Below are 120,820 nucleotides of genomic sequence, written 5' to 3'. Positions count from 1 at the left end.
GAAAAGCACACTTCTCCAGTGGTGTAAACTATTTAATAAGTAAAAATACTTGAAAGTACTACTTAAGTAGTTGTTTGGGGTATCTGTACTTGACTTTGCTATTTATATTTTTGACAACTTTGACTTTTACTTCACTACATTCCTAAAGAAAATAATGTTATTTTTACGCCATACATTTTCCCTGACACCCAAGTATTTGTTACGTTTTCATTGCTTAGCAGGACAGGAAAATGGTCCAATTCACACACTTATCAAGAGAACATCCCTGGTCATCACTACTGGCGGACTCACTAAACACATGCTTCGTTTGTAAATGATGTTTGTGTTGAAGTGTGACCCTGGCTATCCGTAAATGAAAAGAAGAAAATGGTGCCGTCTGGTTTGCTTAATATAAGGAATTTGAAACGATTTATACTTTTACTTTTGATACTTAAGTATACTTTAGCAATTACATTTTCTTTTGATACTTAAGTATATTTAAAACCAAATACTTTTAGACTTTTACTCAAGTAGTATTTTACTGGATAACTTTTACTTTAGTCATTTTCTATGAAGGTATCTTTGCTTTTACTCAAGTATGACAACTGAGTACTTTTTCCACCACTGCATTTCTCCAACGTGCCAGTGGACATCAAAAGTGAGCATTTGCCCACTGAAGTCGGTCAACACCTTGGTAAGGACGACGAGCACGCAGAATAGCTTCCCTGAGACGGTTTCTTAGTTTTTGCAGAAATTTCTCAGTTGTGCAAACCACAGTTACATGGTTGGTCTCAGATGATCCCGCAGGTTAAGAAGCTGGATGTGGAGGTCCTGGGCTGGCGGGTTACACATGGTCTGTGGTTGTGAGGCCGGTTAGACATACTGCCAAATTCTCTAAAAAGACGGAGGTGGCTTATGGTAGAGAAATTAACATTCAATTATCTGGCAATAACTCTGGTGGACATTCCTGCAATCAGCATGCCAATTGCACTCTCCCTCAAAACATAAGACATCTGTGGCATTGTGTTGTGTGAGAAAACTGCACATTTTAGAGTGGCCTTTTGTTGTCCCCAGCACAAGGTGCACCTGTGTAATGGTCATGCTGTTTTATCAGCTTCTTGATATGCACACCTGTCAGGTGGATGGATTATCTTAGCAAAGGAAAAAAGATCACTAACAGGGATATAAACACATTTGTTAAGAAAATTTGAGAGAAATACGATTTTTGTGCATATGGAAAATGTCTGGTAAGTTTTATTTCAGCTTATGAAACATGGGACCATCAGACTCTTGCGAATTGAAGGAAAATGATGAAACACAGAGAGACGAAAGATAAATATTTGTACGTTTTTTTCTTTGTACAGTTTTTGGTGAAGCCTGGCTTCCCTTGGCATCCATGAATACACGCCACTGCTGCTATGATCTGGTAAAATAGCTGCATGGCAGTGGAGGCTGGTGGGAAGAGCTATAGGAGGACGAACTCATTGTAATGGCTGGGATGGAATCGATAGAACGGAGACAAGCAGGGTTTCCATATTTTTTATATGTTTGATACAGTTCCATTTATTCTATTCTAGCCATTTACAATGAGCCCCTCTTCCTATAGCGCCTCCCACCAGCCTCCTTTGCTGCATGAGAAAATTTTTCTGCAGATTTTGAAATCAAGGTGAGTGTGTGATGGCTTCAAGAGTATGATATTAGGTGTAAGTAAATTGTTTTTTATGACAAATTGGGGACCCCACCATGTAAAATATTTATTCTGCCACCCAGCTTTTGCATGCCCACTCAACTCATCTGTGTCTAAAACAGAGATAATGTGGGAGTTAGGTTTATGAGAGAACTCTGTGACTACAGGAATAATGGCAAGGCTAAACCGATTACCCTATCAGAGACGTGAGCACCGCTCAGCCAGGTCCAGCAAAGACTGGGGAAATGACTCTGTAGCTCAAAACCAGCGAGTCACACCATAAACCCTCGTGTCAAGAAGCTATGTTATGTTATAGCCAGCCTTTGTGTTTCAACCACTGCCAGTCACATCTGTGGTAGAAAGAGACATAACAACCAAGGTCTCAACAGCATTCCATCTTTGTTTTCAGAGAACTGATATATTGCAGCTATGTCTGCAATCTTCTTGTTAATTAAGGGGAAAACGTGCTCGATATAACAATGTACCAAGAACATGAAAAAATACGAATGCAGAGGCGCTGGACAGTTCTCTTCTTGACAGGCAAGTGGTTTGTGATATAACGTAGTATTCTGGTCTTTATTCATGGATTGTTTGTCAATGCATGTTTCTGCCTTGCACATACTATTTTTCCATGGCATACCATTTATATAGCAAATAGCCTTTAGCTATTCCCAAGTGGAATGTGAGATAAACAGTTTGCTGTCAAATAGTTTGGATTTAGGATTTATAGGTAGCTAATGAAGTTATGCCCAGTTAGTTTAGCAGTATGAATGAAGTGATACTGTAATTAGATTTGACGATATTTCTCCTAAGAGTTCAAAAGATGGTGATTTCTTTATGTAAAAAAATATATTTCACCTACCAAGCACTGGGTGTGGACTGTACCCAAGGGTAAGAAAAAGCGCAGCCTAGTGTAAAATGTTAGACACAAAGGTACCCACAAGTCAAGAACATTCAGTTTACTGTATCTATGGTTCTCATCATTCCTACAGGAATGACCAACACAATCTCACACAATTTGTGCAAATATGTACAAAAAGTATTTCAGCAGATTTTGTGAGTTTTTGTGTGGCTTAATTTGTGTAAAAATACACACATTTCTGTGCGACTTATTTTTGGGGGGCAAACTTTGGAACATTCTTTTGAAAGTTATTGGAACAATGCATTTTGGGCAAAGGTGTTCTACACTGCCTTTTTTTGTGTCCCACATTTATTTATTTATATATATATACACTGCTCAAAAAAATAAAGGGAACACTAAAATAACACATCCTAGATCTGAATGAATGAAATATTCTTATTAAATACTTTTTTCTTTACATAGTTGAATGTGCTGACAACAAAATCACACAAAAATTATCTATGGAAATCAAATTTATCAACCCATGGAGGTCTGGATTTGGAGTCACACTCAAAATTAAAGTGGAAAACCACACTACAGGCTGATCCAACTTTGATGTAATGTCCTTAAAACAAGTCAAAATGAGGCTCAGTAGTGTGTGTGGCCTCCACGTGCCTGTATAACCTCCCTACAACGCCTGGGCATGCTCCTGATGAGGTGGCGGATGGTCTCCTCAGGGATCTCCTCCCAGACCTGGACTAAAGCATCCGCCAACTCCTGGACAGTCTGTGGTGCAACGTGGCGTTGGTGGATGGAGCGAGACATGATGTCCCAGATGTGCTCAATTGGATTCAGGTCTGGGGAACGGGCGGGCCAGTCCATAGCATCAATGCCTTCCTCTTGCAGGAACTGCTGACACACTCCAGCCACATGAGGTCTAGCATTGTCTTGCATTAGGAGGAACCCAGGGCCAACCGCACCAGCATATGGTCTCACAAGGGGTCTGAGGATCTCATCTCGGTACCTAATGGCAGTCAGGCTACCTCTGGCGAGCACATGGAGGGCTGTGCGGCCCCCAAAGAAATGCCACCCCACACCATGACTGACCCACCGCCAAACCGGTCATGCTGGAGGATGTTGCAGGCAGCAGAACGTTCTCCACGGCGTCTCCAGACTCTGTCACGTCTGTCACAAGTGCTCAGTGTGAACCTGCTTTCATCTGTGAAGAGCACAGGGCACCAGTGGCGAATTTGCCAATCTTGTTGTTCTCTGGCAAATGCCAAACGTCCTGCACGGTGTTGGGCTGTAAGCACAACCCCCACCTGTGGACGTCGGGCCCTCATACCACCCTCATGGAGTCTGTTTCTGACCGTTTGAGCAGACACATGCACATTTGTGGCCTGCTGGAGGTCATTTTGCAGGGCTCTGGCAGTGCTCCTCCTGCTCCTCCTTGCACAAAGGAGGAGGTAGCGGTCCTGCTGCTGGGTTGTTGCCCTCCTACGGCCTCCTCCACGTCTCCTGATGTACTGGCCTGTCTCCTGGTAGCGCCTCCATGCTCTGGACACTACGCTGACAGACACAGCAAACCTTCTTGCCACAGCTCGCATTGATGTGCCATCCTGGATGAGCTGCACTACCTGAGCCACTTGTGTGGGTTGTAGACTCCGTCTCATGCTACCACTAGAGTGAGAGCACCGCCAGCATTCAAAAGTGACCAAAACATCAGCCAGGAAGCATAGGAACTGAGAAGTGGTCTGTGGTCACCACCTGCAGAACCACTCCTTTATTGGGGGTGTCTTGCTAATTGCCTATAATTTCCACCTGTTGTCTATTCCATTTGCACAACAGCATGTGAAATGTATTGTCAATCAGTGTTGGTTCCTAAGTGGACAGTTTGATTTCACAGAAGTGTGATTGACTTGGAGTTACATTGTGTTGTTTAAGTGTTCCCTTTATTTTTTTGAGCAGTGTATATATACACACTACCGTTCAAAAGTTTGGGGTCACTTAGAAATGTCCTTGTTTTCCATGAAAACATACACGAAATTAGTTACAAAATGAATAGGAAATATAGTCAAGACGTTGACAAGATTATAAATAATGATTTATAATTGAAATAATAATTTTGTCCTTCAAACTTTGCTTTCGTCAAAGAATCCTCCAATTGCAGCAATTACAGCCTTGCAGACCTTTGGCATTCTAGTTGTCAATTTGTTGAGGTAATCTGAAGAGATTTCACCCCGTGCTTCCTGAAGCACCTCCCACCAGTTGGATTGGTACGTACCATACGGTCAAGCGGCTCCAATTAAGCACCGTCCACAGGGTATGGCATGGTGTTGCAAAATGGAGTGTTAGCCTTCTTTCTTCAAGACCCCTTTTACCCTGTACAAATCTCACTCTTTACCACCACCAAAGCACCCCCAGACCATCACATCGCCTCCACCATGCTTGACAGATGGCATCAAGCACTCCTCCAGCATCTTTTCATTTTTTCTGCATCTCACGAATGTTCTTCTTTGTGATCCGAACACCTCAAACTTAGATTTGTCTGTCCATAACACTTTTTTCCAATCTTCCTCTGTCCAGTGTCTGTGTTCTTTTGCCCATCTTAATCTTTTATTTGTATTGGCCAGTCTGAGATATGGATTTTTCTTTGCAACTCTGCCTAGAAGGCCAGCATCCCGGAGTCGCCTCTTCACTGTTGATGTTGAGACTGGTGTTTCGCGGGTACTATTTAATGAAGCTGCCAGTTAAGGACTTGTGAGGCGTCTGTTTCTCAAACTAGACATTCTAATGTACTTGTTCTCTTGCTCAGTTGTGCATTGGGGCCTCCCAGTCCTCTTTCTATTCTGGTTAGAGACAGTTTGCGCTGTTCTGTGAAGGGAGTAGTACACAACGTTGTACGAGATCTTCAGTTTCTTGGCAATTTCTTGCATGGAATAGCCTACACTTCTCAGAACAAGAATAGGCTGACGGGTTTCATAAGAAAGTTCTTTGTTTCTGGCCATTTTGAGCCTGTAATCAAACCCACAAATGCTGATGCTCCAGATACTCAACTAGTCTAAAGAAGTCCAGTTTTATTGCTTCTTTAATCAGGACAACAGTTTTCAGCTGTGCTAACATAATTGCAATAGGGTTTTCTAATGATCAATTAGCCTTTTAAAATGATAAACTTGGATTAGCTAACACAACGTGCCATTGGAACACAGGAGTGATGGTTGCTGATAATGGGCCTCTGTACGCCCATGTAGATATTCCATTAACACTCAGCCGTTTCCAGCTACAATAGTCATTTACAACATTAACAATGTCTACACTGTATTTCTGATCAATTCGATGTTATTTTAATGGGCAGAAAATATGCTTTTCTTTCAAAAACAAGGACATTTTTAAGTGATCCCAAACTTTTGAACGGTAGTGTATATAAAAAAAAGTGTTAACAACCAAATATTGTTAATAAACCAGGTTGTCACCGAAATACTTACGTTTAAAAAAAAAAGTATTAATGCTAATGCTGTTTTTTATGCTTTTTTTCACTTAATATTTTGGGATACTGGTCCTATGTCAGATTTTATGAGGGTTGCCAGATTGGAATAAAATGCTGTATTTGTCTGTTTTTTGTTGTTGTATCGATGAAGGTATTTGATTGGGGAATGGGGATACATTCTTATGATGGGAAATGAATTAATCAATAAATGTGGGGAAACAGAAGATCTGTTTGGTTTCAATTCCCCCGCTGCAACTGAATGGTATTTGGAACTATAACGAGTCTGGAATATGATCAGTTAAGCCATATCAATCCAGTTAAACAGGCTAATGTAAATAATGAATTATGTTGGCTTCCACCTACCGTATGGGACTTCCAAGGCCGTTTCATGATGATTATTATGTTGTGTCAATCATGTTATATACTTAGGCTATTGTAACAACTAACAAGGCATAGCCAGCATTTTAGGCCTACTGCCTCTGCCTACTAGGTTTTCATGGCAACGGCCATTAGAGTTCACTTTGCCATGTATGAGCCCTGGTTAGAGTCCCTGTTGCAGCGTTCACTATCTTCTGCTACATTGGTGGCAGGATTGGGATCACGTCCAGCCCAAGTCTAGTTCTGTGTTCTAGTGGTGGGAAGCATTCTGTTTTTCAACATTGTGTTGGGTGTAAATCCATTGATATATCTAGTGAACAATGGATAAGCAACAATGGGTGTAACGGATAGAAGTGATCACTACAGGTGTGATCAAGCCTTACATCAAAGTTGCCTGAAGCTGAATGGAAAGTGCTATGCTCTGACCAGTTATTCAGAAGAAAATCCCCTGTGACTGTCTAATTTACATAAGTTAACTTAACAATGTGGCCCCAAAGCAAACACATTCTACACATTTACAAACTACCTGTTTAAAGTGTTATTATAACCATGGTGTTATTTTGTTACAGAAGCTTAAATATCTAATAACCTGACAATGATCCACATCATATAAGTAGACAAATAATGTAAGTGTTATGCAGTAGAACACAACTATCCCTTTATTTAGGATGCAAACCAGTAATATGAATCACTGTTGAACCAACCTGTTCTGATCTAATGAGATGGATGTAGGATTTTCTACGGCCTAGAAACGAGGCCTTTCCCAGTCAGGAATGACGAAGCAAGACCCCTCTTGGTTCTCATTGGCGAAGACTGTACTCAAGTTAGGGGTTATTATTATAGGAATGTGAAACCCACAGCCGAATGGCTTCAGACTGAGCATTTCTCACTGGAAATTGCTGCTGATATTGAAAATAGTTTAGGATTAGGGTATTGAATTCATTTCAGACTCTCCTATCCCACTATTCCCAACATGTTATACCCCATAGGTTGTAAATAAACCATTTTTTAAGCTGATATAACTTTGTTATTATTAACATTATTATAGGGCTGTGAAACCCATGGCTGAATTGCTTCAGACTGAGTAATTCTCACCATTTATTTACGGAGAGCAAATCCCGTTTTATAACAGGTAGTGTCCATTTATTTACAGTAGTGTGTTGATTAAGTAATGCTTTCTTCAGTGGAAATACAGAATATGTATAAAAATGCCAAATATATCCAAAAACTAAATCCATTTCATCATTACTGAGACATGCAAACTACAAACATTTAGTGAGTTAATGATAATGAACATATGACAACTAGATACAAAAGTCAAGAGTTGGCTATAACATGAGTACAAACAAAGTGAGTGTGTGTAAGTGTATGTGTCACGCCCTGACCTTAGTTCCTTTTTTATGTCTCTATTTTGGTTTGGTCAGGGCGTGAGTTGGGGTGGGCATTCTATGTTTTTTTCCTATGTTTTCTTTTCTATGTGTTTGGCCTGGTATGGTTCCCAATCAGAGGCAGCTGTCTATCGTTGTCTCTGATTGAGAACCATACTTAGGTATCCTTTTTCCACCTGGTGTTTGTGGGTAGTTGTTTTCTGTTTTGTGTGTTCACACCTGACAGAACTGTTTCGGTTCGTTCATTCTCTTTATTATTTTGTTTAGTGTTCTGTTGTATTTAATAAACATGGACACTTACAACGCTGCGTTTTGGTCCACTCCTTCTTCCCAGGACGATCGTTACAGTTTGTGTCTGTGTGTGTGTATTATGGTGTGTATTATAATTTCCCATCATAAAAATGTATCCCCATTCGCCAATCAAATACCTTCATCGATACCACAAAAGAAAGACAAATACAGCTTTTTTCTCCAATCTGGCAACCCTCATAAAATTTGACATAGCCTTGTATTAAATACATTATGAAAGAAATGGTGTAATGTACACGAAAAAGTGGAGCCTTGTATTAAATGCATTATGAAGAAAATTGTGTAGGCCTACTGTTGCCTACACTAAAAAAAGACATGTATCCCAAAGTATTAAGTGAAAACAAGCATAGAAAACATTATAGGCATTAATAACACCCAACCCATTAATTTGGGGCGGCAGGTAGCCTAGTGGTTAGAGAGTTGGGCCAGTAACCGAAAGGTTGCTGGATGGAATCCTCGAGCTGACAAGGTAAAAATCTATCGTTCTGCCCCAGAACAAGGCAGTTAAGCCACTGTTCCCTGGTAGGCCCTCATTGTAAATAAGAATTTGTTCTTAACTGACTTGCCTAGTTAAATAAAGGTTAAATGTAAAAAAAACAAAAACATATTAAATAAGAAAAATATATAACTGTGTAATTATTTGGGTGACAACCTGGTTGATTGTCACGCTCGTCATAATAACTGGACCAAAGCGCAGCGTGATCTGGGTTCCACATCTTTTTATTACTACGTGAAACTCAGAGGAAAACAAAATAATAAACAAACAAACGATACGTGAAGAAAATGCAGTGCTCACAGGCACTACACAAAAACAAGATCCGACAAAGCACAATGGGGAAATGGCTGCCTAAATATGATCCCCAATCAGAGACAACGATAAACATCTGCCTCTGATTGGGAACCATACCAGGCCAACGTAGAAATATGTATTCACCTAGATAACCCACCCTAGTCACACCCAGACCTAACCAACATAGAGATTAAAAAGCTCTCTATGGTCAGGGCGTGACATTGATGAACAATATTGGGTTGTTAACACATTTTTTTATGTATATATAAATCAATGTGGGACACATTGTGGGACATTAAATACCCTAATCCTAGAACAGCTCTAATAACTTTAAAGAGATTGTTCCAAAGTTTGCCCCCCAAAAATGTATTTTCACATGAATGAAGTTGCACAAAAATGTTTGTCTTTTCACACGAATTAAGCCACACAGAAACAGGTCAAAATGTTGGTGAAGAGATTTGTAAACAACTTTACAAGTGAACACGTTAATCAGTTTCTCCTGGGTCAACATCTTAATATATAAACAAATTCTAACAATCTGTCCAAACAAATAAACAATAGACCATTGCATAAAATTAATTTTGTGTTGTGGAATTGTATTATAAAAATGAAATGGAACCTTGAGCGAGACTGTTGCAAAGAAAGCATCAACCTTTATTTTTATTAAAAGAGATATTTTAAATTGTGGTCTGAAAATTGGATATTGATTTAGCACAAGTCTGGTGAAGTGCACTCTCCTCTCTACTGAAACCTTGGAAAAAGTACTATTGTACATTTGTCCTTATGAGATAGACATTGGCGACCTTGAACTTTACAAACTACAACAATACAGACTTGTGTATTCTCTAAAATTGTACTTAGTTTAAACAAGGCCTATGAAGATCTAGTGTTAGAATAGTGAAATAAAATAATAATTGTACACTTCATTTCACCCACCATTTCTGCTCTCAGAGTCATAACATTAAGAATGCATTAGAGTGCACAAGACATGTAAAACAAAATCTCACACATGAAAAGATAACCAACCTTGATTTAATCCAATGAAAATGAAAAGTCACATATTTATATTTATTTATGAATTTGCATGCAGCTGGCAATAGTTTCAGGATAATGGTGAATATGCAGCAAGCTATTGCTTGGTGTAAATTGGAGTGGAGTGAGGACCATTCATCTGTAATTGCAGGAATATCATCTAAAGAATATTTGAGTCCCTCTTTTCTTTTTGTATGTGGAAATACACTGTTTGGATCATCAGTGATAGAAAATCACCATTGTTAAATTGAACGAAAGCCTTATTGGCAATGGCTCTACAACACACTGCCTGATGGGCATTAAGTGTAACATGAGCTGGTATGTAAATAAGTTAAGTTGGGGGAAGGGTGTGACATTTCAATGCCAACCCACTGGGCAAAAACTGGTTGAATCAATGTTGTTTACACGTCATTTCAACAAAGAAAATCAATGTGATGACGTTGAATGAACGTGAAAACCTGAATGGATTTGAAAAAAGTAATCAACGTAAGGGAATTTCGTCATTTTTTCCCACCCAACTTTTCACCTAAATCCAATGACATGGTGAAATTATTTTTGTATTTCTCATTAAATTCATTAATTTCAGTTGACAACGCAACCAAATGTAAATCAAAATGAAACCTTGATCAGACGTCTGTGCCTGGTGGGAAGCATCTCCAAGCTGTTCTCTGTGTCCCTGCCCCTTGATATGTTTGCTATGTACCAAGCTCAGGGAGCTTGTCCACAACGACCAAGTCATGGAAATACCTGCTGCTTGTTAGTGGACAATGTTTGTGGAAAAATGTAAACATTGAAGCTTCACTTAGGTGCATGCGGAATGGTCAAGATCTCGCCTGTGCCATGTGAACACATTTTCTGTATATTGTAGGTCAGTGTCATTTGGAAATAAAATGAAAACTTTGAGGCCAAAGGAGAGAACCATAAGCCTGATGGCCTTTCTTTCATAAAATATGCTGTACATTATAGCCAGATCTATTATCTCTGTCCTTGAGTCTGTTCTAGTGCACCAACGACTACTTGCTATTTGTCCAGGTTTCTATTTGTCCAGGTTTCTCCCTTTTTATTAAAACTTGTTTCTAACCTTGGGTTAATATATCATTGAGGTTCAATATAAGCTATTGTCAATGTCAGCAGCAATTTCCAGTGGTCCTAATGTTTTGTACACTCAGTGTAGTCGCCAATGGGTCTTAATCCCTGTATAAAAAAGAGCATGCGATCCCTTCTTAATCAACAGCGCCATCTGCAGGCTGCTATATTCTATCCATATTTTTGTTCAGCTTAGAAGGCCATTTGATTATTTTATCCAAAGGGATTCAATCAATTGCACATAGTAAGTTTCCAGATAACGCTTTCAGAAGTGTGTTTGATTTACACAGCAATTGTAATGGGTGACACTTGAAATGGTTCTGTAAAAAAAAAGGGAAAGTCTATGCCTTTCAATACGGAAGGGCACATAGGCCTACTCCAGAGTGACCTCAAAATAAACACAAACTATTTTCAGGCCCAGTGCTGTAATAGGGACATTAACAAAATGACAGATTTGTTGATCACTGCATCTCCACCAAATATTATAATACGACCCATTTTCATGTGTCTCTACTGTGCCTACTGTGCAGTGCGACTAACCTGCAGTGCACAGAAGTTCCACTCGGATGAGCTATAGTTCCACTATTAAATTTATGGACCAAAGATCAACATTAAAGACACAATATGTAAGATTGCCTGCTGGTTAAGAAAAAGAAAAAAAAAGAAAAAAAGAAAACGAAGATACATCAAAGTGATAAAATACATGACTAATAAACAATAGACCACAACATTAAGGCAGTCTGACCAGAGCCTCGAGTCTGCCTATCTTGATGCTTCCTCCCTTTTTAACTCATCATTACATAATCTGGTCACTGTACCACATTATGTGCCTGTGGTCTCAGCACTTAGTTCCAGCCTAGCTAGTGATTAACTCTGCTCGATTTGATCTCTGCTGGTAGTAAGCCTGAGCTCCAGCTGCATTTGCCATGATCAAACCCATAAAAGTTTATGGTTCAGGACATGTGTGATATGAGCCCATGTGATTGTGGAAGTGTTTAATGGAGCTCAGATGTGGACGTGTTAACATGGGTTTGTTGCAGCTAGCAGCAGGCCCAGGCCTAGGGGAGTCCCACAGCCTCTCCACACCATCTCCCCTGAGAGGCCAGTACTGTGACTGTGTGCTAGTGTGACAGCGTATAACTTCTCTGTCTTTGGCAAGAGAGCAGCAGGGGGACAATTTGGAGATGGCCCTTACAGTAAAGTAGTCCTACTTTACAGTAAAGACATTGGTCAAGAAGATCTTGTTGATCAACCAATAGCATGAATGTTCTATTCACATTTTTCAAAAAACAAGGAATATAAAAAATAGATTTCCCTAAAGCGAAATAACACCAGTCAATCAAAAGTGGATTTGAATGTTTAGGATAAAGATGCATAGAGACAGAGCAAAAGAGAATAATGTATACTATTTGATTAGAACAACTTGATCTAATCAACACATTAACAGGGGTCTTTCATACCTCACTGCCCTATGGTCATCACCTTATGTTAAACCAAAAAACACCTTACCTAAGTGATAGTATTGCTGTCATTAAATAGGCTAGAATACGTAGGGTAGCAAACTGGCAATTGATTGCAGAATAGTGTATGTAAGAAGTAAGCCTAGTATTAACGATCATAGGCCTATACCTTTCAGCCGGGGTGGGCAGTTGAACTCAACAATTATTTTGATTAATTGTGTTGCGTGTCTACTTTTCTCCGCTGCTCAGCAGTTATCCCCCTCTCCCCAACGACACGGAGGCGGTCAGACTGGTTGGTCGACCCGACCACTTGGTGACGCCTGTGGATGAAACACGGAAGAGTTCATTCAAGGAATGAATATACTGTGGAGAAACAGGCAGGATAGAAACAGACAGAGCGCGTCGGGATCCTTTCTATTACGGCAAAACTTCCTAAAGAAAATGATCCCATGAAAACGAAACAAATGTGTCTCCATATGCGCCTTCGTTGCGTTACTGTGGATAAAAGCTGAGATGTCTGTAAAGAAGAAAGTTAATGGATTCTTTGTCGTTTGGTCTATACTTTCCGCGGTCGGTGAAAAACTCGGTAAGCAAACTAACCGTTGTTAAAGCAACAGTGATTTACACGATTACCCAATACTTTTTGTACTACAACCGATGAGATTTAACAGATCTAGTTACCTTACATTCTATTTAAAATAAAATAAAATTCACCATGGTTCTGATCGTTTTACTTTGTACTAAACTTCATTCACTTTTGGTGTGCCTGATCCACATGGCAGATCAAGGGTTAATAACACTGTGTGGCATGTTCAACAAGCCTCGAATGTTAAGTAGCCTACGTGTGTGATAACTGGGTTGCCAACAGTCAAATGTAACAATAGTGTGTGGCATATAACTACAAGTATCTTATGCATCATACATTTGTTACATTAGATCATTGTTAGGCCACATTAAGTTACGATCAATCATGCAAAACGTTGAGAACTCTGACTCAAATGTAACCAGTCATGTTTTAAGTTGTCTTTCAAACATTACTCCTTGAGCTGTACTTATTAGATGAGGAATGTGCAATGGTTAACCATTAAGGCCTGTTGACTTTAGTTTAAAAATGCACTCTTATAGATTCATTGATCTCCACACTCTGCTTAAATATTTCAACCTTTCTACTGAGCAGAGACAGTTTGTTTCAACGTTTCCTCAGCAAATCCCCTACTTGTATGAGATTGTCAGCAGGCTTCCATAATATACAATATTCAAATGTGTTGTCAGTTAGGATGTCTTTGAACTATCATGTTGTTGACATGTAGGGCAACATACTATACCCGTCAATTGTAATCTAACAATCCTTGAGAAGATACAGTAGGTGACTTTCACCAGTGACAAACCTGCCAAAAGGAACTGACTGGAGCTGGGTTCATACTAGCTATGATCGTCCTCTCACACCACAGTGACAGCATGGCTCGATTTTGTACTCATGTAACCTTCTAACCATGTAGGCTCATAGTAGGCTACGTGCCATTGGAAGCATCTCAATTGCGTACTCCTCGCATCCTCTCGCCTCCTTCTCAAAACCCATTGGAGGGAAAGGACCTCTGGCTTTCTCATCCAATGGGTTTTGAGGAGGCGAGGGTAGAGGACGCGAGGCGTATGCAATTGAGATTCTCCCTTACAAGCGGGGTCATCTTTTTGTGCCTGTGCTCCTGTGGTATTGTCTCTCATTACCAAGGAGGCACCACTGGCTGCTGGCTCTTGAACAATGAACTGTAATGCCACGCATGCCTTAGCACTCACAAGCAGTCAGTTTAGGAGACAGCTAAATCTCTCTGGCTGCCTTTGGGATTCTAATGTCGATCCATGCAGTGAGCAGTTTTAGTCCGATGCATATTATAGTCCAACACAGAGTTGGGGAAGAATTGATTCCAGTCATTGTTTGATGGTGTTTTCCCCCACCGCCTCTACCTGGCATTAGGTTGAGCCTCCCTGTTTGTCACATTGTCTACTTCCACGGCTCCCCCTCTGAGTGTTTGAGGTGAATATTTCATGTTTGTCCCGAGGGCAGTAGTCAGCCAGGTGATCAGGAGAGACAATGAGAGATGCGCTGGCGTTTTAAATTGAAACTGCATCATTATATTGTCTGCTACTACTCTATTTTTCACGAGTTTTTGTTGGTGTTTATCAGTATGCCTGGAGGGAAATAAGGATACACGCCGTTTAGGTGGAATTAGCATAGGCGGCGCATCTATAAGGCTAAGCTTCCCCTAAAGTAAATTGAAATGCACAAGTTAGATAGCCTAATTGGCCTAATCCTGTCTATACAGTAATTAATCAAATGAAGGGCCTCCTGAGTGGCGCGGTGGTCTAAGGTACTGCATCGCAGTGCCACTAGAGAACCTGGTTAGAGTCCAGGCTCTGTCACAGCTGGCCGTGACCGGGAGACCCATGGGGGGGGGTGCACAATTGGGTCCGGGTTATGGGAGGGTTTGGCCGGCAGGGATGTTCCTGTCCCATTGCACACTAGCGACTGCTGTGGCGGGCCAGGCGCAATGCACGCTGACACGGTAGTCAGGTGTACGGTGCTTCCTCATACACATTGGTGCGGCTGGCTTCCGGGTTAAGCGGGCATTGTGTCAAGAAGCAGTGTGGCTTGGCTGGGTTGTGTTTCGGAGGACGCACGGCTCTCGACCTTCGCCCCTCCCGAGTCCGTACGGGAGTTGCAACGATGGAACAGGACTGTAACTACCAATTGGATATCACAAAATTGGGGAGGAAAAGGGGTAAAATAATCAATAAAATGATTTAATCAACAATTATTATTATTTTTTATGATATTAAATGCTACTACACCAGAAAGCATGATTTGGATGATCATTAGCTTCTCGAGAGAAAAAAGAAGCTTGTTTTTATTGTTTTAAATCGCATAGCCTGTGCGAAGGGCCCGCAATTTGGGCAGCGCTGCGTGGCAAATAGCAAAGAGATGGTTGTTGAGTTGAGAATGTCAGTGAAACAGAGGCCCAGCCAGGAATATCGCAATATTTCTAAATACAATCGCTGGAAAACATAGTTTGGAGTTCAAATGTCAGAGGAAGGCCCAAAGCCTGTTCCCAAGTATTCCCACGCATAATAGAGAAACGTGATCATATACAAATGTAAGCAAGGTTTGAAATTATTATGTTCTAGTCAAATATATCTGTTTGGGCTTCCAAATGAGAGCGACTTTAACAGTGTTACGTCATACTGGCTGGATTTCTGCCTGTTTGAATGCCAATAACTCAGATAAACATGAAATGACCCAGGGAATCGATAGAACGTCACTCAGAGATGCACAAAAACAATGTACCATTCAAAATGGGTGAACCTTTCTTTTTAATGTTTCCAACATTTTTGGATTACTAAAGCACCTATTGAGTTAGAACCATGGAGAGTTACCAGAAGTTGCAAGGAAAACAGGAGCTGCCTGCACTATTCCAGCACCATTTCAATGTTTCAACATCATCAAATCACCTATGCTTAGTCTAATACCGTGACAACTACACTGAACAAAAATGTAAACGCAACATGCAACAATTTCAAAGATTTTACTGAGTTGCAGTTCATATAAGGAAATCAGTCAATTGAAATAAATTCATTAGGCCCTAATCTATGGATTTCACATGAATGGGAATACAGATATGCATCTGTTGGTCACAGATACCTTTTAAAAAAGGAGGGGCGTGGGTCAGAAAACCAGTCAGTATCTGGTATGATCACCATTTGCCTCATGCAGTGTGACAAATTTCCTACATTTCCTTCACGTAGAGTTGATCAGGCTGTTGAATGTGGCCTGTGGAATGTTGTCCCACTCCTCCTCGATGGCTGTGCGAAGTTGCTGGATTTTGGCGGGAACTGGAACACGCTGTCGTACATGTTGATCGAGAGCATCCCAAACATGCTCAATGGGTGAGTATACAGGCCATGGAATATCTGGGACATTTTCAGCTTCCAGGAATTGTGTACAGATCCTTGCGACATGATGCTGTGCATTATCATGATGAAACATGAGGTGATGGCGGCGGATGAATGGCACAATAATAGGTCTCAGGATCTCGTCACGGTATCTCTGTGCATTGACATTGCCATCGATAAAATGCAATTGTGTTTGTTTGTCTGTAGTTTATGCCTGCCCATACCATAACCCCACTGCCACCATGGGGCACTCTGTTCAAAACGTTAACATCAGTGAACCGCTCACCCCCACACGACGCCACACACATTGTCTGCCGTCTGCCCGGTACAGTTGAACCGGGATTCATCCGTGAAGAGCACACTCTCCAGCGTGCCAGTGGCCATCGAAGGTGAACATTTGCCCACTGAAGTCGGTTACGACGCCGAACTGCAGTCAGGTCAAGACCCTGGTGAGGACGATGAGCACTCAGAGCTTCCCTGAGACTGTTTCTGACAGTTTGTGCAGAAACTCTGGTTGTGCAAACTCAGTTTCATCAGCTGTCCAGGTGGCTAGTCTCAGACGATCCCGCAGGTGAAGAAGCCGGATATTGAGGTTTTAAGCTGGTGTGGTTATACGTGGTCTGCAGTTGAGGCCGGTTGGACGTACTACCAAATTCTCTAAAAAGATGTTGGAAATTAAAATTAAATTATCTGGCAGCAGCTCTGTTGGGCATTCCTGCAGTCAGCATGCCAACTGCACACTCCCCCAAACCTTAACATCAGTGGCATTGTGCTGTGACAAAACTGCAGTGTGTTTCCCAGAGTCTGTTCTGGACTTTGTTTTGTACAACGCCACTCGTCACTACAAAACAACTTCAATGAGTTTTGGGCTAAAGTATGTAGCGAACGACAGAGCAGCTGAAGAATTTAGTCAGTGTGAGTCGTCAAGCTAGCTATAGGCACTGCATAGACAAATGTTGCCGTGCTATGAATGAGAAATCTCAGGAGCATCAAAAAAGACAGACTGAAACCACCAACACAGGCACCCCATATCTGAGAGGATCGGAAAATGTCTAGGTCATGTTTGCTGGGGATGCTGTCAAGTGTTAAAAAAGAAAAAAGTACATCTGGACTAACTGTAAAAATAAAAAAAAACGACCAAAAAGTTCAACCTTAAACATACAGTAGACAGAGAGGTTGATTGTTAGTGTCCCAAACAAACCACTACATGAAAATACTCTTGAGCTGATGTTACAGGGCCCACTCTGCCCTTCTCTGTTTACACACCTATGGTCAGTAATGCTCTGTGGCATAGGTGTAGTCTATTTCCTCCTTTACCATTGTGGTAATGATGTCACCGCTCCTTCACCTTCTCCCAGGTGGGTAGCTGCATCCTGTTTTTAAAATGTTCCGTCCCGCTGTGCTGTTCGCCTCACACCTGGACCTAGTTCAGCCTCGGACCACAAAGGCCACTGTGTGTGCCTGCCGCTCCATGGCTTGGGACTGGCCAGACAAGCCAAAGCTCCCATCTTGTTTTTTAATAGCCTCATTTGTCCACGGGCCTGCTAATTTTGCCTAAATGTTTTTCCATTAAATTTGATTTACCTTCCTTGGAAAGAATCTAACTTTAGGGATTCTTATCCACAAGTCAGTGTTTTCTAATACATGTTTATTCCTATACAAAATGCTCCACCATCACTCAGAACCTACCATTGATGTCTGGACAGTGTTTATGTGCCACATATATCTGAGTTTAAGGGCCCAGTCCATAAACAAACCCTTTGCCCCTACCTCCTGGCCACTGGTGTGGTTGTGAGGCCGGTTGGACATACTGCCAAATTCTCTAAAACGACGTTGGAGACGGCTTTTGGTAGAGAAATTAACATTAAATTATCTGGCAACAGCTCTGGTGGACATTCCTGCAGTGAGCATGCCAATTGCACGCTACCTCAAAACTTGAGACATCTGTGGCATTGTGTTGTGACAAAGCTGCACATTTTAGTGGCCTTTTATTGTCCCCAGCACAAGGTGCACCTGTGTAATGGTCATGCTGTTTAATCAGCTTCTTGATATGCCACACCTGTCAGGTGGATGGATTATCTTGGCAAAGGAGAAATGCTCACTAACAGGGATGTACAAAACATTTGAGACAAATAAGCTTTTCGTGCATATGGAAAATTTCTGAGATCTTTTATGTCAGCGCATGAAAAATGGGACCAACACTTAACATGTTGCGTTTTTATATTTCAGTATAAATCTGAATGAAATAGATAGGTATGATTTGAAGAATTCAATAGGTAGCCTATATCAATATGGTAATTTAGTAGCTCAACCTTTCCTTTGATAAGAGGTTTAATTTTCACCGTATTGCTAAGCAATAATGTCCTATCTACATGAAGTCGCAAGGGATTAGAGACTAGGACCGGGTCAAGGTCGGTGGGAAGCAGTCTGGTGACTGGTCTCTGTGGGACACAGCTGCCATGAGGCCCATGCAGGCCTGTTAGTGCTGTCACAGGTGTTAATGCCACACCCTGGGGGACAGTGGATTAACCTCCCTGTAAACAGGGGCCACTGTGTCACCAGGGCTCCAAGGCGTGGGATCCACTGACACACACACACACACACACACACACACACACACACACACACACACATGGCCAAAGGGCAGCCCCACACCTGCAGGAGCCTGGCCCCAGCAGCTGAGCGTCTCAGACAGACACCCCACCTCTTCTTTCACCCAATGGGGATCTCCAGGGAGAGAGAATTGCCTTTCTTGGAGATTGTGTGTCAGTGTTATGCTGTGCGTTCCTAAGCAGAAATGCAGCAGGTATTTATGTGAAGTAATTCCTGTTTGTTTTGACTTGTTGGTCTAAGGAGAAGATGTTGGCTCATGAGACATTGGTTCATTATGACTCAATGTGATTGATGTAATTAGGACTGACTTCAAATAGCTCTCATTAGGTGTTGTATTTGACTGACACAATGCAACATTTACAGTATGTTTGGCATGTCTTGACTTGTCTCCCTCCCACAATGTTTACTTACCATGAGTGATTCCTTTTGTATGTACTGGCATGTTCTCTTATTAGACCTGCTGCTGAAATTAGTAATGTTGGCTAGCAGACTGACAAATGTCTTCTTTACTGGTTGCTTGGCCTGGTTGTAAAGTGAAAGTTGAGCCTTAAATGTACAATGTTGATTGTCTTACAAAGATGTTCTTATTTGCCTTCCAGATGAGAGAGCACTTTGCATCTTATTGGTTTCTCTCCACCTAGCTCCACCGTCACACATTCCTCATATCATGGTCTAACAAGTCTTAAACGATGTAACTGAAATACAACACCAAAGTAGAGACAGAACTTCATCCTAATCTAACTCGACTTCTCCCCTATGGTTTTGTCCAGATGACGGTTGTGGCCACTCAGTGCTGGGCCCAGAGAGCGGTGTCCTCTCCTCTAAGAGCTACCCGGGCACCTACCCCAACAATACCTGGTGTGAGTGGAAGATCCAGGTGCCAGAGGGTAACAGCCTAGTCATCAGGTTTGGTGACCTCGACGTGGAGGCACGGGACTGCCAGTCGGACTACGTCAAGGTCCTCAAGGGAGGCTACGGGGGAGAACATGGTGAGTCTGAGTCAACCATCTTGGCCTTGGCTATTGTCTCTCTGGGTCTATGAGTTGATGTATGACCTAGCTAGCTAGCTGTGGTAGTGGTGGTTCTACACAGAACAGTCTTCACAACGTTCCTTCCCCACAGATGAAAAGCACATGTCAGACTGCGCTTCTCTAATAACTTAGCCAAGGACAGAGTTCTTGTGGGGGATTTGACTATATATAGAGTGCTGGAGGAGGGAGCGGATGTCTCTGTGAGGCTGTTCTCAACTACAACAAAGAGGAAGGTGTGGAGGATCCTGCTGGTCCGAGAATTCAAGCCCACCGAGTATTCTATTAGTCTCTCTGTTACCTTGATCTCTGGGCTTTTGATAGGGTTTGAATATACAGTACCAGTCAAAAGTTTGGACACAGCTACTCGTTCAACGGTTTTTCTTTATTTTGACAATTTTCTACATTGTAGAATAATAGTGAAGACATCAAAACTATCAATTAACACATTTGGAATCATGTAGTAACCAAAAAAGTGTTCAAGAAATCTAAACATATTTTATATTTGAGATTCTTCAAAGTAGCCACCCTTTGCCTCGATGACAGCTTTGCACACTCTTGACATTCTTTCAACCAGCTTCATGAGGTAGTCACCTGGAATGCTTTTCCAACAGTCTTGAAGGAGTTCCCACATATGGTGAGCACTTGTCTGCTTTTCCTTCGCTCTGTGGTCCAACTCGTCCCAAAACATTTAAATTGGGTTGCGGTCGGGTGATTGTGGAGGCCAGGTCATCTGATGCAGCACTCCTTCACTCTCATCTTGGTCAAATAGCTCTTACACAGCCTGGAGTTGTGTTTTTGGTCATTGTCCCGTTGAAAATCAAATGATAGTCCCACTAAGCGCAAACCAGATGGGATGGCGTATCGCTGCAGAATGTTGTGGTAGCAATGCTGGTTAAGTGTGCCTTGAATTCTAAATAAATCACAGACAGTGTCACCAGCAAAATACCCCCACCTCTATGCTTCATGGTGGGAACTACACATGCGGAGATCATCCCTTCACCTACTCTGCATCTCACAAAGACACAGCGGTTGGAACCAAGAATGATTCACGCAGTCTCTGAACAGTTGATGTGGAGATATCCGTTACTTGAACTTTGAAGCATTTATTTGGGCTGCAATCTGAGGTGCAGTTAAATCCACATTTTCCTAGGCTGGTAACTCGAATGAACTTATCCTCTGCTGCAGAGGTAACTCTGGGTCTTCCATTCCTGTGGCGATCCTCGTGAGAGCCAGTTTCATCATAGCGCTTGAGGGTTTTTGCGACTGCACTTGAAGAAACTTTCAAAGTTCTTGACATTTTCTGGATTGACTGACCTTCAAGTAATGGACTGTCGTGTCTCGTTTCGCTTCATTTTTATTGCTGTTGTTGCCATAATATGGACTAACCGAGAATAAGTGCTCAGGGCTTTGCAGCAGATATGTAGAATGTTTGACTTGAATAAACAGGCCTTACAAATAGTGTGCTCTTAACTGACTCATACAGTAAGACATTGTGACCCTTAACCCTCCATGTAATCTTCATTCCAATTTCTTTACATTGATTGTCATACATTTGTTAGAAGTCAATCAATTTGTATTGAACAAATTTTAAGGAAACAGTGACACAAGTGTGTACAACATGTGAGACGCCACCGCCACCTCACCTGACAATTAGCCACAGTATATCTGACAAGCAATAAAACGTCTGTCGGCTGTTAGCGGAGCGTAGCCCCACACAGAAGCATTTGTCATGCAGCACTGTGCCAGGAAGTCTCTCCTTCAGCCTGCCACTGCGAGTAAGAATGAGTAGGCTGGGGAGAAGAGCAGGGTATGGACTGAGGGTAATGTTGAGCTGCCAGATCCATCTTAATGTAGTGAATGATTATCATGCCCATGTTGTAACTCACCCACGGCTGAGGTTACCAGTACAGAGGCCAGGGTGTCAAGGGCCCTTGGAAATCTCAGTGGTGAAACACTGCATGCCTTGGCTTCTCCCCTCAACAGCTTCCTGGTGGAAGTATTCCATTACCGACCAGGTTTCACAACGTGTGTTGCTCATAAATATCCATAGGAATTAGTGTTGTTTACAGTATCCCATTCCCAGTCATACTTTTCTAACAGGAAATTGTGTCCTGACCTTGAAAGTGGTGTTTTCACAGTTCTTTGAAACTTCTTCTTATATGACCCTTCTAATGTTCCGTAGGACAATAGGATTGAGGAATGTATTTGTTCATCATTAAATCCCTCAGTGTTGTTGACGTGTAGTACAGTGAGTCGGTGGATATAGTGATTTCCACCCAGAGGCTGTGGCTTCCATGGCGCTGACTGGTGGAGGCATCGTGTATCATCATGGCCGTCAGGTGAAAGCAAAGCCACAAAGGCCATGGAGACCAAGAACAACCAGCACTGGCTGAGTTCCATCTCATTGGAAAGGGCCCTGGGCACTAGGTTGGCCTGGGCATCTCTCTCTCCCATCTTTGTCTGCCCTGCAAATTATTTACAGTGAGATTCCTGTCGTTGACAAAAGGAAGCTTTTTTTCCCTCCTGTGTGAAAGGGAGAGAGGAAGAGCGGTTTAGATGACATGATGTGGCTTGTTGGGGCTGAAAATAGAGCGCCTGTTGGTGAGGTCTGGAGGGACAAACAGTCCCGGTGGGAAGGGGGACCCTGTAGATAGTAGGTCAGACCCTGTCTGTGACCTCAGATATGGTGTCGGTCGGTGTTTTCCGATAATATGCCATTGTTTTTCTCTATTTTGGTGCCTCTGTTACCTTCTAATGCCTTGATTCCTTCTGAAATACACAACCTAATTTACCTCCAACATTGGTAAAAGAGTTGAGTAGAAAGACAATTAAAATGACTGAAAATGTACTGTATGAATTCAGTGTTTTGTTAGTTGTTCTGGATATTGTCTAGTCCTATATGATCAGGACTATTTTCTAAGAAAGAGAACATTAAACCTGTGTATGCACCGAAATGTGTACTTTTTTGATAAAAAAAAAACATAGTTCGGTACTAGAATTTTTGTTATTTTAGAATTTTTGTTATTTTAGATACTTCTGTCAAATGTGTCTCACATGAGTGAGAGGATCAAGTCTGTGTCAGTGCAGCCCCCTTTATAGTGCTAAGAGCAAAGTGCCTGCTCCACTTATTCATTCATTGCAAGAGCTGTCTGGGCTGTTGTTAGCTCCCCAGTCCACAACAGGAGGTTCGTGGCACCTTAAATGGGGAGGACAGGCTCGTGATAATGGCTGGAGCGGAATAAGTGTAATGGTCTCAAATACATCAAACACATGGTTTGTAAATAGCCTTTGCACCACGTCTGTGGCTAGCTATTTGAAACTTGTGAAAGAAAATACATGAATGTGCCACAAAACAATAATTAGGCTAAGTTACCACTTACGTTACATAGGACGTGTAAATTCACGCACAGGAGACGATAAAGAAGCATCCTGAAAATACATTTTACTGCAACCAACCACGGCGCACAAAATGTACACTGGTACCGAGGAGCAGACAGCCAGGAGACTGACAAACCAGCAGTTTCTCTGTCATCGCTCACTTATCAAAAGATGACACGGCATATCGTTCATTCTAGCGGGAGAGGGCTATACAGACTTTTCTGACTAGCGAACTAGCGTACTTTTAAATGAGAAGCAGCCTAGTTCATTTATGAAGTGGAAAAAGTAGCCGGCCGAAAATGAGTCTGTTACCGGCTGTTTAGCCGAGGGCCGGCACTTAGGGAAAACACTGGTGGCACCGTCTTGTGTTGGTAATTTGGAATAGGAAATAAGGTCACATTGCTGTCAAAATGTAGATTAATGCAGGTCAATGGTTGTTTTGATAAACCTGCCATTCTCTCCTGTTGCAGTGTATGGGACATTCTGTGGCAGCCTGAAGTCCTACCCCAGCGAGATGCACACAGACTCCAATGAGGTCATCGTACAGTTCCGCAGCGGGCGTCACATCTCCGGCCGAGGGTTTCTTCTCTCCTACTTCACCGGGGACAACAGAGGTTTGAAGCTCTTCCTCCTACACTAACAGTTATGCTGTTTTAATATTGAACACCTGAGTCTGAATGTTGCACCTGTGTCCTGTTCCGTCCCTCTTGGTTGGCGGACAGACAGTGCTCCCGGTAAACCAATCAGCTTTGCCACATGCCATGGCTTGCCTTTCCTCTTCGTTTCTCTGCGCAGGGTGAACCCGGAGCTGTTTGGGGCTGTTTCTACAGGCATCGTTTTCAAACACAGCGTAGACTCTGTTAGTCAGGCCATGTTGAATAAGACACACATTTCACACAGTATGCTGATCCAGGAGATTATAGGTGTCAGTTTGCAAACTGGTTTTGATGGATATCCCTATTTCCACCGTTGTTGTTAACCGAAGCATAATGTAGATAGATGACTGTTGGTTGATAACATGCTGACCAAACCATCTCCGTGCGTGTGTCCGCGTGTGCCATCGTGCGCATGTTGATTTTGTCTATCCCCACCAGACACGTTTATGACACTCAGGTTAAAATACAAATACCAATACCAAAACCAACCGAGGAGACAGGTCGAAACACACATGAAAAATTTAGCTAGCTTGCTGTTGCCAGCTAATTTGTCCTGGGAGATAAACATTGGGTTGTTATTTTACCTGAAATGTATATGGTCCATTTTGTTTGTTGCTATATCTTTGTAGACTTTTGACCCATTTTGAGTTATACAAAATTGTGTGTTCTCTACTCCGACAATTAATCCACATATAAAAAGGGGAAACCTAGTCTCTCCTCGTTGATCCTTCTTCTGTGGATTTTATATGGCAGTTGGCAACCAACTTTAAGGTGTGTTACCGCCACCAACTGGACATGAGTGTGGACTTTTTTCATCTTTCAATCACCTACGTGGGCATATGCTCTTCAAAACCAATGAGGAGATGCGAGAAGTGGGACTTGAAGCGCATCGTGTCTAAAATAGAAGTTCTATTTTTGGGCCTGGCTATGCAGACGCGTGCGAGCAGTTTGGATGAAATGATTGAATAATATGTAGGTTTATTTTGCAACGCTTGCAACATGGCCGGTTTGGTCAGCATGTAAGAGCGGTGTGTACATGAATCTTTATCCCAGAGGGAGTGAAGGAACCAGGGTCTTCATCCTGTTGTTCTAATAGTGTCCTGTTATGGTCCTCTCTGCTCTACATGGCTGGTTTCCTCTGTCTGCTCTACTCTGAAGCCACTGGTCAGATTATATTTTTAGCTCTCATTGTATCTCTTCCCTCTCCTGTTTTTTTCACCTCAGATCTGCTGACATGTTTAGACAAAGGCAGCCATTTCTCCGACTTAAAGTACAGGTAAGGGTGTTTCGAATGTAGGGGTGTGTGTCTACGACCAGTCAGATGTCTTCCTTTGTGTCCTTGATGAACTGTAATGGCAATAGATTACTAAATTGATCATGGACCTTAATGGAAAATATTACCCCTTGTTACCCATCAGCTAGTCAAAGATGGGCTTCTCATTTCCTCAATATTCCTCAATATTTATACAATTTAGATTCAAGTATCTTATACAATACGTTTCCATTAAGTCAATTTTGTCCACTTACGGTGTTGTGATGTTGGTGTCTCTGGTGTGAAGAGATCTCTCACTGAACTGTGTCTATTGTTGTCTACCCTCACAGGAAGTACTGTCCGGCAGGATGCAAAGCAGTGGCGGGCGACATATCCGGGGATATTTCCCAGGGTTACAGACATGTAAGTAAAATTCTACTACTGTCCTCAAGGGTAGCCTACTGCATGCTTTTTACTGTATGTTCCCAGGTTTCTAAAAGCAGACATGCTGTTTGCTCTCTGCCTCCTCCTTGGGGAAAGTGTAACCACAGACATTGGTTTGTGGATTCGTTATTTACGAGGCATCGTTGTGTCCTTCGAAGCCTTGGCAGCAGTGTGGCCCTGACATGTTCTAGTCCCCTGAAGCAGCCAGCCAGCCATGCTCTTGTTTGTTTACTCTTGATTACATTAGCCTGTCCTGTTTTATGTCAGAGGAACTAAACTGTTCAGAGGCCCCACTTAGACCACCACCGTCCTCTGTCCACAGGTGCTTAGAGTAGTAGTAGGTTTACTGTATGGGCCCTTGTTAGCCAGAGAAACAGACACACCAAAAGCTGGATATGAGGAGTTGGCCCCAGGCTAACCAGTTGTTGCTGTTGCTTTTGTCTGGCTCCTGCTGTGCAAGTGGTTGTGATTTGTTGGGACACTGCTGTGTTGCCTGAGGGTGCTTGTTGTGTCATTTCTACCTCAGGGTTCATAGTGGGAGTAGGGGGTGTGGACTGGGTGTGGACTGGGCCCTTTGTTCCCCTGATAAACCCCCACCCTCCCTCAACACACACACACACACTGGTTGTGGAGGTATACTGGATGGAAAATCTGTTTATGTAACTGCAGTGCATTTTTCCTCGGCAGCAGAGCTGGGTTTTGCTGTTTAGTAGGTTGCATCACAGGTCAGTCGAACCACAGAAGCAAGGCAACTGTAAAACCAAACAAAAAGTGTTTGTGTCTAACTGGCTTAGAGGTCTTGTACTGTAGAACGCTTTGGGCTCCTTTAGAGCTAGAGATTTCCGACCTTTCAGTGTAATACCTGGAAATAGTAGCTATATAGTAATACCATAAAATGTGTAATACTGAGGTAAACGGCCAAACACATACAGACTAAGCACTTAAGAACTAAGCGCTGTGAGAAAGTTCTGGTCACTGATGTCCAGAGTCACTTCAGAACCATAGTTTTACCAGCCCTCCCACCTATGGGCTCAAGACATATAAAATCAATTATGATCTCTATGGGGCTCCGGATACCTTTCATGTGGGCCTCCTGGAGGGGATCAACCCCAGTTGTGGTCCTCCTGCCATGTCCACCCCTGCCTTGGCTGGTGTATCTAAAAAGAGAGGGGCTTTTCAGACCAGAGGCTTTCTCGGGCTCCTGAGGGTCAGCTCTCTCTTGGGCGTGATCAGGGCTATTGAGTGGCCAGCGGTCAGTGTGACAATGTGACAGACAGCTTCAGGCTTAGGAAGCCCAGCAGGGAGCTCAAGCCCCACAACAATAGGCTGCTTGAGCACAACAACGACGTTCCACCGTCTGCTGCTGGGAAGAAGCACGAGGGGTCGAGGGCTGAGGGACTGAACCATAGAACTCGTCTCCAGAGCGATCGATTAGTCCACGTTGGCTATTGTATAGGGAGGGTTTGGTGGAGGGCCTAGATTATGAGATAAACAACTTCTGTTCAACAGGCTTTGTCTGTCCACTGCACCCATTCAATAGACACGCTCATTAGCATTTAGACTAACACAATGTGTTCCGGGCAGTTTGTTGTATTAATGGTTCCTCAGAGTATATTTGGTATAACCATTCGCATTGTTTTGATACACTGCATATAGGTAATTAACGTGGTTATCATACCATATGTCGCCGTTCCGTGTTAAGAAGCACTGTAGTAAATGAATCATTTAGCAATATATTCTGTTTGTTGAAAGGTCATTTGTCTCTTTAGTTAGTGAATATGACCCTTGGGCATTGACAGCAGGGAAGTAAGTAACTGTTGATGGTTCCTCTCCTACTGTGTGGTATTAACCCCCCCCCCCCCCCCCCCCCCCCCCCCTGCTAAAATGGTAAATGCTTCCCTGAAATACAGTAGTCAGCAGAGGTATAGACAAGAAGGTTAACCGAGGCAGGACACATGGCCAGTCTCAGTTAGAACCAGACAGTCCTTGGCTGAAGTGTTAAAGCCATTATCTAGTCTATTATGCCCCTCCTAGTACCAGCAGCAGCCTTGAACCCAGCCTTGCTCCAGCACCAGTCCATGATTAGTCTCTAGACATAACTGACTGGGGCCATGATCTAACATACAAACTACCAGAGCCTATCCATCTGCTCTATCGGCAGACAGACGGACAGGCAGCAGGGCAGCGTTATCTGTATTTACGGTGTCTTGCCCTGCAGTACATAAAAGATCAGGGTTATACTCATGAGGCAGTTAAATCTGTCCCCAGAGCAGCTGTTATTCCAGATAAGAGACTCTGTAAAGCAGGTCCTCAGGGTCCCAGCCACTGGTCCCGTTATGGGAGCAGCAGCCCTCCCTCCCATCCCTCCCACCCAGCATGGAATATGTGCTCAGTGGTCACCTATAACACCTAGTTGCCAGACCAGCCTGTCTGGAATCTAGCCTGTCTGTACTGGCTTTTTACATGGAAAGGGAGGAAATTGCTGCAGGCTGAAATGAGCCGAAACGGATTTTAGCACAGAGCTTTCACCTTGTCCCCATGTTAAAGTTAGTTAGTATATATATTTATTTTAACATTTAAATAACAATATGTTTTCAGTAATTCATTAATGTGTTTGAGTGCTTGTTTCAATTGATCCTTGATGGACATTTTTAAAGCGCTCCAGTGATTGCCATGTTAATTGTCATGAATTGTAAATCATCAATCCTCTCTTTTTGGAGAAAATGTCTGTTTTATACTCTTATCTCTGAGGTCATTCCTACCTGTCCCAGTCCTTCATTTCAGCAGCAGGGTGGGTCATTCACTGAGAGGTAGGCAGCTAGCTATTCCAGGGCTATGTTCTGTGACAAGGTACTGCTTTTCTAAGTAACTCACCACCGAGAAATATGTTTGACATTCCTCCTATAGCTACAATTACCGTCATTGTCGCCCCTGAGTGCAATCACAATGTGCCTTTTTTCCATGCTTAAGTTAAGTGTGGCGTGATTGATAATGCATGGACCTTAAATAAGATTAGAGTCGACTGTGGCTCCATGTCATGAGATTGCCTCTTTCATTTGTGTTGAGATGCCTGTGCTCCCATTGCTGACACAGGTGAATGATGGGGAGCGGCATTGCGTACATGCCATCTATCATGGGGCGGGGCCAGTCCCCGTAAAGGGGAACTTCAGATGGAGGGATGGTGCATTGTAATGAACAAAGATGCACTGATGGAAGCCGTAGTGCAAGCTTTTTCACTTAGGGTGTCCATGTTTAAATTTGTATGTTTCGTGGCCTACACTGTCTTGATGAAATGGTTTTTGCCATACGTAGTATTTCTGTGTGGTAGTGGTTTTTGGCTAGCTCACGGTCAGACTTTCATTACCAGTGTGCGAAGTTTCACTCTTCTCCCAGCCTCACTGCGTTTAGTCGTGGTTATCTGTGCTGACTGTCTGTGTCATATATCTCTCTGCTTTCAGACATCTGTGCTGTGTAAGGCTGCGGTCCATGCCGGGGTTATCCTGGATGAGTTAGGAGGCTGGGTATCCGTGGAGACCCAAAAAGGCCTGAGTCACTACCCCGCCACCAGAGCCAATGGGATCCAGTCCAAAGAGTGAGTACTGCGGAATGACATGCCATGATTAAGAGTGTAGGCAGTACGACAGCAGTAGATCTGAATGTCAGGCATCATATGTTGCCCTTAACAGCACTAAAGGCTACTACTAAGGCTGCGCTTTAGATAGGCAGCCCAATTCTGATCTCTGAAAAAGATCGGATGTGAAAAGATCTGATGTGATTGGTCAAAAATGATCAGAATTGGGCTGCCTGTGTAAATGCAGCCTAAGCAGAGGTACCAATTAGCGTCCAAAAACATTACCTACTGGCTTAGGATAGCTCGTAAGATTCTGAAAGAAGTGGTTGCATGATGGGACACCATGTTCTCTGTCATCTCTGCTATGAGTGTTAAATAAATGGCACCAGCTGACCTTGGATAGTTTACCTCAGTCAAAACAGGATTCATCAGGTAGGGCTAGCGGGCTAGCATTCCTGCACTGTTTCAGCGATAAGATTAGCCAGCTCCTCGCTAATGTCAGAGACACTCAGTCTGGCCTATGGCATTCACAGAGATGTATGGTGGAGGTCTGATGTGGCCGAGGAGAGAATAATATTGGCCATCACTCAAGCTGTCCGTAATATATTCAGTGGGGGACAGGTTTCTGTCATTTAGAAGTAATGCATGCAAAGATTACCTGAAAAGTCATGGATATCACAAATAGGCTTCAGAGCCCTAAGGCCTATAGCTATGTGAATGCATTAAAGCTATATTGGCAATTCAAATGGAGACATTTTGAAATGTGTGTGTTAGGTTTTCATGAACCGTTGAACGCTGCTCATCAAGCAATCACTTTCTTAATGCTTCGTTGGATTCACTGGCTAACATGCACTGCTGAAATGAATATACACCTCCTTATAGACCTTGAGTATTTGTGGATTTCCCTTGAAAAGTGCTATGTCATCAAATCTACATAAAGCACAGAGCTGCTCCGTTGTAAATGTACAACCCCAGCCTAATACAAGGCTAATTCTCCAAATGCTTGGCCTTTGCTAAAAGGGGTGAATACCTGGGTTGTCAGAACCCACTGTTAACTGCAACACTCCAACGGTATTTAAGGTGGTATGAATGAAATGCAGAAAGTGTTGGACGCTGTCAAGCCAAGTTTGACATTTTCCCGTTGGATTGTGCTGGATTTGGACTAGAAATGTGGAAAGAAAACATCGCATTCACTCAAGCCCCATCCCACCTCCAGCAGATGTAAGTCTCTGTCTCTGGAAGAAAATATCAATATCTTGTTTGTAATATGAAATTGGATGATGTCAAATCACGATGGATACCTGTGTGGTGTTCGTACTGTATCCACGTTGTAGCAGGATCAGTTACATTTTGACTGAGATACTTCGATTATTTTGACACTCAGGTGAAGTTTAGGACCAACATTAAAGCGTTTTCTCTTTTTGTAGTTTGACACACCTCTGTAATCGTCCCAAAATATAATTGAGCCACCATATCTGCTTTTTTGAACTGTTCAGAGACATCAGATTCAGGAAGCTGGTGAAAATGACAGAATATTGAGTGATGGCTGAGAAAGATAATTATTCCGACTAGCCCCCTTTAATTCACACCACCCCCGGTGTCTTAATGTGTTCAGGTTAATCCCCCAGTTACAGGCAGCGAGGAGAGAAGAGACTCCACAGAGCGTGTAGGAGGGCAGGGGAAACAAAGCACTGGGTCCTGGGGGAAGGCTGATTTGGGAAGAGAACTGGGTGGGGTGACAATCTGGGGATGCTCCTTTGTGGCCACAATGGGTGTTCCTCCACAATGGCAGGCCCTCAATGTATCATTGTAATGGTTGAAGCTAACAGTCCGCCATTGATGGAAATCTTATTTTTCTTCTTCCAGCGGTTCTTTGTCCGATGCTCTCTTCACGTTCGTCACTAATGGTAAGATTTGTTTTGTTCTCATTCGCTACTGATTTTATGCTCTTAAGTATTTGTATCTCAAACAAAATGTGCTGATTTTATCAGGCAGAAATTTGTCAACGCCTCCCTACAGCTTACTAAATGAAAAATTGTACGCTGGCATTTCGGACAATTTGCTGATAGGTGTTGAAAAAGGACATAATTCACAGTCAATAAGTGCTAAATGGCAAGGAAAAATGAAAGTTAGCGTAGTCGCATCTTATCTTGGGAAGCATGGGAACCCCTTATCTCCTGTCTGTTTATTTTAATACGGCTGTTTGCAATCTGGCACAGTTTCATCCAGTCAGTCAACTCTGCCTGTGGAGATAGATAGCCAGTGCCTATCTATCTATCTCACAGCAGGCAGGCAGGCCTCCAGGGAACACCCACAAATAATCACATTCACATTTTCCCAGAGACCCTGGACCCACTCTAATTTGCATACCGCCCCAACAGATCCACAGAGGATGCAATCTATATATTTTTTCTCCACATTGCCCTCCCCCACCTGGACAAGAGGAACACCTATGTGAAAATGCTGTTAATTGACTACAGCTCAGCGTTCAAACAGTGCCCTCCAAGCTCATCACTAAGCTAAGGACACTGGGACTGAACACTTCCCTATTCAACTGGATCCTGGACTTTCTGACGGGCTGCCCCCGAGTGTTGAGGGTAGGCAACAACCCATCCGCCACGCTAACCCTCAACACTAGGGCCCCTCAGTGGTGCGTGCTTAGTCCCCTCCTGTACTCCCTGTTCACCCACGACTAAGTGGCTGCGCATGACTCAACACCATCATTACATTTGCTGACGACACGACAGTGGTAGGCCGGATCACCGACGATGATGAGACAGCCTATAGGGAGGGGACCTGGCTGTGTGGTGCCAGGACAACAACCTCTCCCCTCAACATCAGCAAGACAAAGGAGCTGATCGTGGACTACAGGAAACAGGGCTGAGCACGCCCCCATAGGCTGCATCATCGTCATCTTCAAGTTCCTCTGTGTCCACATCGATAAGGATCTATCATGGTCCACACACCAACACAGTCGGGAAGAGGGCATGACAACGCTTCTTCCCCCTTAGGAGGCTGAAAAGATTTGGCATGGGCCCTCAGATCCTCAAAGTTCTACAGCTGCAATATTGAGAGCATCTTGACTGGCTGCATCGCTGCTTGGTATGGCAACTGCTTGGCATCCGGCTGCAAGGCGCTACAGAGGGTAGTGCGTACGACCCAGTACTTCACTGGGGCCAAGCACACTGCCATCCAGGACCTCTATACCAGGCGGAGTCAGAGGACCCTGAACAGCTTCTACCCCCAAGCCATTAGACTGCTAAATAGTTAGTCCGTGTAGCTATTTGGTTAACTATTTAACTATCTGCATCGACCCTTTTTGCACAAACTCTTGACTCCTCACGTATGCTGCTTCTACTATTATCTATTTACTCCTAGTTATATGTACATATCTACCGCAATTACTCGTACCTCTGCACACCGACTCGGTACGGGTACCCTGTGTATATAACCAAGTTATTACCTTGTACCTCTGCACATCGACTCGGTACTGGTACCCAGTGTATATAGCCAAGTTATCGTTACTCATTGTGTATTTATTTTTATTATTATTACTACTTTTCTACTATTTCTCTCTGCATTGCTGGAAAGGGCCTGTCAGCATTTGACTGTTAGTTTACACCTGTTGTTTACGAAGCACGTGACGAATAAGATTTGATTTGAAATAAACCGTTGGTGTTTAGTATAGAGAGCAGAAGTATTAATTCAGACACGTGATGATACAACTGCAGATTGGCTGCATGTATTAGTCATATTTACGCTCAGTAACTGGACAACGGTACCGATTTCTAAGAACTTGTGATGTGAAACATTTCCAATTTAGTTATGTTTCTTGTGGACTATTGGCCTTAATATGTGATCATTCGTTTATTGCCTCGAGGACTGCTCCCTTTAACAAATCAATCTTTGAGTGGAGCGATCTCTCCGATTGACTTAGACAGCATCAATGTTCACATGACACATTGACAAATGTCCTGACACTGACAAATGATGCCATGACATACTTTCCCTAGTCTGGAAGCTTCATGACCTCGTCAACAACGTCGATGTCCTGCACTTTAATCAAGACTAGCTCCTTATTGACTGTCCTCTGTCCACACTCTCATTATGTTGGAATGGTGATGAGTACAGGAGTCATAGCTGCCGTAGGGTCCTAGTGCATAAGGGTTTAGTTTGTTGAAGAGTTGACTGGGCTTTAGTCATAGTTGTTACATAGGGTTTTAGTTAGTTGTGGAGTTGACAGGGCTTTTAGTCAGACTAGGTGCTCCTGTGACTGTTCTGACAGGATGTCTCCCCTCAGAAAGAAGTGGGCTTCAGAAAAGCTGGGCTCAGATTCCCCTAATGCTTCTCCACTGCCTTTGTGCTCTTTTTTTACAACATGTGACTCCAGTTAAGAGTACAGAGGCGGATTTTTAAGACGTGTACATTTTCCTGTTGAGTCAGTGCTCACCACGAGTGGCTGTGTTATTGGTTCCACATGCGTTTTATGTTAGTTAAACGCTAGTGCAAAGTTGAGAAACAATATACAGTCCCCCTCCTTTGAATTTGGTTTTAAACTTCGTCACTTATAATCCATAATAAACCAGAAAAACAAAAACAAGCAGTCATGTTGGAGGGAGACAGAGGAAATGGTGGGAATATTTTCGTTAAGTTTAATGTTATTTACTTTTTCCTCTTCCTTTGTTGTTTTCTAGACTGTAAGAACCAGTCAGTGCTGCGGACTGTGTCTGTGAGTGCCAGTTCATGGTGGCAGAGGGCAGGGGAGATGGGTCATCAGTCTGACTGGGCGCCCAACAGCTCCCAGGCTGACCCAGGATCAGGGAGCCGCTCCTGGGCTGCAGACCAGAACGACAGCCTGCAGTGGCTCCAGCTGGACCTTGGGGAGAAGAAGAGGATCACAGGTGAGATAAGAGTCCTACTCAGGGAAATCTGCTTTCAAACATGACTCATCCAAAACGCCTCTCTAACTCACTCTTAACAATAGAAGATAAGTAGCACTCTGTTTTTTTTCTCAGGGTTTATTCATTTATTTGGATCCCCATATTGGCTCCACACCCTATAGAGCATGTCTTGCTTGCCCAGCATGCCTTTGGGTTACCAGGCGACGCTTAAGTTTTTTTTGTTGTTGGAATTTTGAGATTTGGTTGTAGCCTACTGGTACATATTTCCACCGTTGCCACGCTCTCTGTCCTGATGAATGGCAATCCCTTCTTACTGGGCCTGCTCCGTGCTCAGCATACTGTAACCGTTAACCGTAATGAAGTAGGAGCCCTGGTGTTCTTGGCCAAGTCATAAAGGATCAATGGCAGAGCTTTGCTGTAGAGTTCCTCCCTCCGTGGCATCAATTTAAAAACAGGCCTTCAGTTTTAACTCTCTCCTGCCTGGCTGCCCTAAGGCGCAACACGAACACATCTGTCGGAAAAAGGGGTCTGTCTCGTGATTTAACTCTGGAGGGCTCACCACTGCCAAATTGTGGCACATGTGCACCACACACAAACACACACACACACACACACACACACACACACACACTGCGTTAGAGAATGCCCCTCTGTATTGCTCCTCTACAAACAAGAGTGAGACTTACGAAGGCTGGTTTAAATATAGGACCATGCCGGACACGAGAGTTTATTTTGAGCGTGGTGTATGTAGTCAGTAAGTCACCAGTTAATTTCATGCTGCTTTACAACACATTGGGTTCCAGTCAATAAAGAATGTCTGCTTTGTCTGCCGTTTCCGAAATTCAGATTTAAGGAGAACGTTGTATTGATTGGAATGCGAGCTATTGAAAATGGAAGCACTTTTATAGTAGAATTGTTGTTGTGCAACAATCATAAGATTCTATAGTCTGAGGAATACAACCCTTTCTTTCCTAGACGGTCATGCTTTTCTGATAATCATATTATGGTAGATTGGATTTCTGTTGTCAGAATATGTTCCGGGATTCTTCTGATGGGATTGAGGAGTACACCACATCAGTAACTGGCTTCATCAATAAGTGCATCGACGACGACGTCCCCACAGTGACCGTACGTACATACCCCAACCAGAAGCCATGGATTACAGGCAACGTCCGCACTGAGCTGCCACTTTCAAGGAGCGGGACTCTAACCCGGAAGCCTATATGAATCCCGCTATGCCCTCTGACGAACCATCAAAAAGGCAAAGCGTCAATACAGGACAAAGATCAAATCGTACTGCACCGGCTCCGACGCTCGTCAGATGTGGCTGGGCTTGCAAACTATTACAGACAACAAAGGGAAGCACAGCCACGAGCTGCCCAGTGACACGAACCTACCAGACGAGCTAAATTACTTTTATGCTCGTTTCGAGGCAAGTAACACTGAAACATGCATGAGAGCACCAGCTGTTCCGAACGACTGTGTGATCACGCTCTCCGTAGCCGATGTAAGACCTTTAAACAGGTCACAAGGCCGCAGGGCCAGACGGATTACCAGGACGTGTATTCCGAGCATGCGCTGACCAACAGGCAAGTGTCTTCATTGACATTTTCAACCTGTCCCTGACGGAGTCTGTAATACCAACATGTTTCAAGCAGACCACCATAGTCCAGGTGCCTAAGGTAACCTGCCTAAATGACTACCGACCCGTAGCACTCACGTCTGTAGCCATGAAGTGCTTTTAAAGGCTGGTCATGGCTCACATGAACACCATTATCCCAGAAATCCTAGACCCACTCCAATTTGCATACCACCCCAACAGATCCACAGATGATGCAATCTCTACTGCACTCCACACTGCCCTTTCCCACCTATGTGAGAATGCTATTCATTGACAACAGCTCAGCGTTCAACACCATAGTGCCCTCAAAGCTCATTAATAAGCTAAGGACCCTGGGACTAAACACCTCCCTCTGCAACTGGATCCTGGACTTCCTGACGGGTTGCCCCCAGGTGGTAAAGGTAGGGAACAACCCATCCGCCACGCTGATCCTCAACATGCGGGCCCCTCAGGGGTGCGTGCTCAGTCCCCTCCTGTACTCCATGTTCACTCATGACTGCATGGCCAGGCAAGACTCCAACCCCATCATCAAGTTTGACACAACAGTGGTAGGCCTGATCACCGACAACAATGAGACAGCCTATAGGGAGGTCAGAGACCTGACTGTTTGGTGCCAGGACAACAACCTCTCCCTCAACGTGATCAAGACAAAGGAGATGATTGTGGACTACAGGAAAAGGAGGACCGAGTACGCCCCCATTCTCATCGACGGGGCTGCTCGGCCTCCGACCGCAAGGCACCTCAGAGGCTAGTGCGTACGGCCCAGTACATCACTGGGGCCCAGCTTCCTGCCGTCCACAGGCGGTGTCAGAGGAAGGCCCTAAAAATTGTCAGACTCTAGCCACCCTAGTCATAGACTGTTGTCTCTGCTACCGCACAGCAAGCGGTACCGGTGTGCCAAGTCGAGGTCCAAAAGGTTTCTTAACAGCTTCTATCCCCAAGCCATAAGACTCCTGAACAGCTAATCAAAGGGCTACCCAGACCCCTCTTTTACAATTCTGCTACTCTGTTTATAATCTATGCATTGTCACTTTAACTCTACCTACATGTACATATGACCTCAACTAAACGGTGTCCCCGCACATTGACTCTGTACTGGTACCCCCTGTATATACCCTCACTTGTTATTTAACTGCTGCTGTTTAATTATTTGTTACTTTTATTTTCTACTTATCTTTTTTTTTTACTTAATTTTATTTATTTTCTTAAACAACAATGCTTTAAGAAGTTAAGGGCTTGTAAGTAAGCATTTCACTGTATTCTGTGCATGTGACAAATAAAATTTGATATAACAATTATGAATTGGAAACTCTTACACTCAAAGTACACCAAAAGTACAATTTCAACCATGAGCCAAAAATCCAGTAGTTAATTTCAATACCTTGAGATTCTGTATTGGAATTATGACAGTCATTTCCTATAATGATAGGTGTGCTGCGTCTCCATATAACCCACAATGCCGTGTGTAATGTGGAGTAATGACATGTTGCGGGTCGCCCGTCTGCCGCCATATTGTTCTGGCCCAGTGCCAGGTGCTCATCTGCCACAAAAATGCTCAATCATACTGTCCGGGAGCTGCAAATGACTGTGAAGGTTTCCACGTGGTGGTGCAGTGATTGTTCTGCTCTCTGAGGTGATGTCTCCTGTCCCTGTTCCAGTACATTCCAGGACTGACCAATGGGTGACATCACTGCCCCGGAGACGGAGAGAAAAAATTAAAGGGGGGGGGTGAAACATGCTGAACAATAGAAAGAAAATGCGACATTTTGACTGGAGTTTCATGCGCTCTGTTTTTGTTTTACAGGAATTATCACGACTGGCTCTACAATGTTGAACTATGACTACTATGTGATGAGCTTCGTGATCGATCACAAGGAGAGTCGTCGGTGGAGGACCTACACACAGAACAACAGAACACAATACATGGTGAGCATTCCAAACCCAGTTATCTGATATCTGACTTCCATATTCAATTGCCTGTTATGACTATTGTTCCATAATGAACTGTCTTTATACATTATTGTACAACAACAGACATTCCTATATGCATAATCAATGTCTTCTGTTACCATGAGTCACAAGAATGCTTGCCGGTCCCTCTGACCCTCTCCTCTCTGTCTCTCTCTCCCTTTGTCTCTCCCTTTCTCCCGGTCAGATATTTGAGGGGAACCAGGACAGTCTGCATCAGACCAGGAACACCTTCCACCCTCCAATTATAGCCCGCTATTTGCGCATCATACCTCACACCTGGCACCAGAGGATTGCCATGAGGGTAGAGCTGCTGGGCTGTAACTATGTCAGAGGTACAAATCCTAACCATATCTAACCTGACTACAGCAGAAATATATCAGTCTGGTTGAGTGGGTCTGGCTGCAGGACCAGATGGTGTTATCAGTGAGTCAGTAATTGCGATTGATGACTGCCTTTTAGAGAAGCTTTGGTGAGGAAGATCAGTTCCTGTAGGGAACTGACCTATTGTTTTACAGTACATTTACAATAAAGTGGGGAAGTAGGATAGATCTGTAATTTTGCTGAATGTTATTGGCACACCTGTTGATCGTTCAACGCTCACTCTCTCTCACTCGCTACCACTCCTCTACTCTTCTCCCTTTCCCTCTTTACCCTCAGTGAACATGTCATCCCAGGTCACCCTGGAGACGGTACCCACCAAACCCAAGCCTCCGGTGGGGGACGAGGAGATCACTGAGCCGGTGCCCTCCCAGGCAGACCTAGGTACCCATCTCATTAAAACACTGCTTCCACCAGATGTTTGTTTGTGTAATAGCTGGCTAACATGCTCTCTCCTCTCTATTCACAGTCAAGCTGGCCATCATCATCGTACCCACAGTCTTATCTGTGGTGCTCATTGGGATTTGTCTATTCAAGATGCTGCAGAAGTAAGTGGCTGGTTCATGTCATTTGAATAGATAATGTAATGCTTTTAGAGACTGTAGTGTAAGGTCGTGTAAGAAGAGCTTGCACCTTAATGACTCATAGGTTTCCTGTCCCCATGACAACGTGACTGACGAGCTCAGAGTGGCCTGACCTTATATGGCCCCATAGCAGCGGGTTCTCCCTACCTTGTGCCTACTCTCTAGACTATGTCTGTTAATTAGGTGTGGGAGATGTCGTCTGCCTGCCTGTGTGTCTGTGTCAGTATGGATGTGCCTGAGGAGGAGATCTTTTCAGGAAAAGAAAGAGGGAAGGAGATGGAATAGATTTGAGCGAGGGAGAGATGTATGGGACAATGAGGGTCAGGGAGATTCCTAGAACGGTCCTTTTGAAATGGCTGCCTGTCTGTTGCTCAGCTAACACAACAAGCCTGACCACCAACACAACCACAGTCATTCGTGTCAGTGAGAGAACACTGGAGGAGGATGCACAACACATGTGGATGTATACCATTCATCTTTTTACTGTCAACCTTTGTTGTCTTTTGTTATGTGGAGGTGGAAGATAGAGGGGCTTAAAGGCGTCCTCAAGCTTCCAAGCCAAAATAGTTCGGAGGAGTTTGCACTTATATTCTGATGACATTTTGTGAAATGTTTGTTTGGTCGGCTGTTCGGGCACTTTTTTCTTTGTCTGTGATTGGTCGACAGTAGGGATTATAGGGTCTTCTGAGTGGCACAGCGGTCTAAGGTACCGCAGTGCTAGAGGCATCACTACAGATCCGGGTTCGATCCCGGGCTGTGTCGCAGCCGGCCGCAACCGGGAGACCCATGAGGCGGCGCACAATTGGCCAAGCATCGTCCGGGTTAGGGGAGGGTTTGGCCGGCCGGGATGTCCTTGTCCCATACTGCTCTAGCGACTCCTTGTGGAGGCCGGCGCATGCGTACTGACTTTGGTCCCCAGCTGTACGGTGTTTCCTCTGACACATTGGTGCGGCTGGCTTCCGGGTAAAGCGAGCAGTGTGTCAAGAAGCAGTGTGGCTTGGCGGGGTCGTGTTTCGGAGGACGCGTGGCTTTCAACCTTTGCCTCTCCCAAGTCCGTCCGGGAGTTGAAGTGATGGGACAAGACTGTAACTGCCAATTTGGATATCACAAAATTGGGGAGAAAAAGGGGTAAAAAGTGCATACAAAAAACAAAAACAGTAGGGATTATTCAATAAAGTCTTTGTTGCCATTCAATGAGAGACGACTCGTTTTCATGCAGTTTATTTCATTAAGAAATAATGAACCAAACAACTTGGTTAGATGAAAAATTACGCGACTAAGATCTCTGCGAAAATGTCAAAATGAATGACAGATTTCTTGAGTCTTCGTTCAGACAATATTTTGGGGAATATTCACAGGTGGAAACTTTCCGTGGGAATATATGGGAATTAATGGAAATATATGCAAATGTAATATTAATACCATTTAAATGTAGATGTTTTTTGCATTGGATATATTTACCATATATGGAGACAGAAACAGAAACCTTTTACCTTATCATAAGTAGACGTAATTGCAAATTATTAAAATCCTTCCAATAGAAAAAAATATATTTAGTTACGAATTGAACTTTAATTAAATGAGTTGACTCGTTGTCAGGCTCAAAAAGCCTCAAATATGCCTGGATGGCCACCAGTTTTTCAACCCTAGTATTGGTCAGCCTGTTGTGTGTTTTGGTGTGTGTGTTCCCAAACAAGGACCAATTGTGCTCTGAGGCGGCTGATGTTTGTGGGATTTGGAGGATGATTGAGGCGACAGGGGAAAGAGCCTCAGATCCACAAAGTCCCTTCCACCAGGTGGCTGATGAGATATGTTAGCAAGACTTCCATATTGCATCTCCATCCAAAAGCCCTTGCTTGGAAGTGTACTTTGCCAGACTGCCAAGAACCTTGCCCTCATCCACGCCAAGGTGGCGAGACACGGTAGTGATGACACCATTGGCCTTGTTGATCTCTGCACCAGACAGGATGCTCTTGCCAGCATACTTGTGGTCCAACATGTACGCTGCAGCGTGTATGGGCTTCAGGCAGAAGTCTTCAGCTTTTTGATGTATTTCAGAACTGCAGTGTCCTCTGCTTGGAGCAACAGTGAAGTGGGCAGGGTAGTACGGATCTCTTCTCTTACATCTGCAAGCAGAGTCTGAACATCAGACAGGATGGCATTGTCTCCCTCAATCCGTGCAATGGCTACTGCTATAGGTTTCAGGCTGCTTACCACTCTCTCCCAAAATACATAATCCAGGAGGATCCTCTTGATGTGGCTGCCTATATCAGCAGACTGTGATATGGCCATTTCTTGGAGAGACTCCTTCCCCTCCAGGAGATTGTCAAACATGATGACAACACCACCCCAACGGGTGTTGCTGAGCAGCTTCAATGTGGTGCTCTTATTTTTCTCACTTTGATTGGTGAAGTAGATTGCTGCTATAACTTGATGACCCTTCATATACCTAACCATTTTCCTTGGCTCTCTTGTAGAGTGTATCCATTGTTTTCAGTGCCATGATGCCCTTGAGGAGCAGATTCAATGCATGAGCAGCACAGCCAATGGGTATGATGTGAGGGTAGGACTCCTCCACTAGATCAAGCAGCCTTCATGTTCGCAGCATTGTCTGTCACCAGTGCAAATACCTTCTGTTGTCTAAGGTCATTGATGACTGCCTTCAGCTCATCTGCAATGTAGAGACCAGTGTGTCTGTTGTCCCTTGTGTCTGTGCTCTTGTAGAATACTGGTTGAGGGGTGGAGATAATGTAGTTAATTATTCCTTGCCCATGAACATTCAACCTCCCTGTAATGTAGAGACTGGTGTGTCTGTTGTCCCTTGTGTCTGTGCTCTTGTAGAATACTGGTTGAGGGGTGGAGATAATGTAGTTAATTATTCCTTGCCCATGAACATTCAACCTCCCTGTAATGTAGAGACTGGTGTGTCTGTGGTCCCTTGTGTCTTTGCTCTTGTAGAATACTGGTTGAGGGGTGGAGATAATGTAGTTAATTATTCCTTGCCCATGAACATTCAACCTCCCATCAGAGATGATTGCAATACAGTGCTTTCTCTATGATTTGCTTGACCTTCACTTGAACTCTGAACTCAGCATCCAGCAAATGAGTAGATAAAGCATGTCTGTTTGGAGGGGTGATAAATAGTTAAATAGTTAAGCAGTTAGAATAAACAACTCCTGTGTGAGATAAATGTTTTAAAATTATACATTTATGGAAACAGGTGAATTAACACTCCTCAGTTAGCAGGCTCAAGCGAGCTAAAACCATCAAATCAAGTTTATTTTATATAGCCCTTCGTACATCAGCTAATATCTCGAAGTGCTGTACAGAAACCCTGCCTAAAACCCCAAACAGCAAGCAATGCAGGTGTAGAAGCACGCCGGCTAGGAAAAACTCCCTAGAAAGGCCAAAACCTAGGAAGAAACCTAGAGAGGAACCAGGCTATGAGGGGTGGCCAGTCCTCTTCTGGCTGTGCCGGGTGGAGATTATAACAGAACATGGCCAAGATGTTCAATTGTTCATAAATGACCAGCATGGTCAAATAATAATCAGGAGTAAATGTCAGTTTGCTTTTCATAGCCGATCATTAAGAGTATCTCTACCGCTCCTGCGGTCTCTAGAGAGTTGAAAACAGCAGGTCTGGGACAGGTAGCACGTCCGGTGGACAGGTCAGGGTTCCATAGCCGCAGGCAGAACAGTTGAAACTGGAACAGCAGCAAGGCCAGGTGGACTGGGGACAGCAAGGAGTCATCATGCCCGGTAGTCCTGACGCATGGTCCTAGGGCTCAGGTCCTCCGAGAGAGAGAAAGAGAGAATTAGAGAGAGCATACTTAAATTCACACAGGACACCGGATAAGACAGGAGAAGTACTCCAGATATAACCAACTGACCCTAGCCCCCCGACACATAAACTACTGCAGCATAAATACTGGAGGCTGAGACAGGAGGGGTCAGGAGACACTGTGGCCCCATCCGATGATACCCCCGGACAGGGCCAAACAGGAAGGACATAACCCCACCCACTTTGCCAAAGCACAGCCCCCACACCACTAGAGGGATATCTTCAAACACCAACTTACCATCCTGAGACAAGGCCGAGTATAGCCCACAAAGATCTCCACCACAGCACAAACCAAGGGGGGGCGCCAACCCAGACAGGAAGATCACGTCAGTAACTCAACCCACTCAAGTGACGCACCCCTCCTAGCGACGGCATGAAAGAGCACCAGTAAGCCAGTGACTCAGCCCCTGTAATAGGGTTAGAGGCAGAGAATCCCAGTGGAGAGAGGGGAACCAGCCAGGCAGAGACAGCAAGGGCGGTTCGTTGCTCCAGAGCCTTTCCGTTCACCTTCACACTCCTGGGCCAGACTACACTCAATCATATGACCTACTGAAGAGATAAGTCTTCAGTAAAGACTTAAAGGTTGAGACCGAGTCTGCGTCTCTCACATGGGTAGGCAGACTATTCCATAAAAATGTAGATCTATAGGAGAAAGCCCTGCCTCCAGGTGTTTGCTTAGAAATTCTAGGGACAATTAGGAGGCCTGCGTCTTGTGACCGTAGCGTACGTGTAGGTACGTACGGCAGGACCAACTCGGAAAGATAGGTAGGAGCAAGCCCATGTAACGCTTTATAGGTTAACAGTAAAACTTTGAAATCAGCCCTTGCCTTAACAGGAAGCCAGTGTAGGGAAGCTAGCACTGGAGTAATATGATCAAATTTCTTGGTTCTAGTCAGGATTCTAGCAGCCGTATTTAGCTCTAACTGAAGTTTATTTAGTGCTTTATCCGGGTAGCCGGAAAGTATCAAAGGCAGCACTAAGGTCTAGTAGCACAAGGACAGATGCCATTAAAAGGTCATTTAACACCTTCACAAGTGCAGTCTCAGTGCTATGATGGGGTCTAAAACCAGACTGAAGCATTTCGTATACATTGTTTGTCTTCAGGAAGGCAGTGAGTTGCTGCGCAACAGCTTTTTCTAAAATGTTTAAGAGGAATGGAAGATTCGATATCGGCCGATTTAGTATTTTTTATATTTTCTGGGTCAAGGTTTGGCTTTTTCAAGAGAGGCTTTATTACTGCCACTTTTAGTGAGTTTGGTACACATCCGGTGGATAGAGAGCCGTTTATTATGTTCAACATAGGAGGGCCAAGCACATGAAGCAGCTCTTTCAGTAGTTTAGTTGGAATAGGATCCAGTATGCAGCTTGAAGGTTTAGAGGCCATGATTATTTTCATCATTGTGTCAAGAGATATAGTACTAAAACACTTAAGTGTCTCTCTTGATCCTAGGTCCTGGCAGAGTTGTGCAGACTCAGGACAGCTGAGCTTTGGAGGAATACGCAGATTTAAAGAGGAGTCCGTAATTTGCTTTCTAATGATCATGATCTTTTCCTCAAAGAAGTTCATGAATTTATTACTGCTGAAGTGAAAGCCATCCTCACTTGGGGAATGCTGCTTTTTAGTTAGCTTTGCAACAGTATCAAAAATAAATTTTGGATTGTTCTTATTTTTCTCAATTAAGTTGGAAAAGTAGGATGATCGAGCAGCAGTGAGGGCTCTTCGATACTGCACGGTACTGTCTTTCCAAGCTAGTCGGAAGACTTCCAGTTTGGTGTGGCGCCATTTCCGTTCCAATTTTCTGGAAGCTTGCTTCAAAGCTCAGGTATTTTCTGTATACCAGGGAGCTAGTTTCTTATGACAAATGTTTTTAGGGGTGCAACTGCATCTAGGGTATTGTGCAAGGTTAAATTGAGTTCCTCAGTTAGGTGGTTAACTGATTTTTGTCCTCTGACGTTCTTGGGTAGGCAGAAGGAGTCTGGAAGGTCATCAAGAAATCTTTGTGTTGTCTGAGAATTTATAGCACGACTTTTGATGCTCCTTGGTTGGGGTCTGAGCAGATTATTTGTTGCGATTGCAAACGTAATGAAATGGTGGTCCGATAGTCCAGGATTATGAGGAAAAACATTAAGATCCACAACATTTATTCCATGGGACAAAACTAGGTCCAGAGTATGACTGTGGCAGTGAGTAGGTCCAGAGACATGTTGGACAAAACCCACTGAGTCGATGATGGCTCCGAAAGCCTTTTGGAGTGGGTCTGTGGACTTTTCCATATGAATATTAAAATCAACAAAAATTAGAATATTATCTGCTATGACTACAAGGTCCGATAGGAATTCAGGGAACTCAGTGAGGAACGCTGTATATGGCCCAGGAGGCCTGTAAACAGTAGCTATAAAAAGTGATTGAGTAGGCTGCGTAGATTTCATGACTAGAAGCTCAAAAGACGAAAACGTCATTTTTTTTTTTTGTAAATTGAAATTTGCTATCGTAAATGTTAGCAACACCTCCGCCTTTGCGGGATGCACAGGGGATATGGTCACTAGCGTAACCAGGAGGTGAGGCCTCATTTAACACAGTAAATTCATCAGGCTTAAGCCATGTTTCAGTCAGGCCAATCACATCAAGATTATGATCAGTGATTAGTTCATTGACTATAACTGCCTTTGAAGTGAGGGATCTAACATTAAGTAGCCCTATTTTGAGATGTGAGGTATCACGATCTCTTTCAATAATGGCAGGAATGGAGGAGGTCTTTATCCTAGTGAGATTGCTAAGGCGAACACCGCCATGTTTAGTTTTGCCCAACCTAGGTCGAGGCACAGACACAGTCTCAATGGGGATAGCTGAGCTGACTACACTGACGATGCTAATGGCAGACTCCACTAAGCTGGCAGGTTGGTTAACAGCCTGCTGCCTGGCCTGCACCCTATTTCATTGTGGAGCTAGAGGAGTTAGAGCCCTGTCTATGTTGGTAGATAAGATGAGAGCACCCCTCCAGCTAGGATGGAGTCCGTCACTCCTCAGCAGGCCAGGCTTTGTCCTGTTTGTGGGTGAGTCCCAGAAAGAGGGCCAATTATCTACAAATTCTATCTTTTGGGAGGGGCAGAAAACAGTTTTCAACCAGCGATTGAGTTGTGAGACTCTGCTGTAGAGCTCATCATTCCCCCTAACTGGGAGGGGGCCAGAGACAATTACTCGATGCCGACACATCTTTCTAGCTGATTTACACGCTGAAGCTATGTTGCGCTTGGTGACCTCTGACTGTTTCATCCTAACGTCGTTGGTGCCGACGTGGATAACAATATCTCTATACTCTCTACACTCGCCAGTTTTAGCTTTAGCCAGCACCATCTTCAGATTAGCCTTAACGTCGGTAGCCCTGCCCCCTGGTAAACAGTGTATGATCGCTGGGTGATTCGTTTTAAGTCTAATACTGCGGGTAATGGAGTCGCCAATGACTAGGGTTTTCAATTTGTCAGAGCTAATGGTGGGAAGCTTCGGGAGGAGTAGAGACAAGAGAAGACTCGGCCTCAGACTCCGACTCGCTACTTAATGGGGAAAACCGGTTGAAAGTTTCTGTCGGCTGAATGAGCGACACCAGTTGAGCATTCCTACAGCATTTCCCTCCAGAAGCCATGAGAAAGTTGTCCGGCTGCGGGGACTGTGCGGGGGGGGGGATTTATACTACTATCTGTACTTACTGGTGGCACAGACGCTGTTTCATCCTTTCCTACACTGAAATTACCCTTGCCTAACGATTGCGTCTGAAGCTGGGCTTGCAGCACAGCTATCCTCGCCGTAAGGCGATCGTTCTCCTGTATATTATAAGTACAGCGACTGCAATTAGAAGACATCATGTTAATGTTACTACTTAGCTTCGGCTGTTGAAGGTGCTGACGAACCATGTCCAGATAAAGCGTCCGGAGTGAAAAAGTTGAATGAGGGAAAAAGGGGAAAAACTAAAAATATAAACGGTAATTAAAAAGTAAAAAGTAAAAACCGTAAAGTTGTCAGCTAGCAAAGTAAGGTTGGCAACAAAACGCACAGCAACACGTCTAAAAACCCACATGGTATCAAAAACGAACTAGTTAGAAATGATTTAAACATTTTGCTGTAGGCTACTATTTACTAGTTAACTAAAAAACATGTATGTCATATGAAATATTCACTCCACTCAGTTTTGTAATCAAAACTTACCAGAAAGCATGTAGTCCTTTGCTCAGACAGTGTAGTAGTGTGGGCTCAATTGCATCTCATTAGTGTGAAAGATCTTGAGAATCAGCTGTACATGTGATGGAAGAGTGCACTGTACATGTGATGGCAGAATGCACTGTACATGTGATGGCAGAATGCACTGTGCATAGAGACGGTTGCAATTCCATTGAATTAGGGATAGTTTAACCAAAATATGCCACAAGACCTAGAATTTCCTTGTATATCCCACAAAAAAAGGTTCACTGTCATAAGCTAACTTATTTGATGAATTTTAAGCAAAATTCCTGGGCTTAACTTCACATTGAAAATTTGCAGCCCTAATTCAGACTAGGAAGTGGCTATTGCGTCTCAAAATGGACAAACAGTACTATTGAAGCTTTTTTTCTCGTTTTTCAAGCGAAGGTCTTTTCAACGGAGTATGCGAGCACACTCGTTTGGCTGAAGCATGCTAATCCATTACGGGGTCATCTGTCAGTGTCAGAAGATGTGGCCAGCTGAGCAAAAGGGAGAGGGGGAAAAAGGAAGAGAAAAGAGGGGTGCTCAGCAGAGCCAGGCAGTGGTGTTTAGGGGACACCTCACCCCCCCTGCCTCATCTCCCCCCAGGAGGTTATCAGAGGAATGGGGTGAGGGAGCACCACTGTCCTCCCTGAAACTGGAGTTCACAAAGGCATTTGTCTTTCTGTCACAGGAAGAAGACAAAAGAGAACTCGTACGGATCTTCAGATGCCCAGAAACCAGGTCAGTGAACATTTTACTTTGTAAAAGATGTCATTCATATAACTGCACATCAAAATTGAATCATTTCTTTTGTGAGAAACAGAACATGTATGGTGAAGATGAGCCCTAGAAATAATCCATGTTGTTATAGTGATACCCAGTCAGTGGACAGGTTACATATCATTCATCATTATGGCTGCTTTAATGAAACTGCCAGAGTCCATTTGTTGATCTGTGACAACATGTCTGTGCTGTGTAGTGGGGGGTTGTGGTTAGTGAAAATTCAGTCAGGCCTGGGCTTGCATCTGGGGCTTATATCTGTGCTCTCTCTCCATGCTAGAGTCCTGTCATTATATCTGTCTGTCTGTGGAGTTGTCTTTTTACTGCCTGCCGGCCCTCAGGTTGCTGGAAGCAGATCAAGCAGCCGTTTGCCAGGCACCAGTCCACAGAGTTCACCATCAGCTACAGCTCAGAGAAAGACCCAATACATAAACTAGACCTGGTCACCAGCACCATGGCAGGTGAGGACACATGCACTCACTGAGACGTACGTCCATACTCCCACACTTCCAATCATCACAACTCAAGAGACTGAGGCACCCATGGAAGTGAATATAGAACCGTTCTGTGGAGGCACCACTAGGGCTGTGGCGGTCACGAAATTTTGTCAGCCGGTGATTGTCAAACAAATAACTGCCGGTCCCATGGTAATTTACCATGAATTAACATGAACACTTTTAGCATCTCCTGTCTTCCACACATAACCTACAAGCCACTGATGCAGACCTTTGGAACATATACATTTTAAGAAATCCAGTCTTATAATGCCCCCTAAAAAATCCATACATTTTGTGACTGTTGTACACTGGGGATAAATATAATAATTAGAATTCCCTTCTCCCTGGGTGCTGCATGCTCCGAAGCACCTCTTACTCACATGGCTCTCAATCACGTGATCCGGTCTTTCTCACAGGCTACAAGTGAAGACCGACACATTGGAGACGTAACTGCTCACACTCTTATCCAATTCCAAGGTGCATATTACAGATATTGGAAGAACTGTCCACATTTACTTTGTCAGCCAACTAGATGAGTAGGCCTAACAAACAGCAAAAGCACTAGCCAATGTCAATCTACTATCCCCCATAGTACAAAAGTTGACCTATTCTGTGCGAAATATAAATATTCCAAACATAATCTTGGACAGTTGTGGGATCTGATAGATCCCAAATGAAGAGAACCACTAGCATCAAAAAAACTTTTTTACACAATGAGGCTAACGCAACAGATCAGAACGTTTAGCTTAAAATGTTGATAAACTATTAGGCTATTTCTTCACATTATAAGCGCAGCAATGCGCACATGGCAGTAGGCTATAAGCGCGAATGTTCCACTAGCGGAAAACACAATTATCAAAAGTGAGCCCAAATGCGATTATGCTTTTATTTGAAGGTGCATTTTTATGGTGAACATTTTCTTCCCCAAACTTGAAACTCATGCGCTGCTTATGTATGCCAGTTAGGCAATAATGTGCTTCATTTTAAAAAGTTATTTGGCCACTTTAGTTGTGATACAAACCTTATTAAAACATGGGTGAGTTGCAAAAAAGACTTTGTTTCTTATGCTGGTGATAATAGATAATTCACAAGTGATAGGCTAGTATTCTCACCCATCAGACTATTCTTGATTTAATCTTGTCTTTACATATACTAAATAATATATGTGTGAAATTTTGTTTTGATTTAGGTGCATGATAAATGGTTCATTCTGTCTCAAACAGGGGCAGGGAAAATATATGTAATCTATGCACTTAAATAGCGAATGGAGGACGGTTTTCCCGTGGTTCATTTTCATGCCAGCCAGGTAGGCTATACTCCTGTTGTAAAGAGAAACAATGTGCTAAATATTAGGGCTGGGCGATATGGCCAAAATCTCATATCCCGACATAAACTCAGCAAAAAAGAAATGTCCTCTCACTGTCAACTGCGTTTATTTTCAGCAAACTTAACATGTGTAAATATTTGTATGAACATGACAAGATTCAACAACTGAGACATAAACTGAACAAGTTCCACAGACATGTGACTAACATAAATGGAATAATGTGTCCCTGAACAAAGGGGGGGTCAAAATCAAAAGTAACAGTCAGTATCTGGTGTGGCCACCAGCTGCATTAAGTACTGCAGAGCATCTCCTCCTCATGGACTGCACCAGATTTGCCAGTTCTTGCTGTGGGATGTTACCCCACTCTTCCACCAAGGCACCTGCAAGTTCCCAGACATTTCTGGAGGGAATGGCCCTAGCCCTCACCCTCTGATCCAACAGGTCCCGGACGTGCTCAATGGGATTGAGATCCGGGCTCTTCGTTGGCCATGGCAGAACACTGACATTCCTGTCTTGCAGGAAATCACGCACAGAATGAGCAGTATGGCTGGTGGCATTGTCATGCTGGAGGGTCATGTCAGGATGAGCTTGCAGGAATGGTACCACATGAGGGAGGAGGATGTCTTCCCTGTAATGCACAGCGTTGAGATTGCCTGCAATGACAACAAGCTCAGTCCGATGATGCTGTGACATACCGCCCCAGACAATGACGGACGGACCCTCCACCTCCAAATCGATCCCTCTCCAGAGTACAGGCCTCGGTGTAACGCTCATCCCTTCAACGATAAACGCAAATCCGACCATCACCCCTGGTGAGACAAAACCGTGAATCGTCAGTGAAGAGCATTTTTTGCCAGTCCTGTCTGGTCCAGCGATGGTGGGTTTGTGCCCATAGGCAACGTTGTTGCCGGTGATGTCTAGTGAGGACCTGCCTTACAACAGGCCTACAAGCCCAGCCTATTGCGGACAGTCTGAGCACTGATGCAGGGATTGTGCATTCCTGGTGTAACTCAGGCAGTTGTTGTTGCCATCCTGTACCTGTTCCGCAGGTGTGATGTTCGGATGTACCGATCCTGTGCAGGTGTTGTTACACATGGTCTGCCACTGCGAGGACGATCAGCTGTCCGTCCTGTCTACCTGTAGCGCTGTCTTAGGCGTCTCACAGTACGGTCATTGCAATTTATTGCCCTGGCCACATCTTCAGTCCTCATGCCTCCCTGCAGCATTCCTAAGGCACGTTCACGCAGATGAGCAGGGTTCCTGGGCATCTTTCTTTTGGTGTTTTTCAGAGTCCGTAGAAAGGCCTCTTTAGTGTTCTAAGTTTTCATAACTGTGATCTTAATTGCCTACCGTCTGTAAGCTGTTAGTGTCTTAACTACCGTTCCACAGGTGCATGTTCATTAATTGTTTATGGTTCATTGAACAAGCATGGGAAACGGTGTTTAAACCCTTTACAATGAAGATCTGTGAAGTTATTTGGATTTTTACAAATTATCTTTGAAAGACAGGGTTTTGAAAGATGGACGTTTCTTTTTTTGCTGAGTTTAGGTCATTTCATATCCCGATAAAGATACATATCACGATATTGCACGTTTTCTGTCAATTCAATGAATAAATAGTTTATATAAAATGACCACATGTAAAGGCCTATTTCTTATTACATTTTGAATTTTACTCAACAAATAAAAGGTTATTTCTCCTCTTATTTAGAACCTTTGTGCAAATTTTCTATTAAGCATGTAACAAAATATAAAATACTAATGTATAAAAAGGTAAATAGAAAACACTTCAACTATAGTTGCAAAGAAAATATAGGCCTAAAATATATATATATATAATTTATTTATTTTGGGGGGCTTGCCCGCTTTGCATGTTATTTTCGCATTTAATACATGTCACAAATCACCAACTCACGAAACCCCCGTTTCTCGACCGTGTAAATTGGGGCCATGTCTTTGCAGATGTAAGTTGTAACGGCAGCTGTTATCTCCTTCCATCTTTGTGATTCTTTGCCATACGGTTTGCCGCGGGCAAAAGCCTCTTGCAACGTCTGAGTTGGGGGTTTGTTTTTGAGCCCTCGACTGTACTTTTGGGTCTCATCCGTAGACTCTCTCCGTAATGTTTCACATGATTCTTGCATAGGTGGTAAAAGAGGTTAGTGGTGTTTGAGCCTGTTGTCGGGACCGGCCTGCGGCATATTTTGCAGAGGACTGTTTTCTGGTCCGTGTCAGACTTTTCATACCCAAACCACATCCATGGGACCGAAGTAGCCCCTCTTTTAGGTACGAGCTCCGTGTCTCTGTGTTCTATGTCACGTTCACTCTCCTCCATGTTTGTTTGTGTTGCAATTTTCTTTCACACGGCACGTGCGTCGTCCAATTGAATAAAAATATTGCCGTATAGAGTGATTTGCGACACAATGAAATAAACGAGAGCATAATATGAAACGATAAAAGTTTTTTTATCGTCACACAATATACATCGTCATATCGCCCAGCCCTACTTAATATTAGGAAAAGCCTATAGAAAGCTGATGAGATTCTCCTCTTTTTAGTAGAGGCCATCACTCTGTTTTCTCACCCAATTGCATAGCCTATAGAAATGTTTTACAACATGAGCTCATGGGCTCTCATGAAGTGTTTGATTAGATTTTCGATTACATTTGCATTGATGTCAGAGAGATTAGAGGGACAATAGAGTGCTGAGTACCAGTTAGCAAGTTTGGAAGGCTACTAATGACCATCAGCAGTATCAGAGCTTGAAGAAGCCCAATCACCGTGACTAAATGATCACATGGAATTTGACTCCCTTCATGACTTGTGACTGCCGGTGTGGTGGTAATACAGTCACCGTAACAGCCCTAGGCACCACCACCTGCTATTGAACTTCCATCTTCCTTCACGAGAGGCTGGGTTACTTGTATTGATCCATAATTACTCCATCACCCAGGCAGTGTGTGGTGGTAAACTCTGAAAGTCAAGCTCTCCACTCTTTACAGACAACCCCATTCACAGTAACTGTGACCCTTCTTGCGCACACAATTATCTGCTTTACAGTTCTCTGTTCACTCCATGGCCAAGGTAATCTAGAACTCATTGTAAGCTCCTGGCTCAGTGTGTGAACCGACCATACAAAGTAAGAAGACATCACACAATGGCCTGAAAAGCCAGTTGACGATCCTCTCTGCTCTGGCTCTTATTAGTAATTACATGTAATTCTGGGTAAGCTGGAGAGGTTTGATCATTAAAGCTGGAGCCAGTAGGAGGCTAGCCAGTGTAATCCTTGACTTTGGAAAGTCCTCTAGTAGTCTGCTGAATAGTTCCTGACAGGCTGAGAGGCAGCCAGATGAGTAATGGTCTACTGCTACTGTTAATAATCCACAGCTTCCCTTCAGGGCACCAATTATTGATGATTCACATACTCTGCCAGGGTTGAATATTCTATATTTAGATAGATCACAGGCTCCCTGTACACTGTAAACCTGCTACCTGTATATGTAGAGAAATCAAAGAGATAATGTCCGTGTTGAAAAAGTGGTGTCCTTTTGATCTATAACAGAGTGATGTAATTCATTATAACTGAGTGAAAACAATTTTAAGTTGGTGTTTTAATATGCTCATTCCAAAACAGATTGTCACGTTTGATCACCGGGGCACTGGTAATAAAGTTGGTAGTATTCAGTTCTGTTCTTAAGTGGCCTGTGTCCTTGTCCTCCAGAGTACCAGCAGCCTCTGATGATTGGGGTTGGCACAGTGGCCAGGAAGGGCTCTACGTTCCGGCCTATGGACATGGAGACCAAGGAGGATCCTAGCAACCCCTCCACCCACTACAACTACCTGCACACAGCCAACCAGTATGCCCTGCCTCTCACCAACCAGGAGCCAGAGTACGCCACGCCCATCATTGAGCATCACACCTTCCACAAGGACGGGTTCCTGCCCGACCCGGCTAGTTACAGCGTCCCAGGTGTGGTCCTCAGCAAGACCCCATCCTTTAAAACCCTGGACAGGAAGGCAGGGGTGGGCTCCTCCGGTGGCTACCAGATGCCCCAGCTCAAAATAGACCGGGGACACAGTAACTCTGAGGGGGTCTACGACAGCCCCAAGGTGAACAAGCCTGTGTGCCAGAGCAGTGGCCTCTCAGACTACCAGAGGCCCCAGGCCAAGCCGGCCGTGCTGGAAACCTACTCCACCCCCAGGGACTGTGTGAGGGTGGCCCCCACCAAGGGCCACAGGCCGGACCATAGACCAGACCCTGAGGGCAGTTCTGGAGGAACCTGAAGATGGAACATGTCTGGGACTACAGGACTAAACTGTCAAACTGTGATTTTGATCAGTTCACGGCCGTTTTAGATTGAGCTTACTGTAGCAAACACAACCGGTAAATTATTTCTCAACTGACTTTCGGGAATGTGGGAGACGACAGTGTTTGTGTTTGTATCGGAGCCTGTGCTGACAGACATTTTGTGAATAAGAAAATACAGATGGTTACTTTAACTGTCCTATTTTTTTTAAGGGGGGGTGATTTATTAAAAAGCAAATGGTGATGGAGACAGGAAATGTCCTGAAAAATGGGAAAATACCTCTCCTCATTCTCAACTGTGACTGATGCTTGTGACTGTAACATACATTAAGAAATAATGTGACTTCGTTCCTTAACTGTACAGTATATTTTGAGGTCATGATAAAGCTTTCAGAATCTCTCGGTCTGGGGTTAAGCTGCTTTCAGCAGGGAAGCATAGAGGAAGCAGAGTGCTTTATTAAATGAAGCAGCACCCCAGTTAGTGGTAGATTTGTCCCCAGCGGGTCCTACTATAGGATGTTTTACAAAGTCAGTCAGTGCTCTTAACAAATAATTGTAAGTACACACTGTGAATGAAGTGACTGAAAGGACTGGTGTCACCGCATGGGGTCCCCCACAATGGGGGCTTTGTCACCATGTTGCAGGGGGCTCTGAAGCCGACGGCTGCATTGCTGCTCTGTATCAGTCTGGAGGCAGATCTGGTCAGTGTGATCAGAGAGCCAATGAAAAGGCAACGGCAGAGTGTTTACAGTTAGTCTGGCGTATTGAGAAACGTCCAGCTGGGGATTTAGGAGAGTAAACTGGACTACAACACATCACAAAGCTGTGTTTCTAGATGCTCTGTTTAACTGGACAAGGTGAAGAACTACTATACAGGCCAGTTCCATTTAAATTGATCTTGAATACAAAGCCATGTTGAATGGTACCGATACTACGGTCTAGTCGATTGTGTATAGGTGTGTACATACAAGTGCATAGTTTGAAAATGTATATTGCCAAGAGGAAAGAAAAAAGAAATGAAAAATGCTGTCGACTGTATTTAAAGCACCTGTGAGTGTGGTGTTGCTGCTGTGTACTGAAGACAGAACTTAGGATTGAGCTAAGAACTCTTTCATTTCTGTGAAATCTTTTGGGGAAATCTTTTCAGCTGGGTTGTATGTACATGTACTGCGAGAGGTTATTCTCTACAGACTCTCTCTGTGATGTCACTCTCTTTCAAAGCGTTCTGTGTGTCTACTGCATGTTGGCTGTAAGCTGAGCCCTGAATAAAAACACCAGCAGTTGACTTCTTCATGTCAAGGTCTCTTTACTATGTGAAAATGTGTTTCTCAGCAGCCGTAGCCTCGGCCCTAGGATGCCCGGCATTCCAGTCCCAGCGCCCAAAGAAGCAGGAAGTTACAGGATCCCCCACCTCCACTCAGCCTGTGTCTGTCTGTGGAGGAATGTGGCAGTTTGGTGTCAGTCGTGGGGAAGCAGCTGATGATCAGCGACACTGCTGCTGCCCAGTCCTCCCAGCTGGGCCCAGCCGAGGGGAGAGAGCTGGGTGGTGGGGGGTATGACGGCCTCTCTGAGGACCCTGATAACACGTCACTGGTCTCTTCAGAAGTGGGGGGTAGGGTGATGGTCTGATGGAGATAGACTAGGCTTGAGTAGAGCCTGTTTTGTGGCTGTGATCAGAGTGTGTGTGTCTGCCAGTGGCCTCGGCTTGGTCGTTCACACAGGGGTGTGGAACACTGTTTACACCTCCAGCCTCCAACCCAAAGCTACATGAAAGCTCAGACTCAGAGCAGCTCTCTGTGAACACACTGCTCCTAGCTATTCACCTTATCCCCTCAAATTCCAGTCATGTCTCTTCTTGCAGACTGCTGACTTTGTTCATATGAGCTTGAAGATTATGGCCTTTTCTCAATTGCATACTACTCAAGTCCTCTGTATCCTCAAAACCAATTGGATGAGAAAGCCTGATGTCCCTCCCCTCTGACCCAATGGGTTTTGAGGAGATGAAAGGATGTGAGGAGTATACAATTGATTGAAGGCCCATCTGTTTTGTACTGTGCCTCCCATCGAAACGGCTTAAACGTTATTAAACCTTATTTAAAAGTATTTGGCAAATCTTTTTTTTATACCATAACTAAGATCAGCAGTTGGAATCAACTTTTAATTAGCAACATTTTTACTATGCTTGTTACTGAATAATTGCCATGAATGTTGCCACTGAATGTTGCCATAATTGCCACTGAATAATCACTGAATAATTGCCATGAATGTTGCCATTTTCATGTATGGATAAACTCACTGTACCGACTGGTTCTACAGTTTACATCGCCCCCTGGTGTTCATTGTGGTTCACTGAACAAAATCAATATTATAGTAACAATAATAAACAGATCAGAAAAAATTACTTCCACTTTATCATTCTGTTCCTCATTCAAACATTTGGATCTTCACATTTCAACCTAGTGAAGATTGAATCCTTCAAGAGATCTGAGCCCTGACGGCTGGGCGGGCTATCCACAGACCACATTGGGCAAATACATTTGTTTATTTAACGTTGTTATACATTACGTACAGATATTTCAGAGACCCCTTTTAAAATAAAATTACATTAAGAAAACAAGGTCGGGTAAAAAACTGTGTACAAAAAGGGAGCCTTTGTTCCTTTAGGCGAAATCACTGGCAACAAGCGGAAAGATGAACATTCTTCATGGCATGACATGCAGCGCCAGTGTTGGGATGACGCCTCGGTCTCTAGTGCCGCTCTGTCATTTCACTAACGTTAAGCAGGGAACTGTCCATGGCTTGGACACATCCTTCATGCAGAGCATTTGCGTTAGATCAAAGCGCAATTTACATCCAAAACCGGACCTGCAGTTTAGCCTCACTGATAAGAAATGGCCATGAATGAAATCAACATTAGTACACAAGGCTGCAGATTGTCATGACCCCCCCACAATCACTCCATTGGGGTACATTTGTATTAAGTAGAGATGCTACTACAGTAGCTAAATTCCAATATTATCTACAGAAATGCACCGATTTCTTATTTTAAAATAGCTAATACATTAATATAGCATATACAGATTTATTTCTATAGTCTAAGATGATAGTTTGTGAATTTGAATAAATGGATCGTGCATAAAAACATTCTATTGCTATTAACCTTTGCATATACAGAATATAAATATACAGAAACCTTTTGGTTGTGTAAAATGAATTGAATAAAGATGGAAAACAAACCCCCATCACTCAGATAAGGTTACCAACCTATGACAGACTGTACATAGATTTTTTTCTATTGTGTTATTGACTGTACGTTTGTTTATGTGTAACTGTTGTTTTTGTCACACTGCTTTGCTTTATCTTGGCACGGTCGCAGTTGTAAATGAGAACTTGTTCTCAACTGGCCTACCTGGTTAAATAAAGGTGAAATAAATACATTTTAAAATGATATCAGAACACAGTGCAGCAGACACACTGTTGTCAGTCATCTCTGGGTCCGAACGAGTCTGAAGACACAGCTTGACTGCCACTGATACCACAAGACCACAGCACACCAGCAGTAGAGAAGGGTGGGAAAACCAACCAGCGATGGACTTTTGGGAGATGCATACAAAAGGCAAGATATGTACTTTGTTAAAAGGGACTAGAACAAAGGAGAAATCCTAGTTGAGTTTGAGGGGAAAAATAAAGACATTGCACTTCTAATTTCTGTCAACGTGACAATAACTGAAAAGACAAGATTTGGCCCTCCAATCCAGTGTCTCCCTATTCTGTCCTTTTGAGTTGTCCCCCTGACCGCTCACTTCCTCTTACAGGCGACTCAATTTTCAGTGCTTTATACACACACTAATCATATCATTGTCGGTGTAATGTTGAAGATATAGCCCAACTTTGCAAACACTGGTCAGTTAAACACCATTAACTATGATAATGCCCTTTTAGTATAAGACCTGTTTGAAAAGATCACCTGACATTTCAGGCAGTTTTGGTGTGATGGAGTTTTTGCCTGCCTGGTGACATCACCAGGTGGTAAATTTGTTAATAGACCAATAAGAGAGAGTTCCAAACTTCTCTGCCAATAACAGCTAGTTTTCCCCTCCTCACTCAAACCACTCAGACAGTTCTAGCAAAAATCTTGCTTGAGAAACTGCTCTTGCTAAGGAGCAATTTGCTTCTATTTAACCATTTTAATTGACAATAAATCACAGTAAGGTACCTAATTGCTACTCAGAAATGATTTTATATTGAGATTTTTTAACTGGTGCACTGGGTCATTAAAGAAAAACATTGTGTAATGAGTCCTCAGAGGACTAAAAAACAGATGTATCCAGCATTTAAACACTGAACTATGGTGACATTCTGTGATACCATTAATCAAACACAGATGGAACACCCTCAAAGTTGATATAGTTAGAATTCTTTCCCTGTACATTCTGTTTTGACATAAAGTAGGTGAATGTAGCTCTCTCATATTCTGAACAAAGGACTAGGCCTACTGGTAGGTGGATCTTAGAGCGGTGCAGGTTTGACGTGGGATTCAACATCGATATCATAATCAGTGGTAGAAGATGAACATTCAAGTTGAGAGAAAAACCCTCATCTACAGTAGCTACATGTGGAAGATAAAAATAAAAGCCAACATTTATGAAGGGAGAAGATCTTTCTCGGCCTTGTAAAATAGTATTCATTACCAGCACGGCAGTCCCAGTAAGGTAGTGTAGTCAGTGTGGGGGCAAAAAGGATCAGTAACTATACACAAACAGAGAAATATACCACTCAGTTGAGGGATATACCATCCATCGATTCTACTATCTTCTCCAAACTAGACCCACATCCTCTCCTCAATATCGGGTCTCATCTCATTGGCTCCTCACCACTGCACGAAGATAGTGACGTGAATTCAACAGAGCTCCGAGTGCGTTTCCATAACAACTTAATGATGAGTCAACTCTATCCCCACATATATCCTCCGGGGGACTCTAGTGCAGTCCAGTCTCTCAAATCTCATACAGTATAGTACACAAACACACATGCACTTCAGTCTTTCAGCTCCCCCCCATCCCTCCCTCCCTCTATGACGAGCTCTCTCCGGACTCAGCAGCCTTAGACAGGGTCTCCTCTGATGGTGTCTCACTGGAGATCCCGGTGTCTCCGTTCTCCGGGCTGTCACTCACTGACATCTTCTCCAGAGCTGCAGCACAGAGAGAGAGAGAGAGACGGACATGAATACACTCTCTCTTTACTGGAGCATCTACCGTCACATTCTGTGGGCATTTCAGGTGGATGAAATGCTACATTTTCAGTTCATTCACATATGCTCATATGGCATTTTGGCACTCTTTAAAGTCCATTTTCACATTAACACAAAGACTCCCATTTGTATAAAGCAAGCGAAATGTGAAGACAACACTTTAAAATGCACGCACACTAAAATGAAGCCATACTACTATGAAAACAATGAGTTTGTTTTCTATGAATAATGAGGTACAGCAGACATAACTTACCTTGTAGCGATGCGGCGTCTGCGGTGCCGTTGTACCTGCTGGCGGCTGACCCCTCCTCCAGCTCATCTAGGTAGAGCCGGTAGCGATGGCCGCCGTCATCCTCATACTCCACGTTCTCATCGTCAGAGTCCACCTCCGGGGCTACGTACACAACCTCAAACTCTATCTCTCCCCTCTGGAGACACACACACACACACACACACACACACCACAGAGAGTGAGACAAAACTTAACAAGAGCTTACTTAGTTCATTTGTTGGTTTGCTGAGGCATGATTAACTGTTTTCCCCACCAATGCACAGCAGCAGTCCCGCAGGCTAAATTGACTAACCCCAGCATGAACCTTCATGAACCTCCGGTTGTAGGCTGACTGAGGTCACCACTGCTGTTTTAGAGAGAGGAGAGATGACTGACTCTCAGTAAAAGCTTAACCCCCAGGCTAACCACTAAATGGTCACACAGACTCACACAAAAAGGTGTCACCAACTTAATAAAGGCTTTTGAAATCCCAAAAGGAATGTCTTAGCTTTTTACAATGGTTTTACTTAGCCTGGTCCCTTGGTGTACATGTACCAACGCTTCAATGCAGTCATTATGTCATACATGTATAGCATGACAACAAACATAACAAAGCAAACATATCTGGACCAGCAGGCTACGTTTGCCTGAATTCAAGATGCGAGCACTCAGCCCTTCTCTCTCCCAGGAGCCGAGTCTGACCTGTTGTGAGAGGATGGTGACGGCTTCCTTGTGTTTGGCGTCCCTCAGGTTGATGCTGTTGACAGCCAGGATGGCATCGCCCACATGGAGCCCCCCACAGCGCTCCGCAGGCTGGGTAGGATGGATCTCTGAGATCAGGATGGGCACCCCGTGTTCCTTACCACCCTGTCCATCCGGAAATAAGACACACACACACATATTAAGGTATGGACCATGACAGATGAGCAACACACTACGGATTAAGACATAGCATTTAACACTTTCTGGTTTGGGCTAAATTGGTGGAGGTTACCGTGATTGAAATTCCAAGTCCCTCGTGATCTTCTTTGGCCAGCACTACTTTACGAATAGGACCAACTCCTTGGGTCTTCTTCAGTACATCGGTTTCCTGAGGGAGAGATCGAACAGGCAAATAAATAGTGAAAAGCAAACAGTAAAAATACCTTAACTACAATTAAGATCAATCCCCTAGCGATGGCTCTGATGTCCACTCACATGCCCTACTGGAGACGGTAGGGGTTTCTTGGGATCGTTGCGCCCCCTGCAGGCTCGGATGACTGTCTTGTGGCGGTGGAGGTGGATCTCAGCCTCCAGCTGGTTCCATAGTTTGTCATGAGCGGGCCCCTTCATGTCCCGACCCAGTAACTGGATCTGCTGAACTCTGGAGACAATGGACCCAAAGACAACCAGTTACCAATGCCAGCATTATTGGTTTCAGGTAGTCCCTCCCTATTTCAAATCTGGGAATTTGGAGGGGAAGATCCTATTTGCGTTATGTCAAGATTAGGGTTGGAGCTAGAGTTAGGGTTGGAGCTGGAGTTAGGGTTGGAGCTGGAGTTAGGGTTGGAGCTGGAGTTAGGGTTGGAGCTGGAGTTAGGGTTGGAGCTGGAGTTAGGGTTGGAGCTGGAGTTAGGGTTGGAGCTGGAGTTAGGGTTGGAGCTGGAGTTAGGGTTGGAGCTGGAGTTAGGGTTGGGGCTGGAGTTAGGGTTGGGGCTGGAGTTAGGGTTGGGGCTGGAGTTAGGGTTGGGGCTGGAGTTAGGGTTGGGGCTGGAGTTAGGGTTGGGGCTGGAGTTAGGGTTGGGGCTGGAGTTAGGGTTGGGGCTGGAGTTAGGGTTGGAGCTGGAGTTAGGGTTGGAGCTGGAGTTAGGGTTGGAGCTGGAGTTAGGGTTGGAGCTGGAGTTAGGGTTACCTTCCAGCCAGCTCTTTGTCCAGGTACTTGGCTGCCAGTCTGGCCCCGTAGACCTCAGCCTGCAGTACGGCGATGTGCCTGCGGAGGGCCTCATTCTCCTTCTTATGCAGCTTGACCTCTGCCTCCAACTTCACTTCCTTCACCTTCTCCTTCTTGTTGGCCTGCAGCTCCCTCTCCTGTCACACACACACACAAAGAGAAATGGTTGAGTTAAACTCTACAGAGAAAGATAGAGTGCAAGTGCTTTACTCCTATCAGCTTTGGCACTTTGCTGTACAGAGACCCATCCCTGCTCCACTGAGGAGTCAGAGAGAATGGGCCATGACTGGAGGTTGGAGCAGTCTCCTCTGATCAACATTAGAGGAAGCGCAGTTGACAGGCACTGCAGCCGGCCCGCAGGGCAGGGAGCAGGAAAAGAGCAGTCCACTGCTGCATCCTCACAGGCTGGGCTGCAGCCACAAAGACCATGTCACAGACAAACATGGATACAGTACACAGTATCGGTGAAGCAGAAATGAAATATCTACTTGACAACATACACACAAACAAGATAGGTGACTGTGGGTTTGGCTGTCATAAGTTCAAAGCATTGACACTTCTGCTGATTAAGAATGAACAACACGCAAACTGGGTTACTCACACACACACACACACATCCTGGAAATCATTGACTTCCCTTCGCGCTTTTTTGACTATTGAAACAAAACACGTTCCAAGTATCAAAACATGCACATTCCAATCAAATGGGGTAACACGGACATATATGAATAGGCAATAACAGACAATGCAACAAAGCTACAATAATTCCAGATCTGTTGTCACTGTCAGTCATTGCTAGCATGAGCCCCATAGACAGCCTGTTGGACTTGTTGATGAACTGTTGTTAGCAAGAGCAGGAAAAGACAGACCTTGAGGGTGGGATGAGTACAGACACAGACGCACAGCTATCCCCAACCAAAAAACCAGACACACAGAGGACATGCACACACTTACCATCTCCTCCACTGAGGGAACAGGCTTAAGGTGAGAAGAACAGAGAAGGGGTAAGAGGTTAGAAAATCACAGCCAAGCAGTGGGGAAGAATGTGACCATTTACCACTTTACAGGCCCACTGGAACCTTAGCAGGTATACCAGATTCAGGTACAGTAACGCATCAACAAAGGTAAAAAAAAAGGTATTTGTATTTCTTCCCAAGAATGTCCAAGACGCATACAGGTAGTTTTATTCTCGGACGGAACTGCGACATAAGAAACCTTGAAACCACAGTAGGAATCACGAAGTAGAAACTAGAGCGAGAGTAGTGTGGGTGTGAGGGTGTGTGGTCGGTGCCCTACCATCCTGTCTTTGATGGAGTCCGAGTCCACGGTCTGTCCAGCCTTGGCGTGAAGCTGCAGCTGCATGGCATGGAGCTGGAGGAGCTGGTCGTGGACCTCCCTCTCCACCACCACCTTCTCTGCCTGCACGTCAGTCAGCTCCGATCGCAGGCCAACCAGCTGAGCCTGGAGGAGAGAGGGAGAGAGTCAGACAGACAGTTACATAATTGTACGCTTCTTCAGACTTCCTAGATTCTTAGGAACCCTCATTATCATGTATGTTTAATCAAGTCAAGTGGACCAGGCCCAAATCATTATCCCAGCACCGATCAAATTCCATTTTTCCCCGTTTTACATTTCCACTCTGTTCTCTATCATATTTTTCAATACTATTTTTCTTAGAAAGCAGGCTCCTTGTTATTCAAGCCTGAATGAATTGTGCCAAAATGAATTGGCCTACAGATCTTGCGCTGAAGGTTGTCTATTGTACACAACAAAACCCTGGGGGAAAAAATATAATTTGTGCTCGTCTCTGGAGCTTATTTAGCTTGGCAACATGGGAAGCAGAGTTGAGTGCAGAGAACAATTCATCTATTTATTTATGCCATTGAACTGGGGCCACCTGCATGTCACAGCTGAAGGAATGAATTGATCCACAGTATGCTTTGAATAAGGTTAGGATTCACTCCACCTATGATGATGAAAGAGGAGTGTGATTATATCATGCGAATCTAACTGAGTACTAAACTACCTGTCTCCTAAATGATTTATCAATCATCATCCTCAGACAGAGACTCATCTATCATTGCAGTAATCAGGCAGGCCTTCATTATAATAGAGACCCAGTCTAAATCAAACAGGCCGAGAATATTCTATAGTACAACCCACCATTTAAGACAGTTTAGCCTGTATTTACTCCTCAAATGTAGGGTAGTAGGGGGAAAAAGTTTAAATAATTCAGGACATTAGGAGTGTGTGTGTCTGTTTGCTGACCACTTTGGCCTCTATTCAGACTGAGGCAGCCCACATGTCTGGACACACATGTGGCTGTATGCTACATCAGGAGAAACATTAGCCTACACAGTGCAGCTGCTGACATCGCACGCCAAACCAACCGACAAAATACAAAGACACATACAGACACGGACATACACACGCATGCAAGCAGACAAATGCACACACACATGTCAAAAAGGGGCAGGACTTCCTGATGTGACACAGAGTGTTGGGCAAGTGTGGAATGTGTGTCTCGTGGTTGGAGTCTCTATATCCTTGCTCCTAAACAATGTGCTCTCTAAGCATGAAGGAAGGAAAAGACAGGCGTCCGGCTGACCTCTTCCTGATAAACTATACCTGAGTAACAGTCCGGAGACGAGGCTGAGGAAGTCTTAATAGCTGAGCAATCACTTTTTTATGTTTGGTAATCAATAACAGTCTAGTAGGGCAGGCCTATATAGGGCTGTTGCGGTGACCGTATTACCGCCGCATCGGCGGTCACGAGTCATGACGGCAGTCAAATTCCACGTGACCGTATAGTCACGGTGATTAGGCTTCTCCAAGCTCTGATGCTGCTGGTCATTAGTAACCTACCAAACTTGCTAACTGCCTGGTACTCAGCACTCTATTGTCCCTCTAATCACTGACGACAATGCAAATGTATTTGAAAATCTAATCAAACACTTCATGAGAACCCATGAGCTCATGCTGCGCAACATTTCAATAGGCTATGCAATTGCGTGAGAAAACACGCCTCTACTAAAAAGAGGAGAATTGCACCAGCTTTCTATAGGCTAGGCCTACTATATTTATTTCTCAACTTCCCTAATATTAAGCACTTTGCTTATATTTACAACAGGAGTATAACCTACCTGCCTGGCATGAAAATAAACCACGGGGAAAAGTGTCCTCAATTCGCTATTTAAGTGCATAGATGACATCTATTTTTTCCCGATGCCCCTGTTTCGATACAAGTTCATGATAATGGTCCATTCTAAATCAAAACAAATTTCACACATACAGTACCAGTCAGAAGGTTGGACACACCTACTCATTCCAGGGTTTTTCTTTATTATTTTCTACATTGTAGAATAATAGTGAAGACATCAAAACTATGAAATAACACATATGGAATCATGTAGTAACCAAAAGAATGTAGTAAACAAATATTTATTTCTCGCACAGAATAGGTCAACTTTTGTACTCTGGAGGATAGTAGATTGACATAGGCTAGTGCTTTTGCTGTCCATTATGCCTACTCATCTTGTTGGCTGACGAAAAGTAAATGTGGACGTTCTTCCAATATCTTCAATATGCACCTCGGAATTTGATCCGATGTGTGTCTTCACTTGTAGCCTGTGAGAAAGACCCAATCACGTGATGGAGCACACAGCACTCAGGGAGAAGGGCACAATGGCCACTGGCCGCAAAAGGCATGGATTTTTGGGGGCCTTTGATGTATATTTAGCATGAGCTTCTGACCTACCCTTCCTGCTATAAACCCGATACCTGACCTGGGGACGACCACCATCTAATATGACCATTGTATCAACCTACCATTAGCTCATAAAACTACTGTAGGCCGGTGGAAAACATGTAGGCCTAGGTAAGGATGTAACAATGCAGATCTAACCTATTTTCTCTAAATATATCTTAGAATAATTTGAAATGGTCACACACTCTGCCAGTGGACAGAAAACTGAGGCATTTCGCAAATTGCATGATAGCGGATTTCCCACAAATGTTGTTTACTTTAGCCACGTCAAATAGCCTAATAGGCAATGACGTTCTAGTGTTGTTGGGGGCCAACTGCTTGTGTAAAGCCAGATTTCCTGGCCTCAGCAATACATTGAGCTGAAGCTGAAGGCTGAAATGCAGTATTGATTTACAAGCAGTAATAAGAGCTCTATGGTAGTCAGGAATTGCTGGGAAAGTCTTGTTGACAGAATCAACTACACTCCTGATCAAACATTCATTAATGTGAGCATGGTGAGGTCATATGTGGAGTAAGGGTTAGGATGATCCTTCATTTTGTTTCTCTCATCAATAGATTTGGCAACGTGGAGGGGCACTCAAATCGTGTGTGTGTGATGCCTGATTAGCTATGTCAATTAGCTATTTCAATTGACTGTCAGCTGGATGGGCAGAGACGCACTGTCATGGAAAGTGACATACAGCTATTTAATAATTCATACATTACCAGCATACCCTTACATACCAGATGATCATACACATACTTTTTAACATTGATACAAGAAAAGCTTGTGCTCACCTCGACTTTGTGATTAAGTTGAAAAATCGTCTGGGCTTTGTGGCAAAGCTGAGCAAAACAGGAGCTGAGACTTGTCATCTTTTGACGACCCTCGTAGGTGATGTCAGCTTGATCTGGATCGATTTCTCCCAGTAGTAAATCGACGTCAACAAACGCCTTGTCAAACTCCTTCTCAAGAACCTCAAGCCACCGAAACATGGACATCCCCGTGCCTGGACTGACCAGGGCAGTGCCCTGGGCTGACGGAGAGACACCGGCCGAGGCAGACATTTCAACAGTGCAGGCTAAAGGCTTTAGCTAAATCTAGCTGGCTAACCTAGCCGCTTCTTTTCACAAATAAAAACAGCGCTTTGCCTTTGTACGTTTACTGAATCGTAATACTTGAGTTACACCGTACTCTAAATGCCCAAATCATATGAAACAGTTACGTTTCAGAAAAGACTAGCTAAATTGAATGAACTTCGTTCTTTCCCAACCCCTAATCATATCAGGAAATCCGAAATCGGATATGGATCATAGTTATCAGAGATGAAACAGGAAGCGAGATATTTCACTCGCTCCTTTTTTCTGGTTCATATACAAATCAATGAACTAAGCGGACCAGACCCAGCTGCTAATGCATTGGTGCCTATGGGAGAAACACCCCTTAAGCAGACCGGAACTGTGACCATTTTTTCAATTGTAAATGGCCTGAGTGGGACATCTTTATTTATCCGCCACATTTTAAAGCTATTAATCGACTACAACAGTCTGCCACACAGCAGAGAAAAATATATCGATAGCAGAGATAGTCGATCTCTGTTGAGCTTTGGGACAGTTTACTGCGAAGAGGCGAAGCTGAGTAAAAGCAGAGTTGGAATTCCAGTGTTGGTAGAAGAAAACGTCACAGCTGTATCAAGTAAAGAAAAGACAAATGCAGCGGTTCATAGATGTGAGCACCTGTGTTATGAGAGTAAGAAGTGACGTATTGAAAAGTTAAAGGAGCATGGAGATGTCTTAAAGAGAAAAGGGGAGTCAGGAGAATCCAATATGTGTGACTTGACAGAAAATATGATAGTGAGTAGGATGATGTACTGTATCTCTTGGAAGTTAAGGGTTTGATGAGCGTAGCACAGAGTTGGTTCAGGAGAGGGAGGTCTGCCATGGATGCCCTGATGACAGTTAGCACAGACATAGCCAAGGCCCTGACAATAAAAGAGGTGATGAGTGTTGTGTATTTTGACATTGAGAAAGCTTTCAATACCATGTGGAGGGAAGGGTTGTTGATCAAGTTCGATCGAGTCATATGGGTGAAGGTGGGGTCAGAATTGTCAGTGTGGTTTTAAGTGGGCAATGTTTCTTCTCAGCAAAGTGTAGTTAGTCCGGTGTTGTTAACCCTGATGATAGATGACATATTTAAAGCTGCAATATGTAACATTTTGGGCAATCTGTCCAAATTCACATAGAAATGTGAGTTATAGATCTGTCATTCTCATAGAAAGCAAGTCTAAAATGCGGTAGATCTGTTCCATGTGCACTATTTCTATGCTGCCTGTTTGTAAGTTTAATTTTTGCATCTTTTACCTTCACTTTTATACACCAGCTTCAAACAGCTGAAAATACAATATTTTTGGTTATGGAAAATATATTTCACAGTGGTTTAGATGGTAAAACGATTCTTTACATTGACAGCTTTTTTGTCACAAACTGAAATTAGGCTAACTATTTGAATTTTGGCAACCAGGAAATGGCAGTGATTTCTCTGCAAATTGCATCTTTCAGGAGGTGGGACAGGGAGTAGGCGTGGCTTTGTATGCCGATGAGTATGGAAGAGGTGGGAATGTCAAATGTGTGATGAGGAAGATGCAAGAAGCTGTGAGAGTTGTGGAAGATTGGTCTCTAACATGGGGGGTTTAGGATGTCTGTGGCCAAGTCCTGCTTTATGGTGTATTCGAGGAGGAAGGTTAACGATTTTAGGCTGCAAATATATGGTGTCTGAGTTTAAGTATTTAGGTATGGGGTTTAATGAGAGGCTTATATGGAAGGGACATGTTGAGTATATTGAAATTAAGTGTAGGAAGGTGCTGAACCTCACGAAAGCAGTAGCAGGGTATGATTGGGGGTTGGATACACCAACACTGTTGTATATGTATCAGGCATTGATCAGGTCATCTTTGGATTATGGGTGCTTTGTATATGGATTGGCAGCCAAAACAGTACTACGGCACCTGGATAGGATACCATCAAGGGTCCTTAGACTGTGCGTGGGTGCCTTCAGGACGACACCTGTTGAGGCATTGTAGGTGGATAGTGGGGAACTGCCACTGAGGATAAGGCAGGACAAACTTGCATTAGCCTACTGGGTGAGGTTGAAAGGGAGTTCAGAAGGACATCTTACTGGTAGAAAATGGACTGGGGGAGAGAGAGATAGGGCTGGCAATTGCATTGGGGAACGTTCCTACATGGATGTTTCTGAAACCAAGTGTAGATATGGACATGATTGAGGGCAGGAGAGAATGGGGTGAGGACGTGGTGTCTAGGGCTTTTTCACTTTCTTTGAGGAACAGAACTAATTAAGAGAATTTAATGTAGGTAGGCTGGGACTGTCCTCACACTCCAGTACAGTAGGTGGCGGTGTATGCACTTTAAAATTTGGATGCGATCCGCCAACCCAATCCCAAAGAAGAAGAGGCGGCGAAGCGAAAGGGTTTGCTCCACGATAAGCAGACCGCCTGTCTTCCCGCCTTTGGGACACCGACTTCCATTGTTAGGCCTTGCACTAGGAGCAGGGCCTAAAACTCACTTTTTTGTATTCCAGACACTGTGGCAGGTAGATTAGAAAATATATTTTCTGCCAAGTTTTCACTAAAAAACTGATGAGCATGCTTAGTAATGTTTCTAAAACAAGAAATGTATTACTAGTAAGATGTCATGTGGGATATTGCTCGATTTGACTTAAAGAAGCACTATGCAGAAATCGCTCCTGCATTTCCTGGTTGCTAATATACTAATAGTTTGCTTAATTTCAGTTTGTGACAAAACAAGCAAGTATAGTATAGAGAATAATTGTACATTCTAAACCATCTAAATTTTCCATAACCCAAAATATTTTTCAGCTTTTGAAGTTGGCGTACAAAACCGAAAGTAAAAACAAAACTTAAGAACGGGAAGCATAGAAATAATGCACATAGAAGAGATCTACTGCGTCTTACGCTTGATTTCAATGAGAATGAGAGATCTATAACTCACATTTCCATGTGAATTTGGTCAGGTCGCCCAAAAATGTACATATTGCACAGGGGTTGGAACCTGTTCAGGGAACAGAACCGAAAACCGGAAAATAACTTAATTATTTAAGTAACAGAAACGGAAACAAATGTAATCCATACTGTTCCGGAACAGAACCGTGATTTTAAAAGCATGTAAACCGGTTAATAACATTATTTTACGTTCCAGGCATTTTTTTCTAGTCCAACAAAAAAAACTCAACAACGCGCCTATGCAAAGCCCTCACTCAGTCACTCAGAAACTTATTCCAGTGTCTGCCTGCAAGCTGAAAATCTTTGCCAAGGTGTGCATCATGTTTAGGCTACCTACCCCTCCACCTCCGAAGCAAAGGCTACTGTACTGATGTGAGAGAGGGGGATATATTTTTTATTAGACAGAAGAATGCTAATTAAGGCCTATAGGTCTAGTTATAACATTTCACGTTGTATTTAAAATTGTAAAAAGTAAGACGTGTATTTAATTCTGGTGCCGCTCTGCACACACAAGCTTGCTAGCTCAAGCTTGTTAGCTAACAAGATGTCTAGCACTTCAAGCCTGCTCCTCAACCCTCTCTCGCTCTCTCCCCACCCATAAAATGTCAGTCACATCTTGTGCCATAAGCAACACTTGTCTGTCCATCACGCATGTAAACAACTAGCTTGCCTGCCCTATCTGGACTGATTGGTGAAGTAAAAAGGTTGATTTCACAGGTTAAAAAATTAACAGAAAGGAATGAAATTAACCGGATCAGAAGTTTATTTTGTTGGTTGGAACAATGTAACGAAAAAAAAGTGGAAACAATTGGAAAATAATTTTGGTTCCAACCCCTGATATTGCAGCTGTAATATTCTGTGACCTTGAGGCTTTTACACTTTTTTTTTTTTTTTTTTTAACTCTGTTTATTCAGTTTTACACACATAAGACCACACAATACATAATATTATATATATATATATATATATATATATATACAGTTGAAGTCGGAAGTTTACAAACACTTAGTTTGGAGTCATTAAAACTCGTTTTTCAACCACTCCACAAATTTCTTATTAACAAACTATAGTTTTGGCAAGTCGGTTCAGACATCTACTTTGTGCATGACACAAGTAATTTTTCCATCAATTGTTTACAGACAGATTATTTCCTTTATAATTCACTGTATCACAATTCCAGTTGGTCAGAAGTTTACATACACTAAGTTGACTGTGCCTTTAAACAGCTTGGAAAATTCTAGACACCACCGCATTATAAAACAAACTAAAGACGGCAGATATTTTATATAGCTGACGTTAAGCCAGTTAGCAAAATGTTTCCTGAACATAAACTGAGCAAAATTTCCATTCTGGGTCTTAAATATTTTCTTTTGAACCACCAGAGAAAAAAGTTTAACAGAGCTAGGTGTTTAAGTGTTCTATAGCCCTGCCTTGAATCAAAAGCATTTTGTGGGACACCTAAACAGGAATTGTGCACAACAGTACAAAGGTTACGCATGACATCTTTGGGCTTGTTCAGAAACAGTGTGCTTCGACAGCAGTTAAAGGATTAAGGCGACATACATTTTACAATTAAAAGGGATAATTATGACAAATATGCTTATTGACATCATTTGAGTCAATTGGAGGTGTACCTGTTGATGTATTTCAAGGCCTACCTTCAAACTCAGTGCCTCTTTGCTTGACCTCATGGGAAAATCAAAAGAAATCAGCCAAGACCTCAGAAAAAAATTGTAGATCTCCACAAGTCTGGTTCATCCTTTAGGAGCAATTTCCAAATGTCTGAAGGTACCACATTCATCTGTACAAACAACAGTATGCAAGTATTATAATCTGAAAGGCCGCTCAGCAAGGAAGAAGCCACTGCTCCAAAACCACCATTAAAAAAGCCAGACTACGGTTTCCAACTCCACATGGGGACTGTTGGTTCCATTTTTCTGTGCTCCGTTTTATTTACTAAACAAATGAGGACCACTCAAAATGTGCACTTATAAATCATAACAATTTTAATCAAAATACAGCTGTAGACAGAAGTCAAAGATCTAACTTCACATATACAACTGATGTCGCTCATGAGTTCTGCCCCATAAGAAAAGTTCAAGTTGCTTTTATCACGCTTGTAGTCAACCCCCTGTGATGTCACTGCATACATCATTACCTGCTACTCCTCAGACCAAGTCCATGCATACACAGCTATACAAACTTGCAAGAGATACAATAGTTCCAGTGTTTTCTAAAGCCTCGGCAGTAAATGTCCACTCCCCCAAGTTGATTTCTAGAGGTATGTCTGACTAGCCTCCTATCTCTCCTACTCCACTGCAGGGCTCTATGTTTATCTTTCAAGTGCTTTCTCACAGACCCCATGCAATAATTCACACATTTCTCAGACCATTTCTGGTCTGGCAGAGACTTAGAAAAGACTGTGGAACAATTCTAAAACCTTATAATGAATATATATTGTTAATCTGTAGTCTAGGACCCTAAAAATGTGGAGGAGGAGGGGTCCCATAGCCCCTCCCCTTCTATTAATACCACATAAACATAATCAATTATTATAATACATCAAACATTAGGTGCAGCCAGGTTCAATAATTTTGTGAAGCATCACTGCACAGTTGAAAAATATATGGCAAATAGAAATCCAAAATTGATGATGTTGAGAGATAGATGGGAGGGGTTGACTGGAACTGAATGGTGGGACTAATAACAAGATAACCAATGTATAACATACGGGTCTGTAAAATGTATATAGGTTCAGAACTTTTGTGAAATAGCACAGTTACAAATAGAAATCAAACTAGATGGACACCATAAATAAAGGAAGGACTAAAAACAAACAAAATATAACTATTGTTAAATAGTGTCTGTAAAATGTGTATAAAATATATAAACTGAAGGTAGAAGCCTAAGTGTTTATTTGTTTACTCCAATTGGGGGGAAGGGTGGTAGGGTTTGCGGGGAATAATAAAGGTATATTCTAAAAAGAGTATGTATATCTATGTAGGTATGTGTATGTATATATGTGTATATGTATGCATGCGTGTATGTATATGGATATATATATTTACCCAAAAAATATATGGGGGATTGGAAATGATGCAGACAATTACATTGATGGAAGCAACATTCTTTCCACAATAAGCTGATTCACCCCTTAAAAAAAAACATTTGGTGCAGCCCCTATCATGACCCCAATTTGACCCCATCAGGACAAAGATCGTACCTTTTGGAGAAATGTCCTCTGGTGTGATGAAACAAAAATAGAACTGTTTGGCCATAATGACCATCATTATGTTTGGAGGAAAAAGGGGGATGCTTGCAAGCTGAAGAACACCATTGCAACCGTGAAGCACGGGGTTGGCAGCATCATGTTGTGGGGGTGCTTTGCTGCAGGAGGGTCTGGTGCACTTCACAAAATAGATGGCATCATGAGAAAGAAACATTATGTCGATATTTTGAAGCAACATCTCAAGACGTCAGTCAGGAAGATAAAGCTTGGTCGCAAATGGCTCTTTCAAATGGACAATGCCCCCAAGCACACTTCCAAAGTTGTGGCAAAATGGCTTAAGGACAACAAAGTCAAGGTATTGGAGTGGCCATCACAAAGCCCTGACTTCAATCCTACAGAAAATTTGTGGGCAGAACTAAAAAAGGAGGCCTACAAACCTGACTCAGTTACACCAGCTCTGTCAGGAGGAATGGGCCAAAATTCACCCAACTTATTGTGGGAAGCTTGTGGAAGACTACCCGAAACGTTTGACCCAAGTTAAACAATTTATAGGCAATGCTACCAAATACTAATTGAGTGTATGTAAACTTCTGACCCACTGGGAATGTGATGACAGAAATAAAAGCTGAAATAAATAAAAACTGAAATAAATAATTCTCTCTACTATTATTCTGACATTTCACATTCTTAAAATAAAGTGGTGATCCTAGCTGACCTAAGACAGGGAATTCTTAAAAGGATTAAATGCCAGGAATTGTGAAAACTGAGTTTGAATGTATTTGGCTGAGGTGTATGTAAACTTCCGACGTCAACTGTATATATATATATATATATATATAAATAATAACTATAAAGATACCGTACTTTAGACAAGTTAAACACACTGGGCAGAAGGGTACAAAGGTTAAAGGGGAATCTGTAGTTAATATAGGAACAGAGCGGTCACTTTGCCATTGTTCCTGTAAACAGACGATGGATAGGGGTGGAAACCATTCACACACAGACTGACCGTCCATCGGACCAAAAATAAAAAATGTTGCTTTAATTTTTTTAAATTTTTTAAACAATAAAACACACAAATCTGGGATGTGAGTCTGCAGTATGTCACCACTATGGCACCATATTCTTTTAAGTCACAAAAAGTTCTCCAAGCATGACTTTGAAATAAAACACAGAACTGTAGCTACTGTAGTCATATAATATCGAGTCCAAAATGATCTTCTACAAGCCTACTTTTTGTGCTAGAGAAAAATTGCTTGTAAAGGAGCAGTGCTTTTAAAAAGTAGAGCTTGCAACAAAATGTCAAAAATTACCTTGAACTATTTACACACGTTTTTTTATTAAGCAGTTTTTTTGTTGTTATTGATTGTCACCTTGCTTTTTTATTTTTTACATATATCTCCTGGTCGATTGAAATAAATCTATTTCATATAAGAAACATCTATACAAAAAAAGACAAACAAATATAGAGAGGCTGTAACGACTTTTTTCCTGGGATGAAGGAGAGGACCAAAATGCAGCGCGGTTAGTGTTCAACATGTTTAATTTGAACATAAACGGTTAACACTTACAACAATACAAAAACAACAAATGTGAAAGCCGAGACAGTCCTATCTGGTGCAGAACACAAACACAGAGACAGGAAACAAACACCCACAAAATCCCAACACAAAACAAGCCTCCTATATATGATTCTCAATCAGGGACAACGATTACCATCTGCCTCTGATTGAGAACCATATTAGGCTGGACATAGAAACAGACAAACTAGACACACAACATAGAATTCCCACCCAGCTCACGTCCTGACCAACTAAACACATACAAAACAACAGAAAACAGGTCAGGAACGTGACAGAACCCCCCCCTCAAGGTGCGAACTCCGGGCGCACCCCTAAAACTCAAGGGGAGGGTCTGGGTGGGCATCTGTCCGCGGTGGCGGCTCCGGCGCAGGACGAGGACACCACTCCACCACTGTCTTTGTCCCCCTCCTTAGCGTCCTTTGAGTGGCGACCCTCGCCCACGACCTTGGCCTAAGAATCCTCCCCAAGGCCCCCACATGATTTAGGAGGTAGCTCAGGACAGAGAGGTAGCTCAGGACAGAGAGGTAGCTCAGGACAGAGAGGTAGCTCAGGACAGAGAGGTAGCTCAGGACAGAGGGGCAACTCCGGACTAATGGCAGCTCCGGACTGAGGGGCAGCTCATGACTGTAGGGCAGCTCATGACTGGAGGGCAGCTCATGACTGTAGGGCAGCTCATGACTGTAGGGCAGCTCTGGCAGCTCCTGACTGGCTGGCGTCTCTGGCAGCTCCTGACTGGCTGGCGTCTCTGGCAGCTCCTGACTGGCTGGCGTCTCTGGCAGCTCCTGACTGGCTGGCGTCTCTGGCAGCTCCTGACTGGCTGGCGTCTCTGGCAGCTCCTGACTGGCTGGCGTCTCTGGCAGCTCCTGACTGGCTGGCGTCTCTGGCAGCTCCTGACTGACGGACGGCTCTAATGGCTCGGGACAGACGGGCGGCTCTAATGGCTCGGGACAGACAGATGGCTCTAATGGCTCGTGGCAGACAGATGGCTCAGATGGCGCTAGGCAGACAGATGGCTCAGATGGCGCTGGGCAGACGGATGGCTCAGATGGCGCTGGGCAGACGGATGGCTCAGATGGCGCTGGGCAGACGGATGGCTCAGACGGCGCTGGGCAGACGGATGGCTCAGACGGCGCTGGGCAGACGGATGACTCTGGCCGGCTGAGACGCACAATAGGCCTGATGCGTGGTGCCGGAACTGGAGGTACCGGGCTGAGGGCACGCACCTCAGGGCGAGTGCGGGGAGGAGGAACAGGGCTCTGGAGATGCACTGGAAGCCTGGTGCGTGGTGTAGGCACTGGTGGTACTGGTCTGGGGCGGGAAGGTGGCGCCGGATATACCGGACCGTGAAGGAGGACACGCGCTCTTGAGCACCGAGCCTCTCCAACCTTACCAGGTTGAATGGTCCCCGTAGCCCTGCCAGTGCGGCGAGGTGGAATAACCCGCACTGGGCTAAGCACGCGTACTGGGGACACCGTGCGCTTTACCGCATAACACGGTGTCTGACCAGTACGACGCCCTCTCACTCCACGGTAAGCCCGGGGAGTTGGCTCAGGTATCCAACCCGGCTTCGCCACACTCCCCTTTAGCCCCCCCCCCCCCCCCCCCCCCCCCCAAGAAATTTTTGGGTGAGCCTCTCGGGTTTCCAGCCACTCTGCCTTGCAAGCGCCTCATAATGCCGCCTCTCCGCTTTTGATGCCTCCAGCCCCGCTTTGGGACGGCGACACTCCTCTGGCTCTGCCCAGGGTCCTTCTCCGTCCAGAATCTCCTCCCATGTCCATTCCTCCTTGTACCGCTGCTGCTGTTGCTGCTGCCCGTTGCCACGCTGCTTGGTCCGGGTTTGGTGGGTGTTTCTGTAACGACTTTCTTCCTGGGATGAAGGAGAGGACCAAAATGCAGCGCGGTTAGTGTTCAACATGTTTAATTTGAACATAAACGGTTAACACTTACAACAATACAAAAACAACAAATGTGAAAGCCGAGACAGTCCTATCTGGTGCAGAACACAAACACAGAGACAGGAAACAAACACCCACAAAATCCCAACACAAAACAAGCCTCCTATATATGATTCTCAATCAGGGACAACGATTACCATCTGCCTCTGATTGAGAACCATATTAGGCTGGACATAGAAACAGACAAACTAGACACACAACATAGAATTCCCACCCAGCTCACGTCCTGACCAACTAAACACATACAAAACAACAGAAAACAGGTCAGGAACGTGACAGAACCCCCCCCTCAAGGTGCGAACTCCGGGCGCACCCCTAAAACTCAAGGGGAGGGTCTGGGTGGGCATCTGTCCGCGGTGGCGGCTCCGGCGCAGGACGAGGACACCACTCCACCACTGTCTTTGTCCCCCTCCTTAGCGTCCTTTGAGTGGCGACCCTCGCCCACGACCTTGGCCTAAGAATCCTCCCCAAGGCCCCCACATGATTTAGGAGGTAGCTCAGGACAGAGAGGTAGCTCAGGACAGAGAGGTAGCTCAGGACAGAGGGGCAACTCCGGACTAATGGCAGCTCCGGACTGAGTGGCAGCTCCGGACTGAGTGGCAGCTCATGACTGTAGGGCAGCTCATGACTGTAGGGCAGCTCATGACTGTAGGGCAGCTCATGACTGGAGGGCAGCTCATGACTGGAGGGCAGCTCATGACTGGAGGGCAGCTCATGACTGGAGGGCAGCTCATGACTGGAGGGCAGCTCCTGACTGGAGGGCAGCTCCTGACTGGCTGGCGTCTCTGGCAGCTCCTGACTGGCTGGCGTCTCTGGCAGCTCCTGACTGGCTGGCGTCTCTGGCAGCTCCTGACTGGCTGGCGTCTCTGGCAGCTCCTGACTGGCTGGCGTCTCTGGCAGCTCCTGACTGGCTGGCGTCTCTGGCAGCTCCTGACTGGCTGGCGTCTCTGGCAGCTCCTGACTGGCTGGCGTCTCTGGCAGCTCCTGACTGGCTGGCGTCTCTGGCAGCTCCTGACTGGCTGGCGTCTCTGGCAGCTCCTGACTGACGGACGGCTCTAATGGCTCGGGACAGACGGGCGGCTCTAATGGCTCGGGACAGACGGGCGGCTCTAATGGCTCGGGACAGACGGGCGGCTCTAATGGCTCGTGGCAGACGGATGGCTCAGATGGCGCTGGGCAGACAGATGGCTCAGATGGCGCTGGGCAGACGGATGGCTCAGATGGCGCTGGGCAGACGGATGGCTCAGATGGCGCTGGGCAGACGGATGGCTCAGACGGCGCTGGGCAGACGGATGGCTCAGACGGCGCTGGGCAGACGGATGACTCAGACGGCGCTGGGCAGACGGATGACTCTGGCCGGCTGAGACGCACAATAGGCCTGATGCGTGGTGCCGGAACTGGAGGTACCGGGCTGAGGGCACGCACCTCAGGGCGAGTGCGGGGAGGAGGAACAGGGCTCTGGAGATGCACTGGAAGCCTGGTGCGTGGTGTAGGCACTGGTGGTACTGGTCTGGGGCGGGAAGGTGGCGCCGGATATACCGGACCGTGAAGGAGGACACGCGCTCTTGAGCACCGAGCCTCTCCAACCTTACCAGGTTGAATGGTCCCCGTAGCCCTGCCAGTGCGGCGAGGTGGAATAACCCGCACTGGGCTATGCAGGCGAACCGGGGACACCACCTGTAAGGCTGGTGCCATGTACGCCGGCCCGAGGAGACGTACTGGAGGCCAGATACGTTGGGCCGGCTTCATGACATCTGGCTCGATGCCCAACCTAGCCCTCCCAGTGCGGCAAGGTGGAATAGCCCGCACTGGGCTAAGCACGCGTACTGGGGACACCGTGCGCTTTACCGCATAACACGGTGTCTGACCAGTACGACGCCCTCTCACTCCACGGTAAGCCCGGGGAGTTGGCTCAGGTATCCAACCCGGCTTCGCCACACTCCCCTTTAGCCCCCCCCCCCAAGAAATTTTTGGGTGAGCCTCTCGGGTTTCCAGCCACTCTGCCTTGCAAGCGCCTCATAATGCCGCCTCTCCGCTTTTGATGCCTCCAGCTCCGCTTTGGGACGGCGACACTCCTCTGGCTCTGCCCAGGGTCCTTCTCCGTCCAGAATCTCCTCCCATGTCCATTCCTCCTTGTACCGCTGCTGCTGTTGCTGCTGCCCGTTGCCACGCTGCTTGGTCCGGGTTTGGTGGGTGTTTCTGTAACGACTTTCTTCCTGGGATGAAGGAGAGGACCAAAATGCAGCGCGGTTAGTGTTCAACATGTTTAATTTGAACATAAACGGTTAACACTTACAACAATACAAAAACAACAAATGTGAAAGCCGAGACAGTCCTATCTGGTGCAGAACACAAACACAGAGACAGGAAACAAACACCCACAAAATCCCAACACAAAACAAGCCTCCTATATATGATTCTCAATCAGGGACAACGATTACCATCTGCCTCTGATTGAGAACCATATTAGGCTGGACATAGAAACAGACAAACTAGACACACAACATAGAATTCCCACCCAGCTCACGTCCTGACCAACTAAACACATACAAAACAACAGAAAACAGGTCAGGAACGTGACAGAACCCCCCCCTCAAGGTGCGAACTCCGGGCGCACCCCTAAAACTCAAGGGGAGGGTCTGGGTGGGCATCTGTCCGCGGTGGCGGCTCCGGCGCAGGACGAGGACACCACTCCACCACTGTCTTTGTCCCCCTCCTTAGCGTCCTTTGAGTGGCGACCCTCGCCCACGACCTTGGCCTAAGAATCCTCCCCAAGGCCCCCACATGATTTAGGAGGTAGCTCAGGACAGAGAGGTAGCTCAGGACAGAGAGGTAGCTCAGGACAGAGGGGCAACTCCGGACTAATGGCAGCTCCGGACTGAGTGGCAGCTCCGGACTGAGTGGCAGCTCATGACTGAGTGGCAGCTCATGACTGTAGGGCAGCTCATGACTGTAGGGCAGCTCATGACTGTAGGGCAGCTCATGACTGGAGGGCAGCTCATGACTGGAGGGCAGCTCATGACTGGAGGGCAGCTCATGACTGGAGGGCAGCTCCTGACTGGAGGGCAGCTCCTGACTGGCTGGCGTCTCTGGCAGCTCCTGACTGGCTGGCGTCTCTGGCAGCTCCTGACTGGCTGGCGTCTCTGGCAGCTCCTGACTGGCTGGCGTCTCTGGCAGCTCCTGACTGGCTGGCGTCTCTGGCAGCTCCTGACTGGCTGGCGTCTCTGGCAGCTCCTGACTGGCTGGCGTCTCTGGCAGCTCCTGACTGGCTGGCGTCTCTGGCAGCTCCTGACTGGCTGGCGTCTCTGGCAGCTCCTGACTGGCTGGCGTCTCTGGCAGCTCCTGACTGACGGACGGCTCTAATGGCTCGGGACAGACGGGCGGCTCTAATGGCTCGGGACAGACGGGCGGCTCTAATGGCTCGGGACAGACGGGCGGCTCTAATGGCTCGTGGCAGACAGATGGCTCAGATGGCGCTGGGCAGACAGATGGCTCAGATGGCGCTGGGCAGACGGATGGCTCAGATGGCGCTGGGCAGACGGATGGCTCAGATGGCGCTGGGCAGACGGATGGCTCAGACGGCGCTGGGCAGACGGATGGCTCAGACGGCGCTGGGCAGACGGATGACTCAGACGGCGCTGGGCAGACGGATGACTCAGACGGCGCTGGGCAGACGGATGACTCTGGCCGGCTGAGACGCACAATAGGCCTGATGCGTGGTGCCGGAACTGGAGGTACCGGGCTGAGGGCACGCACCTCAGGGCGAGTGCGGGGAGGAGGAACAGGGCTCTGGAGATGCACTGGAAGCCTGGTGCGTGGTGTAGGCACTGGTGGTACTGGTCTGGGGCGGGAAGGTGGCGCCGGATATACCGGACCGTGAAGGAGGACACGCGCTCTTGAGCACCGAGCCTCTCCAACCTTACCAGGTTGAATGGTCCCCGTAGCCCTGCCAGTGCGGCGAGGTGGAATAACCCGCACTGGGCTATGCAGGCGAACCGGGGACACCACCTGTAAGGCTGGTGCCATGTACGCCGGCCCGAGGAGACGTACTGGAGGCCAGATACGTTGGGCCGGCTTCATGACATCTGGCTCGATGCCCAACCTAGCCCTCCCAGTGCGGCAAGGTGGAATAGCCCGCACTGGGCTAAGCACGCGTACTGGGGACACCGTGCGCTTTACCGCATAACACGGTGTCTGACCAGTACGACGCCCTCTCACTCCACGGTAAGCCCGGGGAGTTGGCTCAGGTATCCAACCCGGCTTCGCCACACTCCCCTTTAGCCCCCCCCCCCCCAAGAAATTTTTGGGTGAGCCTCTCGGGTTTCCAGCCACTCTGCCTTGCAAGCGCCTCATAATGCCGCCTCTCCGCTTTTGATGCCTCCAGCTCCGCTTTGGGACGGCGACACTCCTCTGGCTCTGCCCAGGGTCCTTCTCCGTCCAGAATCTCCTCCCATGTCCATTCCTCCTTGTACCGCTGCTGCTGTTGCTGCTGCCCGTTGCCACGCTGCTTGGTCCGGGTTTGGTGGGTGTTTCTGTAACGACTTTCTTCCTGGGATGAAGGAGAGGACCAAAATGCAGCGCGGTTAGTGTTCAACATGTTTAATTTGAACATAAACGGTTAACACTTACAACAATACAAAAACAACAAATGTGAAAGCCGAGACAGTCCTATCTGGTGCAGAACACAAACACAGAGACAGGAAACAAACACCCACAAAATCCCAACACAAAACAAGCCTCCTATATATGATTCTCAATCAGGGACAACGATTACCATCTGCCTCTGATTGAGAACCATATTAGGCTGGACATAGAAACAGACAAACTAGACACACAACATAGAATTCCCACCCAGCTCACGTCCTGACCAACTAAACACATACAAAACAACAGAAAACAGGTCAGGAACGTGACAGAGGCAAGTCTGTAAGTGTAAAAAAAAAAACGGGGGAAAACAAGCTCACATTTTAGTCTCTGACAGGGCAATAGGAATCAATAGGCACATCTCCAACCTCAATGTCTTCCTCAAAAAACACAAAGAAATTCTTCTCCAACCAGTAAATCAGAGGGCTGTCAAATACAGATTTGTTGTTGTTGTAGTTTTAATAAGAATACCATCAGAGGGTGGACTGTTCAAAGTAAGACCGGAATGGAGCCCAAGCATCATTAAACAGTTTGGAGTTCCCACGTGTGGAATTACATTTTTTCTAATTTCAGACAGCAAAACAGATCTCCCATCCAATATTTATAAAATGGGGAACCGCCATCTTCCAGTTCTGGGGTATTAGCCATCTAGCTAAAAGAGTTGTATAAGCAACCGTGTCCGACTGAAGTCTTTACAGGGGGGTGCCTATGGGCAGTACTCCAAAAAGTGCTGTAAGGTGAGACGGATCTATAACAGTGTCATATATATCAGAGAAACATTTAAATATGAATTCCCAGAAAGCAGTTTATTACATTTTGACCGCTTTGAGTGGGACTACCTAACAGCCGCCCTTTATAGATTTGGCTTTGGTCCCAAATTCATTGCGTGGATAAAGATGATTTATTTCTCTCCCATGGCTTCGGTACGGACTAATAACTTGTCCTCTGATTATTTTCCCTTGGACCGGATCCAGACAGGGTTGTCCACTCTCCACCTTGTTGTTTGCTTTGGCTATCGAGCCCCTCGACGTCACACTGTGCTCTAATGATGCTATTCAAGGTATACTGAGGGCGGGCTTAGAGCAGAAAGTCTCACTATATACGGACAGCCTCCTGTATCAATTGAAAGCCTATTCAGACCATCAAAGAACGAATCAATCAACAAAGGGTCTTGAGGAGATTCAAAGTTGTACAGCGCAGAGTAATTTTTTTTAAACTGATCATTGATCTCTTTATGTATAACTGTGGTAGCACCAGACAGGGTCCTGTTTTGTGGGATTAAATGTGAGTCCTCAGATTCATGGATCTGATGTGAAAGGAGTTTACTGGCCTTGTTGCCTTGCGCACACACTCTGGACCAAGCTTGTAAGAGTAATTGTTCAGGTTGTCTGGTCGAGAGCTCGTCAATATCAGATTGGAGTAGCTGGCGTTCTTTATATAGATATGAGGAAGGATCTGTAGCATACAGTGCATTCGGAAAATATTCAGACCCCTTTACTTTTTCCACATTTTGTTACGTTACAGCCTAATTCTAAAATGGATTCAATAAAACAAGTTCCTCATCAATCTACACACAAAAGCACATAATGACAAAGTGAAAGCAGGTTTAGAAATGTTTGCAAATGTATTAAAAGTAAAAAAACAGAAATACCTTATTTACATACACTACCATTCAAAGGTTTGGTGTCACTTAGAAATGTACTTGTTTTCCATGAAAACGTACATGAAATGAGTTGCAAAATGAATATGAAATATAGTTAAGATGTTGACAAGGTTATAAATAATGATTTTTAATTGAAATAATAATTGTGTCCTTCAAACTTTGCTTTTGTCAAATGATCCTCCATTTGCAGCAATTACAGCCTTGCAGACCTTTGGCATTCTAGTTGTCAATTTGTTGAGGTAATCTGAAGAGATTTCACCCCATGCTTCCTGAAGCACCTCCCACAAGTTGGATTGGCTTGATGGGCACTTCTTACGTGCCATACGTTCAAGTTGCTCCCACAACAGCTCAATAGGGTTGATATCCGGTGACTGTGCTGGCCACTCCATTATAGACAGAATACCAGCTGACTGCTTCTTCAATAAAAATAGTTATTGCATAGTTTGGAGCTGTACTTTGGGTCATTGTCCTGACAGATGGCGTCAAGCACTCTTCCAGCATCTTTTCATTTTTTCTGCGACTTACGAATGTCTTCTTTGTGATCCGAACATCTCAAACTTAGATTTGTCTGTCAATAACACTTTTTTCCCAATCTTACTCTGTCCAGTGTCTGTGTTCTTTTGCCCATCTTAATCTTTTCTTTTTATTGGCCAGTGTGAGATATGGCTTTTTCTTTGCAACTTTGCCTAGAAGGCCAGCATCCCGGAGTCGCTTCTTCACTGTTGACGTTGAGACTGGTGTTTTGTGGGTACTATTTAATGAAGCTGACAGTTGAGGACTTGTGAGGCATCTGTTTCTCAAACTAGACACTCTAATGTACTTGTCCTCTTGCTCAGTTGTGCACCAGGGCCTCCCAGTCCTCTTTCTATTCTGGTTAGAGCCAGTTTGCGCTGTTCTGTGAAGGGAGTAGTACACAGCGTTGTATGAGATCTTCAGTTTCATGACAATTTCTCGCATGGAATAGCCTTTATTTCTCAGAACAAGAATAGACTAACGAGTTTCAGAAGAAAGTTCTTTGTTTCTGGCCATTTTGAGCCTGTAATCAAGCCCACAAATGCTGATGCTCCAGATACTCAACTAGTCTAAAGAAGGCCAGTTTTATTGCTTCTTTAAGCAGGACAACAGTTTTCAGCTGTGCTAACATAATTCCAAAGGGTTTTCTAATGATAAATTAGCCTTTTAAAATGATAAACGTGGATTAGCTAACACAACGTGCCATTGGAACACAGGAGTGATGGTTGCTGATAATGGACCTCTGTATGCCTGTGGTAAATATTCCATTAAAAATCAGCCGTTTCCAGCTACAATAGTCTTTTACAACATTAACAATGTCAACACTGTATTTCTGATCTATTTTATTTTAATGGACAAAAAATGTGCTTTTCTTTCAAAAACAAGGACATTTTTAAGTGACCCCAAACTTTTGAACGATAGTGTATATAAAAAAAAGTGTTAACAACCAAATTTTGTTAATAAACCAGGTTGTCACCGAAATAGTTGTAATAATATAGTAGTCTTACGTTTATTTTATTTTATTAATGCTAATGCTGTTTCATGTGCTTTTTTTCACTTAATATTTTGGGATAATGGTGCTATGTCAGATTTTATGAGGGTTGCCAGATTGGAAAAAAAGCTATATTTGTCTGTTTTTTGTGGTATCGATGAAGGTATTTGATTGGGGAATGGGGATACATTTTCATGATGGGAAATTAATCAATAAATGTGGGGAAACAGAAGATCTGTTTGGTTTCAATTCCCCCGGTGCAACTGAATGGTATTTGGAACTATAATGAGTCTGGAATATGATCAGTTAAGCCATATCAATCCAGTTAAACAGGCTAATGTAAATAATTAATTATGTTGGCTTCCACCTACAGTATGGCACTTCCAAGGCCGTTTTATGATGATTATTATGTTGTGTCAATCATGTTATATACTTAGGCTATTGTAACAACTAACAAGGCATAGCCAGCATTTTAGGCCTACTGCCTCTGCCCAGAGGCCTACTAGGTTTTCATGGCAACGGCCATTAGAGTTCACTTTGCCATGTATGAGCCCTGGTTAGAGTCCCTGTTGCAGCGTTCACTTTCTTCTGCTACATTGGTGGCAGCATTGGGATCACGTCCAGCCCAAGTCTAGTTCTGTGTTCTAGTGGTGGGAAGCATTCTGTTTTTCAACATTGTGTTGGGTGTAAATCCATTGATATATCTAGTGAACAATGGATAAGCAACAATGGGCATGACGGATAGAAGTAGTCACTACAGGTGTGATCAAGCCTTACATCAAAGTTGCCTGAAGCTGAATGGAAAGTGCTATGCTCTGACCAGTTATTCAGAAGAAAATCCTCTGTGACTGTCTAATTTACATAAGTTAACTTAACAATGTGGCCCCAAAGCAAACACATTCTACACATTTACAAACTACCTGTTTAAAGTGTTATTATAACCATGGTGTTATTTTGTTACAGAAGCTTAAATATCTAATAACCTGACAATGATCCACATCATATAAGTAAACAAATAATGTAAGTGTTATGCAGTAGAACACAACTATCCCTTTATTTAGGATGCAAACCAGTAATATGAATCACTGTTGAACCAACCTGTTCTGATCTAATGAGATGGATGTAGGATTTTCTACGGCCTAGAAACGAGGCCTTTCCCAGTCAAGAAGGACGAAGCTAGACCCCTCTTGGTTCTCATTGGCTAGGACTGTACTCAAGTTAGGGGTTATATGTCAGACTATCCTATACAACTTTTTCCAACATCTTATACCCAATAAGTTGTAAATAAACCCTTTTTAAGGTGATATAACATGTACAGTTGAAGTCGGAAGTTTACATACACCTTAGCCAAATACATTTAAACTCAGTTTTTCACAATTCCTGACATTTAATCCTAGTAAAAATTCCCTGTCTTAGGTCAGTTAGGATCACCACTTTATTTTAAGAATGTGAAATGTCAGAATAATAGTAGAGAGAATGATTTATTTCAGCTTTTATTTATTTCATCACATTCCCAGTGGGTCAGAAGTTTACATACACTCAATTAGTATTTGGTAGCATTGCCTTTAAATTGTTTAACTTGGGTCAAACGTTTCAGGTAACCTTCCACAAGCTTCCCACAATAAGTTGAGTGAATTTTGGCCCATTCCTCCTGACAGAGCTGGTGTAACTGAGTAAGGTTTGTAGGCCTCCTTGCTCGCACACGCTTTTTCAGTTTTGCCCACAAATGTTCTATAGGATTGAGGTCAGGGCTTTGTGATGGCCACTCCAATACCTTGACTTTGTTATCCTTAAGCCAACTTTGGAAGTATGCTTGGGGTCATTGTCCATTTGGAAGATCCATTTGCGACCAAGTTTTAACTTCCTGACTGATGTCTTGAGATGTTGCTTCAATATACCCACATAATGTTTTTTTCTCATGATGCCATCTATTTTGTGAAGTGCATCAGTCCCTCCTGCAGCAAAGCACCCCCACAACATGATGCTGCCACCCTGTGCTTCACAGTTGGGATGGTGTTCTTCGGCTTGCAAGCCTCCCCCTTTTAATTTTTCCTCCAAACATAATGATGGTCATTATGGCCGAACAGGTCTATTTTTGTTTCATCACACCAGAGGACATTTCCCCAAAAAGTATGATCTTTGTCCCCATGTGCAGTTGCAAACCGTAGTCTGGATTTTTTATGGCGGTTTTGGAGCAGTGGCTTCTTCCTTGCTGGGCGGCCTTTCAGGTTATGTCGCTATAGGACTCGTTTTACTGTGGATATAGATATTTTTGAACCTGTTTCCTCCAGCATCTTCACAAGGTTCTTTTCTGTTGTTCTGGGATTGATTTGCACTTTTCGCATCTCTAGGAGACAGAACGCGTCTCCTTCCTGAGCGGTATGACGGCTGCGTAGTCCCATGGTGTTTATAATTGCGTACTATTGTTTGTACAGATGAACATGGTACCTTCAGGCATTTGGAAATTGCTCCCAAGGATGAACCAGACTTGTGGAGGTCTACAATTTTTTTCTGAGGTCTTGGCTGATTTCTTTTGATTTTCGCATGATGTCAAGCAAAGAGCCACTGAGTTTGAAGGTAGGCCTTGAACATCTTCCACAGGTACACCTCCAATTGACTCAAATGATGTCAATTAGCCTATCAGAATCTTCTAAAGCCATGACATCATTTTCTGGAATTTTCCAATCTGTTTAAAGGCACAGTCAACTTAGTGTATGTAAACTTCTGACCCACTGGAATTGTGATACAGTGAATTATAAGTGAAATAATTTGTCTGTAAACAGTTGTTGGAAAAATGACTTGTGTCATGCACAAAGTAGATGTCCTAACCGACTTGCCAAAACTATAGTTTGTTAACAAGAAAATTGTGGAGTGGTTGAAAAAACGAGTTTTAATGACTCCAACCTAAGTGTATGTAAACTTCCAACTTCAACTGTATACTACCACGGGTGAAACCATGTCTTTGTCTAATGCAGCTGTATTGACCCTCTGGGAAGAAAAAACTTCGTTTCACAGTGTCCGTTGAGTTCTTACTCTAATAATATAACCTAACATAAGGAAGTTACTTTTAGCTGTGTAGCCTATATAAAAAAAGCATTGAACTGCTGTATTAACAGCTACTGCAATATACATTAGTAAATAGGTATAAGTAGAATACACAGACAGACTTGCACTTCTAGGTTACTAAACCTGCACATTACCTCTAGGTTGTATGTGATTTGGTAGACAACACTGGGGAGTTTTTGCCGTTTGATGAGTTCATTGGTAAATTTCAGGTTAATATTACTCAGGGAGAATATTTGAAGGTTTGCAAAGCAATTCCACTTCCTTTACTAGGACTTATTAAGAACACTTTGTTATATTATGAGGTTGTTCTCTCTTTTCTAAGTTTACAAATTAATGCCTTGAATCTTTTGGATAAAAAATGCATCAATAAGTGGATACAATTGGCAGTTAATGAAGGAATTTTTGGTGATTATAATTCAATATATTGCTATGGAAGTGACCAACCCATGCTATGGTCAAAAGCGACTACCTTTTACCTTACTTGTCCAGTTATCCCAAAAGTTAAAGAAACTTATTTTAAAATATTTTCTTACATCTACCATGTTAATGATTTAGTGTTCTATTATTTCGCTTAGTGTTCTATTATTTCATTTTTTTTAACCGTTATATTCACAATAATGTCCCTGTATTGATGTGTAATATTGTTATTATTGTTCCAATAAAAACTTTAAAAATCTAGGTTGCGACAGAAAGTACAACCCTAGATCTCGCGTGATTTCATGTTTGCTGAATCGTCCAATCAGTGAGCTCGACTGAGCTACGTGTATCTCCGGGTTCAGAGGGTAATGGTTGGATGAAGATGGCAGCCGGCAAACGGAGGTGTTGGGAGTAAGCGAAATGGCTCACAGAACTAGACTAGTGTATAGCCATCATTACTAGACTTGAAATGCAGAGCTATATGAATTTCTGATAATTATTATATTTTGACATTTTGTCGAAGAGGGCTGCATAATGGTTCTCGTGTACGAGTTCGTGTGGCGGGTTCTGCATGTCCTTCTCCACATTCATAGAACGCTTATCACTTTGTTCCGAATCCGCCTTCGCAATTGGAATGGGCAGCTATGGTCACGAGCCTTAGCAACGCTTCTTGTGCCGATAGCTCTCTCGTTTCCCAAACAGAAAAAGCTCGTTCCTGCACCCGGTAAACGCGTTGGTCGTCGGTATCGCTGGGGGGCGGATGGGAAATCTCTGGAGAAGCTGCCTGACCATATAGGCTTGTTGATAGCGGAAGAGGAGCCGAGATACACAGACATTGCCAACCTTGTCGTGTGGTGCATGGCAGTCGGCATATCTTATATCAGTGTGTACGATAATCACGGTAAGATATCATTTGATTATAAAATGTGTTCATTATTTTTATTAACACCAGGAAGTGCTAAATTAAAAAAAAAAAAAAAAATCTGATAGTAAATGGCTTTATCCGGCCTTCTTCCCTTTCAGAAGTCTACAACAACCCACTTCTGCCATATATGCTTAGTAATGTATCATTACATAAATGATTTCAGACAGAGAAGCCTCAATAGGCTTTCAAGGTTTGCTCAATGGCTTTTTCACCTAATTCGTTATTTGAGCCTACAGGGAATTGTCTTAACTGAAAGGTTACACACAGACACACACACACACTGTATTGCTATTCCTGTTTCACCACAGCCACTCCTACTGGGTCATTGGCTAGTTGTTGGAAAATATTGTTGAATCCTTCTTGATGGCCGTCTAAGTGTTTGGTGGTGTGGCGCTGTTCCTCAATGTCTGCTGACTTATGCCATCAGTCTCTCACAGCCAAATCTGTCATATGACACATTATTTGCCTCTAATGACTAGCCTTACTTGCTATATCATGATGTTAATTTCAGATCTCAGCTCTAAAAGACAGCAAATGATTTCTCTCTAATTTTTCTTGTTTGAAAGTTGTTGAGATTGGGTGTACCCCCCCGTATGATATAGGCTATTGGATTGCTCACATATCCCTTTTTGGTTCCCAGGTGTGTTCAGGAGGAACAACTCCAGGCTGATGGAGGAGATCCTGAAGCAGCAGCAGGAGCTCCTGGGTCTGGAAGGCTCCAAGCAGCACTCTGTAGAGTTCCTCAACAATGGCACTGACAAACAGGACAATCAAGGTGAGACACCAGGAGCTGTATGTGTCAAGCTTCCCAGGTTAGGAGTGCTGGTCTAAAGAGCTGAGCCCTATACTACGTATTTTGTTTAAGGAGTTAGTGAGATAACTTTGAACTCAGGACAACTGGTACCACGAAAGTAGCTCACATTTTAGCCAGGTACATTTTAAGGCAACAAATCCTTAAGAACTAACCTGCCCCCGGGCAGGCTAAGGGTGTTTTTCTCATTAATGAAAGTTGGAGAGGCAGCGTTAAAGTACACTTTTCAATTCACATTAGCAACGGAACATCATGTGCCACAAGATGGTTCGGCTCTTGGCAACGGGCCGTAAATATCCCAATGAAATATCCCAGTATAGCCACTAGCCAGCGTGCTTCGACTATGCAAGCGTCTTTTCATCTTTAACCATATTACACGTTTGAAAAATGGATACAAACCCCATTACAATCTTGAATAATTCAACGATTCACAAACGTGCAGACCATAAAGGTTACATTTCTTCGTCTGTAGGCTACACTAATTATATTTTAGTCTCAAGACAAAACACAGAGTTGCTAACAGCATGTCTTCGTCAAGCAACATCAAAAATGAACAATTAAGCCTACAACCCCTCTCATATGAGTTTAAAAGTACTGTAGGCCTACCATAGAACAAAAGTCAGGCATCATTTTTTTAATCAATATGGAAATCATTTAGCCTACATGTGGTAAAAGAAAATTGCGACTGAAAACGTGGGTATAATATACAGTACCAGTCAAAAGTTTGGACACACCTACTCATTACAGGGTTTTTCTTTGTTTTTACTATTTTCTATATTGTAGAATAATAGTGAATAGATCAAAACTTTAAAATAACACACATGGAATCATGTAGTAACCAAAAAAGTGTTAAACAAATTCTTCAAAGTAGCCTTTGAAGCCTTTGCCCTGATGACAGCTTTGAAGCCTTTGCCCTGATGACAGCTTTGAAGCCTTTGAAGCCTTTGCCTTGATGACAGCTTTGCACACTCTTTGCATTCTCTCAACCAACTTCGAGATAGTCACCTGGAATGCATTTCAAGTAACAGGTGTGCCTTTTTAATTTGTTGAATTTCTTTCCTTCTTAATGCGTTTGAGCCAATCAGTTGTGCTGTGACAAGGCAGGGTGGTATACAAAAAATAGCCCTATTTGGTAAAATACCAAATCCATATTATGGCAAGAACAGCTCAAATAAGCAAAGAGAAATGGCCGTCCTTTACTTTAAGACATTGTCGTAACGTTGTATTGATTAGCCAGCCGCGACTGGGAGACCCATGGGGCTGCACACAGTTGGCCCTGCGTTGTCCGGGATAGGGGAGGGTTTGGCCGGCAGCAATCGCTCGCTAGCGATTGCTGTGATGGGCCGGGCACAGTGCACGCTGACACAGTCGCCAGATGCACGGTGTTTCCTCCGACACATTGGTGTGGCTGGCTTCCGGGTTAAGTGGGCATTGTGCCAAGAAGCAGTTGGGTTGTGTTTCGGAGGACGCACGGCTCTCGACCTTTGCCTCTCCTGAGTCCGTACGGGAGTTACAGCGATGAGACAAGACTGTAACTACCAATTGGATACCACGAAATTGGGGAGAAAACGGGGTAAATTTTTTTGTAAATAAATATCTAAATTAAAATTATTCTAATTTAAAAGTAAAAATTCAACCAGAGAGTTCCCTTAGATCATGAGAAAAGGCTGCACTTGACCGTTGCACTTGAATCATTCCCATGGTGAAGGGCTAAGCCCGCTACGCTATGAAACCACACACTATTGCAGAAACTTTGATATTACCGGCCGCAATTGATATGGTGAAAACAATGTGTTGGGAGGCACAGAAACTCAATTCAATACCTTTGTCAGATAGCACTGTGAAACTTAAGAATTGATGCTATAGCTAGCATTATCAAGAGGAAACTGACTGAACGACTCAAACTCCCCATCTTATGCTCTCCAAATGGACACTAGCTGTGAGGGCCGAGATGCCCATGCATTGACTTTTGTTTGCTGCTTCCTCGAATGGTGGGCTTTTGCACAGATGAGGCGACATCTGCCACAGGACGCCGGGCAGGCCTTTGCAATGTAGTTATGAATGTGTCTCCCTCTGCCATATGAACGCATTGTATGATACACCCACTGAACTATAGTGGATACACCGAGAGCAATTGGCGGCAAAAGAGCTGAGCGCAGAACTCTGAGATATGTAGCAGGTAACTTTGATTGTAAACTACATCACGCACGCCTGTTTGCAAAACTGTGGAGATAAGGGCTGACCCCATTTAGTCGATTGTTTTGTCAATAGGCTGTTGGTCGACTGAGATTTCTTTAGTCGAGCAGCAGCAAAAAATATTTAATAATCATGGTGTACAAGACAACTGTCTGATTCACGCCTGTTTGAGTGGACTGATCCATTGTGGAGGCAGTGGGGATGGCACAGCCAATCACTAAGACCTGCTGCTGAAATTGTATATGGTTATATTACGTAGGAACAATGGTGCAACACTAATAAAAATATTATTTTATAACAGATGCGCCATCTGCCGCATTGGATAGCGGTCGCTGTCTGCGGTTCTGAAACACATCAGTTCACTGTTGAATTGGTGCCTTTTCCTAGACCATATTGCTATGGTCATAATAGCAAAGTTAAGCAGCGTATTGCTGCTGAGAACAATGCTGTGGCGGTAGCAGCAGAGTTAGGAGACGAGAAAACAGCCTTTGCCTTATTGTCTAAGAAAAGTGAGGAGAGAGGAAACCCCAACTTAATTAGGTCTATAATCAACAGCCTAACTGTTAATCATCCATATAAACACAGCAAAAAAAGAAATGTCCCTTTTTCAGGACCCTGTCTTTCAAAGATAATTCATAAAAATCCAAATAACTTCACAGATCTTCATTGTAAAGGGCTTAAACACTCTTTCCCATGCTTGTGCAATGAACCATAAACAATTAAATGAACATGCACCTGTGGAACAGTCGTTAAGACACTAACAGCTTACAGACGGTTGGCAATTAAGGTCACAGTTAAGAAAACTTAGGACACTAAAGAGGCCTTTCTACGGACTCTGAAAAACACCAAAAGAAAGATGCCCAGGGTCCCTGTTCATCTGCGTGAACGTGCCTTAGGCATGCTGCAAGGAGGCATGTGGACTGCAGATGTGGCCAGGGCAATAAATTGCAATGTCCGTACTGTGAGATGCCTAAGACGGCGCCACAGGGAGACAGGACGCACAGCTGATCGTCCTCGCAGTGGCAGACCATGTGTAACAACACCTGCACAGGATCGGTACATCCGAACATCACACCTGCGGAACAGGTACAGGATGGCAACAACAACTGCCTGAGTTACACCAGGAACGCACAATCCCTGCATCAGTGCTCAGACTGTCCGCAATAGGCTGAGCGAGGCTGGACTGAGGGCTTGTAGCCTGTTGTAAGGCAGGTCCTCACTAGACATCACCGGCAACTACGTTGCCTATGGGCACAAACCCACCGTCGCTGGACCAGACAGGACTGGCAAAAAGTGCTCTTCACTGACGAGTCGCGGTCTTGTCTCACCAGGGGTGAAGGTCGGATTCGCGTTTATCGTCAAAGGAATGAGCGCTACCCCGAGGCCTGTACTCTAGAGCGGGATTGATTTGGAGGTGGAGGGTCCGTCATGGTCTGGGGTGGTGTGTCACAGCATCATCGGACTGCGCTTGTTGTCATTGCAGGCAATCTCAATGCTGTGCGTTACAGGGAAGACATCCTCATGTGGTACCCATCCTGCAGGCTCATCCTGATATGACCCTCCAGCATGACAATGCCACCAGCCATTCTGCTCGTTCTGTGTGTGATTTCCTGCTAGACAGGAATGTCAGTGTTCTGCCATGGCCAGCGAAGAGCCCGGATCTCAATCCCATTGAGCATGTCTCGGACCTGTTTTATCGGAGGGTGAGGGCTAGGGAAATTCCCCCCAGAAGTGTCCGGGAACTTGCAGGTGCCTGGTGGAAGAGTGGGGTAACATTCCACAGCAAGAACTGGCAAATCTGGTGCAGTCCATGAGGAGGAGATGCACTGCAGTACTTAGTGCAGCTGGTGGCCACACCAGATACTGACTTTTGATTTTGACCCCCCCTTTGTTCAGGGACACATTATTCTATGTCTGTTTGTCACATGTCTGTGGATCTTGCTCAGTTTGTCTCAGTTGTTGAATCTTCTGTTCATACAAATACTTACACATGTTAAGTTTGCTGAAAATAAACGCAGTTGACAGTGAGAGGACGTTTCTTCTTTTGCTGAGTTTATCTACAGAACTAAGACAGATCCTGCTTCTGTTTGAGTGTTTGTTTAATAGCCTACTGATTTCGTGAATTCGGCTGTTTGCTATGCTGTAATAAAGGCTTCACTTTTTTTGTTAGACCAGCCTCTGGTATTATTTATTATTTATTTAGTGTTTACACTGTTCCAAGTTGTCCAAAATTATATTTATAATAATAATTACGCTCCTTTTTCTTGATATCCTTATTGTTATTATTGTTATGATGATCATTATTATAATAAGTAATGTCATTATCATTAGTAGGCTTAGTATTGCACCCTTGTATAACCACCATTTTAGTTTTTAAACAAAATAACAAAGCGACCCTTGAATAATTAGTGTAAATTTATAAATAGACCATTCCATTTTGGAAATTGCATTCACGAGTGAATGCGACTGGTTTTAGTCTTTGCTGTAATAAAGACAAAACAAAAACATTACAATACTCTCTGGCATGCTTATAATTGTAATGTTGTTTGCATTGTTCCAAATGGTCAAAAATGATTTTGTAATCTAACAGCACCTGTTTGGCACACACAATATGCACGCAGCGCTTGCTCCTTACCTTATTTTTTGTAATCTCCACTATTTTCCACAACTAGTCAAATTTATTCCATTCTGACTTCCCCTTTCCCTCCTGACCAACCAGTAAACATTCCTCAGTTTTGAGGTTATTTGTCACGTCCTCTGCAACCACTTTGCTGTCACATGCGTTACTGTGTTTTTAGTGTGTTCAATTTATTGGTGTGATTATGATATGCTATAGGTCAGACCTTATAGGTTACGTGCATGAGATGCATACATGTGTCACGTAAAGAGAGCAAGGGTTGAGGGAATAGGGAAACTTATTCAGCTTCAGCAAAACGAACAACGCGTTAAATACTGTTGATGTTATGTGGTGGTTGCTACAGCAGGGAGGAGAGGGAGACAACGGGTGCGAGTAGGGCTGACACTGACACCATTTAGTCGACAGGTCGATTGTTTGGTCGACAAAGTTATTATTTTTTGTCGAGCAGTGGCAAATATATTTGTTAAAATATGGCACATAAGACACCCGTCTGAGTGGACTAATCCATTACGGAGGCCCCGGGGGTGGCACACCAGTATCACTAGTAGTACATTTACTGTTAATTTCCATAATTTCTAATCTACAATGTTTGTTTGGTTACGGTAATTTCTGTTAATATATTCAATATATTATTATTATTACAGTCTTACTGTTGTCATTGTAGGAGTGGACACGTTGTTTGCAGAGTGCACAACCTAGGCTACACTTGTGAGAAAAATGTTTGGTTTATTTCATTCCGCGTACGAGTTGTCAATGTATTCATTGACCGGAGTGCTCCAAACAAAAGACAATATTGAGTATGGACACGCACCTGATTACGCATATAGAAGTAGGACTAGTCTACCTGGTTTTCCCATTCTGTGATATGATACTATATCTGATATGTCTTAACTCACCATCCCCGTGGAGCTTCTCAAAGTATAGTTTTCTTTGCCTCAAACAGCAGGTAAACGAAGTCTGTTTTTACATCCATTGAGAATGAAAATAGTTCCGCAATGTTGCCTATTTGAAGCTCTTTCCCTTCCGATTACCGCTCAGCATGAAAGGGGGGGAAAATGTAATGCGCTGATCCAGTGGAAACATAATCAAATAGTCCTACATGATTACTTCTTATTCCTTGGGCATATAGCCTACATCTGTGTCTGTCCGTAGCTCACTGGCTGGGAAACTCTGAGGGCCCAGAATATTTTATCCAATGCTGCAAGTTTGCTAGCACGAGCTTCCCCTGGACCAAGTTAATACAATAGTTTCAAGTTCCTTGCAGACAGGCCATGCGTAGCCAACGTGATTTATAGGATATACATTTTTATCAGGATATTTTCTATCTGCGATGCGGCAATATTTTTATTTGTTGGCTTTATGTAGGCTATTTTTACATATATGCAATGGCAATAGAAGTTACTTTCAGATTTATCATTTTCATTTAGATAGTGTTGATTAACCACATGACATAGATTTTTAGATAAGACTTTATTATATATGAAATTAAACTGTTCCACGAAAATTTGCATATGAAAATCATAACTGCCACGCAGATAAGTAGAAATGGTACAGTAACTTGGCACTCCAAATGCAAAAGGATGCCGACCGCTGGTGTAGCCTTTTACCGGCAACATCAGGAGCGTTTTGGCAGAATATGTGAAGGCCAGCAGCAGCGGGAGGAGGAGGAGGAGGAGGGTCGGGAACAGGTTTTTGTTCTTCTGGTGAGGCTATATTGATCTCTGGCTCCCCCTTTAGTAATTTGTGTCTTCATTTTTTTTTATCGGAGTGCTTAAAACCTCTTAAGGATCGGCCCCCTTTTTTCAATTTTCGCCTAAAATGACATACCCAAATCTAACTGCCTGTTGTTCAGAACCTGAAACAAGGATATGCATATTCTTGATACCATTTGAAAGGAAACACTTTGAAGTTTGTGGAAATGTGAAGTTAATGTAGGATAATATAACACATTAGATCTGGTAAAAAAAACAAACTTGGAGCTATTTATTTTCATGAACTGAAGTTCAATTTCAATAGGCGAACAACAAGTGGCTACCTAGCTAATACTTACTCACAAGGATTCCTAAATCATTGCTAAGAATAGTGTAAATGACTGCAGTTTCTACTGGTCATTGTTTTCAGGCTGGTTGTATTGGTGCTAGCTAGCTACCAAGCTAAAGCTAAAATAATGCTTTATTATTGTAAGCACATCGTTCGTGGCTGGTGTTTGCTTGTTTGCAGTCTTTTTTTGTACAGCTTTGACAGTGCTGATAGTAGTGGTGGCGCTTGGCTTGCACGTGCAAATTCAGAACCAACAACATTCTATAATTATATGACGTGTCAAGTTAAAAGCTTATTTAACGCGTCAAATAGTATTATTGTCAAATAGTGTTATTTGACATATCTTTTTTTGACACGCAAAAACCCAAACGGCGTTCCATAGTATGTATGTCGTGACGCTATTACTGTGTAACTCCGGTAGGGCAACATCTGAACAATAGCGCACTTCGTAACGTTAGTGTGTACTGGTGCTCGACCAGTCGCGAAAGCCAACATCACCCATGACAGAGAGCGGTTGATTGTCAAGGGAAATTATTTCCATTAATGGATTTCTCCTTTGAGTTGTCTTGCTGAAATGTTCTTACTCTTTCAAATGACTGCTCGACTTGTTGACTGTTCGATCCACACAGTAGACATTGTGGGCTAGGTTAGGAATGCTGAGTTGCAGGTGTAGTGCAACGTTTTACGTGGCGTCATTATGTCATGTACCTATGTTATATAGGTATGCACGTCAACTTTGACATCAGTTTTTCACATCGCCGTTAAACTAGACATCGGGTTGATACCGATGTTGGTATTTTTAGCTAATGTCGTCCGATTCCGATATGTTCACCGATTTTTAATTTTTATCGTGCATCCCTAGTTTAAATAGGCATTTTAAAATGCCTATCACATTACACATTTAGTAATGACAAAATGCATTTGAAACGTCACGCACACCAAAACTTGTGTATGACTATTTTGGATATAGTTATTTTATCGACAGGAGTGGTGGAGAAAAGGCTCTTGTGCATTGATAAGCACATAAAGACTGCATTAATGATGAGTAATAAATGAAGGACATCACTTCATCAAGCCTATTTAACACCATAGCCTGGAAAAACTGGAAGGGCTACAACAGAGAAGCATTCAGAATTCTGCCATGTGTAGGCTATTTGGTTGTGAATAACCATTATGATTAAATAATCAATTCAATTCTATTGGATACAACACTTTGGGTCGAGTTTAGATTGCAAGGCATCATTGGGAGTGCAATTTTCACAATTCATCACTTATTGAATGAAGTTTGAAACTGATTATAAATATTATAGTTTATAATTTTATTTAGATGGATTCCAGTTCCACCAGGCCTTTGTTTATATTTTCTGTGGCGTTTGTTTATTAAAGTGCATGTGGACTGCAGCCAGCCTCTATGGGCTAATTTAAGATGCATTGTGCGGTTTTACTCTCCATCTGCTTTTGGCACAACACCTTTATCCCCTGAGCAAGTCAATCTGTTATGGCATACAGTCAGAATTAGACCATATGGAGTTGTGCAGGAACACAACACAGAAGAATTCTCTTCACCAAAGGAAATTGGGCGGCAGGTAGCCTAGCAAACCGAAAAGTTCTCAGCTAACTAGCTGAAAAATCTGTCGATGTGCCCTTGAGCAAGACACTTAACCCTATGGATAAGAGTGTATGCTAAAATGTAAAAAAAATGAATTCCTGTTCAAATACCCTATAATTCACTTAAATAACTTGTGAATTATATGATCCTGTTCTTAATTGTGATTCCTGTTCTTCATTGTTTTGTAATCCAACAATCACCTGTTTATGAATGCAATATTCAAGCGTAACAGCAGGATTGTGAAGCAGGATTTCCGAGTTACCACCCACTGACCTTTAGTCAGACACGTTTACCATTGAGTGGTATTATTACTGTGTGTGGGTGTGTGGTAGTGTTTGTGCCTGAGTACCGGTATTTGTGTTTTGTGGGGTTTATTATGACCGTATTCCTGTGTGTGTGTGTCCACAGTGCTGTCGTGTCAGGCAGTGGTGAAGGTGCTGTCTCCAGACGATGGGAAGCTGAGGATCGTCCAGGCAGCACAGCAGCTGTGTAGCGCTGTGGAACAGATGGAGAAGACATCCAAAGACATCAACGTCACTGTGCTTGACTCTCTACTCAGAGGTGAGGAGGTCCCTCCCCCATGACCAGGAGGAGGACAGGACATTGGTTCTCGCTGTTGTCCTTAGTGCTGTTATTTATGGGCAGTGGACAATACCTTTTATTTCATTGTTTTATCTTATCAGGTTAAACCCCACAGACATTCTATTGATCATAGACTGTAAATCTGATAGTAAATCTGTGCCATACTATTACAAGCTGGAGTGAAGCTTAGCTCACCAGCTCTCCTTTGGCATGATGTTGAGAGTAGCAATTTCACTCTATTTGAAGCTCAGCAAGGATGGTGTAAAGGGAATGAGTAAAGGTCAAGGAGCCCCCTGTTAGACGAGCCTTCCACAGTGTTTGATCAAAAGATGAAGGAAACATGAAGCACTGGGAGTCTGTGCCAGAGAGAGCTCTTCTCTCAGTGGGTTATTTTCCCTGAGCCCTCTGTCCACCCCAGCTCTGCTCGTCGTTAGTACCTGGCTAAGACTGATCACCCTCACCCGCTGTAAATCACGTCATGAGTACTTCAGTGGAACACATCTATGTGTACTCGCTCAGTAGAAGGTGATGGATGAGACCCGAGGCAGGAATATGAACAAACTGATGAGAAAGATGGTCTCCAGACAGAATATAAACTACAGAGGATAGCAGAGTTCACTTCAGTGAAGTTATGGTGTGTTTACCTCAGGCCCAGTAAGTGCAGCTGCTCGTCAGTACAATCAGATGTCAGAGACCCGCTCGCTGTCAGGATCCAGGGGGGCACAGCGAAAGGGACTCTCTAATCATCTCACTATCTAAGGGGCTTGGCAAGCTGCTGCTGCTGTTCTCTAAGGCTGCGTTTACACAGGCAGCCCAGTTCTGATTATTTTACCAAACTATTGGCAGAAGATCTGATTGATCAAAATACCAATTAGTAGCAAAAAGATCAGAATTGTGATGCCTGTGTACATGCAGCCTAACATTCAAGAAGAAATTGAACTGTCACTTTAGATCTCTAGGTTCTCTCAATCTTTTCAACAGTCCTTATGCTTTAGCAACCTCCTAAATATGTAAAAAAATAATAATTTCCTGATATTTTTCTTATATCTCTCAGATAAAGGACAAACACTTCAAAACAAAATCTGTTTTTCAATGCATTACTATGGACTAATATCAGTAAGGCCCAATTCATGGTTTGATCTAATGTTTTCTATATTTTTAAAGGTGTCTATCATACTTTTTTTTTTACCCATCTACACACATTACCCCATAATGGCAAAGTGAAAACACGTTTGCAAATGTATGTTTATTTTTTTATACAGAAATATGGTCTCATTTATATAAGTATTCACACCCCTGAGTCAATACTTTGTAGAAGTATCTTTGGCAGCAATTACAGCTGTGAGTCTTTCTGGGTATGTGCTCAAGAACTTTCCACACCTGGATTGTATAATATTTGCCCATTTTATTGTTTTCTAAATTCTTCAAGCTCTGTCAAATTGGTCGTTGATCATTGCTAGACAACCATTTAAGTCAAAACTGTAAGTGTAGATTTGGACTTGTTTTTGTTATGCTGAAAGGCGAATTCATCTCCCAGTGTCTGGTGGAAATTGTTTTACTCCTGAACTTTTTAAGGCTTGACATAAAGGGGTTGAATACTTATTGACTCAAGACATTTCAGCTTTTCATTTTTAATTTGTTTGTACAAATTCTGAAAACAGAATTCCACTATGATATTATGTGTTTAGGCCAGTGACCAAAAAATCTCAATGATTTTTTTTATTTATTCAGGCTGTAACACAACAAAATGTGGAAAAAGTCAAGTGGTGTGAAGACTTTCTGAAGACACTATACTTCCATTCATCAAGTCTTGTGAGGCTTGGGGGCGTCCTAGAGCAAAACAATCGACATGCTCTTGAGAGGCCAAACCGTTAGGATGCTTCAGACAGAAGTTGGCAGATCGGTGGTACCGACTTCAGATGAGTCCCGTGTGGCTTGTGGGGGTCTTGGAGCAAAACAACTGACATGTGCGTGAGTCATCTTTCCATAGAGTGGTCATATTAGCTTGTAGGCCAAACCGCTCGGACGGTACAGACGTTTTCGGGAGAAGACAAACACCGCTGTAGCTCGGCCACCTTCCACCGCAGATGCGGAAGTCCGCCGTGTAGAGAAATCGTATGTCTAGCTTCAACAGGCAGATTTTGATGGATTTTGTTTATTATGCTCATTTGATTTCCGCGGGACCACAAAAAATGACTCGAGGGTTAAATGCTCCGCAGAGGACACTTTTATGAGATTTCCATTGATTGTGTTTTTCATTGACCTCTGTCCATGCTATCTCGGTTTGTGCAGAGTCGAAGAGTACACCAGATCCTGACCTGGTTCTGAAGTTTGGCCCAATAGAAAGCACCCTGGGGTTCCTGCCCTGGCACATCAGACTGACAGAGTTCATGTGAGTATTGCGTGTGTGCGTGTGTTAAATGAGGCTGCCTTACTCATGTGCAGAAGACATTCTGGGATAGCCGCTGCTCTGTAGAGCTGGACAGGAATGACAGAGGTTCCTCTCTTCTTCCTGTCCCATTATAACCACTCGCTGTGTGTGTGGGAGACAGAGGAAGTGTGTGCTTATGCTTTACATCCTGAGTAGAATGGATATGGGCCTGTTGTGTTCATCTGTGCAGAATAACTGGTAAACCGGTCTCTGCTGCCTCACTTACCTCCCGGCTTGAACGATTGGCAAGACTTTTAAAAATGCCTCTGTGCAACTTTGTATAAGTAGTAGGGCTATTTTAAGGATCATGGAAATACTGAGAGTTAATGTTGCAGTTCAGCCTACATAAGATGTGTAATTAGACTTTACCAGATGATAATGCATCACTAACAATGCTATTTTTCAGACGTGTCATTGTTTGGGAGTCATGAAGTTCAGTCAGAATGGCCCACATCATTGAACGTTATCAGTGTTTACAAAGCAACATTTTATTTGACAGATACTGTATTTGTAAGGACTTTTACCTTCACCAAACACTAGATGGCGGTATAGTACTGTAACTGCTTTGACGGTAGCTCAAGCAGCAGCTTTTGCTAATCACAGATTTTTTTATGACTGCCGTCGTAAAGTACATAATTGTATTTACTGTGAGCCTTTACTAATGTAACATGACATTTCTGTTGACCCCTTATTGCTTGGTATCTATTTTAACAACATTATTTAGCATTATTTTTTGTTAAAATGGCGCCGGAAGAATTGGCAGCAGTTTTACGGGTGCCTTGTGCTTCACCTAACACATTTTTTGCACTATTGGTTAGAGCCTGTAAGTAAGCATTTCACTGTAAGGTGTGATGTATTCGGCGCACATGACAAATAAACTTTGATTTGATTTGAGATAAACTGCTGCCATCTGAAGTAGGCTAGAGGTGTCTCTCTAGTATATATCTCTGACATCCTCCCTCTCTCCTGCAGCTCCTTACCCTCCCATGTTGATGTCTCCTATGAGGACTTATTCAGTGCCCTTCAGCACTATGCCTCCTGTGAGCAGCGGCTGGGGAAGTGAGTGATTGGCCAGGCCCCCTTCAGAGGAAGGGGAACGACATGGGTGGGGTAGGAGCTGCCCTAGCCCCTCCTCCTCCCGGGTCTCTGTTTACAGTGCAGGCGCTAGAGAACAAGCAGACAGCGTACCGCCACATCGAATCGCATCTCCACCACCACTCACTCACTGTTTTTCTGCTCATCTGGAACGCGCAAGGCTCGCCAGGCCACCTCTGTGAGGCATGCTGGGTAGTACGGGCCCTGCCAAGGTAGCGTCACGCACTGAACATCTACCCCCGCATCAGTCGGATTAACGAGGAACCAACATCACCTGAAGGACATGGTTAGCAGTATAGTATAAATCTAGTTTAGCTTCGCATCGCTCTTCTCTCTCTCTCTCTCTGTTTTTTCTAGATCTTGCACCTGCTGTGCCCCTGAGGTATGCCCTCCTTGGGGGTTTGAATGGAAATGAACTTTATGTAAGTGTGCTTCAAGTGTAGCGCTTGATCAATGTGGTACGAGAGGTTTTGGAACGAGAGCTCTGTAATCCGTGACTATACTCTGCACATGGTGTGAAGGATGACTGACTACATGGTTGTACTTTTAAGTCTTTATTCCAAGTTACTATTGGACTGTGTCTGCTTGTGTACGTGTGTGAAGCTCAGCCAGCAAGTCACACTTAACCTACACTAAGTCCAATCTTTGCAATCCAGTGGGAAGAAAGAGAAAGCAGTTGTCTGTATACAATGTCCCCCATGACCATCACTACTCTTTCTATTGCTCCGTCCATAACGTGAAAATGATTGCATATTGAACGGCCCCGTAAGAATCCTCAGTGCTGCCTTCGGTTGTTCATCCATGTGAAGATTGACTAACTATTGTATTAAAGTGTTGTTCTGTTATTTCCTTATCTCATTAACTCTTTTAAAACCCAGATTCAGTATTTTCTTTCTCTTTGGTTAGATGGCATACAGTAGTATTTTCACCATCATGCTAACTTTTAATACCAATGGTACTAAAACTCCCAATCCTTCACTAGCTAATGTGCCAGTGGTTGGGTTGTCATTGGAAGGTTTGGTGGGTTGCTCCACATGGAGCCTGTCGGTTTAAATGATCAATAAATGTTACTGAAAACCCCATATATACAGTACCTGCTTTGTTTGGATTGGATTTTTTTAAAGACAGACTGACAATGTCTTGTGAATAATCTTCCTTTGAGATAAATGGAACGGATGTAAATGGTTGATTTTATAGTTGTGTTGTATGACCTAATTTTCTACATGTAATGTGTGGTGAACAAGTGTTGTATCCCTAGTACTGTATGCACCAAGAGGTGTCAAGCGCCTGGTGGCTTTTAAACCTCAAATGATCAACTATTGAACAATTGAGAGTCAAGCTATAGTCACCTTGGATTTGTTAGCTGAAAGCTGTGTGACTTGGGAGGGACTCCGATGCAGGTTTCTAGTCCTTCTCAATTGATATGCAGCAATTATCCAAATGCATGAAAGACTACACCATCATTCAAAGGGAAAGCAACTTGAAACGCTTCATAACTGTCTGAGGTGTGCAGGAGAGCTGCATCTCCCTGGATGCTGTGTTTTTAGATCAAACACACTGGCCTACGCAGCTGAGAGCAGCTCCAACCACTACTCCACTCCCTTTCAGATGCAGCACTACACATCTAAACATCCCCTTCGAATTGAAGATGGTTGAGTTTTAGAGGGTTTGCGATGTCAGCTGTTTCGACATGATATTTTCTATGCATTGCAAAATGTATTCAACCGTACTGCAAAAGGACAAGGGAAGGTCCCTGTTACCTACTGTCATCTGCATAGCTGTACTCTGTCACATACTTGCAGGTGCAGCAAAATTCTTGTATTTTTTGCTACAGCAGTGCATTAATAATACCTAGTAATACAAACAATGCACACAATTCAAAATGTCATTAAATATCAGAATGAGCAATGTCAGAGTCCAGAATACATATATACTGAGTGTACAAGACATTATGAATACCTTCCTAATATTGAGTTGCACCCACTTTTTCCCCTCAGAACAGCCTCAAGTTGTTGTTCTTGACACACTCAAACCAGTGCGCCTGGCATACCTCATTCAAAGGCACTAAAATATTTTGTCTTGCACATTCACCCTCTGAATGGCACACATACACAATCCATGTCTCAATTGTCTCGAGGCTTAAAATCCTTATTTAGCCTGTCTCCTCCCCTTCATCTACACTGATTAAAGTGGATTTAACTGGTGACATCAGTAAGGGATCATGGCTTTCACCTGGTCAGTCTGTCATGGAAAGAGCAGGTGTTCCTAATGTTTTGTACCGCTTCTGAAACTTGCTTTCAATGAGTGACAGATCTATAACTCACATTTCTATGTACATTTTGTTGGTCGCCCAAAAAGGTTGCGTATTGCAGCTTTAAGAACACTTGTTATTGCCATGACATCTTGTCAAAGCTATGATTCCTTATTGATGCCCCTTGTTAAATCCACTTCAATCGGTGTAGATGTATGGGAGGAGACTGTTTTTAAAGAAGGATTTTTAAGCCTTGAGACAATTGAGGCATGGATTGTGTATGTGTGCCATTCAGATGTTGAATGGTCAAGATGGAAATTGCAAGTGCCTTTGAACGGGGTACGGTAGTAGGTGCCAGGCGCACCGGTTTGTGTCGAGCTGCAACACTGCTGGGGTTTTTATGCTTAAAAGGTTTTCCATGTGTATGACTGGTCCACCACCCAAAGGACATCCAGACAACTTCAAACAACTGTGGGAAGCATTGGTGTCAACATGGGCCAGCATCCCTGTGGAATGCTTTCTAAGGTGCAAGGTAGAGTACCGGGTGGTAGCTGGCTAGTAAACAATAATTAAAGTTCAGGGTACTGGTTGGAGGCTGGCTAGTGGTGACTGTTTAACAGTCTGATGGCCTGGAGATAGAAGCTGTTTCTCAGTCTCTTGGTCACTGCTTTGATGCACCTTTAATGTCTCCAAGTTGGTAGCGGGGTGAACAGGCCGTGGCTTGGGTGGCTGAGGTTTTTGATGATCTTCTTGGCCTTCCTGTGCCACCGATGATGCCTTGGGCTGACCACACCACCCTCTGGAGAGCCCTGCAGTTGCTGACGGTGCATTTGCCGTACCAGGCGGTGATACAGCCGGACAGGATGCTCTCCATTGTGCATCTGTAGAAGTTTGTGATTTCTTCAGCCTTCTGAGGTTGAAGAGGCACTGTTGTCTTCAGTGATGTGCATGCCGAGGAACTTGAAGCATTTGACTGTCTCCACTGTAGCCCTGTCGATGGGGGCGTGCTCTCTCTGCTGTCTCCTGTTGTCCACGATCAGCTCCTTCGTTTTGTTGACATTGAGGGTGATTTTATTTTCCTGGCACCACTCCGCCAGGGCTCTCACCTCCTTCCTGTAGGCTGTCTCGTCATTTTTTCTAATCAGCCCTACCACTGTTGTGTCCTCGGCGAACTTGATGATTGAGTTGGAGACATGCGTGGCCACGCAGTTATGGGTGAACAGGGAGTACACAAGGGGGCTGAGCACACACCCCTGTGGTGCCCCCATGTTGAGGATCAGCATGGCGGAGATGTTGCCTACCTTCACCGCTTGGGATCAGCCCGTCAGGAAGTCCAGGACACAGGTGCACAGGGAGGGGTTCAGACCCAGGGCACTGAGCTTAGAGGGCACAATGGTGTTAAAGGCTGAGCTGTAGTTTATTAACCGCATTCTTACATAGGTATTTCTCAGTCCAGGTGGGATTGTACATTGTAATGACGATTGCGTCGTCCATGGATCTGTTGGTGCGTTATGCGAATTGTAGCCGGTCTAGGTTGTTGCGTAAGGTGGCGGTGCAGCCTAGTCTCATAGACTAGACATAACATAGTAAATGTAAATCCGGGACGCTCAGATTTTACTGAACAAAAATATAAACGCCACATGTAAAGTGTTGGTCCCATTTTTCATGAGCTGAAATAAAAGATCACAAAATTGTCCATATGCACAAAAGCTTATTTCTCTCAAATATTGTGCAGACATTTGTTTACATCCCTGTTAGTGAGTATTTTCTCCTTTGCCAAGATAATCCATCCACCTGACAGGTGTGGCATATCAGGAAGTTGATTAAACAGCATGATCATTACACAGGTGCTGGGGACCATTAAATTAAAGGACACTCTAAAATGTGCAGTTTTGTCACACAACACAATGCCACAGATGTCTCAAGTGTTGAGGGAGCGTGCAATTGGCTTGCTGACTGCAGGAATGTCCACCAGAGCTGTTGCCAGCAAATTGAACGTTAATTTCTCTACCATAAGCCCATCTGTGTGCTCGACGTCCTCACCAGGGTCTTGACCTGACTGCAGTTCAACGTCGTAACCGGCTTCAGACATTTGTGAGAATACCAATTTTCGGGATGACTCATGGTCTGACAAATACCGCTCTAGCTCTGCCACCTTTCACCGCAGATGCGGAAAAAAACATATCTCTAGCTTAAATTGATGGACTTTTTTGTTGTAACTTACATTGACGCAGCCGGTGCCCTTAGGGGGTTTTAACTATCCTCCCAAAGCACTTCGGGATGACAGAAGTGAGTGCTACGGTGCGATAGTCATTTAGTTCAGTTACCTTCGCTTTCTTACATGAACAATGGTGGACATCTTGAAGCAAGTGGGGACAACAGACTGGGATATGGAGAGATTGAATTTGTCTTTAAACACTCCAGTCTGCTGGTCTGCACAAGCTCTGATGACGCAGCTTGGGAAGCCAAGCTGACTATATTCTCCTACCCATTCTAGAACCAGCCTTCTGGAATATCAATGACTGCAGTAGTCGTGAGTGCTAGATTCACATTTGTTTGATTTTGTTACGCAATACCATTGTGGGGCCACTGAACAGAAAGAGTCTTATATGAGATGTTAACATAGTTTGTACAGTTATGATGTTTAGGCAGAACGACATTACTCTTTCCTTCCCAATAACTTATTTCTGGTTCTCCCTGCTGATTGATCAACAAGGGGATGGCTCCCCCATCAACAAGTATTGGTGGCTCCCCGTATTCTGGCCTAGCAGCTAACTGTAAATAGAGCCGTGAAATGAAAACAATAATGAAGATGTGACCTTGTAGGAGGCTTGTACTTCATTTGTGAATGTTTACTTTCATTTTCAGTCTGGTGCAGGGGGAAATAACACACACAGACAGACAGACAGACTTTCTATTTGTAAACAGTGCCAAAGCCACTATGAGCTGGGGTAAGGGCTGGTAGGGGTTTTCAATTTTTTTTATAATGTTTCCTGTGTAGTGCTGAAATAACCATGGCAACCACATTGTTAATCTGTGTATGATTGTAAATAATATGTAAAACAGTTTTTATTGATCCATAAAAATGATCTTGAAACAAATTACCTGTGTACCTATTTTAAATGAAGATGGAACATTAAAAGGAAAACTGATTATAAACTGAACTGCTGTTCTTATATGTTCACTTCTATAGTTTCATCCTCATAAGATCAATGGCAACAACATAGAGCGTTGGGCCAGTAACCAAAAGGTTGCTGGATCGAATCCCCGAGCTGACAAGGTAAAAATCTGTCATTCTGCCAGTTAACCCACTGTTCCTAGGCCGTCATTGTAAATAATAATTTGTTCTTTAAAAAAATATATATATATTTCACCTTTATTTAACCAGGTAGGCAAGTTGAGAACACGTTCTCATTTACAATTGCGACCTGGCCAAGATAAAGCAAAGCAGTTCGACACATACAACAACACAGAGTTACACATGGAGTAAAACAAACATACAGTAGAATAATAAGTCTATATACAATGTGAGCAAGTGAGGTGAGATAAGGGAGGTGAAGGCAAAAAAAAAGGCCATGGTGGTGAAGTAAATACAATATAGCAAGTAAAACACTGGAATGGTTGATTTGCAGTGGAAGAATGTGCAAAGTAGAGATAGAAATAATGGGGTGCAAAGGAGCAAAATAAATAAATACAGTAGGGAAAGAGGGAGATGTTTGGGCTATGTACAGGTGCAGTAATCTATGAGCTGCTCTGACAGCTGGTGCTTAAAGCTAGTGGGGGAGATAAGTGTTTCCAGTTTCAGAGATTTTTGTAGTTCGTTCCAGTCATTGGCAGCAGAGAACTGTAAGGAGAGGCGGCCAAAGGAAGAATTGGTTTTGGGGGTGACCAGAGAGATATATCTGCTGGAGCGCGTGCTACAGGTGGGTGCTGCTATGGTGACGAGCGAGCTGAGATAAGGGGGGACTTTACCTAGCAGGGTCTTGTAGATGACCTGGAGCCAGTGGGTTTGGCGACGAGTATGAAGCGTTCTGTTCTTCACTGACGTGCCTTGTTAAATAAAAAATGAACATACCTTGGTCTACTACAGTACACAGTATTCCTTTTTTAGGACCTGTGGCAGTCCCCCAATGTGACTTGATTCAGTATTGACAGTAAACTGCAGTAAATACCCATTGGGGTTAATTTGACATATCACAGGATGTTGGCACTATGAATAGTAACAGATCAATCGATTTAATAGAGCAAAGCCAAACCTCGGTGTCAGTAAATCTACATGAATTAGTCCCAGCACATTGATTCAGAATAAGATCCTAAAGCCCAAGGCTAAATCATCATTTCGGATCCCTTTATGAGCACACGAGCCTAGTCAGGACACGTTAGGGAAGACATATATACATCCACGGACTTGTTTTCTTAAGACCCGCTAGTTGCCTCTTTTATTGATTTGAGTGCTGCAGCCTGCTATATTTAGTGCAGACACTTGAGTTGCTATTTCTTTCCTTTCAGGGTGTTTGTCTGTAGCTGGGGAAGCCATGCTACACTAACACACTCCAGCTAAGATGAATGTCCCCCTGATGGATCATTACACCACACCGGGTTTGAAATTGGAAATAGGGTTTGGCTACTGATACCCTTTCAGACAGAGCCACAATTATCTGACAGTGACTGATACATGTGCGTGCTTATTCCTCTAATAACGACATCTCTCTCTCTCTCTCTCTGTCCCAAAGGTTAGGATACATCTCAGCTTACAAAATCAACGACAACAAAACAGATCATGCTAGCTGGCTGATTTGTCCTTGGCAGATTTGTTTTATTAATGCCTAGTTATCATGATTAATCTATGAGTACCTCGAGGGATGCTAAAGACAGGTGCTCAAAAGGTTTTAGGCTACTTAATATGAACAGACAGCAGCATAGTACTACAACAACATGTTGAACGCAATGATCAGTCCTTGAACATGGACAAGGCTGCATGTGTGTAGAGTACATGCCACAAGAGAACCAAGAGTGTGGGCAGGTACCAGCCATCTCTGAGGATTCCCTCCTGAATTGAAAGTGATCCTTGAGTAGAGCAGCCACACAGAGACCAGAGAGAGAGAGAGAGGTTGCCTGTGCATCTGGCTGTGTTGTGTGTGTGTGGCAGAAATACTACAGCTCCCCCTGATCATCAAATGTTTCCATGACAACTCCGAAAGGTGAGAGCCTGCATGTTGGGTGCATGAAAATGTTTCCCAGCACCTTTTCAACTTCCAGCCGATGGATGATTAGAGCAGTGTCTGGAAACATGTAATTGTAACCCTAATTATTATCTATCACCTTCGAAGGACCCGTGGGTTCGATGATAACGAGTCGGGTTACAATCAAGTTCTTTTCTACAGTTTAATCCTTTCAAGTAGCAGCAGCACGAACTTTAGCGGCACAAAAGGTTACATCTCCATCATTTCACTTCTCTGTCACACATCTCTCCTGTGATTCCTCCTCACACGCAGGTGAGTCTGGGAAGGATATTTTCCGAATAATAGTCCCAACATAAAATCGCAAGGACAATGCCATATAAAAGTCACATACACATGACATATTTCTGATGATAAAATATATTACATTCCAAAACCATGGCTGCATAATTGTAGGAAGCAGCCGTTCCCAACATGTACCAACAAATGTACATAAACCACATCTGAATGACTAGATAATAATGTAATATGTAGCCTAATTAAAGTGTGTATTATCAGATAATAGTTGGAGTATTGTAACTGGCCTCGGTCCAAACAGTTTGATGGATTCATTAGATCCACAGGTATATTGTTGGGAGCAACACCGGGCAATACATTGACAAGGTACATCCTTGACTGCATCTTTCTCTTGTTGTAATAACAATCTGCTAATGGGTGTTCGGGTTTGAGAACGACAATGGAAGTGTGAGTCATCAGGTCAACCCTAAACAAGACTATGATTAGTAACAATAAGATGACTACTTTCTCTTAGTCACACCATGAAATAGAATTAAACTTCATTTGCTTACATTCTGAGAAATGACTGTTTTCAGCATTTCATGCTGACACCAAACTAGAGGAAGGAGAACACCCGGCATAGTTAAATATAGACAGACATAAAGTAATGTAAGCCCGTCTGTATACACATGGCCCAGCGAGTACTCCCCATATTAAGAATGCAAGTCCAAAGCTGTTCCATTGTCTCTGTAAGGTCTCACACCACCCAGCCTCTCACGAGTATCAGCGGTCTAGGACGGGCTAAATCCATAGCTGCTAACAGCTAGCCTGAGCTTAGTCTCTGCTCCAGTTGTCCTCAGCTAATTCAATCAAGTTTTTAATTCGGTGACCCGAGGTCTCCAACAGTCACTATTGACCATATCTCTTCTGGAAGTCTGAGGAAAGTAATAATTCACACAAAGAGCTTATTGGGATTGCTGAAAGTTAAGTTTGGCTGGGAGACATTTTTGGTATTTCTCTTCTATTCATTGTGACGCTGAGTTGTCATGATGCTTCAGCAAATGTACATTATACCAGGCGCGTTAGTAGACACAATGTAAGTAACCAAATTAATGTCCCTCTATCTGTCCTGAATGCCTCTGTTGATCCTACAGCTATTATATACAGTAATCATGTGCCTATGAACCAGATTTATACTGTTAGCACTGTGGTATGCCCTAGTAGGAAGTCCACTGTGTGCAGCTCACCCTGCACTAACATAAATAAAATGAGAATATCTACTTCCGCAAAGCTTCCCAGTAAAGCAATGAAAACAAGTAAGCATCCCAGAAGAAAAGGGCTAAAAATAGCACACATATGTAGCTTAAGAAACAAGGTTCATGAAATAAATAATTTGCTAGTAACAGATGACATTCATATTCTGACTATCTCTGAAACTCACTTAGATAATACCTTTGATGACACAGATGTAGCAATACAAGGTTATAACATTTACAGAAAATACAGAAATGCCAATGGTGGAGGTGTTGCTGTTAATATTCAGAACCACATTCCTGTAAAGCTTAGAGAGGATCTCATGTTAAATACTGTTGAAGTAATATGGCAACAGGTTCATCTGCCTCACCTAAAGCCCATTATTATGGGAAGCTGCTATAGACCACCAAGTGCTAACAGTCAGTATCTGGAGAACATGTGTGAAATGCTTGATAATGTTTGTGATATCAACAGAGAGGTATATTTTATGGGTGATTTAAATATTGACTGGCTTTCATCAAGCTGCCCACTCAAGAAAAAGCTTCAATCTGTAACCAGTGCCTGCAACCTGGTTCAGGCTATCAGCCAACCTACCAGGGTAGTTACAAACAGCACAGGAATGAAATCATCAACATCTATTGATCACATCTTTACTAATGCTGCAGAAATTTGCATTAAAGCAGTATCCTTATCCATTGGATGTAGTGATCACAATATAGTGGCCATATCTAGGAAAACCAAAGTTCCAAAGGCTTGGCCTAATATAGTGTATAAGAGATCATACAATACGTTTTGTAGTGATTCCTATGTTGATGTAAAGAATATTTGTTGGTCCGTGGTGTGTAATGAGGAGCCAACAGATGCTGCACTTAACACATTTATGTAATTGCTTATTCCAGTTACTAATAAGCATGTACCCATTAAGAAAATGACTGTAAAAACTGTTAAATCCCTGTGGATGTCACACCCTGGCCTTAGTTATCTTTGTTTTCATTATTATTTTAGTTAGGTCAGGGTGTGACATGGGGAAGTTTGTGTGTTTTTTGTATTGTCTAGGCCGCAGGGGTGTCAAACTCATTCCACGGAGGGCCTAGTGTCTGCAGGTTTTTGGTTTTTCCTTTCAATAAAGCCCTAGACAACCAGGTGTGGGGAGTTCCTAACTAATTAGTGATGTTAATTCATCAATCAAGTACAAGGGAGGAGCGAAAACCCGCAGACACTCGGCCCCCCGTGGAATGAGTTTGACACCTGTGGTCTAGGGTGTTGTATGGTTTAGGGGGTTTAGTAGAGGAGATGGTTTAGTGTTCAGTGTAGGTGTCTAGGAAAGTCTATGGTTGCCTGAATTGGGTCTCAATTAGAGACAGCTGGTTATTGTTGTCTCTGATTGGGAGCCATATTTAAGTCAACCATAGGCTTTAGCTTTTTTGTGGGTAATTGTCTATGTTGAACGTTTGTTGCTTGTCCCTGCACTTACGTCATTAGCTTCACGGTCGTTTGTTGTTTTGTGTATAGTGTTCGTTTTCGTGTTTTTCCTCTCTTCTAATAAAAGAAGATGTATTTTGCACACGCTGCGCCTTGGTCATCTCTCTCTCCTATAGACGATCGTGACAGTGGATTGATGAGGAATTGAAAAATTGCATGGTTGAGGGATGAGGCAAAAAGAATAGCAAATAAGTCTGGCTGCACAACCGATGGGCAAACGTATTGAACATTGAGAAATCATCTGAATAAACTGAATAAAAAGAAGAAACTATACTATGAAACAAAGATAAATTATAAAGAATTATAGTAAAAAGCTTTGTGAAAAAAGGCAAACTCAGCTCCATCATTCAGTGAATCAGATGGTTCATTCATCACAAAACCGACTGATATTGTCAACAACTTTAATTATTTTTTAATTGACAAGACTAGCAAATTTAGCCATGACATGCCAGCAACACACCCTGACATTACACATCCAAGTATATCTGACCAAATTAAGAAATACAAGCATTGGAATTTTGAATTCTGTAAAGTGAATGTGGAAGAGGTGAAAAAATGATTGTTATCTATCAACAATGACAAGCCTCTGGGGTCTGACAACTTGGATGGAAAATTACAGAGGATAATTAATAGCAGACGATATTGCCACTTCTATTTGCCATATTTTCAATTTAAGCCTACTAGAAAGTGTGTGCCCCCAGGCCTGGTGGGAAGCAAAAGTCATTCCGCTACCTAAGAATAGTAAAGCCCCCTTCACTGTCAGTCTCTTTTTGCTGGGTATGGTCCCCAACAGTATGTATTATATTCACATAACATAATCTTTCAGCCACTTTGGTGGCTTCACATCCCTTTTTGGGCGAGCTTGTGGCTCTGTGAGCATTCTCTCTCCTCCCCCCTCTTTTTGTGCATTGTCTGTGGTCTCCTCAGCCTGTGTGGCTGTTAGATCTGGAAGAGCTCTGTGTTTTGAGCCTGTGTCCACCACATAGGAGCGTGGGGCATCCGCTTTCCTCAGCACTACTGCAAGTCCCCTGACTGTTTTTACAGCTCTCTCTGCCTCACCATTACTCTGTGCATGGTAGGGGCTACTGGTCACATGTGTGAAGTCATATTCTGCAGCAAAAGCAGGAAGGGAGCTTGCAGAGAACTGGGGAGCGTTATCTGTAACCAGGACCTCAGCAACCCCTTGCTTGGAAAAAATGGACGTTAATCCATTGATGTCACCAACTGATGTGGTTATGGGTGTCTTTGCTATTTCAATGTATCTTGAATTGTAGTCTACCACTAGCAGACAAGTGTAATTTTTTCAAAAGAACATATCTGCCTCTACCTTTTGCCATGGACTTTTTGGCAGCTCAGTTGCCATCATTAATTCAGGATGACAAGGTTGACATTTTGCACACACCTCACACTGGGCCACCAGCTTGGCAATCTGAGTACTCAGACCAAGCCACCACACCGAATGTTGAACCCTCAGTATTCATTTGGTTATCCCCATGTGTCCCTCATGCACTCTGTCTAGCATTTCTGGTTGTAGTCTCTATGATAACTATCCCTTGTCCTTTCATGAGTAGGTGTCCATTACAGTGGAAGTCACTTTGGTGCACCCAATAGGGGCTTCAGCAGCTGAGGCAGTTCCTGCTGCCTGGGCCATCCCTTTTTGCACTGCTGTACTATCTGTCTGCAGATGGGGTCTCGCTGTTGCTCCTCTGAAATCTGCTGCAGTTTGGTCTGAGATGCAGGTAGGCTGTCTCTTACTGCATTGATGGACACCTGTACCTCCCCCTCTAGACATTGCTCCTCTTCTGTTAATGGACGTTTAATTGGGGCCCTGGAGAGTGCGTCTGCTGTGATCAGTGCCTTCCCTGGCACATACACCATCTTGTAGGTGAACCTCAGTAATCGGAGGCGGAAGCGCAGAACTCTGGGAGGCAAGTCGTCCAGTGCTTTTGTCCCTAACAGAGCCAACAGTGGTTTGTGGTCAGTCTCTGCTGTAAGCTGAAGGCCAATTAGGTATTGGCTGAGCCTTTCACATGCCCATGTGATAGCCAACGCCTCCTTCTCCACTTGTGCATACCTTTGCTCTGTGTTGGATAAGCTTTGTGAGATGTATGCTATTGGACGCCACTCCATATTGTCCTGCATCTGTGTGAGGACCGCCCATAGAGGTGATGATGCATCTGCTGATACCTTTGTCTTAGCGTTGGGGCGGTACTGGGCCAGCACTCTCTGTGAGGCCAGGTCTCCTTTGATTTTGTCCAATGCCACCTGTTGCATGTGACCCCATGACCAGTCATTGTCTTTGGCTAGTAAGTCTCTCAGGGGTTTGGTTGTATCTGAAAACTGTGGGAGGAACTTACCCACATATGTGGCCATGCCTAAGAAGATCCTGACTTCAACCATCTTCTGTGATGGCGATGATCTTCTCCGGGTCCGGCTCTATTCCAGCTGCACTGATTTTGTGTCCCAAGAACAAGACCTCTGACTGTGCAAAGGTGCATTTTTCATTGAGTGTCATGCCAGTCTCCTGCAGTCTGGTCAGAACTGCTGTGAGCCTTACATCATGTTTTGCTCTGTCCCGTCCGCACATGAGCACGTCGTCCGCGTGGACTATGACGCCACTTAGCCCATCCAACAGCTGAGACATGCGTGTTTGGAAATGCTCAGGACCGGAAGCGATTCCAAATGGCAAAACGTTAAACTGTGTTATAAACGTTGTGAGCGACCTACTCTCTGGTGACAGGGGTATCTGCCAGAAACCTGAGTGGGCATCCAGCTTTGTGAAGACTTCCAACTGAGCCAGCGACTGCTCCACTGATGGTAAGATGTGTCTCTCTCTGCAGAATTCCTCATTCAAGTTAGTCATGTCTGCACAGATCCTTACTTATGTCCCCATTGGCTTTTGGGACCACCACCGTCCCTGCACACCAGTCAGTGGGACTCTCTGTTTTAGACACAGGCCAGATTTCTTCCATCCTCCCCAACTTTTCCTTTATTTTGGCCAATAAAGGAATAGGCACACGGCGAGGGGTGGTAAGGGCATAGGCACCGCATCCTCTTTCAGGCAGATTTTGTAGTCACCTTCTAGCCTTCCTAGGCCAGAAAACACTTTTGGGAATGTACTTTTGAAAACCTCCCCTGGGTCCTCCAGTTCGCTCACTCTCTCAATGAGTTGCAATGCTTCAATTGCTGGCAGCCCCAGCAACGGTCTGGTAAGAGAGTCAATGAAGAAGACAAGCTGGATGGCACTTTTGTCTTTACTCTCCAGTTTACTCACCAACTGCCCTACCACTGGTAATATCTTATTAATGGGCCGGTACAGTTTTTTGTTTGTAGAGAGAAAAGGGCCATCTCTACTATAGCCTAGTGTCGGATTGCTGTCACTGCTGCCCCTGTGTCTAGTTTAAATGACTAAACCTCCCCATTGAGTTTTATATCTGAGTGCCAGCCAGCATTGTTTTCCCTTACTTCTCCCAGAAAGATGCTGTCCTGCTGTAGCTGCTGTTTCTCCTCTGAGACCTCATGCATTTGCTTTGATCGACAGGCAGCTCAAAAGTGTCCTCTCCTGTGGCATTTCCTGCATTCCGCATCCTTTGCTGGGCAATCTTTCCAGCTGTGGAAAGGTGATTTCCCACATTTGCGACAAACACTTAAACTAGCTATCACTGTCTGTGATTGTTTTCTCCACGTCTGGCTCTGTTCTGCGTTCCCCTCTGTTTTTTTAGCTCGGTATGAAAACACATTTATTTCCTCACTCTCTTCGCTCTGCAAGGAGCTGCTGCGGCGCAGCATCGTCTGCTGTCTTTTTACTGTCTCACTCTGCTTAACCTGATTTACAACTCTGGACCAGATAAGCTGGGAATCCAACTGTAACTTTTCAGAATGTGAGATATTTCTTATTCCCACTACAATCCGATCTCGGATCAGCTCTTCCGTGAGTATGCCAAACTGACAGTGTTCTGCTACCTTGTGAACAGCTGTGATAAAACTGTCGGTGGTTTCACCCTGCTCCTGTTTGCGCACATTAAACCTAGCTCTCTCAAATATAATATTGTGTCTCCCTCATTTTCAAGCAGATTTAAGTCAAAACTGTAGCTAGGCCACTCAGGAACATTCAATGTAGTCTTGGTAAGCAACTCCGGTGTATATTTGGCCTTGTGTTTTAGGTTATTGTCCTGCTAAAAGGTGAATTTGTCTCCCAGCGTCTGTTGGAAAGCAGACTGAACCAGGTTTTCCTCTAGGATTTTGCCTGTGCTTAGCTCTATTTTGTTTCTTTTTATCATAAAAAACCACCCTAGTCCTTGCCGGTGACAATCATACCCATAACATGATGCAGCCACCACCATGCTTGAAAATATGAAGAGTGGTACTCAGTGATGTCTTGGGTTGGATTTGCCCCAAACATAACATTTTGTATTCAGGACATGAAGTTCATTTCATTCTTAAATTTTTTATGCAGTTTTACTTTAGTGCCTTATTGCAAACAGGATGCATGTTTTGGAATATTTGTATTCTGTACAGGCTTTCCTCTTTTCACTCTGTCAATTAGGTTAGTATTGTGGAGTAACTACAACATTGTTTATCCATCCTCGGTTTTCTCCTATCACAGCTATTAAACTCTGTAACGGTTTTAAAGTTGCCATTGGCCTCAATGTGAATCCCTGAGCAATTTCCTTCCTTTCTGGCAACTGAGTTAGGAAGGATGCCTGTAACTTTGTAGTGACTGGGTGTATTGATACACCACCCAAAGTGTAATTAATAACTTGACCATGCTTTTAATTTTTCTCTACCAATAGGTACCCTACTTTGAAAGGCATTTGAAAACTTCTCTGGTCTTTGTGGTTCAATCTGTTTTTGAGATTCACTGCTCGACTGAGGGACCTTATAGATAATTGTGTGTGGGGGGGACAGAGACAAGGTAGTAATTAAAAAATCATGTTAACCACTATTATTGCACACAGAGTGAGTGCATCCACCTATTATTGCCACACTCTGATCTGTTTCACCTGTCTTTGTGATTGTCTCCACCCCCTCCAGGTGTCGCCCATCTTCCCCATTATCCCCTGTGTATTTATACCTGTGTTCTCTGTTTGTCTGTTGCCAGTTCGTTTTGTTTAGTCAAGCCTACCAGCGTTTTCCCCTCTGCTCCTGTCTCTCGATCGTTCCTGTTTCCTAGTTTTCCCGGTGTTGACCATTCTGCCTGCCCTGACCCTGAGCCTGCCTGCCGTCCTGTAGCTTTGCCCCACCTTTCTGGATTACTGACCTTTGCCTACCCTGAGCCTGCCATCCTGTACCTTTGCCCCACCTATCTGGATTACTGGTCTCTACCTGCCCTTGACCTGCCTTTTGCCTGCCCCTGTTCGATTAATAAACTGTTGTTACTTTGACGTTGTCTGCATCTGGGTCTTACCTGAAACGTGATAATTATGTGACTTGTTAAGTACATTTTTAATCCTGAATTTATTTAGGCTCGCCATATCAAATGGGTTGAGTACTTATTGACTCACGACATTTCACCTTTTATTTTGTCATTCATTTGTAAAATTTCAAAAAACACAATTCCACGTTGACATTATGAGGTATTGTGTGTAGGCCAGTGACACAAAATCTTAATTTATTCTGTTTTAAATTCAGGCTGTAACACAACAAAATGTGGAAAAAGTAAAGGGGTGTGAATACTTTCTGAAGGCACTGTATGTGAAAATGGCACATTTCTATAAAAACAAGATAGAGGAAGATTTGTTTCCAGTGACATCAACCAATTAGTAGGCAATTCCTACTCATAATTGGTTAAAATCACATGATGCACTCCGATGATGTCATTAAAAAAACGTATCTTCCTTTGTCTTTTTTTTCACAAAAGATAGAAACGTGCCATTTTCACATATGTAGATGTTGGGGTGGTGCTGGAGATTATGGAAATTAAGTTGAATTATAATTTAAAAAAAATAAGAGGCTGTAGTTCCTCTGACGAGGTGTAGCATGGCCATTTGAATTACAATAATGACTAATGTCTCCGATGATTCAACACAGTCTCCCTAGATTCTCATACACTGTGCTGCTGCAGAATTACATGGCATCTCTCTATATCTGAGAGAAGAGACCCTTTCATCCCATTGCTGTTCAGACTGCATTTCATAATTCATGGAACATGGAGTTTAATCTTTAACTTCCTGTTAAAGATGCTGTTTATCTCCCTGAAAATAGTGTGATTGTTGAGTACAGTTCACGAGTGACTCCGACTCATGGGCTTTCAACAAGAAGGCTGACAGCTCCAAATAAAGCCTGTCTTGACCGCCTGAGAATATTTCCCTGTGTGGGAAGAGACAAGCAGAGAGAGAAAAAAGGACTAGGTTTATGTTGAGGTTCTTTCTGACTATAGGAAGCAGAGCTCAGCTCTCTTAGTTACAAACTCTCTGACAGCTTTCCTTGACATCTGATCTTGCGACAGCTAGCCTTGGACCTCTGGCTTCAGGCTTCGAGACAGGATTTCAAAGATTGGCCACACGAGACTATGTGATAGCTAACTTGACTTCAAGGTAGCGAGATATAGCGAGGTATAGTGAATCTAGTAGACATATTCATAGGCACTAGAAACATTGCTATAATTCAACTGATATGGGTGATGACAATTATTTAAATGAATATACAAATAGTTCCTTCTTATTTGACATTAAAATAATCACTAGGCCCTGCAGAATATTTATAGTCCAGACCCTTTTGAAACTGAAAAAGTAAAAACCTTTTAATAGTATTACTGAAATGTGACATTGTCATTTCCATACGCTATTATTTTTGCCCATTTACACATGCATTGCTTATCTGTTATAACCACACACCAGACTATTAGTAGGGACTATTTACACAGTGCACAATTATCTGCCTTCTGGAGGCTATTTACATTGCTGTTACATTCCAGTTAGGTCTAAATCCGTGGATTTATTCCTCAGGTTCGACACACTGGTTCAACCCCACTACCTGTGGTGAAAGCACTCCCCCTGTTGGCTAATAAAAGTACGTTTCATCCAAAACGAGTCGCCTCTCAGAATCACCGCACAGTCCGGAGAAGGCATTAAGAAAATGCACGCTGACGAACAGGGGTACCTCTGCAAACATTTTCACTAAGGAACAGGTGCATCTTGCACGAGCCCCCCGCGCGCCAAAGGCTGTGGGGCCAAAACACATTCCTCACTGTGGAAATACATCAATATCGTCAGCATCACCTTCACCTGTGTGAATTATGGAATGCTGAGGTTATCCATCGCGCGTCCGGAGAATTGGATCTCGACCCTCGTGGAGTAGCCGAGCCTACGTCATCTCCTTGCACGGAGCAGAATGCGCCCTGGTTTCTGATTGTTAAATGTTTAGTTCAGAGATGATTTCCTCACAGCAGAATCATGTTGTCACCACTATTGAGACTATGCCTCCTGAAACTATCACGTCATCGCCGACCATGGTTCAAAGGATAAGAAAAGTGTTTAGCAGGTAAGGATGAGAAATGTTATGCTATTGCAGATTTTACTGGACCACATTTGATTTAAAAAAATGCATACTATTCAAGTTTTTAATTCGACATCAGAATCACTTGACATAGCCTATGATTGTTGATTCATTCGGTTCTTTTGTAAAGCACCACTTGCCAAGGTTTAACATTCAGTGCACGTCAATCAAAACGTCATCATCTTCTGAAACAGCAGAGCATTGGTCAGAGAAAGAAAACACATTTCAGCATAGTGTGTGAATAAATACAGTTTTATAATACAATATAATTTTTCAATCTATATTGAAATATTGTTTTTGGCTATGTGTTTTTTATATTTGTACGGAAACAATAGCGTTGGTGCCTGAAAATTCAGCATCATCAGCCACCTGCATAAATCACAATTACCTAGCTCATTTATTATTGTCTGTCCTCATAATGATGGATAATGTGCTTGTTATAGCCTATGGAATGTTTTTTCTTTTCATCCTGCTTGTTTCATGCGTTTAAAGGGTGTTACCTTTTCTCTCAAATGATGTCCAAAAGGCCAAAACCAACATTCCAGACTCTTGGGGGTTCCAATTAACAATTGTAGGCTATTCACGGGTCAGACAATAATAGTGTTTAAGCTACTAGTCTCTGCAAATTCTTTATTAAGAGTGATCATCAGAGTAATGCCCAGTGGATGGTCTTTGTTCTGTTGTGTGTATCCCCCCATCCACGATGAGTTCTTATTCTTGTGCCCGTGGGGGTCTTTCAGCAAAGCCTATTCAAGTGTTCTAGTAATAAACCTGTTGGAGACTCATAGGTTGAAAATAATGGTTTACTTGAGTCATCCACACCCCTAGACAGAATTTGACTAGACATTAATTACCACAACCCAGGACCAGAGTGTCTTATATGACTAAATGAATACTTTCTGTTGCTTGCTTTTATTCCACTCTCCTAAACGTTGGTTTGGATCAACGCTGTGTGTGTGTGTGTGTGTGTGTGTGTGTGTGTGTGTGTGTGTGTGTGTGTGTGTGTGTGTGTGTGTGTGTGTGTGTGTGTGTGTGTGTGTGTGTGTGTTTGCCAGGGCCATATCACCTTAAGAAGTGTGTGTGGGTGTACACTCTAGACTCGAGCAAGTGTAAGTTTCCTCTCTCGCGGAATGTGTGTGGCGTGTGCTTGTGTATCTGCTTGTTGTGTGTACCTCTGAGCCTCAGACAGGGGTAATGGAGGTCCAGCTGTGACAGTGAGAGGGCACAGTGAAGGATGACAGCTGGTGGTCTTGTCTTGGTCAGCCTGCTCTCTCCTCTCCTTGCCATCTGCTGGCCCTTTCATCCCTTGGACTCCCATTTAGCCAGAGAACAATGTCCTGCGAGGTGTAATCTGTGCAGGCCCAGATCGGGTTGCTCACTGTGCTGCTCTGGGGCTATTGTTGTCCTGGAAGGAGAGAATTCCACTCTCCCGGTGAAAGTGACTCGCTGTTGTATCTCTTACCGGGGCTGTTGCCAAGGGCTGCACAAAGAATCAAGCTTTAAGGCTTCTCTT

General features: G+C 43.7%; 3 protein-coding genes across 6 annotated transcripts; 2 read left to right on the top strand and 1 right to left on the bottom strand.

Moving 5' to 3' along the window:
* Positions 1-12,812: 12,812 nt before the first annotated feature.
* Positions 12,813-55,030, top strand: LOC120019713 (discoidin, CUB and LCCL domain-containing protein 1-like). Its single transcript, XM_038963117.1, has 15 exons — positions 12,813-13,023; positions 19,766-19,984; positions 23,875-24,018; positions 25,285-25,336; positions 25,663-25,735; positions 29,215-29,348; positions 31,194-31,234; positions 34,022-34,228; positions 37,654-37,775; positions 38,005-38,152; positions 38,478-38,582; positions 38,668-38,746; positions 47,531-47,580; positions 47,961-48,080; positions 53,161-55,030. The coding sequence occupies exons 1-15, from the start codon at positions 12,951-12,953 to the stop codon at positions 53,721-53,723; spliced, it is 2,130 nt and encodes a 709-aa protein (XP_038819045.1). The 5' UTR covers positions 12,813-12,950; the 3' UTR covers positions 53,724-55,030.
* Positions 55,031-56,268: 1,238 nt separating this feature from the next.
* LOC120019712 (Golgi-associated PDZ and coiled-coil motif-containing protein-like) lies at positions 56,269-66,265 on the bottom strand. 2 transcript variants are annotated; one of them, XM_038963114.1, is made up of 9 exons: positions 65,741-66,265; positions 62,494-62,658; positions 62,152-62,175; positions 61,159-61,334; positions 60,465-60,630; positions 60,262-60,357; positions 59,970-60,134; positions 59,250-59,424; positions 56,269-58,936 (listed from the first exon to the last, which is right to left on the bottom strand). In XM_038963114.1, exons 1-9 carry the CDS (start codon positions 66,008-66,010, stop codon positions 58,818-58,820), a joined length of 1,356 nt encoding a protein of 451 aa, XP_038819042.1. In that variant the 5' UTR covers positions 66,011-66,265; the 3' UTR covers positions 56,269-58,817. The 2 variants fall into 2 exon arrangements, with proteins under 2 accessions (XP_038819042.1, XP_038819043.1); XM_038963115.1 differs by lacking the exon at positions 62,152-62,175 and having other exon boundaries at positions 65,741-66,264.
* Positions 66,266-87,405: 21,140 nt separating this feature from the next.
* Positions 87,406-102,449, top strand: LOC120019711 (dehydrodolichyl diphosphate synthase complex subunit nus1-like). Of its 3 annotated transcripts, none has more exons than XR_005472352.1 (5): positions 87,406-87,941; positions 88,606-88,740; positions 97,668-97,820; positions 99,573-100,233; positions 101,245-101,269. XR_005472352.1 is itself a non-coding variant. In XM_038963113.1 (5 exons), the coding sequence occupies exons 1-5, from the start codon at positions 87,575-87,577 to the stop codon at positions 101,333-101,335; spliced, it is 846 nt and encodes a 281-aa protein (XP_038819041.1). In that variant the 5' UTR covers positions 87,406-87,574; the 3' UTR covers positions 101,336-102,449. The 3 variants fall into 3 exon arrangements, 1 of the variants encoding a protein (XP_038819041.1); XR_005472353.1 differs by lacking the exon at positions 101,245-101,269 and having other exon boundaries at positions 99,573-99,808; positions 100,134-100,233; XM_038963113.1 differs by having other exon boundaries at positions 100,134-100,233; positions 101,245-102,449.
* Positions 102,450-120,820: the final 18,371 nt, after the last annotated feature.

The sequence above is a fragment of the Salvelinus namaycush genome, chromosome 24, assembly GCF_016432855.1.
Source record: "Salvelinus namaycush isolate Seneca chromosome 24, SaNama_1.0, whole genome shotgun sequence".
NCBI lineage: Eukaryota > Metazoa > Chordata > Actinopteri > Salmoniformes > Salmonidae > Salvelinus > Salvelinus namaycush.
Note: the sequence above shows the minus strand (reverse complement) of the source record. Positions and strands in the feature narration are given on the sequence as shown.

What these genes read in the sequence shown, in the direction of transcription:
- LOC120019713 (XM_038963117.1), top strand. Translation starts at nt 12,951, where the DNA reads ATGTCTGTAAAGAAGAAAGTTAATGGATTCTTTGTCGTTTGGTCTATA. An exon ending in AATGGGATCCAGTCCAAAGA is followed by an intron (nt 29,349 to 31,193) that starts GTGAGTACTGCG and finishes TTCTTCTTCCAG; the next exon opens with CGGTTCTTTGTCCGATGCTC. An exon ending in GCCCTCCCAGGCAGACCTAG is followed by an intron (nt 38,583 to 38,667) that starts GTACCCATCTCA and finishes CTCTATTCACAG; the next exon opens with TCAAGCTGGCCATCATCATC.
- LOC120019712 (XM_038963114.1), bottom strand. Translation starts at nt 66,010, where the DNA reads ATGTCTGCCTCGGCCGGTGTCTCTCCGTCAGCCCAGGGCACTGCCCTG. An exon ending in AACTTAATCACAAAGTCGAG is followed by an intron (nt 62,659 to 65,740) that starts GTGAGCACAAGC and finishes TCTCTCCTCCAG; the next exon opens with GCTCAGCTGGTTGGCCTGCG. An exon ending in TACCGTCTCCAGTAGGGCAT is followed by an intron (nt 60,358 to 60,464) that starts GTGAGTGGACAT and finishes TCTCTCCCTCAG; the next exon opens with GAAACCGATGTACTGAAGAA.
- LOC120019711 (XM_038963113.1), top strand. Translation starts at nt 87,575, where the DNA reads ATGGTTCTCGTGTACGAGTTCGTGTGGCGGGTTCTGCATGTCCTTCTC. An exon ending in TGACAAACAGGACAATCAAG is followed by an intron (nt 88,741 to 97,667) that starts GTGAGACACCAG and finishes GTGTGTCCACAG; the next exon opens with TGCTGTCGTGTCAGGCAGTG. An exon ending in GCTTGACTCTCTACTCAGAG is followed by an intron (nt 97,821 to 100,133) that starts GTGAGGAGGTCC and finishes CGGTTTGTGCAG; the next exon opens with AGTCGAAGAGTACACCAGAT.